This window comes from Elephas maximus, chromosome 4 (genome assembly GCF_024166365.1).
Source record: "Elephas maximus indicus isolate mEleMax1 chromosome 4, mEleMax1 primary haplotype, whole genome shotgun sequence".
NCBI classification, from domain to species: Eukaryota; Metazoa; Chordata; class Mammalia; order Proboscidea; family Elephantidae; genus Elephas; species Elephas maximus.
This window is the reverse complement of record NC_064822.1, coordinates 25,610,581-25,754,759: the sequence shown is the minus strand read 5'-3', so window position 1 is coordinate 25,754,759 and position 144,179 is coordinate 25,610,581.

Sequence of the window (144,179 nt, the reverse complement as noted above, 5' to 3'; positions counted from 1 at the left end):
TCTGGTTTTTCCTATTTTTTTTTCATGAAGCTGGAATTGCAGCCTATTTAATTTTATGAGCTGTGTTTTCACTTACTATAGCCCAAGATTTTCCTCACATTAGTGTTTTTCCCAAAATGTGGTACATAATGGTAGCAATAATAGTTATTCATTGACTATCCCATAATTCATTTCCTCTTTCCTCTTTTGTTGAATATTTGGGTTAACCAGTAACATTTTCGGGTCTGGAACTCTAGGCCAATTTTTGCAAAGGGCCCTTTCTCTTCTCATTGCTTATTTTTTCCCCAAACATCACCAAAACCCTCAGTCTATGTGTTTTACGGGTTCCGTCTTTCCACGGACTCCTTGACTGCTATGGGGACAGCTTGAATCAAGACTAAGAGTATGACATTGAACACATTTTCCAAATAAAAATTAGGATCTATTATCTGCAATTTGGTCCAATATTGGAAAAAAATATTTAAAGCTAGTGCTGTTTTGAAAAATCCAAAACATATGGTTACCAAGGCTGTAGGTACTTTGTCTGCTGATAGACCAGTAGTTGTACAAACAGGGTGATGAGTAGAAAGAGTGCATTTAAGGGCTTGACAGACCTGGGGTTAGACCCAGTTTACCCATTACTAGCTGTGTGAACACAGACAAGATACTTAGCTTCTCTATTTTATTATTCATAAAATGAAAGTAATAGTTGCCATACACAGTTGTGGTAAAAATTGGCAGCCATATTGGAAGCACATATCACAAACTAAGCTTTTCATAAAAATGGGTTACTACTATATTTCTCCATTTTTATTTCTCTAGTATGTTCTAGAGCCTGGTAACGCAGTGGTTAAGAGCTCGGCTGCTAACCAAAAGGTCAGCAGGTCAAATCCACCAGCTGCTCCTTCGAAACCCTATGGGACAGTTCTACTCTGTCCTATACGGTCTCTATGACTCAGAATCGACTTGACGGCAACGGGTTAGTAGGTTTTAAGGAGCCGTGGCAGCACAGTGGTTAAGCACGAGTCACTAACCAAAAGGTCAGCAGTTCGAACCCATCAGCTGCTCCATGGGAGAAAGATGTGGCAGTCTCTTCCTTAAAGATTACAGCCTAGGAAACCCTATGAGGTAGTTCTACTCTTTCCTACAGGGTCGCTATGAATTCGAATCCACTCGATGGCACGCAAAAACAACGAAGTATGTTTTAACAGGTGATTTCTAACAGGTACCGTTGACACAGCAATAGAGTGAGCTACATTTTGTGCGAAATAATGACATTTTTCTAAAGGTAAGAGGATGATCCCCAGCTGAAAGAAACCCTGAGTGAAACTGGAGCTAAGTTTGTTTTCATAGGTCCCTGCTGCTGCGATTTCCAAGCTAAAGACTAAAAAGTTAAAAAGTCTTTAGATTTCCCCGTCTGCTCACTACCACACCCCCGCTGGCAACATAATTCTTCTGAGGAAGAAAAAATAAATCTATAGTTGCCTTGAAAAGCATTCATGCAAAAGAAAGCCCAAATTCATAAGTAATCTGACTTCTGCATCACTTTTCAAAACAGTATCCTGTTACCAGCTAAAACAAACAGAGTGGTTTCAACCACAGGAACTGACAGGCAGTGCAGAAGGGCAGATTGGAAAAGATTAAATATTTGTGCAAAAAAAAAACCCCACGGTCCCCTTCACAAAGGACTGCCTTAGTCTGAAATAAAAGGGAAGGGAAAGCAGAGGAAGGGAACACGGAACTGAGAAGAGACTTCAAGACCGCCTTATCTTTCCAGCGTAAAGATTGATTTTGGAAGGAGGAGGCGAAGAAGGGGAGAGAAAAGGGGGGAAAGGAAAAAAATACAGCTTGTGCCTGGGCTCTGGTCACCACCGGCCAGCTCCTGTCATCGGGTGCTAAGGCCTGCACTTTTGACCCAGGCCATGGAGTCGGGCCACTTGGGCTCCAGGGAAGACAGAAACAGGATGACGAAAGCTTTGAAGTTGCCAGGCTAGGATGGCAGAGAGGCAAGAGAGAGGCACGCTCAGAGAAGTCCACTGTCTCTCATCAGCAGCACCCCATTAATTTGTTGGGGGGAGGGAGAGCTGGGGTGGAGGCCAGGGGAGTGGGGTTGTGTGCAAATCAGCAGTCCAAAGGCCTGTCAGTGGGAGGAGGGAAAGGCAGACTTCAGAAAAGGAGATTTTAGAAAATTGTTAAAAATCACAGCGTTCAACTTTCCTGACAGGCCATCAAAGCTGGCTTCTGCCTCTGAGATAGTTTAGTGACTGCCAGAAACTTAGAATTAAAAGAAAAAAAAAGAGAACGCATACAATAGAGCATTCTGTGCAGGCAATAGGGAGGTTGTTGATAAGGTAAGAATCTTTCAGGAATTGGGATTTTTCTGTGGATTTTGGAGCACCTAAGGTAAGGTCGCTATGATGAAGACTAACACAGAGTGATCCATGGAAAAAACACCCCTAGGAAGTCCTTTGAGCACAGCTAAAGTTAACCGTATTCAAGGAGGGGGAGAGCCGTTGGCAGAGACAGAGATGACAGCCTTGCAGTTCCGTGGGCTGGTTGAAAGACCAGTATTCTCAGCCCTGGCCATGCGTTAGAATCATGGGGATGGGGGGTGGGTGGTGGTAGCTTTGTTAGAAACACTGATGCCCAGGCCTGGCTCCAGATAGGGCAAATTAGCATCTCGGAACATGAGGCCCTGGAGTGGATATTTTGTTTTATTCCCCAGTTATTCTAATGTTCAGCCAGGACTGTGAACCCTATGCAAGGCTTAAAGGAGCCCTTTGGTGGATGGACTTTCATTGGGCTGTTGCACCCCAATCTCCTCACTGGGTGAAGATGCCCTATTAGATCAAGAGAGTCAAGTAAACTCACCTTTTGGCTATGCTCTGGGTGCTTAGAAAGTCATTCCTTTTCAATGGCTCAAAGCCAAACCCAGGGATCTGAGGTGTTGAGCATAATCAAAGCAGACAGGGAAAATGGCATAGGAAACATACCACACTCAGCAGATACTACAGTAACGATTGTGTGCCAGGCACCATGTTATGCAAATGGTTAGTATAACCAAGCAGGAGGCCCATTCTGGTGCTCTGGGCTTTCTGTGCAGCAATGGGCAGCAGAACCTTCCACAGTCTGAGGTCTCTAAGTGCAGAAGAGGGTTAAAGTACAGTTTTCATAAGGGTCTTCATGACTCTTCATGCAAATATAAAATGAACATGTCAAAGATTTTACTCAAGTCATTAATTAGTGAGGGAACCAATAAGATGTTAAGATCAGTTCAAAGAGATTTGAGGAGCTAGGTATTTATACGCAATTTACAAAAGGAACGTTAGAGTAAGGTTAGTGGGTTAGATACAAAACTAATTAATGTCCTGCAAGAATATAAACTATTAACTCTGGGTTTTTTGTTTTGTTTTGTTTTTCCCCCTGCCAGGCAGAAATTATTTCCATATCTATCAAACAAAAATCCACAACTTAGAATGTAACTTCAAGACTCAAAGAACAAGAAACAGCTAAAGAAAGTACATTACTCTGTTGTTGTCAGTCAGTTCCAACTCACAGCGACCCTACGTACAACGGAAAGAAACTGCAGATCCTGTGCCATCTTTACAATCATTGTTATGTTTGAGCCCATTTTTGCAGCCACTGTGTCAATCCATCTCGTTGAGGGCCTTCCTTTTTTTCACTGACTCTTTACCTTACCAAGCATGATGTCCTTCTCTAGTGACTTGTCCCTCCTGATAATATGTCTAAAGTATGTGAGATGAGGTCTCACTATGCTGGATTCTAGGAATTTGCTCTTCTTTTGGCATTCCATGGTATATTCAATATTCTTCACCAACACCATAATTCAAAGACATCAATTCTTCTTCAGTCTTCCTTATTCATTGTCCAGCTTTCAAATCCATGTGAAGTGACTGAAAACACCATGGCTTGGGTGAGGCACACCTTAGTCCTTAAAGTGACATCTTTGCTTTTTAATACTTTAAAGAGAGCTTTTGCAGCAGATTTGCCCAATGTAATGTGTCATTTGGTATCTTGGCTGCTGCTTCCATGAGCATTGATTGTGGATCCAAGTGAAATCCTTGACAACTTCAACCTTGTCTCCTTTTATTATGATGTTGTTTATTGGTCCACTTGTGAGGATTTTTGTTTGCAATGTGTCGAGGTGTAATCCACACTGAAGGAAGTGGTCTTTGATCTTCATCAATAAGTACTTCAAGTTCTCTTCACTTTCAGCAAGTAAGGTTGTGTCATCTACATAACACAAGTTGTTAATGAGCCTTCCTCCAATCCTGATGCTGTGCTTTTCTTCATATAGTGCAGCTTCTTGGATTATTTGCTCAGCATACAGATTGAACAAATATGGTGAAAGAATACAACCCTGATGCATACCTTTCTTGACTTTAAACCATGAAGTATTCCCTTGTTCTGTGTGAACAACTGCCTTTTGATCTAAGTACACATTCCTCTTGAGCACAAGTGTTTTGGAATTCCCATTCTTTGCAATGTTATCCATCATTTGTTATGATCCACACAGTCGAATCCCTTTGCATAGTCAATAAAACACAGTTCTATTACCATTTATTCCTCAGGAAGGTATCCTGGCCCTTTATTTTGATCCCTTACTTGAGGCATTTTATCCTGCTTCTTTATGTGATTTGATGTTGTCTGTTGTCTCCAACACAACGCAACAGAACAGACAATATCAAAGCACATTATTGTCTGTTCTGTTGCGTTGTGTTGGAGACAACAGACAACATCAAATCACATAAAGAAGCAGGACAAAATGCCTCAAGTAAGGGACCAAAATAAAGGGCCAGGATACCTTCCTGAGGAATAAATGGTAATAGAACTACCTGATAAGAAATTCAAAAGCTTATGTATAGAAGGACGGGGCCAAGATGGCGGACTAGGTGGACGCTACTGCGGATCCCTCTTGCAACAAAGACTCGAAAAAACAAGGGAATCGATCACATACATAACAATCTACGAACTCTGAACAACAAGCACAGACTTAGAGATGGAAAACAAACAAATACGGGCAGACAGCGACCGTTTTCAGAACCAGGAGCCAGCGTACCAGGCAGGTGACCTTCGGAGCCTGATCTGGGGCAGAGCCCAGGGGGGCAGACGGCACAGAAGGGGGGCCCACCCCTTCCCCCCCAAACCCACCCCGGGAGGAAGTCTAGCTGTTGGCGCGGGCGGCGTAGAGGCGCAGCCGGAGGGAGAAGCACCCAGGAGGCAGTGACTGATCTGGGGAGAACAGCGTCCCAGCTGGGGAGCCATCCCGCCGGGAGTCAGGCGAGAAGCAGATGGGGCACGAGCGGGGGGGGGGAGGTCAGCTATATTTCCCTAAAGTGACCCCGGGGCGGGGCCCACACGTTCGTGCGGGAGGACGTACACCCAGTCTGCGCGTGTGGCGCGGTACACAGGAGGGAGAAATCCCCGGAAGTGACTGGTCTCGGAGTGGGGAAAGCAGCATCCCAGACGGGGAGCCATTCCGCTGGGATTTGGGTGCGCGCGCGGGCGGGGCGTGAGCGCGGGGTCCATTTTTATTACCCTGAATTGACCCAGGGGGCGGGCCCACCTGGCTGTGCGGGTGACGCCCACGCATTTCGTGCGAGAGGTGTGGCACACCGGAAGGAGAAGTCCCCGGGAGGAAGTGACTGGTCCCGGAACGGGGAAAGCAGTGTCCCAGCCCGGAAGTCGTCCCGCTGGGATTTGGGCACGCTCACGGACGGGGTGTGACCGCGGGGCCCAATTATATTCGCCTGAATAGACCCTGGGGGCGGGCCCACCCATTCGTGCGGGAAACGCCCACCCAGTGCGCGCGAGCAGTGCTGCGCACCGGAAGGAGAAGTCCCCGGGAGGAAGTGACTGGTCTCCGAGCAAGGAAAGCAGCGTCCTAGCCGGGGACCCGTCCCGCCCGGATTTTGGCGAACGGGGGCAGAGCGTGAACGCAGTGTTCAGCTCTATATTCTGTGGTGCTACACTCCTAGCTCTCTCATCCCTCCCCCACCCTCCCCAGGCAGCCCCATTAACATCCAAATACCCGGAGCCAGAGGGAGAATTCAGATAGGGATCTGACTGCATTTTTTTTTAGCTGACTACCTGGAAAATCTAGTTTCCCAGTGATGGCTCGGAGACAGCAGTCCATATCAAACCACATAAAGAAACAGACCATGACAGCTTCTCCAACTCCCCAAACAAAAGAATCAAAATCTTTCCCAAATGAAGATACAATCCTGGAATTATCAGATACAGAATATAAAAAACTAATTTACAGAATGCTTAAAGATATCACAAATGAAATTAGGATAAATGCAGAAAAAGCCAAGGAACACACTGATAAAACTGTTGAAGAACTCAAAAAGATTATTCAAGAACATAGTGGAAAAATTAACAAGTTGCAAGAATCCATAGAGAGACAGCATGTAGAAATCCAAAAGATTAACAATAAAATTACGGAATTTGACAACGCAATAGAAAGAGGAGCAGACTCGAGCAATTAGAATGTAGACTGGGACTTCTGGAGGACCAGGGAAACAACACCAACATAGCTGAAAAAAAATCAGATAAAAGAATTAAAAAAAATGAAGAAACCCTAAGAATCATGTGGGACTCTATCAAGAAGGATAACTTGTGAGTGATTGGAGTCCCAGAACAGGGAGGGGGGACAGAAAACACAGAGAAAATAGTTGAAGAAATCCTGACACAAAACTTCCCTGACATCATGAAAGACGAAAGGATATCTATCCAAGATGCTCATTGAACCCCATTTAAGATTGATCCAAAAAGAAAAACACCAAGACATATTATCATCAAACTTGCCAAAACCAAAGACAAACAGAAAATTTTAAAAGCAGCCAGGGAGAAAAGAAAGGTTTCCTTCAAGGGAGAATCAATAAGAATAAGTTCAGACTACTCAGCAGAAACCACGCAGGCAAGAAGGCAATGGGACGACGTATACAGAGCACTGAACGAAAAAAACTGCCAACCAAGGATCATATATCCAGCAAAACTCTCTCTGAAATATGAAGGAGAAATTAAGATATTTACAGATAAACACAAGTTTAGAGAATTTGCAAAAACTAAACCAAGACTGCAAGAAATGCTAAAGGAGATTGTTTGGCCGGATGACCAATAATATCAGGTACCAGCACAATACAAGGTCACAAAACAGAACGTCCTGATATCAACGCAACTCAAATAGGGAAAGCACAAAAACAAACAAATTAAGGCTAATTCTAAAAAATAAATAAATAAACAAAATAATACACACAACAGGAAATCATGGAAATCAATAGATAAACGATCACAATAATCAAAGAGGGACTAAATATAGGCGGCATTGAACTGCCAGATGGAGAGTGATACAAGGCGATATAGAAGGATACAAGTTAGGTTTTTACTTAGAAAAATAGGGGTAAATAAAAAGGTAACCACAAAAAGGAATATCAATTCCATAACTCAAGAAAAAAGCCAAGAAAAACGTAACGACTCAATAAACACAAAGTTAAACATTATGAAAATGAGGATCTCACAAGCTACTAAGAAAAACGTCTCAGCACAAAAAAGCATGTGGAAAAATGAAATGGCCAACAACACACATGAAAAGGCATCAAAAAGACAGCACTAAAAACTTACTTATCTATAATTACGCTGAATGTAAATGGACTAAATGCACCAATAAAGAGACAGAGAGTCACGGACTGGATAAAAAAACACGATCCATCTATATGCTGCCTACAAGAGACACACCTTAGACTTAGAGACACAAACAAACTAAAACTCAAAGGATGGAAAAAAATATATCAAGCAAACAATAAGCAAAAAAGAAGAGGAGTAGCAATATTAACTTCTGACAAAATAGACTTTAGACTTAAATCCGCCACAAAGGATAAAGAAGGACACTATATAATGATAAAAGGGACAATTGATCAGGAAGACATAACCATATTAAATAATTTACGCACCCAATGACAGGGCTGCAAGATACATAAATCAAATTTTAACAGAATTGAAAAGTGAGATAGACACCTCCACATATATAGTAGGAGACTTCAACACACCACTTTCGGAGAAGGACGGGACATCCAGTAAGAAGCTCAAGAGAGACACGGAAGACCTAATTACAACAATCAACCAACTTGACCTCATTGACTTATACAGAACTCTCCACCCAACTGCTGCAAAATATACTTTTTTTTCTAGTGCACATGGAACATTCTCTAGCATAGACCACATATTAGGTCATAAAAAAAATCTTACCAGAATCCAAAACATCGAAATATTACAAAGCATCTTCTCAGACCACAAGGCAATGAAGCTAGAAATCAATAAGAGAAAAACTAGGGAAAAGAAATCAAATACTTGGAAAATGAACAATACCCTCCTGAAAAAAGACTGGGTTATAGAAGACATCAAGGAGGGAATAAGGAAATTCATAGAATGCAACGAGAATGAAAATACTTCCTATCAAAACCTCTGGGACACAGCAAAAGCAGTGCTCAGAGGCCAATTTATATCGATAAATGCACACATACAAAAAGAAGAAAGAGCCAAAATCATAGAACTGTCCCGACAACTTGAACAAATAGAAAGTGAGCAACAAAAGAACCCATCAGCCACCAGAAGAAAACAAATAATAAAAATTAGAGCTGAACTAAATGAATTAGAGAACAGAAAAACAATTAAAAGAATTAACAAAGCCAAAAGCTGGTTCTTTGAAAAAATTAACAAAATTGATAAACCATTGGCTAGACTGACTAAAGAAATACAGGAAAGGAAACAAATAACCCGAATAAGAAACGAGAAGGACCACATCACAACAGAACCAAATGAAATCAAAAGAATCATATCAGATTACTACATAAAATTGTACTCTAACAAATTTGAAAACCTAGAAGAAATGGATAAATTCTTGGAACAATACTACCTACCTAAACTAACACGTTCAGAAGTAGAACAACTAAATAGACCCATAACAAAAAAAGAGATTGAAACGGTAATCAAAAAACTTCCAACAAAAAAAGTCCTGGCCCAGATGGCTTCACTGCAGAGTTCTACCAAACCTTCAGAGAAGACTTAACACCATTACTATTGAAGGTATTTCAAAGTATAGAAAAAGACGGAATACTACCCAACTCATTCTATGAAGCTACCATCTCCCTGATACCAAAACCAGGTAAAGACATTACAAAAAAAGAAAATTTTAGACCTATATCCCTCGTGAACATAGATGCAAAAATCCTCAACAAAATTCTAGCCAATAGAATCCAACAACACATCAAAAAAATAATTCACCCTGATCAAGTGGGATTTATACCAGGGATGCAAGGCTGGTTTAATATCAGAAAAACCATTAATGTAATCCATCACATAAATAAAACAAAAGACAAAAACCACACGATCTTATCAGTAGATGCAGAAAAGGCATTTGACAAAGTTCAACACCCATTTATGATAGAAACTCTTACCAAAATAGGAATTGAAGGAAAATTCCTCAACATAATAAAGGGCATCTATGCAAAGCCAACAGCCAATATCACTCTAAATGGAGAGAACCTGAAAGCATTTCCCTTGAGAACGGGAACCACACAAGGATGCCCTTTATCCACGCTCTTATTCAACATCGTACTTGAAGTCCTAGCCAGGGCAATTAGGCTAGACAAAGAAATAAAGGGTATCCGGATTGGTAAGGAGGAAGTAAAGCTATCACTATTTGCAGATGACATGATCGTATACATGGAAAACCCTAAGGAATCCTCCAGAAAACTACTGAAACTAATAGAAGAGTTTGGAAGAGTCTCAGGATATAAAATAAACATATAAAAATCACTTGGATTCCTCTACATCAACAAAAAAGAACACCGAAGAGGAAATAACCAAATCAATACCATTCACAGTAGCCCCCAAGAAGATAAAATACTTAGGAATAAATCTTACCAAGGATGTAAAAGACCTATACAAAGAAAACTATAAAACTCTGCTACAAGAAATTCAAAAGGACATACTTAAGTGGAAAAACATACCCTGCTCATGGATAGGAAGACTTAACATAGTAAAAATGTCTATTCTACCAAAAGCCATTTATACATATAACGCACTTCCAATCCAAATACCAATGTCATACTTTAAGGGGATAGAGAAACAAATCACTAATTTCATATGGAAAGGAAAGAACCCCCGGATAAGCAAAACATTACTGAAAAAGAAGAAGAAAGTGGGAGGCCTCACCCTACCTGATTTCAGAACCTGTTATATAGCTACAGTAGTCAAAACAGCCTGGTACTGGTACAACAACAGGCACATAGACCAATGGAACAGAATTGAGAACCCAGATATAAATCCATCCACGTATGAGCAGCTGATATTTGACAAAGGACCAGTGTCAGTCAATTGGGGAAATAATAGTCTTTTTCACAAATGGTGCTGGCATAACTGGATATCCATTTGCAAAAGAATGAAACAGGACCCATACCTCACACCATGCACAAAAACTAACTCCAAGTGGATCAAAGACCTAAACATAAAGACTAAAACGATAAAAATCATGGAAGAAAAAATAGGATCTACCCTAGGAGCCCTAATACAGGGCATAAACAGAATACAAAACATTACCAAAAATGATGAAGAGAAACCAGATAACTGGGAGCTCCTAAAAATCAAACACCTATGCTCATCTAAAGACTTCACCAAAAGAGTAAAAAGACCACCTACAGACTGGGAAAGAATATTCAGCTATGACATCTCAGACCAGCGCCTGATCTCTAAAATCTACATGATTCTGTCAAAACTCAACCACAAAAAGACAAACAATCCAATCAAGAAGTGGGCAAAGGATATGAACACACATTTCACTAAGGAAGATATTCAGGCAGCCAACAGATACATGAGAAAATGCTCTCGATCATTAGCCATTAGAGAAATGCAAATTAAAACTACGATGAGATTCCATCTCACACCAACTAGACTGGCATTAATCCGAAAAACACAAAATAATAAATGTTGGAGAGGCTGCGGAGAGATTGGAACTCTCATACACTGCTGGTGGGATTGCAAAATGGTACAACCACTTTGGAAATCCATCTGGCGTTATCTTAAACAGTTAGAAATAGAACTACCATACAACCCAGAAATCCCACTCCTTGGAATATACCCTAAAGATACAAGAGCCTTCACACAAACAGATATATGCACACCCATGTTTATTGCAGCTCTGTCTACAATAGCAAAAAGCTGGAAGCAAGCAAGATGTCCGTCAACGGACGAATGGGTAAATAAATTGTGGTATATTCACACAATGGAATACTAAGCATCGATAAAGAACAGTGACGAATCTCTGAAACATTTCATAACATGGAGGAATCTGGAAGGCATTATGCTGAGCGAAATGAGTCAGTTGCAAAAGGACAAATATTGTATAAGACCACTATTATAAGATCTTGAGAAATAGAAAAAATGGAGAAGAATACATACTTATGTGGTTACAAAGGGGGGAGGGAGGGAGAGGGCTTTTTATTGATCAATCTGTAGATAAGAACTGCTTTGGGTGAAGGGAAAGAACACTCAATACAAGGAAGGTCAGCCTAATTGGACTGGATTAAAAGCAAAGAGGTTTACGGGATAAAATGAAAGCTTCAAAGGTCAGCGGAGCAGGGGTTGGGGTCTGGGGAACTTGGTTTGAGGGGACTTCTAAGTCAATGGGCAAAATAATTCTATTATGAAAACACTCTGCATCCCACTTTGAATTGTGGGGCCTGGGGTCCTAAATGCCAACAAGCGGCCATCTAAGATACATCAATTAGTCTCAACCCACCTGGAGCAAAGGCAAAGGAAGAACACCAAGGTCACACGACAACTAAGAACCCAAGAGACAGAAAGGGCCACATGAACCAGAGACCTACATTATCCTGAGACCAGAAGAACCAGTTGGTGCCTGGCCACAATCGATGTCTGCCCTGTCAGGGAGCACAACAGACAACTCCTGAGGGAGCAGGAGACCAATGGGATACAGACCCCAAATTCTCATTAAAAGACCACACCTAATGGTATGATTGAGACTAGAGAAATCCCAGAGACAATGCTCCCCAGAACTTCTGATGGCACAGGACAGGAACCATCCCTGAAGACAAATCATCAGGCATGAAAAGGACTGGTCAGTGGGGGGGAGAGAGATGCCGATGAAGAGTGAGCTAATTAAATCAGGTGGACACTGTAGAGTGTGTTGGCAACTCTTGACTGGAGGGGGGATGGGAAGATAGAGAGAGAGGGAAGAGGGCAAAATTGGCATGAAACGAGAGACTGTAAGGGCTGACTCAATAGGAGGAGAGCAAGTGGGAGAAGGGAGTAAGATGTATGTAAACTTACATGTGACAGACTTATTGGAATGGTAAATGTTCACTTGAAGCTTAATAAAAATTAAAAAAAAAAAAAAAGCTTATGTATAGTGTCCTCCAAGAGATCAAGGAAAATGCAGGCAAAGTCAAGGAAAACACAGACAAAACTCTAGAAGAATTGAGGGAAACAATACAAAAACAAAATGATGAAATAAGTAGACAAATAAGAACCACACAAAAACAGCAACTAGAAATCCTGAAGATTAACAATCAAATTTCCGAAATCGATAATTCAGCTGAAGAACATAAAAGTAGAATCAAAACAACAGAAAACAGGCTCAATGGAAGAGAAGACAAATCCCTTGACACTAATCTGTTTCAGGAACAATAAAGAAAAAAGAATGAAGAAACCATAAGAGTTATATGGGACACTGTCAAGAGAAATAATTTACACATGATCAGAATTCCATAACAGGAGGAGGCCAAAAAAAAAAAAAAAAAGTGAGAGAATTTTTGAAGATTTGCTGGCAGAAACTTCCCTAATATCATGAAAGATGAGAAGATAGCCATCCAAGAATCTTAACAAACTATCTATATAACATAGATCCAACAAAAATGTCACCAAGACATAACACAATCAAACTTTCCAAAGACATAGACAAAGAAAGAATCTTGAAAGCAGCTTAGGAAAAACAAACTGTCACCTACAAAGGGGAAACAATAAGATTAAGCTCTGATTTCTCAGCAGAAACCATGCTGGCAAGAAGGTAATGGGAGGAGATATATAAAATCCTGAAAAAAAAAAAAATTGTCAATCAAGAATTACATAACCAGCAAAACTGTCTCTCAAAAACAATAGTGAAATTACGACATTTCTGATAAACAGAAATTAAGGGAATTTGTAAAAAACCAAACCAACCTTACAAGAAGTATTAAGTATTCTCTGTCTTTCAGACAGAGAACAAGCAACATCAAACAACAACCTGAGATTAAGACACATGACAACATCACCCAGAGGCCAACTCAGATTAAAAAAAAAATTCTCAAAAACAAAATAAAACTACAATATGAAAAACGGGGAACCAGAGATTTGTAAATGATGACAAACTCAAAATAAAAAGAGGGAATACACAGCATATTTACAGAACTTCCACATGGAAAGGAACCCAAGATGATATCAAGGTATGACAGACTGTTTTAGGAAGGTAAAGGTAAATTTCAGAGTGACCAAAAAGAAAACCTACTCACCAAAATAAAAACAAAGAGAACCATAAATATTCAGTAAACACAAAATCAACAACAATGAAGGAAATGAAAAGAAAATCCATAAACAAAAAGAACTCAGTGAAGAAAAGTGGAACAAAGAAAAAATCAACACCATAAAAAAAAAAAAAGAAGCACAACAAATCCATTCACCTAAGCTTCAACAAAGGCCCAAATTTCATTGAGGAAAAAACCATCTTTTTAACAAATTGTACTGGCAAAACTGGATGCCCATCTATAAAAAAATGAAACAGGACCCATTCTTCACACCATACACAAAAACTAATTCAAAATGGATCAAAGACCTAGGTATAAAACCAAAAACTATAAAGATCATAGAAGAAAAAATAGGGTAAACACTAGAGACCCTAATACAAGGCATAAATGGCATATAAACCATAACTAACATTAAACAAACATCAGAAGATAAACTAGATAACAGAGATCTTCTAAAATTAAACACTTATGCTCATCAAAAGACTTCACCAAAAGAGTAAAAGGAGAGCCTATAGCCTGGGGAAAAAAAAAAAATTGGCATGATAAACCCGCCAAGGGTCTAATTTCTAATGTCTGTAGGAAAACCTAACACCTTCACAACAATAAGACAAATAGCCCAATTTAAAAAATGGGCAAAGGATGGGAACAGACACTTCACATAAGAAGACATTCAGGCAGCTAACAGACGTGTAAGGAAATGCTTGAGATTATTTGCCATTACAGAAATGCAAATCAAAACTACAGTGAGATACCATCTCACCCCAATATTACTGACATGAATAAATAAAACAGAAAATAAAAAATGTTGGAGAGGTGGAGAGTTTGGAACTCGTATGCACTGCTGGTGGGAATGTAAAATGGTACAACTATTTTGGAAAACTATATGATGCATCCTTAAAAAGCTAGAAATAGAAATACCATATCATCCAGCAATCCACTTCTACAAATATATCCTAGAGAAATAAGAGCCATCACATGAATAGACATATGCACACCCATGTTCATTGTAGCATTGTTCACAATAGCAAAAAGATGGAAACAACCTAGGTGCCCATCAACAGATAAATGGATAAACACTATGATATATACTCACAATGGAATCCTATACAACAATAAAGAACAATGATGAATCTGTGAAACATCTCACTACACGGATGAATCTGGAGGGCATTATGTTGAGTAAAATAAGTCAATCACAAAAGGACAAATATTGTACAAGACCACTATTATAAGAACTTAAGAAAAGGTTTACAGACAGAAAAAAGCATTATTTCATGGTTATTAGGGTGGGAAGGGAGGGGGAGGAAAATCACTAACTAGATGGTAGACAAGGGTCAACTTCAGTGACAGGAAGGACAACACACAATACATGGGAAGTCAGCACAACTGGACCAAAGCAAAAGCAAAGAAGTTTCCCAGACACATCCAAACACTTTGAGGAACAGGGTAGCTAGGGCTGGGGCCTGGAGACCATAGCTTCAGGGGACATCTAGGTCAACTGCCATAACACAATTTATAAAGAAAATGTTCTACGTTCTACTTTGATGAGTAGCATCTGGGTTCTTAAAAGCTTGTGAGAGGCCATCTATGATACTGTACTGGTTCTACCCCTTCTGGAGCCAGGGAGAATGAAGAAAACCAAAAACACAAAGGAAAGATTAGCCCAAAGGACTAATGGACCACAACTACCACAGCCAGCACAACTAGATGGTGCCCAGCTATCACCATCGACTGCTCTAACAGGGATCACAGTAAAGGGCCCCAAACAGAGCTGGAGAAAAATATAGAACAAAATTCTAATTCACAAACATACTAGTCTCACAGAGACTGGAGAAACGCTTAGAGTATGGCCCCTGGGCACCCTTTTAACTCAATACTGAAGTCACTCCTGAGGCTCACCCTTCAGCCAGAGATTAAAAAAAAAAAAGAGAGAGAGAGATTAGACAGGCCCATAAAACAAAACAAGACTAAATTGGCACACCAGCTCAAGGGAAAGGACAAGAAGGCAGGAGGGGACAGGAAAACTGGTAATGGGAAATCCAAGGTCAAGAAGGGAAGAGTGTTGACATACCATGGGGTTAGCAACCAATGTCAAAAAACAATATATGTATTAATTGTTTAATGAGAAACTAATTTGCTCTGTAAACCTTCATCTAAAGTACAATAAAGAAATTTTTTAAAAAGCACAGCAAAATGAAAGCAGTAAATTCGTATCTATCAATAATCATACTGAATGTAAATGGCTTAAATTCACTAGTCCAGAGACAGAAAGTAACAGAATCAATTAAAAAAGACCCATCAATATGTTGCCTACAGGCAACACACCTGAGACACAAAGATAAAAATAAGCTAAAAATCAAAAGGTGGAAAAAAATACATACATACATACATAAAAAAAAAATATATATATATATACATAAACAAAACCCAGTGCCGTCGAGTTGATTCCAACTCATAGTGACCCTATAGGACAGAGTAGAACTGCCCCATGGAGTTTCCAAGGAGTGCCTGGCAGATTCGAACTGCTGACCTTTTGGTTAGCAGCCATAGCACTTAACCACTACACCACCAGGGTTTCCACATATATATATATATGGAATACTATCCGTATATATTAATATTATATATTAATATTACAATTAATACTAATCTCTGGTAAAATAGACTTTAAGGCAAAATCCAGCATAAGAGACAAGGAAGGGCACTATATAATGATTAAAGGGCCAGTTAGCCAAGAGGACATAACCATAATAAATATTTACACACTCAACAACAGAGCTCCAAAATACATAAAACAAACTTCAACAGTATTGAAAACAGAAATAGAGAATTCCACAATAATGGTAGGAAACTTTACCACGCCACTTTAGATGAAAAAAAAAAAAAAATTTTTTTTTTTTTAGATGAAGGACAGAGCTAATAGAAAGAAATTCAACAAAGATACAGATCTAAACAACACAATCAAGCAACTTGACCTCGTAGACATATACAGCACACTACACTCAACAGCAGCACAGTATACATTCTTCTCCAACGCACATGGATCATTCTCAAGAACAGACCATATTTTAGGTCACAAAGCAAGCCTTAATAGATTCAAAATTATCAGAATAATACAAAGCATCTTCTCTGATCACAATGTTATAAAATTAGAAATCGGTAACAGGAAGAACAAGGGGAAAAAAAATCAAATACATGGAAATTGAATAACACCATGCTTAAAAACCACTGGGTAATAGAAGAAATTAAAAATGAAATTTAAAAAATTTCGAGAGTCAGATTAGAATGAAAACATAAACACTAAAAGGAAAGGAGAAGATGTAAATAACCCAAATAAGAAATGAGATGGATGACATTACAACAAATCCAAATGAAATAATAAGGATCATAACAGAATAATGTGAAAAATTATACTCCAATAAATATGAAAACCTAGAAGAAATGGACAAATTTCTAGAAGCATACCACCTACCAAAACTAACACAAACTGAGGCAGGAATCCTGAACAGGCCTATAACAAAAGAAGAAATTGAAGGGGTCATAAAAAAAACTCCCAACAAAAAAGTCCTTGCCCAGATGGCTTCACTGAAGAATTGTACCAAACATTCAGAGGAGTTAACTGTAACACTTCTCAGACTATTTCAGAACATAGAAAAGGAAGGAATACTCCCAAATTCATTCTATGAAGCCAGTATAACACTGATACCAAAGCCAGGCAACAACACCACTAAAGAAGAAATTTATAGACCAATATCCTTCATGAATGCATGTGCAAAAATTCTCAACAAAATTAAAGCCTATAGAATATAACAGCATATCAAAAAAAACAATACTTCATTTACCAAGTGGGATTCATACCAGGTTGCAAGGGCAGTTCAACATTAGCAAATCAATCAACGTAATCCACCACATAAATAAAACAAAGGACAGAAGGACATGATCATCTCAATTGATGAAGAAAAGGCATTTCATAAAGTCCAACACTCACTCTTGATAAAAACTCTCAACAAAATAGGAATAGAAGGAAGATTCCTCAACATAATTGAGGGCATATATACAAAACCAACAGTCAACATTATTGTCAAAAGAGAGACTGAAAGCATCCCTCTTGAGAATGGGAACCAGACAAGGATGCCCTTTATCACCACTCTTATTCAGTATTGTACTGGAAGCCCTAACTAGAGCAATAAGGTAAGAAAGGGAAGTAAAAGACATACAAATTGGTAAGGAAGAAGTGTAAAAAAATTATCCATCCCACAAGAAAGCAACTAGAACTAATAAAAGGGTTCGGCAAAGTGGCAGGGTACAAAATCAACATAAAATAAGCAGTTGGATTCCTCTACATTAACAAAGAGAACTCTGAAAAGGAAGTCCGGAAAACAATACCATTTACCATAGCCCCCCAAAAGATAAAATACTTAGTAATAAATACAACTAGGAACTTTTGTAAAAGACTTAAACAAAGAAAACTAAAAAATGCTACTGTAGGAAACCAAGAGAGACATACATAAATGAAAAAATATACCATGCTCAAGGATGGGAAGACTCAGCATTGTGAAAAAGTCACTACTAGCCAAAGTGATCTACAAATATAATGCAATCCCAATCCAAATTCCAGCAACATTCTTTAATGAGATGGAAAAACTAATCATCAACTTCATATGGAAAGGAAAGAGGCCCTGAATAAGCAAAGCATTATTAAAGAAAAAGAACAAAGTAGGAGGCCTCACACTAACGGATCTCAGAACCTACTATGTCACCACTGTAGCCAGAGCAGGCTGGTACTGATAGAATGACAGACACATAGACCAATGGAACAGAATTGAGAACCCAAAAGTAAATCCATCTACCTATGGACAGCTGATCTTTGACAAAGGCTCAAAGTCCACTAAATGGGGAAGAGAAAATCTCTTTAACAAATGGTACTGGCAAAACTGGATATTCATGTGCACAAAAATGAAGCAAGATCCATACTCACACCGTACACAAAAACTAACTCAAAATGGATCAAAGACCTAAATACAAAACCTAGAACTATAAAGATCATGGAAGAAAAAATATGAGCAATGCTAGGGGCTCTAATATATGGCATAAATGGAATACCAAACATAAGTAAAAATGCACAAACAGCAGAAGATAAACTAGATAAATAGGACCTCCTAAAAAATTAAACACTTATGCTCATCAAAAGACTTTGCCAAAAGAGCAAAGAGAGAACCTACAGGCTGGGGAAAAAAAAAAAAAAGTTTGGCTACAACATATTCAACAAGGTTCTAATCTCTAAAATCTATAGAATCTTCAACACCTCGACAACAAAAAGATGAACGATCCCATTAAAAAATGGGAAAAGTGTATGAACAGGCACTTCACCAAAGAAGACATTCAGGCTACTAACAAACACATGAAGAGATGCTTGTGAAGTCAAAACTACAATAGGATACCATCTCACTCTGGAATTAATGGCAGTGATCAAAAAACCAGAAAACAACAAATGTTGGCAAGGTTGTGGGGAGAATGGAACTGTTACACACTGGTGGGAATGTAAAATGGTACAACCACTATGGAAAACAGTATGGCACTTCCTTAAAAACTGGAAACAGAAATACCTTAAAATTCAGTGATCCCACTTCTAGGTGTATATCCTAGAGAAATAAGAGCCATGACACGAATAAACATGTGCACATGCGTGTTCATTGCAGCATTATTCACAATAGCAAAAAGATGGAAACAAAGTAAATGTCTGTCAATGGATGAATGGATAAACTGTGATGCATGTGCACAATTGATTGCTATGCAATGATGAAGAATACTGATGAATTCTCGAAACATCTCACAACATGGATGAATCTGGAGGACATTATGCTGAGTGAAATAAATCAATCATAAAGGACAAATACTGTATAAGACCACTATCATAAAATGTCAAGAAATGGTTTACACACAAAAAGAAACATTCTTTGATGGTTACCAGGGATGGGAGGGGAGAGGGAAGGAAAATCACTAACTAGATAGTAGACATGTGTTAACTTTTGTGAAGGGAAAGACAATATCCAATAAGGGGGGAGTCTGTACAACATGATCAGGGCAAGGAAAGACACTGAGAGGTTCACAAAAACGAAAGGCAACTACTGTAAATACGATAACATATACAGTCCTGCAAGATGTGGGAGGATGTACGTCCACATGCATACATAGGCTTGGTTGTGGATATGTTTACATATGTATTTATATATGCTGCAGGTACATTCACACATATATAATATAGCACACAAGGGGCACAGTCATGGAAACTTCCTAGATATAACCAAACACCTCATGGGACAGAGTTACTGGGCTTGAAGTCTCAGAACCATAGTCTCAGGGGATCTCTAGGTCAATTGGCATAACATAGTTCATAAAGACAATGTTCTATGTCCTACTTTATGAGTAGCATCCGGGGTCTTAAAAGCTTGCTAGCAACCATCTAAGATACAACTATTGATCCCTTTCTGTCTGGAGCAAAAAAGAGTGAAGAAAACCAAAGACTCAAGGAAGTAATTAGTCCAAGGACTAATGGACCGCAGGAACCATGGCCTTCACTAGCCTGAGACCAGAAGAACTAGATGGTGCCTGGCTACCATTACCTATAATTCTGACCAGGATCACAATTGAAGGTCCTGATTAGAGTAGGAAAAAATGTAGAACAAAACTCAAAGGCATAAAAAGACCAGACTTATTGGTCCGATAGAGGCTGGAAGAACCCCTGAGACTATGGCCCTTAGATACTTTTCTAATTTGAAAATGAAGCCACTCCCAGAGATCACCTTCGCCCAAATTGGGCTTCAAATAATAGACGGGTCTATAAAATAAACAGTAACGCCCATGAGGAAAGTACTCCTTAGAACAGTCATCTATATGAGACCAAAAGGGCAACATCTATCTGAAAGCAAAGATGAGAAGGCAGGAAGGGGCAAGAAAATCGGAAGAATGAAAACGGAGAACTCAGGGTGGTAACCACATTGAGTGGTTGCAACCAAAGTTACGGAATAATTTGTATGTAAACTATTGAAGGAGAAGCTAATTTGCTCTGTAAATCTTCACCTAAAACACAATAAAACATTAAAAAACAAAAAACACTGATTCCCTCGGCCCTATCCACAGACTATTAAATCAGAACTTCTAAGTTTATGGCCCAGGCATCAGTATTTGTGACAGCCCCGCAGGTTATTCTCATTTGCTGCAAAGGTTGTGCCGCCCTGGCTTCTTCTAGCTCTGAAATCTGGACTCTGTCTGCTATTGCACTTGGAATAATAAATAAAAATAAATAAATAAATAAGGTAGCTTTTATAAATGGCTCAGTACCCTTTGAAAATTACAGAATCCTTTGAGAACCTAAAGAAGACAATGAATTGCCTCCTAGGAAAAATGCCCTTTTGAATATACACACAATTCAATTTCAGTCATCCCACACAGTCCCCTCCTCACCCTAGGGAAGTTATCCATGAGTTCTAAGTTAAAAATTCCTGGTCTTTTGCAAGTAGTATCCAAAAAAATTTAAGATTACCTGTAGGCCCTGCTCTAAGTGTTGTATAAAGCAATTTCTAAGGAGCCCCTTCTCTCTGGAAGGCCAGCTAAGACACAAACTGGGCCGAGACAGCATGTTGTTCCTCACTTCCTCCTCCTGAGTTCCCGTTTGGTAGCTCTCAGAACTCACACCCCAGGCTAAATTGAGATTGATGCCTTAAGTCAATGACTCCCAACCTTGACTGCCATGGTAAAAGCTCTTAAAAAATACTCATCATGAAATTGGAACCCTCATCCGTTGCTTGTGGGAATGTAAAATGGCGCAGCCACTGTGGAAAACAGTGTGGTGGTTTCTCAAGAAGTTAAACATAAAATTTCACATGACCCAGCAATTCTGCTCCTAGGTATCTACCCAAAAGACTTGAAAACAGGGACTCAAACAGATACTTGTACACCAGTATTCATTTCTGCATTATTCACAATGGCCAAGTGTGCACCAGCAGAAGAATGGATACACAAAATGTGGTATGTCCATTCAAGAAAATATTATTCAGCCATAAAGAGAAATGAAGTGTGATACATGCTGCCACATGGGCTAACCTTGACAACATGATGCTGATTGAAGTAAGTCAGACACCAAAGGACAAATATTGCGTGATCCCACTTGTATGAAACATCTGCAATAGGCAAAAGAATAGAGACAAAAGTTTATTAGTAGTTATCAGAGGCTGGGGAGGAGAGCGTGAGGAACGAGTGCGTAAGGAGTACGGAGTTTCTGTTTGGGATGATGCAAAACTTTTGGAAAGGGGATAGTGGTGATGATTACGTAATTAATTCCACTGAATTGTACGCTTGTTGTCAGTTGCTGTCGAGTTGCTGTCAAGACATCTCCGACCCATGCCACCATTATGCGTAACAGCTTCTGTACCATCTTCATGAACATTGGTATGTTTGAGTCCATTGTTGTAGCTATCGTATCAATCCATACACGTAAAAATGGTTAAAACGGCAAAATCTTTAGTTGTATATTTCACCACAATAAAATTAAAAAGCAAGAAATACTCATGCTCGGGCCCCACCTTAATCTGGCATGGGGCATTAGCATTCTTCAAAGCTAGCCTGTGCTTCTGACGGGCAGCCAGGGCTGAGCTCCACTGTTGAGTAATGCTGCTGGCAGAGACAGAGCTGCTCCTTGGGGCGCTGCGGGTCCTGCTGTTAGGTGTGCTGATTTAGAGCCTTTACTGGCTTAATCACTCCCAGCTGCAGGCTAAGCTAAATTGAGCGGTTTTATAAGCTCCTTAAAGTTTAATAATCCAAAATATAGAGTGCCTTAGCACAGTGTAACGTGAAGAGTACTGGCCGGGGAATCAGAGATCTGGGGTTTGGTCCTGGCCATGCTAACGATTACGTAACCTTGGCTAAGTCTCTCAGTCCCTGAGTCTGCCCACCACCCCCCGCCCCAACACCAGTGGTAGAGAGCACAGCTCACAGAGCCAGGCAGACTTCTGTCAGCTGACAGACCCATCTCTGTCATCTTCAAGCGATGTGGTGAGTTACTTAACTCTCTTAGCCTCTACTTGATCTTCAAAGAGTATACTACTATTACCTCATAAGGTTATCATGAGAATCGAAATGCTTAGCATAAAATCTAGCACACAGCAAGTGCTCAATAAGTTTATGCTATTATTATTGTGTTAAGCCCAGCCAACCTCACAGAGCCATTGTGAGGACAAGTGCAATAATGTATGCATAGCCTTCCATGGGCTGCAAAGTATTCTAAGGTGTTGTTATTGTTATTGACTTTATGGCTTTAATTAGGCTGGAGGCAGGAAATGAGTTGGATTGATTCCAGAGTTCCCTGGGAACAGAACTGAAAGTCTTACTCCCACCCCACAATATTTTCAGAAGGCTCTTTTGAGACCAAAAATCTGAAAGTGTCCTAGAACAGCCCTATCCTAGTCAGAGAGGCCAAGCAGTCTCGTAATGGTTTATAGATACTTTCTCACATGAAGCTGAGGAAAAACCCAGCCCTTGAAGCCTGGGTGAAGTCTGAAAACAAGGACAACAAAGTGATTGGACTGAATGAGTCAAATTAGGAAGAAAAAAAAAAGCAAGCGAGTACTACCTTATTCTGGGCACTTAAAATATCCCTGCAGGAGGTCCTAAAAGAGGCTGGAGAGGTCTGAAATACTTAGGAGCATAGCGCAAAAAAAAAAAAAAAAAGAACGGCAGAAATCTTCAAAGCTTTCTCTTTTGTGTCCTCCCTGTGAGCTCTGCGGAACACATTCTGAGAGCTGTGAGTTCCCAGAGGTCCTGGCCATCTGAGCATGGGGAGCTTAGATCATGTAGCTTTCTGATCACTTATAAATGAAGCTATCCTTTTGGACTGAAACTGTTTCCATCCACTTAATGAAATGTTTGTTACCTTTAAAGGCATAGCAGGTGAGGATCATACCCACAAGCTCATACATCCAAGTAGTAATAGCCTGCCACCTATCTGAACACAGAAAAGGACAGAGGAAGGGAGAAAAACATAAACCACAGTCTCGAAGGTATCCTACCACACTAAATAGAAAGTGTTTGAGGTTATGGGATAATGATTTGACACCTGAATAATCAGTGTTCTATCTATAATAGATCACAGGGTACTGCAGAGCGTAACACTAATACCTAAGAAATGTTTCTATGTGTTGGGAACGCAGTATTACCTAACTGAATTATCTTAGTTGTCCTATGAAATTACTATTTTTATTATTCCCATTTTACACATGAGAAAATTAAAGCTGAGAGTTTAATAAACTTTCCCAAGGTCACACAAGGTTAGTTAATTAGCCAAAGTTCAAGTCCAGGTCTTTCTGATGCCAAATCCCTACGCTTACCCGTTGCATTATACTACCTAAATGCGTAACTCCCAGATTTAGTTTACCCACAATGTCAGCCTCCCTTTCCCAAGAAAAGTGGGCGGATTCAAAAGTAGGGAGAATATGGGATCCTATTTTTCTCTCAACTTCTATCTAGGACTCTTCCTTCCTTACAGGAGAGAGTAAGTAACACATAGCCACCAGGAAAGGAGCCAAATATGAAACAAAATAAAAAAGGAACCAAATAAAAAGGGATAAGAAAAAAACCAAAAAACAAAGAAGGAACCAAATACAAAACCTGGATGGATTAAGAGACAATTGCACAAAACATTTTCCCTCAAGTTCACAGACTTTTTGGAAAGTTTAAGAACTTAAAGCTTCTGTTTGATTACAAAACAATAAATATGTTAGCAAAATTTTCACACAGAATGAAACATTTTTCAGCTGTATCCCTGGCTCCCCAACCTTCTGACTTGGTAACTTCAAAAGGCTCGGTGTAGCTGTGGGATATAGACGTCATCCACCCCGCAGGCTCCTTATTAACATTTGCCTTACTAATCAGCCATGAAATATTTTAAACCACTAGAAAAGCCTAAAATGAGATTGGAAGAACAAAAGGGAGCAAGGAGGAGAGAAAAGACAGTAGGTCCAACCCAGCTATATGTAAGACCACCAATAAGGGTGATACCACAGATGAGGGCCAGGAAATAAGCCTGTCCAAAGAGGGACTGTTGTTAGTGGCTGTCAAGTCGGCACCAACTCATGACGACTCCATGTACAAGAGAAGAAAATGTAGCATAGTCCTGCACAGTCTTCACAATCCCTGGTGTGCTCAAGTCCATTGAGTACCTTCCAACCCAAGGGGCTCGCTTGCCGGCATTATATCAGACAATATTCTGTTGTGATCCACAGGGTTTTCATTGACTGTTTTTCTGAAGTTCATCACCAGGCCTTTCTTCCTAGTCTACCTTAGTCTGGAAGCTCCACTGCCACCTGTCCACCATAGATGACCCTGCTTGTGTTTAAAATACTGGTAAGCATAGCTTTCGGCATCATAGCAACATGCAAGCCACAACAGTCTGACAAACTGACGGACGGGTGGTGAAGACTGTGACTGAAACTCCTAGAATTTCCATAAAGAGGGAAACAATAGCATTTTTGTGCTTTAAAGAAAAAGTCCAAACTAACCAAGAGCAGAGCTATTCCCTACCTTGGACTCAAGGAACCTGCAGTGCCAAAAGCAGTTTAGAATGTAAGTTAAAGCCTGCGTTTGACCATCAGATCTACATTTTCCCCTGAGTTAATCATTTGACCTCTGTGCCAGGTCTTGCTGTGTGTATTGAAACTGTCTTTTAACTCCCCAGTGGACTGCTGGGTTTGGTATTTAATCTCCAACAGGAATTTAAGAAGGTCAAAGTCCTCATCTGTGAAGAATGTCATGCAAGTAATGAAACAAGGCAGGCAAGTTCACCCCTCAAGGAGATTGAAATCTATGAGTGTGGTTGACAAAAGGCCTTTAGACTACAGACATTTGGGGCTTGGGATGAACTGGGAAGAATGTTAGCTCAAGGAGAGAGACTGAAATTAGTGTGAAAAAGAAAAACATATGATATGGGGAGTTGCAAGCTACTGGGCCATTTGGTTTCTATTAACTGTACAAGCAATTGTTTTGGTTTTTGTTCCTCTGTGTGTGTGTGTGTGTGTGCACCTGTGTTGTGTTTAATGGGCACCTTGAGCAAAAGCAGTAATAACAATGTAGTGGAGCAAGTATGTAAAAGAATTACAGCTAGAACTTATCAGTGTGTGGAAAAAATAAACCCAAATATTTGCAGGTCCCAGGCTCTCTGAAGCCTGTGGTTTCCCACGCTTACAGGAGCCCCACCCTCTCCCCCACCCAGGCAGTGTTAGCTTTCTCATCTCAAAGCCAAAAGCATCCTAAACCAAACATGAACCTCGCAGTGAAATGGCCTCCCTCTGATTTACACATCAATATTTCTCTGATTGTTGATATAGCTCAGTCATCCCTGATAGCACTTTCCAGAGAAAGCCTTCTTCATGCTGTCCCCTGGGATGCTGTCAGGGCTGTCCATGGAAGATTAGGCTGAGAAAACACATTCTACACTAAACCGGAGAGGGTATAAGAAGCTTCCTTTTTCTTTCTCTAATTTCAGTTTTGTAACCTCAATCCCAATGGTCATATAAATAGTTTTCTTCTTTGGGTTAGTAATGGATTATGCCACTTTATTGGCCATGAATATAGTCAGGCCTCTTTTTATAGAAAGGCAACTGGGGAAACCCATTGGGTATTTATCCATTGGCACATCCCACGTAAGCAGTTCTGTAGTTGGGTATTGGAACACCTGAGCTACATGAACTTCCGAGAGTCTTTAGTCAGTAAAAGATTGCTTTAAACCAAAACCAAACCAAACCTTGCTGTCAGTCAATTCCGACTCATAGTGACCCTAAAGGACAGAGTAGAACTGCTCCACAGGGTTTCCAAGGACAGTTAGCAGTCAAGTGCTTAACCACTGCACCTTCAGGGCTCCTTAAGAGACTGCTCTAGACATCACCAAGTCACAGTTTAGAATATTTATAAAACAAATAACAATAACTATCTTAATTAAGACTTTATTATGTGTCAGGCCTACCATCTGTCAGTTTACGTAACTGTGGTGACGTGTGTGCTGTTGTGATGCTGGAAGCTATGCCACTCGTATTTCAAATATCAACAGGTTTACCCATGGTGGATAGGTTTCAGAGGAGCCCTGGAAGACAGACAGACTAGGAAGAAAGGCCTGGAGATCTACTTCTAGAAATTAGTCAATGAAAACCTTATGGATCACAACAGAACATTATCTGACTTGCTTGCTTTGGACATGTTGTCAGAAGGGATCAATTACTAGAGTAGGACATCATGTTTCGTGAAGTAGAGGGCCAATGAGAGCATGGGAGACCCTTGGTGAGATAGCTGCAACAAGGGATGCAAACATGCTGGCAATTGTGCGAATGGTTCGGGACCAGGCAACCTTTCATTCTGTTGCGCGTGAGGTCACTGTGAGTCAGAGTCAACTCAACAGCAACTAACAACAACAAACATGTCAGGCATTTTTCATCCATTATCTCTAATTCTCAGACAACTCACCCTATATATGAGGAAGCCGAGGCTGTGGAAGTCGGGAAGGCGGGGTGATGGAGAAGGTCTTACAGACAGCAAGGGGAAGACCCAGAACCCCAGCATTCATTTGACCTTGTGAGCCTACGTCTGTCCCTGAACGTCATGCTGTCCCTTCAGCCAAGGCTGCTCAACACCTAGATCTCAGGCATGGAAGGAGATGCCCATCTTCTCATCTTCGCTCCCTCTCACAATCTTCCATTTCTTCTCTACATCTCAAAGATCTGACGTGATGTCCAGAGGGACCATCCCTGAAATACGTTGAACAGTTGTTTGGTGGAGGGAAACTAAACTCCTGACTCATCTTTGATGAGGTGGCCTGTTTGATTTGTAACATTAGTATCGAAGGAGGGTTTGGAGGACAGATTAACATATCTCCCAGGGAAGGAGTCAGGACCTAAAACCTGGGGAACTAGCATTCTACAAGGATGCTTTCCAAATCTGAAGAGTGTTGCCAGACCCAGAGGAAACGCCTGGGAATGGCTTCCAACATTCCTGAGCTGGATGCCAAGTGTCTGATCTGCTGCGAACCCCAGGGTTGTCTCTGCAGAAGCTCACTCGCACCTTCTACCTGCCCCGGCAAACACGACACACATTTTGGCATTCCCAGCTCTTTAGATTTTGCAAAGCCCCTTAGCTCTCCCATCTTACCAAGCTGTGTAACGACTACTTGGCAGAAATTTAATTTTATATTCAATGAAGTCACATTTACTTGAAATAGATTGTAATGGCACTCCTGCTTTATAAATTCTCCCCAAGTCAAACAGAATGCTCTAGAAGCCCCCTGATAACAGCGTATTTACATAATTCCTGCCCTGAAAGACACTGTGTCTCTCTGTCCTACGTGGTATCTTAGATCAATGGTTGATAAGCACAAATGTGGTCCCCAAGAATAGGAATTGGATAAATGAAGAAATTTTTGAGTCCCTGTGCCCCTCACAGTGTGTGGCCTTTAGTAAGCACTTAACATGGTTTGTTGATTTGTGAGCTGTTGTGTGTGTGTGTGTATGTGTGTGTACATGCATGCACGAGAGAGAGAGAGAGAGAGAAAGGAGGTGAGGGAGAGAAAACAGAGGGTTTAGAAGTGATGGCAGCCAGCAGGAAGAGGAGCACAAAGAATTAGGAATTTGGTAACTTCTATAATCTATGTTGTTTCAATTCATTACCAAGGGAAAACACAGTTGCAATGTAAAACCCTTTATGATTATGGAGCAGAATGGTACTACACTCTCCAGATTTCCATTTTTTGCCAATATAAGATTCAAACACAACTCACACTTGCTTTTTTGTCCCTAGAAGTGATAACCATCAGTTAGTTGTTGAAAGATTTTCTTGACAACCTTTCTAGAGTCAATGCCTTTCAAAGACTCGACTCCATTCAATCCTTCCATTGGCTGACTGAGGTCAAAGGAATACAAAAAGACTGTTTGTGGGGGGGAGCAGGGGGTGTATCTCTGCCTCTTGATATTTTTCCCTCTTATTTCTGTTTCTTTTTTCCTTCCTGACTCTTTCTTACTACTATACCATTCAGATTTTGTCAGCTAACAGTCACTCAAGTACTATATACCTGCACCTTCATAAAAAATAACCTAATTAAACAAGAAGAAAGCCTTCCACCTTCCTCCTTATTAATTGCATGTATTGTTGGTGGTGGTGATGGTGCTATCAAGTCAATTCTGACTCATAGTGACCCTATGTGACATAGAACTGCCCTCATAGGATTTTCTAGGCTATAATATTTATAGGAGCAGATTGACAGGTCTTTTTTCCTGCAGAGCTGCTGGGTGGGTTTGAACCACCAACCTTTTGGTTAGCAGCCAAGTGCTTAAGCATTTGTGCCACCAGGGCTCTTCAACTGCATGAATTAACAGGAAATAATATTGGACTTTAGAATCAGAGGCTTGAGGTCAAGTCTTGGATTCATTCCCTTCCTAATTGTGTGATTTCTGGATATTTATTTAATCTTACACTTGACTCATCTGTAAGTTTAGATAATAATACCTGCCCCACAGTGTTATTTTTAGGATTAAATGAACACGTGTATGTAAAGGATCTGGCACATAATACCTGATACTCAATAGATACTCAACAAATTGTTCCTTTCTGGCTTCCCTTTTGGCAGAAAAGGTAATACAACAAAACCTCAGCCTGCCCTCCAGTGTCTTCTTCTTGCCTAGAATTCAGATAAAGAAATGCAACACTTGTATGGAATACCGGTTCCAAATTTTCTTTCAGTTATTGTACTTTCTGGCTATATCCTAATGTGTGGTCCTAATTTTGAAGACAAAATTTGTCTAAGAAAACAGGACATTCCCAGGACATTCAAGGCTGATCTCTTACTAGATGTTGGCATCGTTTCCTCCACCAACATTATTTTTGTTTGTTTTTTATGCTTTTTAAAAGAAAACAACCATAAATATTACAGCTGAGTTATGGAGGTTTTGTTTGGTGTTCAGTCCTTCTCGCCACTGTGGATTCATCAGGAAGGAGAATGAAAAGGAAACCTCCCCTCCCCTCCCCGCTCCCATCAAATACAGCGAAGCCTTTGTGCTTATGATTCTGAGCTCAACTGCTCTGCAGGAGGGGATGGTCCACTGCCAGACCAGACTGAGAGTTGGTTTTAACATATCTCGGAAACATACTGTTACTCTGATGGGGAGACTACATGGATGCCTAAAGACCAAGCAGGTGGTGAAGAGGCAGAGGTCAAGAGCATGGTAAAGTGGAAGCTGCCAGCCTTGGTAAGAACATCTCAGAAGCTACCATTAGACTGAAGGCTAGATGGCCTGACCTGATTTACCTGAAGCATGTAAGCCACTGGGGTTCCCATCTGCTTTCAAATGAGGGAAGAAGACTCAAGAAAAATGATGGGAATCAGAAAGCTTACCAGTCATTGGCTGGAATGCGCAAGATTTAAGACCATAAAGAAATGTGGCATATCTTGTACCATCAGGTGGAAAGTCATTCATACCCACACTATTTTTATTTCAGTTTAAATAGAGCTCTCTCCTTTTGCTGTTAACAGTGCACCCTTCTTGCCCTCCTAACAAAAACGAGACTTTGGAGGGTGAGTCTTCTGCGTAGTTGCCCCAGGCAAACCTACCGGTGGGCTGGCCTGACCACCGCAGACAGCTACGGGAGTGGTCAGTGATGAAGTTCAGACCCACAGGATTTGGTGGTCAGTGACACTAGTTCACAATACGAGCAAAAGTTGGCCAAAGCTCACACCCCCTCCTCTTATTTATTTATTTTTAAGTAAGCATTTAAACCAAGACAAATAGGAGCAGAGCTGTACCAATTAAGGGAGGTGGGACAGAGCTCTACCTACCACCACCCACCCCCCCGTCAGAGAGTTTGCAGATTACCCAACCAGGGGGTCCCTGACACTCTTTTTGCTCTAGAATCCTAAATACTGAGTGCTTACAAGGCACTAACCTAGGCACGATCACAGAAGGAAAAGGGTTTCTAGTTCTAGAACGATGTGATTGACGCTGTGTTTGCCTATCTTCACACTAAGCAGAATCAACACCACCCTGTGACGGCCAGAACATTGAGGGGACTTCAAGGGCCTGTTACTGTTAATTGTCACTAACATAATTGATAATGTAATTGCTAACAATGGGTCTGGGAATAGGGTCGGGCAAGAGGGCTCCCAGGGCATAACCTACACAACCCTGAGAACATCTCCTTAAATTTTCAGCGCTAGGCATCTCTGTCACCCTAGGCCTGGCCCTGGTTAATTTGTGAGAAAGAGCTTTCATTTTATTCACTTTCTTTTTTTTAAGTTTCACAAAAGAAACCATGTTAGATAGACAGGGCAGATGTTATGGTTTTGCATATGATAAACAGAGAAACTGTGTCTCAGAAAGTGTATGTAATTAGAACACGTTCACAGCTGACCCGAGCTAAAAACCTTCCTCAACCCACCCCCTCAGCTAGAGTCTGGGCTCCTCTCCTTCTTAAACAGACGAGTTAGTTTCAGCACCTAGCAGTTGAATGATTTGCTTTCATTGGGAAAGTCCAATCAACTTGTTTTATGAGGGTAAGAACTAGAAAAATATTGACAGTACCTACACAGTAGAGATGCAATTTTACTTAGTAAGCAATGTCCAGTCTCCTAGGGCTGCCTTAACAAAATACCAACAACTGGGTGGCTTTAAAGAACAGGAATTTACTGTCTCATGGTTTTGGAGGCTAGAAGTTCAAATTAGGGTATCAGCCACGTCAGTTCCTCCTGAGGGCTGTGAGAGAGGAAATCTCCATGCCTGTCTCGTGGCTGCTGGCCATCCTTGGCGTTCTTCTGCTGCTGGTAGATGTATCTTCACACAGCCCCTCCCCTGTGCCACACTGTTTCTGTGTCTGTTCTCCTCTTTGTAAGACACCAGTCACATAGGATTAGGGCCTAGCCTACTCCAGTGTGACCATGTTAACTACACTGATACCATCTTCAAAGAAAGACCCTATTTTCCCAAATGAATAATGCTAATGTTTGAACAATATGATAAATATAACTAATGTCATTGAACTATGCACGTGAAGAATGTTGAAAAGGCAAACAATTTGTTACATTTATATTTACCACAGAGAGCCCTGGTGGTGCAGTGGCTAAAGCTCTTGGCTGCTAACCAAAAGGTAGGTGGTTTGAATCCACCAGCAACTCCATCGGAGAAAGATGTGACAGACTCTTTCCATAAAGATTTACAGCACTGGAAACTCTAGGGGGTAGTTCTGCTCTGTCCTATACGGGCACTAGGAGTCAGAGTTGACTCAAAGGCAGTGAGTATATTTACCACAATAAAAAAACAAAAAAATCTCTATTTCTGGAAACAGGGACACATTCACAGGTCTAGGGGTAAGGACTTCAACTATCTTCTTTTTTTCCCATTAGGTGGAACAGAGGGAATACAATTCAGCCCATAACAGGAAGTTCCCATTTCTTGAGGTCACACCACCAGATAAAACACTGCAAATCTGATCCACCTAAGCTGATAATGAATTTACAATCAAGTGGGTTAGTACCACATGGTACCCATTACAGAGCCCCTTAGACAGCAGCCACGCAAATAAATTCCAGGTATGCCAAGATGCTGCCCACTCACCTCTGATGGCACAGCCTCCTCAGATACCTCAGTGGACCCTGGAAATGTTATTGTAATCTATATATGCCAGGAAAGAGTTGGGAAGCATCTATGCAGTTCTGAGTGAAGTGTTCTCTTTTGAACATCAACATCTAATATAAAAAAACAAAAAAAAAAAAATTTTTTTTTTTTTTTATATTATACAGGGTATCGTAAAGGTCACTGGAGTTCACAATTGTGTTGTCAATTTTATACTCTCATTTTTTTAAAAAAAATCCATAATCTTTTAATATCTGTACCTTTTCAAATCAGTAAGAAGAGAGTATAGTACACTTAAGACAATGTCGGGTCTAGCAAGAATGAACCTAAAGTTGCCCGCTAAGAACCACCGATCACTTCTGCAGGGAGAGAAGGCCTAGAGCCAAAACAGATCTGAACCAAGCAAGTTCTGCCTATAGGTCATTGGGTGAGAAGAAAGAGGATGGGATAGAAGAAAAAGCATTCCCTTTAGCAAACTTCTCAAGGAGCTAATAAAAAGGGGGGAGGGGTCCAGATTACTTCAAAACTAAGGTCTAACCTCAGAATTGTAACATCTATTCTTGCATTTTCAAAATATCCACCGACTCTTAGACCCCCAGATGAAACTGTACCGGTTTCCTGTGGAGTCAACTCCAACTCATGGCGACCCCATGTGTGTCAGAGTAAAACTGGGCTCCAGAGGGTTTTCAGTGACTGAGTTTTCAGAAGTAGATCACTGGGCCTTTCTCTCAAGGTGCCTCTGGATGAACTCAAACCACCAACCTTTTGGTTAGCAGCCAAGTGCACTAACCATTTGCAACACCTAGGAACTCCCCAGATGGGACTACTGTGTGGCAACCCACACAGATGTTTCCCCAACCTGAGCTTCATCCACCAGGACCTCAGTTGAGATATGTACCAATTCAGCATTTCTCAACCTTTATTCCATGAGGAAATGCAGATGGACTCATGAGCTACCTCACTCTCGTGGGCACACATATGCCAGGGTGGAAGTTGTGTGGTATTCCCAGCCAGCTCACCTGTAAGCCCACTCAATTCTACCCAATGTCATAAACCATATCAATGCACGGAATGAGCATGACATTTCTATAAGAAAAACACTGAATCCATTCTACTTTTTTAGCTAAGTCATTTTTAAGCGTAAGTGCTTTATTGCTTGTAGCTCTTAAGTTGCCTCCCAGCTCACAACTGACAGGACTGGCCTGGTGCTATGGCTGTAAGCCTCTAGTCTAGACAATAGCTGGAGTTTCTGGGTGGTGCAAACGGTTAACTCACTTGGCTGCTAATCGGAAGGCTGGAGATTCCAGTCCACCCAGAGATGCCTTGGGAGAAAGGCCTGGTGATCTACTTCCAAAAAACCAGCCATTAAAAAACCCTATGGAGCACATGGGGTCTCCACGAGTCAGAGTCAACTCGAGAGCAACTGGTTTAGACAAAGGCTGTGCTCAGTTCCCGAGGTCAGGGTGCCCAGCTGTTCCAAGGAAAGGCTATCAACTCTCCATTTGGCTGAGAAAACTATGGCCTCGTGAGTCGGAATCGACTTGAAGAAACGGGCATGTTTTCCTGGGGTGAACTCGGGGAAGGGCCAGTAGAGGCAGCTGCAACAAACACAGCACACCCAGGCTGGGAAACCAGCCCTGACTGTTCCATTGTTCAGGAGCCAGGCAAAAACTCAACCTACTCCACCGAATGCTTTGACTAAAATCCAGTGGTCTGAAGTCATCTGCAGGAGCAGAGCGATCAGGAAACCTAGGCAATGGAGAAAAACCAGTTGCCATCAATTCAACTCTGACTCACGGCAACCTCATGTGTGTCCGAATAGAACTGTGCTCCATAGAGTTTTCAGTGGCTGATTTTTCAGAAGTAGATTACCAGGCCTTTCTTCTGAGGCACCTCTGGGTAAACTTGAGCCTCCAACCTTTTGGGTAGCAGCAAAGCATGTTAACTCTTTGTATGACCTAGGGATTCCTGGGCAATGAAGAAGATCATGCTAAAATCTCAGCCTTTCAGCTCCAGGACAAGGATTTCAGTACTGCCCAGACAAATAGGATCAACACCATTCTAAATGGACAACTGATATGGTCCAGAAGTTAATTGTGTTTTGAGAGGGGAAAAAAGAAAGACAAGTATCTTTGGGTCTTACATTTAAGTACATTGTACAGCAAAGAATGGCAGCCGAGACCTTCATGGACATAACGTTGGTGCTCCAAAGCTTAGTATACAGAGCATTAGCAACATTGTAACACAAAGCTCTTGTGGCCTTCACATACCAAAGGCAGGAATTGAATGACAGTGTCACTGGTACACAACAGTAATCAATCAACAAATGTTTATTGACTGCCTACGGTGGAAGAAGAGTGAGATCCACCAAAGCTTTGGAAGCCTATAATGACAGGCAGTGTCATCCAGCAGTGGTCCCTCCCAGCTCACAAGCCCCCTTCCTTCATCACCAGCTATTGAAATCCTACCCACCCTTCAAGTCATGCCATATGTAGCCTTCTTTGTGAAACCTCTTTTGATTTCATCTTCAGCCCCATCTTCCCAAATGTGACCCTTTCTATCCTTGAACCTGTCATAGCATTTAGTTTCTACCTCCGTGATGACATGACTCCCAATCTGCTTTGGAGAAGTTATTTTCAAAAGAGTCAAATCCCCAGCCAGGCTGTAAACTCCTTGAAAGCAAAACATGGTTATTATTATGCAATGCTCTACCCAGGGCCCTGCATACAGCAGGTGTTACTAAATACATTTACTGGTAACTGCAAATGTATTAAAAGATGAAGGTTGAAAGTGATGAAGGAAAACATTCAGGAATAGTTCTTGCCCTCCTAGGGTGTTTCCTAAAGAAGGAACACACACACCCCTGAAGAAGGGAGACAGACAGGAATGCAGAGGAGTTGCTGAGATACAGTATGAATATCAGAAGCACAATAACAATTAGGCCTCTAAAGCTGAAATTCAAGTTTTACCCTTCTCAGAATATTTTCCTTATTTATATTGCAGGTTAAGTTATCAAGCAATTATCTCTTCCAAGAAGAAGTAAAAGCACTGGACTAAGAGTTTAGATGCCTGAGCTCTAGTCCTAGTTTGCCACTAACTAACCATGAAAATCTGGACAAGTCACTTAATTCTGTGACCTAATTTCCTGTAAAATTAGGGAATTGGGCCAAATCATCTCGAAAGGTTTACTATTTTGTGATTTTGTGAAAACATTTAATTTTCACCACATCTTCTAAATTAAGATGACTCCCAAGTCTTTATAAGACTACCAAAAAGCAAAGCCAGTTTTCAGATTAAAATTGGAAAAAAAAAGAAGATAATGTTCTTTTATTCTCCTTCTTTGTCATCTGAGATTTTTCTCATCAGTTTTTCATATTTCTAATCAGGAAATCAAGACACCAAACCCAGACTCTATATCAAAGAGAAATAACTGCCTGAAAGATCTTTTTTAATTCCTTAAAAAAATACCGTTAGGAGGTGGGGCCAAGATGGCTAACTAGTTAGAAGCTTCCACTGAACCCTCTTGCAAGAAAGACCTGAAAAAACAAGTGAATCAATTAAGTATATGGCAATCTACGGACCCTGAGCATCAAACACAGAACTAAGGAATCAATCTGAGTGACAGGGGAGCAAGAGACAGTGCAGAAGCAGCAACGAATTGCCAAGCCCGCACTGTGCCTCAGCTCTGATTCCTTGGTGCCATCCTTTAGTGCGACCACTGCAGGGCTGATGGTAGTTTCCTGAGACACGGCAGATTCAGCAAAAGAAGGCAAGCAAAGTAGCGCACCCCTAACCCTGTGGCTTGTCTACAGCATGGCTGCCCACGGAGTTTAGGAAGTGGCTGCTTCAGTGAAAAAAGGCAAATGAACTGCCAGCACCTTGACACCCTGGTGTGATGGCCACGAGTCTGGCTGTGGGGTTTAGGACAAAGCTGCTTCAACTAAAGAAGGCAAGTGCAGGACGCAGCCTTAACCCTCTGGGGCAATCTTAGTGGAGACCCAGCCAGCTCACACAGACCTCTGGAATCTGAGATGAAACAGCGCTCTTGACACAAGATAAGTGATTTTGTCTAACTTACCGTGAGCATCTAATTGCTCCTTCTTCTGAAAGTACTCTCTCCTATCTATCTGATCCTTCCCCCCTCTACCCACCCCAGCTGGTCTCATTAGTAGTTGAATTCCCTGGGCCTGAGATAGAACATGCTGCACCCTCTCTGACCCATTCTCCTGGACTGCGAGAAGGAGGAAATTAACAAACTGGGGAAAAATACTTTCCCAACTCCTCTAAACTGGAAGCTCAGAGCAGAAGAGGCTCCAGTTCAGCCATAGGCAATCCACAGGCTTTAACTTTCACCCCTACATGGAACCAGGTGGCTATTATAATGCAAGGGCAAATCTGTTAGAGGTCTGACTGTAATTGTTTCAGCAGTGCAGTGGAGAGGCAGGTTTTGGAGGTCTGATACCTCTGTGCCTATTAAACAGGACCCTCACCTACCCACAGCAGGGACCTGAGGGCTGAGGCTCCATGCACGCCATCCAGCCACCCTCAAAAGGGGTCTGAGGATAGTAGTGCCTACCAGTATTTACAGATATAAGCATTGGGTGCCTAAGGTTCAGCTACAAAGCCCACCCACCAGATCGCTCTAGAGAACAGTGGTTCTCCTTCCTCACTGACACTTGGGGGAAGGCTGTCAGCACCCTGTCCTCCTCAGACTGTGACCCCCTGCCGCTACCAGAAACCAGTGCATACAACCATCACCACTACTCCTCTAAGGTAGTAGGTGAGAGCCTACACCACACAATAGGTAACCAACTCTCAGGACACCTGAGCTGAATCTATACAAGAATAGTGAATGGACTCATAGGCTCATATGCCTGGTAACAGCTCTAACCATCTAGTAACAGGACATTAGTGCTTCAAATGCTCCAGTAATCAAGTTAGCACACTCTAGTAACCTATTTGGGTATGTTGAAACAAAACAAAGCAGGAAGATTGGACATGGTGAGCAAACAAAAAATAGATTATTACAATATCTTATAGATGGCTCGGAGAGAGCAGTCAATATCAAATCCCATAAAGAAGCAGACCTTGATTCTTCAACAAACTCCCAAAACAGAGAATCAAGGACTCTTCTGGAGGAAGATGTATTCCTGGAATTGCCAGATGCAGAATACAAAAGATTGATATACAGAGCGATTCAAGACATCAGGAGCAACATCAGAAATGACCTCAGGAACAAGATCAGGCAATATACAGAAACAGCCAAGGAACACACAGATAAAGCAGTTGAAGAAGTTGAAAAAATTATTCAAGAACATAACCAAAAATTTAATAAGCTTCAAGAATCCATAGAGAGAAAGCATTCAGAAATTCAAAAGATTGTCAATAAAATTACAGAATTAGACAACTCAATAGGAAGTCATAGGAGCAGAATAGAGGAACTGGAATGCAGAATTGGGGAGACGGAGCATAAGGCACTTGGCATCAATATATTTGAAGAAACATCAGATAAAAGAATTTAAGAAAATGAAGAAACCCTAAGAATCATGTGGGACTCTATCAGGAAGAATAACTTGTGATTGATTGCAATACCAGACCAGAGAGGGATAACAGAAAATACATGGAGAATAGTTGAAGATTTGGTGGCAGAAAACTTCCCAGACATCATGAAAGATGAAAGGATATCTATCCAAGATGATCACCAAACCCCATACAAGGTAGATCCCAAAAGAAAGTCACCAAGACATATTATCATCGAACTTGCCAAAACCAAAGATAAAGAGAAAAGTTTAAGAGCAGCCAGGGATAAGAAAAAGTCACCTACAAAACAGAATTAATAAGAATAAGTTCGGACTACTCGGCAGAAACCATGCAGGCAAGAAGGCAATGCAATGACATATATAGAGCATTGAAAGAGAAAAATTGCGAGCCAAGAATCATATATCCAGCAAAACTGCCTCTCAAATATGAATGCAAAATTAAGTCATTTACAGATAAACACAAGCTTAGGAAATTTGCAAAAACCAAACCAAAACTACAAGAAATACTAAAGGTAATTCTCTGGTTAGAAAATCAATAATATCAGATATCAACACAACACTAGGACACAGGACAGAGAAACCAGATATCAATTCAGACAGGGAAATTACAAAAATAAAATAAGATTTAAAAAAATGCTCAAAACGGGATCAGTGATGTCATCGTGTAAGAGATGACAATAATCAATAGAGAGGGACTAAATAAAGTAGGCATAGATCTTCCTTATGGAGACAAAATCAGGGAGATATAGGGAGACAGAAGTTAGGTTTATACTCAGAAAAATAGGGGTAAATATTAAGGGAACCACAAAGAAGACTAACAATCCCACACTACAAAATAAAAACCAAGATAAACATAAAGGCTCAGCAAAACAAATACAACTACAATGAAAAACACACAATTTACAAAGAAAAACTCAGCACAAAAAAGTAAGTGCAAAATGAAACTGTCAACAACACACAAAAAGGACATCAAAATGACAGCACTAAACTCATACCTATCCATAATTACACCAAATGTAAATGGATTAAATACACCAATAAAGAGAGAGAGAATTGCAGATTGGATAAAAAAAACATGATACAACTATATGCTGACAAGAGACACATCTTAGACTTAGAGACACAAACAAATTAAAAGTCAAATGATGGAAAAATATATATCTCTATCAAGCAAATAACAATCAAAAAAGAGCAGGAAAGGCAATATTAATTTGTGACAAAATAGACTTGAAAGTTAAATCCACCACAAAGGATAAGGAAGGACACTATATAATGACTAAAGGGACAATTTACCAGGAGAATATAACCATATTAAATATTTATGCACCCATTGACAGGGCTGCAAGATACATAAAACAAACTCTAACAGCATTGAAAAGTGAGATAGACAGTTCCAAAATTATAGTAGGAGACTTCAACACACCACTTTTGGTGAAGGACAGCACACGGAGTAAGAAGCTCAGTAAAGACAGCGAAGATCTAAATGCCACAATCAACCACCTTGAACTCGTAGACATATACAGAACACTCCACCCAACAGGATCCAAGTATACTTTCTTTTCTAGTGCACATGGAACATTCTCTAGAATAGACCACATGTTAGGTCATAAAGCAAGCCTTAGCAGAATCCAAAATATTGAAATATTACAAAGCATCTTCTCTGACCATAGGTCCATAAAAATAGAAATAAATAAAAGAAAAAGCAGGGAAAAGAAATCAAATACTTGGAAACTGAACAATACCCTGCTCAAAAAAGACTGGATTATAGAAGACATTAAGAATGGAATAAAGAAATTCATAGAATCCAATGAGAATGAAAACACTTCCTATCAGAACCTTTGGGACACAGCGAAAGCAGTGGTCAGAGGTCAATTTATATCAATAAATGCACACATACAAAAAGAAGAAAGGGCCAAAATCAAAGAATTATTCCTACAACTTGAACAAATAGAAGGGGAGCAACAAAAGAAACCCTCAGGCACCAGAAGAAAGCAAATAATAAAAATTAGAGCACAATTAAGTGAAATAGAGAACAGGAAAACAATTGAAAGGATTAGCAAGACCAAAAGCTGGTTCTCTGAAAAAATTAACAACATTGATAAACCATTGGCCAGGATGACAAAAGAAAAACAGGATAGGAAGCAGATAACCCAAATAAGAAATGAGATGGCCGATATCACAACAGACCGAACTAAAATTAAAAGAATCATATCAGATTACTACGAAAAATTGTACTCTAACAAATTTGAAAACCTAGAAGAAATGGATGAATTCCTAGAAACACACTACCTACCTAAACTAACACAAACAGATATAGAACAGCTCAATAGACCCATAACAAGAGAAGAGATTGAAAAGGTAATCAAAAAACTTCAACAAAAAAAAGCCCTGGCCTGGACGGCTTCACTGCAGAGTTCTACCAAACTTTCAGAGAAGAGTTAACACCACTACTACTAAAGGTATTTCAGAGCATAGAAAAGGACAGAATACTCCCAAACTCATTCTATGAAGCCAGCATATCCCTGATACCAAAACCAAGTACAGACACCACAAAAAATGAAAATTACAGACCTATATCCCTCATGAACTTAGACGTAAAAATCCTCAACAAAATTCTAGCCAATAGAATTCAACTACGCATCAAAAAAATAATTCACCGTGACCACGCGGGATTCATACCAGGTATGCAGGGATGGTTCAGCATTAGAAAAACAATGAATGTAATCCACCATATAAAGAAAACAAAAGACAAGAATCACATGATTTTATCAATTGATGCAGAAAAGGCATTTGACAGAGTTCAACACCCATTCATGATAAAAACTCTCAGCAAAATAGGAATAGAAGCAAAATTCCTGAACATAATCAAGGGCATTTATACAAAGCCAACAGCCAACATCATCCTAAATGGAGAGAGCCTGAAAGCATTCCCCCTGAGAACAGGAACCAGACAAGGATGCCCTTTATTACCACTCTTATTCAACATTGTGCTGGAGGCCCCATCCAGAGCAATTAGGCTAGATAAAGAAATAAAGCACATCCAGATTGGTAAGGAAGAAGTAAAAGTATCTCTATTTGCAGATGGCATGATTTTATACACCGAAAACCCTAAAAAATCCTCAAGAAAGCTACTGAAACTAACAGAAGAGTTCAGCAGTGTATCAGGATACAAGATAAACATACAAAAATCAGCTGGATTCCTCTACACCAATAAAAAGAACATTGAAGGGGAAATCACCAAATCAATACCGTTTACAGTAGCCCCCAAGAAGATAAAATACTTAGGAATAAATCTAACCAGAGATGTAAAAACCTATACAAAGGAAACTACAAGACATTACTGCAAAAAACCAAAAGAGATGTACATAAGTGGAAAAAACATGCCTTGCTCATGGATAGGAAGACTCAACAATGTAAAAATGCCTATTCTACCAAAAGGCATCTATAGATACAATGCAATTCCGATCCAAATTCCAATGACATTTTTTAATGAGATGGAGAAACAAATCACCAACTTCATATGGAAGGGCAAGAGACCCCGGATAAAGAAAGCATTACTGAGAAAGAAGAACAAAGTGGGAGGCCTCACTCAACCTGATTTTAAAAACTATTATACTGCCACAGTAGTCAAAACAGCCTGGTACTGGTACAACAACACATACATAGACCAATGGAACAGAATTGAGAATCCAGACATAAATCCATCCACATATGAGCAGTTGATATTTGACAAAGGCCCAAAGTCTGTTAATTGGGGAAAAGACAGTCTTTTTAACAAATGGTGCTGGCATAACTGGATATCTATCCGCAAAAAAATGAAACAGGGCCCATACCTCACTCCATGCACAAGAACAAGCTCAAAACGGATCAAAGACTTAAATACAAAATCTAAAACGATAAAGATTATGGAAAAAAAAAATAGGGACAATGCTAAGAGCTCTAATACATGACATAAACAGTATACAAACATTACTAAAAATGCAGAAGAGAAACTAGATAACTGAGAGCTTCTAAAAATCAAACACCTATGCTCATCCAAAGACTTCACCAAGAGAGTAAAAAGACTATCTATAGACTGGGGAAAAGTTTTTAGCTATGACATTTCCGATCAGCGCCTGATCTCTAAAACCTACATGATACTGCAAAAACTCAACTACAAAAAGACAAATAACCCAATTAAAAAATGCGCAAAAGATATGAACAGGCATTTCACTAAAGAAGAAATTCAGGTGGCAAACAGATACATGAGGAATTGCTCATGATCATTAGCCATTAGAGAAATGCAAATCAAAAGCACAATGAGATTCTATCTAACTCCAACAAGCCTGGCATTAATCCATAAAACACAAAATAATAAATGTTGGAGAGGTTGTGGAGAGACTGGAACACTTATACACTGCTGGTGGGAATGTAAAATAGTACAACCACTTTGGAAATTGATTTGGCCCTTCCTTAAAAGACTAGAAATAGAACTACTGTATGATCCAGCAATCCCACTCCTTGCTATATATCCTAGAGAAATAAGAGCCTTTACACGAACAGATATATGCACACCCATGTTCATTGCAGCACTATTTACAATAGCAAAAAGTTGGAAGCAACCAGGGTGCCCATCAACAGATGAGTGGATAAATAAATTATGCTTTATTCCCAAAATGAAATACTATGCATCAAGAAAGAACAATGATGAATCCGTGAAACATTACATAACATGGAAAAATCTGGAAGACATGCTTATTGAAATTAATCAACTGCAAAAGGACAAATATTGTATAAGAACACTATTATAAGAACTGGAGAAACAGTTTAAACAGAGAAGAAAATATTCTTTGGTGGTTACAAGAGGGGGGAGGGAGGGACAGGGTTTTTCAGTAATTAGATAGTAGATAAGTTTTATTTTAGGTGAAGGGAAAGACAACACACAATATAGGAGATGTCAACACAACTGGACTAAACCAAAAGCAAAGCAGTTTCCTGAATTAACTGAATGCTTCAAAGGCCGGCAAAGCAGGGGTGGGGGTTTGGGGACCATGGTTTCAGGGGACATCTAAGTCAATTGGCATAATAAAATCTATTAAGAAAACATTCTGCATCCCACTTTTAGAGTGGCGTCTGGGGTCTTAAATGCTAGCAAGCAGCCATCTAAGATGCATCAATTAGTCTCAACCCACCTGGAGCAAGGAAGAATGAAGAACACCAAAGACGTAAGGTAACTATGAGCCTAAGAGACAGACAGAAAAAAAAAAAAAAAAAAAAAGAGACAGACAGAAAGGACCACATAAATCAGAGACTACATCAGCCTGAGACCAGAAGAACTAGATGGTGCCAGGCCACAACTGATGACTGCCCTGACAGGCAACACAAGAGAGAACCCCTGAGTGAGCAGGAGAGCAGTGGGATGCAGGCCCCAAATTCTCATAGAAAGACCAGCCTTAATGGTCAGACTGGGACTAGAAGGACCCTGGAGGTCAGGGTCCTTTGACCTTCTGTTGGCCCAAGACAGGAACCATTCCCAGGGCCAACTCTTCAGACAGGGATTGGACTGGAATATGGGATGGAAAATGTTACTGGTGAAGAACGGGCTTCTTGGATCAAGTAGACACATGAGACTGTGTTGGCATCTCCTGTCTGGAGGGGAGATGAGAGGGCGGAGGGAGCCAGAAGGTGCCCAAATGGACATGAGGAGAGAGAGTGGAGGGAGGGAGTGTGCTGTCTAATTAGGGGGAGAGCAATTAGGAGTGTATAGCAAGGTGTGTATAAATTTTTGCATGAGAGACTGACTTGATTTGTAAACTTTCACTTAAAGCACAATAAAAATTAATTAAAAACAAATACAGTTAGAAAATGCCTTACCAGAAAAAAATTAAAAACAAATAAAATTCCTTTAATACTCCAATAGCTTAGTCTTTGGAGAAATAAAAATTCAGGTCTACCAACATTGGGGCAACATTTTTCCCATCCTTACCACGGTAAGAATAAATATAGTAATAATATATTAAGCAGAATAATATGGCACCAATATAGTAGTTTTATGCTTATTAGAATTGTTCAAGCCATAATGTCATGTTTTTATTTCATCACCCAAAATTCGTATTTGCTTTAAGTTCTGTGCTAATTAAATGGTAAGACTAATTGCATCATTTTCACCTCCAAACAAGTTTATGGGAAGTAAATGCTTTGTTAGAGAGTAATGAGAAAACAAACAATTTTTTACTTCAGAGTTAATCATTTCTGTTTGGTAAATGTCATGAATTGAATTGTGTCTCCCCCCGCAAATATCTGTCAACTTAGCTGAGCCATGAGTCCCAGTCATGTGTGGTTGTCCACCATTTTATATGATTTCCCTATGTGTTGTAAATCCTATCACTATGATGAAATGAGATGGGTTAGTGAAAGTTATATTGATGGGATCTACAAGATTAGATAGTGTGTTTAGCTAATCTCTTTTGAGATATAAAAGAGAGAATCGAGCAGAGAGATGGAGGACCTCATACCACGAAGAAAGTAGCACCAGGAGCAGAGCACGGCTTTGGACCCTGGGCTCCTGCATGGGGAAGCTCCTAGTCCAGAGGAAGATTGATGAGAAGTACCTTCCTCCAGAGCCGATAGAGAGAGAAAGCCTTACCCTGGAGCTGATGCCCTGAATTTGGACTTCTAGTCTACTAGACTGTGAGAGTATAAATTTCTCTTTGTTAACGCCATCTACTTGTTCTATTTCTGTTGTAGCAGCACTAGATGACTAAGATAGTAAGTATCCGGGAGGAAGGAAACAAAAGGGGATTTGCAAAGTTAGGGGGCAGTGTCCACAAGACTATCCTCATTTCTGACACCAGTTGCAAGTTTGGGGGCCTCCAACACCACCCTTAGCTTTAATAATTCTTTAGAAGGACTCACAGATCTCACTGAAAGCTGTTATCCTCACAGTTATGGTTTATTACAGGGAAAGGATTCAGAGTAAAAAGGAGCATAGGGCAGGTCCAGAAAAGTATCAAGTGCAGAGCTTACGGTTTCCTCCCCCCACAGAATCAGGACACATATTTTCAGATTTGATGTGTGACAGTATGCAGAGTATTGCCAGACAGAGAAGCTTACCAGAGTCTTGGAGTCCCAAGCCTTTACCAGGGCTGTGGTTGATCTCAGTCTCCAGCCCTTCTGGAAGTCAACTTATGTCACACGACCCGAGGCCTCCACCCTAAATCACATTATTGGTATGATCCAAAGTCGCTACTCTGGGTCACATTGTTACCATTCGGTTTGACCTATAGGGTCACTATAAGTCAGAATCAACTTGATGGCAACGGATTTTTTTTTTTTTTTTTTTATGGTAAGCCCTGGTGGTGCAGTGGTTAAGGACTTAGCTGCAAACAGAAAGGTCAGTGGTTCAAATCCACCAGTCGCTCCTTGGGGGAAAGATGTGGCAGTCTGCTTCTGTAAAGATTTACAGCCTTGGAAACCCTATAGGGCAGTTCTGCTCTGTCCTACAGGGTTGCTGTAGTATCACTACATGTCAGAATCAACTCTATGGCAGTGAGTTTTGGGGAAGGCCCCACCCTAAATCTCATTGTTGGTGTGACTCAAAGCCCCTATTCTAAAACATATTGTTACTATCTGGCTAGCCCAAGGCCTTGAGGTAAACAAAGATGCTCTTATCAGGCAAGACACTCCAAGGTTCAGAGATTACCTCCCAGGGGCCAAGGGCAAGGGCTAGACCTCTCTTTGGGTAAGGTTAAATCCTTTACCCCATACTGTTATTTAAAGGCAGAGCCTAAAGTCTGACATACCCTAGAAATACATCATAAGCACAGCTCTTAAGAAAAGATATGCTTTGTGAGTACACAATTATGTTCAAGAATAGGAAAAAGAAGAAAGTCTATGTTTCATTCAACCCACTGCCGTCGAGTCGACAAAACTAGTCTATTTATACAAAAACACTGGAGGGGAAAGTTCTTCATGTTATTGCTTAAGATTTTTCCCCCTGGTTTGCCAGTTTTGTGTGTGTTGGGGGCTGAAAGGGAGATTTTGTGCATAGCACATTTTATTTAAGACATCAGTTTTTGTTGAAAAATATGATTCAACATAAATATTGTGCATTGCCCTTATGTACATGAAAATCTACTCAAAATCCTATACGTATATGGGACCATTTGGAGCCCTGGTGACGCAGTGGTTAAGAGCTATGGTTGCTAACCAAAATGTCGGCCCTTCGAATCTACCAGTTACTCCTTGGAAACCTTTTGGGGCAGTTCTACTCTGCTTTATAGGGCCACCATAAGTCAGAATTGACTTGACGGCAAACGGTGTATGAAGATAAGCCTTGCCATTGTAAAGCCAAATTTAAATCACTGTGAACTTGGATGGCAAGGGCCTCAGAGGCCACTAAAGTGGCCTTGTTAAAAGTGGATCTTTAACACTTCTTCCTAGACTGTCCTACTATTTCTGGCCCTCCAAGTGGTGTCCTGATTGCCCTTTTGCACACGTATACACCCTCTCCCTCCACCCTTAGAGGTCCCCAATCTATGCCTTCATCACCCCTATGCTTTTCTTCAAAGGAATCACAGTTTGTAACTGTGTATTTACTTGTGAGATTATTTGATTAATATGACTACAGATTCCATCATCTCAACTTCATTAGACTGTAAGCTCCTTGAAGGTAGTGACTGGGTTTATTTCACTTCCCAGAGCCTAGTGTGATGCCTAACATATTTTAAACACTCAACAAGTTTTAATGAACAAGTGAAAGGACGCATAAGATGATCACACTGTCTTCTAACATACGACTTTGATGGGTCTGCATTCTAAAGATAAAGCAAGCCCTTAGACATACAACAGAATTTTGTACACACCTGGGTTGAGGAAGCCCCCAGTTTTGCACCACTGCTCTTGGATCCAGTGTTGGCATTCTGAGACATGGGGAAATTTCCAAAGGGGGATGTGTTATTCTTCATGGAAACTCTATGACTCTATATTGGAATTGGGGGAATAGGAGGAGAAGGAAGAATGAATCTAATTTATCTGTAGTTTCAGACTCTAAGTCTTGATAACCAAAACATAGAGAGCAAAGAGAAGGGGGCAGAAATATGATTTAAACAGAATAGTCTGAAGCAAGTATCACTTCTTTGGCCATTGTTTTACCCCTCATGTGCACCAATAGATAAGTGTTCTTCTCACAGACCCACTGAGAATAGCAATAGTTGGTAGGACCAGAAATGCAATAGTACCAGGTTCCATCAGCTGTGCCTTGGGACTCAGCTCACCTGATTCTCAGATACCAACGATTGTAAAGATTATTGGCTTCTCTTATGGTACCTGCCCTGAATGCTCCAAATTTCTGAATACGCAAGAATTGTAGCTTGATGACGGTTCGGGGCAGTGATCTAATTCCTCCTTCTGTTTTCAGATATCATGGTGTTTATTTCAGTATTTCAGCTTCTAATATCACCTTCAGAATGTCACTGACCATTCTCTGGAGCTTCCTTTCAAGTCAATTCTGATCCCAAATAAGATTACAGGGAAGCATGCAAATAGTGGGATAGGATGATTTTGTTATTATATTGATGAGGATGCTATGACTATAAAGTTGTCAATGGTCTTGGGCCCATCTGCCATCTTTGCATTTGTAAGTGTTTTTATTTTCCCCAATTCTGCTCCACTCCACAACCTTTGGCCCGTTCTCTGGGACTCTCTACAATCTCAGTAGAAAACAGTCAAGGTGTAGTGCCAAGACTAATTTGTTTCTTCTCCCCAAGTGTTCAATTTCCCACTCAGCAAAAGCTGGTTCATAGCTGACTTGCAGAAGTAGATGTCTCAAAGAAATTAGTTTTTAAGTCCAAAGTTAGCCAAGGCACATTTCCTGGGAGGTCGCTCCTTTACTTTCCCTGGTCTACACTTGCTTGAAAAGTCTTTCTGATCATGTCCTTGCAATTATGCCGAAACACAACTTGAAAGAGCTCTGTTTTCTTCAGTCCCACTTCCTATTGCCTGAAAAAAACCTGACCATTCCTGACAGCTTGAATTTTATCTTTCCACTTTGGGAGCCACACAGCAGAATTTTATTCCTTAGTCAAACAAATGAACTACAGAGGGTTCATTCTGCTGCTGCTACAAAACAGGAAGCTCGGGTTAGGATGCGGAATGGCTGGTTTTCCATAATGAGGGAGGCTTGGGCTGCAAGCACTAGTTGGCCTCTTGCCGTGGGAGTTCCAGGCTGGACCTGGAAGGCAGAGCCTTATCAGGGGCTGCTCACCTTCCAGCCATGGAATCTTTGTTCAGTTTGTACAACTACACCCCCAAGGCCCTGGTGACCAGGCTGATTTCCCCCACATCTGGCACAGGTTCTACTTGCAGAGGAATTCTGCTCTTCTTCCTGTGCTCTGAGAATTGGCATAACTAGGGAGAAAGTTTCCAAATACACTCCCCACTTGCCACTCTCCAGTGTACCTCTGGAGTGAGTTTGCCTCCGGGCGCCACGTAGGTGGGCCTGACCGCAAAGGGGAAGCTAAGTGTCCTTTTATGAGTACCACAAAAGGAAGAAGAGAGCATCTCCAAGGGCTCCAGATGTGCGTACTCAAATGACAGAGAAGAGAGAGAAAATGCCACTTGCCGTTACCCTTTACTTCCATAGTCAATGATCCTCTTGCTGGATGTGGCTAATACTTCCCTTTGTAGCTTTGGCTGCAGTTGCTACAAAGAGCTTTCCAAAAGGCCACAGGGAGGTCTACATTTGAAAAACCAATCATTTCCCCTATTGCTATGAAAGGAGCCTGAGCCACCTAACCTCAGTTTCACCTTAGGTACTTGGACTTGGCTTACAACGTTTGAAAGAGTAAACTCTTGATAGGCCTCCAGGGAGCCCTGTGCTGGCTCATTCATGAAGCTTCAAAACAATCGAAAGTCTTCTACAAAAGGCCTTCAGGGGCCACCCACATCCCCCGGACATGAATCATTTGCATGTGTATCTTGCTCATCCCACCAACAATGCCACCCACAGGGTTCTCAAGTTCCCAGGGGCTTTCAAAGAGGGGAGGAAAACAGCCATGGAAAGAAGCCCTATTAGCACAGAGTGTGTGATCCTTTAGGTCAAGGAGTCAGACTTAGACTTCCTTTGAAATCCTTCCCAGTGGCCAACACTAAACCAGTTACCATCGAGTAGACTCTGACTCATGGCAACTCCATGTGTGTCAGAGTAGAACTGTGTTCATCAGGGTTTTCAATGACTGATTGTCTGGAAATAGATTGCCAGGCCTTTTTTCAGAGGCACTTCTGGGCAGACTCAGATCATCAACTTTCAGTCAGCAGCTGATCTCTGGTGACCAGTTAATAAGAAAGTAGGCCCATGGGTTCCTAGTCTCCTACCCCAGGTTTCCTAACCAAAGACCAAGCCCCCTCAAGGGCAACAGAATGATTACGAGGAGTCCTGAAATCCAAGTCAACACAAGAATTTTTTCCATCAAAGACTAGAGCACAGTTCACTGGGCTGAGGGTTGTGGGGACCATGGCCTCCAGGAACATCTAGCTCAAATGGCATAACACAGATTATAAAGAAAATGTTCTACATTCTACATTGGTGAGTAGCATCTGCGATCTTAAAAGCCTGTGAGTGGCCATCTAAGATACTCCACTGGTCTCACCACCTCAGGAGCAAAGAGAATGAGGAGAACTCAAGACACAAGGGAATGATTAGTCAAAGGACTAATGGACCACAATTACCATGGCCTCCACCAGACTGAGTCCAGTACAACCAGATGGTACCTGGCTACCACCACTGACTGCTCTGACAGGGATCACAATAGAGGGTCCTAGACAGAGCTGGAGAAAAATGTAGAACAAAATTCTAACTCACAAAATAAGACCAGACTTGCTGGCCTGACAGAGATTGGAGAAACCCTGACAGTATGGCCCCCGGACACCCTTTCAGCTCTATAACGAAGTCACTCCTGAGGTTCACCCTTCAGCCAAAGATTAGACAGGCCCGTAAAACAAAATGAGACTAAAGGGGCACACCAGCCCAGGGGCAATGACTAGAAGGAAGGAGGGAACAGGAGAGCTGGTAATAGGGAGCCTAAGGTCGAGAAGTGAGAGTGGTGACATGTCGTGGGTTTGTTAACCAGTGTCATAAAACAATATGTGTACTGTTTAACAAGAAACTAGTTTGTTCTGTAAACCTTCATCTAAAGTACAATTTAAAAAAAAAGAGTACAGCTTTACAACATGAGATGTGTGCAAATTTTTATTTTTGCTTTTAAAAGAGGACTGCATGCTAAAAAAAAAGGTTGGAACCTCTGGTCAAAAGCCACAAGGAGAAATTAGAAATCTAGTCTTTCCTAAGCAACTTGAAAAGGTGAACAGTACTGGGGTGTCAACCACCCCACAAAGTCTAGGGTGCCCAAAGCCTATGCTCACACAGAAATGTACTGCTTAATTTGTAAAAAAAAAACAGGTGGGAGGATACTTTGAAAATTCCAGAAATGCAAGTTATGGGTACAACTGATTTATTTCATGTTCCTTCCTACCTAGAGAATGTTGAGATAAGCTTAACTTGATTTTAAAAAGACTTACATACCCAACAAGCACAGGGTAAGAATAATTCCGGAAAGAGACTGGCTTTCAATAATGATGAATAAGCTTTATTCTGTCAGGTTAAAAGAAAAAAAAAAGGGCTTGTGAAATGAAAATGCAAATAGCACATTGCTTTGTGAGTGTGGCTGTAAAAGAATTAAATTCCGTTCTGTTGTATGAAGCTGTGTATTAACGTCAGTTTTCAGAAGGTCCCAGGATCCAAGGATTTGAACCCCTTCTGGGAAAAATAAATGCTAAGCCCCAAACTACTACCGTGTGAGCAAGCTCATTGTCCCCATTGCCTAGCAACCAGTCCCAGCAGGGGGAGATCCTACTTAGGGTAAAATGAAGTGGCCAGAAAGTTTAACAACACTGAGACCTGTTTATGTGTAAACCATATGAATATTTTAAATACTTAGCATCTGATCACAAACAGAGTCTACAAGATTAGCTCTAAGCCTGGAGCAGGGGGTACAGGAGCCATTACACTTCATGATCATTTTTGGAGAGAACAGATTAAGGCAAAATTCAGTTGGGGTGAACATTTTAATGACTAAAATGTGGCTTCATTTCACCAGTTTAAGAACTCCATTCTGCCTGGGTGGGCAGATCATAAATCCTGTGTGTTATCCTGGTCTCACACAGTGCCATATTATGTCTTCGAGGCAGAACTTGAGAGAATAGAGAACCACAAACTGAGAATGTGACAGCAAAAATTGTGCAGTGGGCCACAGAGCTAAAAGGGAAGGGTTGAAAGGTGATCCATTATGGGTGCTACAGAAAATAGCTGCATACAAAGATGGCAGAGTCTTCATCCCGGGCCTCTGGGGAGAGAGTCCCTTAAACCTAGAAATAATTTGGTTCTTTAAAAAAAAAAAAAAGGGGGGGGACTCACAAGGAAATGAATCTTAGAAGAAATCTCGCCCAGGCCCTTGGCCGCACCCCACCTAACCAGCTGCCATGGAGTCAACTTCAACTCATGGTGACCTCACGTGTGTCAGAGTAAAACTGTACTCCGTAGGGTTTTCAATGGCTGATGTCTTAGTTATGTAGTGCTGCTGTAACAGAAATACCACAAGTGCACGGCTTTCACAAAGAGAAATTTATTTTCACACAGTAAGGTAGGCTAAAAGTCCAAATTCAGGGCGTCAGCTCCAGGGGAAGGCTTTCTCTCTCTTTTTCGCTCTGTTGGCTCTGGAGGAAAGGTCCTTGTCCTCAGTCTTCCGCTGGTCAAGGAGTTTCTCAGGTACAGGGACCCCAGGTCCAAAGACGTGCTCTGCTTCTGGTGCTGCTTTCTTGGTGGTATGAGGTCTCCCTGTCTCTCTGCTCACTTCTCTCTTTTATATCTCAAAAGAGATTGCCTCAAGACAAGACCCAGTCTTGTAAATTGAGTCCTGCCTCACTAACACAACTGCCGCCTATTCCCCCTCATTAACATCATAGAGGCAGGATTTACAACTTAGAGGAAAATCACATCAGATGACAAAATGGTGGACAATCACACAATACCAGGAATCATGGCCTAACCAAGTTGACACATATTTTAGGGGGACACAATGACCAATACTGAGTCCCTGACATGGCACCATCCCTCGAGATGATCAGCCAGCAACCTGGTGGCAAGGTGATTACACTGGACCACTTCTATCCAACGTAATCGACCAAACCCATGGGAAGGACACTGCTTTGTCCTTATTGGAATAGACACTTACTCTGGATATGGATTTGCCTTCCCTGCACGTAATGTTTCTACCAAAACTACTATCTGTGGACTTACAGAATGCCTCATCCACTGTCATGGGACCGTGGATGAGGCAAATATAAATGTAAACAGGGCTAGTGCATTTTCAGTTATACTTGTGTTAGTTGTATCATGTTAGGCACAAGTATGACATTGTAATTGCCTTTATTCAGAGATTATGTATGGTTTGGGGAATTGTGTACACATGCCAAGTTGACAAGGGGTGGATTGTGATGGTTAAGATTGTGTGTCAACTTGGCTGGGCCATGATTCTCAATGTTTTGTTAGTTGTATAACATTGTGATCACCTCCCTGTAGAAATAATGACATTTGATCATCCCCATAATGGAATCTGCTGAGTGGTAGCAGCGACGGCAGGGCCTGTTGCGGCTCACCACCTCTTGGCCTTCATCTCTTTGCCCTCTGCCACCTACTGCCTTCCTGCTAACCTTGCCAAGGTTTTTGGCTGATTCCAGATCCTGCAGCTGTTTCTTGTTTGTCTGACCTCTGATTCTTGGGACTTGAGCTAGCAGCTTACCTGCCGATCTTGGAATTTGTACATCTTCACAGGCTGTGAGCAAGAGTCCTGCTCTCTGTCCTGTTGATCTTGAGTTCACCAGACTCTGCAGCTACATGAATCAGGAGAAACCTCTATCCTGATCCATGGACGTGGAACGCTCTAGCCTCTACAATCTGTGAACTGTTTTCTTGATATAAATCTCTCTCTCTCTCTCTATATATATATATATTTATACACTTTACTGGCTTTGCTTCTCTAGAGAACCCAGCCTTAGACAGCTGACTTCTCAGAAGTAGATCACCAGGCCTTTCTTCTGAGGCACCTCTGGGTGGACTCAAACCTCCAACATTTAAGTTAGGAACCAAGAACATTAACTGTTTGCACCATCCAGGACCTCTCGCCCTGCCTACACACTTGAATTTCCAGAAAGCAAATGCCTACCTCATTGGTGGGATTTCCCAAAGGCTTCTGCTAGGAGGACATGAATTTGCCTACATGGTGTTTCACACTTTAACCGTGGGATTGATTTTGAACTTAATGGGTATGCACATACTTCTGAAAGGGCTGTCATAAACTAACTCATTTGCTCCTCAGAGAGCCTCATGAGCTAAGGAAGCTCTAAAATCTGGTTTCTTTATTACAGAAGGAAATGACCATGCCATTGCCAACTTATCAGTAAATTGTACCCTTCCCCTTCCCAACAGTAGAATAAAACAGAAACAAATATGTAAATAAAACTGAGGGATGTGGAGAGACGAGGAGTGATGCAAGGAAAAACCAACTTTGTTTTCAAAATTCAGTGAAGGTAAGAGTGAGGATCCCTCCTCAGGGGTCTCCCGGTGCAGACCTCTGTCCTCCCTTCACCACATAGACACCGTATGTTTACATACCATCCCCCCACCCCACCCCCAGTCTAGGCTCCTAGAGGACGGAGGCCATGTCTCAAGCATTTTTTTGTTCCCAATGCCTGTCTTACTCATACCTGGGACACAGTCAGAGATGGTAAGTGTTCCTGAATTCATAGATACTAAAAAAAAAAAAGTTGATGGATTTAACTTAGACAGGTGTTAAAAGAAAGATGTTGATCACTTGTATGTCCACAGAAAATGATGGCAAGACTTTGTCTCACGTACTTTAGGCATGTTATCAGGAAGGATCAACCCCTGGAGAAGGACGTCGTGCTTGGTAAAGTAGAGGGTCAGCAAAAAAAGAGGAAGGCCCTCAATAAGATGAGTCGACATAGTGGTTGCAACAAAAGTTTCAAGTGTAACAACACTTATGAGGATGGTACAGGTGGGGGCAGTGTTTTGTTCTGTTGTACATGGGGTTGCTATGAGTACCTAACAAAAACAACCCACTACCTGTCACATTCCTTTGGGATTGCTTGTGAAGAGTATACATAGAAATGAAACCTGTGAATGCCAAGACTTGTCTCTTGAAGGTTTGTATATGCCAGGATTGACAACATCACCACAAGTTGACTCTACCTTTAGACCTGCAAAGCCCTTATCTTAAATCTTATTACCATATAGCAAAGCAGTGACTGGACACTCCCACTTAGCGAGCAGTTAGATTTATTTTAGTAGCTAACAAAAGCTTTCCTTTGCAGAGCTTTTACATCATGGTGGTTGGATGTACGCCTCATTAGAATCACCTCTGCCTCTTCTAGTAGGTTCTTGGTAGAACCTGTAGTTATTCTGGTAGAGGCAGAAAAGAAAAGCAATTGTCTGTCTAAGACCATGTGAAATAAACAACATGGCCAGGGTTCAAGAGGAAGGAAGTGAAGTTTGCTGGTAGCTTTCTCAGTATTGAGCAACTGGGCCCTGGCCGACTCTTCTTTTGCTATGGTTTCCATCCTGAAACATCCCATGGTGAGTTTCCTACCCTTTGTTTTATTTGTATGAATTCTTCAAATATAAATAGTTGCTTGGTTGGAAAAAAGCCAGTTAGGGGGACCTTCAGAGTCCCTGGGTGATACAAATAGTTAATGCACTGGGCTGTTAACCCAAACATTGAAGGTTTAAGCCCACCTAGAGGCACCTTGAAAGAAAAGCCTGGTGACCTACTTCCAAAAAATCGGCTACTGAAAACCCCATGGAGCATACTTCTACTCTGACATACAAGGGGTCACCACAGTCAGAATCGATTCCATGACAACTTTTTTTTTTTTTTTTTGGGTGAGGGGAGCACTGGAAGACACATCAATATGGAGCTACTCTAAGGCTCCAGCAATACACTACTCATTAAAAAAAACTCATTAGAACGTGTTAAATTCTTCACCTCATAGGGAACCACTTGCAGTCCTGGGAGCATACGGTTGACATTTGACTTCCTATTCCAAACAAGGCCCTGTTCTTTTCAATACTCCTCACTGGCACCACAATTCAAATGCATCATTTCTTCTTCTGTCTTCTTTTCTCATTGTCCAGTTTTACCATTCATTCAAACATAGTTTTTCTGTAAAGAAAAAAAAATGCCCCCTATCTTCAAAGAGGAAAACAAGCTGTAGCACTTACACCACTGGACAATTTTTTTTTTAAAGCTATGATAATTAAGGAGCCCTGGTGGTGCAGTGGTTAAAGACCTTGGCTGCTAACCAAAAGGTTGGCAGTTCAAATCTACCAGGTGCTCCTTAGAAACCCTATGGGGCAGTTCTAATCTGTCCTATAGGGTCACTGTGACTTATAATCGACTCAAAGGTAATGTTGTTTTTTTTTTTAAAATAATAATTAAGACAGTGTGGTATTAGAACAAGAATAGACAAATTGACCAACTGACAGATCCAGAGTTCAGAGACACACCAGCTCATAATAATTACCTGATATGTGACAAGGTGATACAGCAATTTAATCAGGAAAAGATCATCTTTTATATAAAGGGTGCTGGACCAATTGGATATCCTTGTTGGAAAAAAAATGTATCTTGACTTCATACCATTTAGAGAATGAATTCCAGATGGAGTACATATTTTAGAGGTGAAAGGTAAAATAATAAAACTTTTGGAGAAAAACAGGAGAATATCTTTCTGACCTTGGAGTTGACAAAGATATCTTTTAAAAGACATAAAAAAACACTGCCCATAAAAGAAAAACATAATAAATTGGATTATATTAAAACTAAGAAATTCAGTTCATCAAAAGACACTTTTAAGAGCATGAAAAGGGAAACTCACAGGTGAGAGAAGATATTAACAATACATATATTCAGTAACTTTTTAAAAGTCAGCAAAAACTTGAAAAGTGAGAAAAACTTGAAAACACCCTTCGTAAATGAGAATATCCAATTGGTTAGTAAACATATGAAAAGATACTCAACTTTACTAGCCATCAGGGAAATACAAATTGAAACCACAATGAAATGCCACTATATACCACCAAAATAACTAAAATTTAAATAAAATGGAAATTGCCAAACGTTGGAGCAACTGGGACACTCTTAACTGCTAATGAGAGTGTTAATTAGGACAATGATTTAGGAAACCTGTTTGATATTTTCAACTAAAGCTGAACATATGCATACTTTTAACCCAGTTTATATCCAACAGGAAAGTATGCGTAAACGTGTTCAACAAAAGACATGTGCTATAATTTTCACGGTAGTGCTCTTCATTAGAGCTAAAAACTGAAAACTATTCAAATGTCCAGCAACAATAGAATGAATGAATAAATTGTGGTATATTCACACAACGGAACACTATACAACAATGAGAAAGAGGAATTTATAACTACTCACAACAATCTGGATGAATCTCACAGTCATAATATTAAACTAAAGAAAGAAGACATAAAAGAGAATGTATATACTGGGTGTTTCCATTTGAGGCACACAAACAGGCAGGATACTGATTACCCTTTTGGGAGTAGTGGCTGGAAAAGAATACAAAGGACTGCTGGTAATAATCTATTTCTTGTTTTGGATTCTGGTTTTGTGAATGTGTTTAATTTGTAAAAAATTCATTAAGCTTATTATAATGTACTCTTTTTTGTAAGTACATCAAAAAAATAAAAACCAAACCTGTTGCCACTGAGTCGATTTCAACTAATAGCAATCCTATAAGACAGTAGAATGGCCCATATTGTTTCCAAGGAGCGCCTGGTAGATTCAAACTGCCGACCTTTTGGTTAGCAGCTGTAGCTCTCAACACTATGCCACCGGGTTTCCATTGGTACATTATACTTCAGTAAAAAAAAGTAACACACAAACAGACTATACACCAAGTTACTTACATTCTCGTAGACACTTCCCACAGTAAATCACATCTATCAAGTCTTCAGAGTCGGGGGTTTCAACTCAAGACATAAAGTGCACCGAAAACCTGCAATAAATATATTTTGCATAATAATGTAAGAATTGAAGAAATATACCACATACCAGCTCTGAAGGGTTTGGGTATGTGTGTATGCATAGGAAAGTGGCATGTGGTTTTAACTAGTAATGAACTAATAAAGCATAATAAGAAAAATATGATGCCCAAAAGAAAGGCTGCTGTGGAACTGGACAAAAATTGAGGAAACCCAAGAGATGACACTTAGGAATGAAATTTCACAGCAGAAAGCATGTGCTGAAGTTTTATTCTTGAACTGAAGAATCTGCTAAGGTTTTTAGTTGAGTCTATTGCACAATTGCATGGTTAATTTTTTAAAAACATGTGTAGCTCTGGCTTCTCCTAGACGATCCACTCATTAAGAGCAAGGGTCTCTTTTTGTCCTTCCTCAATACTTATTAGTTGTTAGTTGTCATGGAGTTGGCTCCAACTCATGGCAACTCCATGTATAGCAGAACAAAATCTGGCCCAGTTCTGAGCCTTCATGGTTGTTGGTATGCTCTAGTCCATTGTTGCAACCATTGTGTCAATCCATCTCATTGAGGGTTTCCCTCACCTTTGCTGGTCTTCCACTCTACCGGACATGATGTCCTTCTCCAGCAGTTGGTCCCTCCTGATGTTGTATCCAAAGTAAGCAAGTCGAAGTCTCACAAGATGTTCTATGCTCCATAGGGTTTTTTTTTTTTTTATTAACTTTTATTGAGCTTCAAGTGAAAGTTTACAAATCAAGTCAGTCTGTCACATATAAGTTTATATACATCTTACTCCGTACTCCCACTTGCTCTCCCCCTAATGAGTCAGCCCTTCCAGTCTCTCCTTTCGTGACAATTTTGCCAGCTTCCAACTCTCTCTATCCTCCCATCCCCCCTCCAGACAGGAGATGCCAACACAGTCTCAAGTGACCACCTGATATAATTAGCTCACTCTTCATCAGCATCTCTCTCCCACCCACTGTCCAGTCCCTTTCATGTCTGATGAGTTGTCTTCGGGGATGGTTCCTGTCCTGTGCCAACAGACGGTTTGGGGACCATGACCGCCGGGATTCCTCTAGTCTCAGTCAGACCATTAAGTATGGTCTTTTTATGAGAATTTGGGGTCTGCATCCCACTGATCTCCTGCTCCCTCAGGGGTTCTCTGTTGTGTTCCCTGTCAGGGCAGTCATCGATTGTGGCCGGGCACCAACTAGTTCTTCTGGTCTCAGGATGATGTAGGTCTCCGGTTCATGTGGCCCTTTCTGTCTCTTGACCTCTTAGTTATCGTGTGACCTTGGTGTTCTTCATTCTCCTTTGCTCCAGATGGGTTGAGACCAATTGATGCATCTTAGTTGGCCGCTTGTTAGCATTTAAGACCCCAGACGCCACATTTCAAAGTGGGATGCAGAATGTTTTCATAAGAGAATTATTTTGCCAATTGACTTAGAAGTCCCCTTAAACCATGGTCCCCAAACCCCGCCCTTGCTCCGCTGACCTTTGAAGCATTCAGTTTATCCCCGAAACTTCTTTGCTTTTGGTCCAGTCCAATTGAGCTGACCTTCCATGTATTGAGTGTTGTCCTTCCCTTCACCTGAAGGAGTTCTTATCTACTAATTAATCAATAAAAAACCCTCTCCCTCCCTCCCTCTATGTTCATGAGGGATATAGGTCTGTAATTTTCTTTTTTCTAATATCTTTACCTGGTTTTGGTATCAGGGAGATGGTGGCTTTATAGAATGAGGTGGGGAGTATTCTGTCATTTTCTATGCTTTGAAATACCTTTAGTAGTAGTGGTGTTAACTCTTCTCTGAAAGTTTGGTAGAGCTCTGCAGTAAAGCCATCCGGGCCAGGGCTTTTTTTTGTTGGGAGTTTTTTGATTACAGTTTCAATCTCTTTTTTTGTTATGGGTCTATTTAGTTGTTCTACTTCTGAATGTGTTAGTTTAGGTAGGTAGTGTTTTTCCAGGAATTCATCCATTTCTTCTAGGTTTGCAAATTTGTTAGAGTACAATTTTTCATAATAATCTGATATGATTCTTTTAATTTCAGTTGGGTCTGTTGTGATGTGGCCCTTCTCGTTTCTTGTTCGTGTTATTTGTTTCCTTTCCTGTATTTCTTTAGTCAGTCTAGCCAATGGTTTATCAATTTGGTTAATTTTTTCAAAGAACCAGCTTTTGGCTTTGTTAATTCTTTCAATTGTTTTTCTGTTCTCTAATTCATTTGGTTCAGCTCTAATTTTTATTATTTGTTTTCTTCTGGTGCCTGATGGATTCTTTTGTTGCTCACTTTCTATTTGTTCAAGTTGTAGGGACAGTTCTCTGATTTTGGCTCTTTCTTCTTTTTGTATGTGTGCATTTATCGATATAAATTGGCCTCTGAGCACTGCTTTTGCTGTGTCCCAGACGTTTTGATAGGAAGTATTTTCATTCTCGTTGCATTCTATGAATTTCCTTATTCCCTCCTTGATGTCTTCTATAACCCAGTCTTTTTTCAGGAGGGTATTGTTTAGTTTCCAAGTATTTGATTTCTTTTCCCTAGTTTTTCTGTTATTGATTTCTACCTTTATTGCCTTGTGGTCTGAGAAGATGCTTTGTAATATTTCGATGTTTTGGATTCTGCAAAGGTTTGTTTTATGACCTAATATGTGGTCTATTCTAGAGAATGTTCCATGTGCGCTAGAAAAAAAAGTATACTTTGCAGCAGTTGAGTGGAGAGTTCTGTATAAGTCAGTGAGGTCAAGTTGGTTGACTGTTGTAATTAGGTCTTCCGTGTCTCCATTGAGCTTCTTACTGGATGTCCCATCCTTCTCCGAAAGTGGTGTGTTGAAGTCTCCTACTATAATTGTGGAGGTGTCTACCTCACTTTTCAGTTCTGTTAAAATTTGATTTATGTGTCTTGCAGCCCTGTCATTGGGTGCATAAATATTTAATATGGTTATGTCTTCCTGATCAATTGTCCCTTTTATCATTATGTAGTGTCCTTCTTTATCCTTTGTGGTGGATTTAAGTCTAAAGTCTATTTTTTCAGAAATTAATATTGCTATTCCTCTTCTTTTTTGCTTATTGTTTGCTTGATATATTTTTTTCCATCCTTTGAGTTTTAGTTTGTTTGTGTCTCTAAGTCTAAGGTGTGTCTCTCGTAGGCAGCATATAGACAGATCGTGTTTCTTTATCCAGTCCGAGACTCTCTGTCTCTTTACTGGTGCGTTTAGTCCATTTACATTCAACGTAATTATAGATAAGTAAGTGTTTAGTGTTGTCATTTTGATGCCTTTTTATGTGTGTTGTTGACAATTTCATTTTTCCACATACTTTTTTGTGCTGAGATGTTTTTCTTAGTAAATTGTGAGATCCTCATTTTCGTAGTGTTTGACTTTATGTTTGTTGAGTCATTACATTTTTCTTGGCTTTTATCTTGAGTTATGGAGTTGTTATACCTCTTTGTGGTTACCTTAATATTTACCCCTATTTTTCTAAGTAAAAACCTAACTTGTATTGTTCTATATCGCCTTGTATCACTCTCCGTATGGCAGTTCTATGCCACCTGTATTTAGTCCCTCTTTTTGATTATTGTGATCTTTTCCATATTGACTTCAATGATTCCCTGTTATGAGCATTTTTTTTTTAATTAATCTTAATTTGTTTTTGTGATTTCCCTATTTGAGTTGATATCAGGATGTTCTGTTTTGTGACCTTGTGTTGTGCTGGTATCTGATATTATTGGGTTTCGGACCAAACAATTTCCTTTAGTATTTCTTGTAGCTTTGGTTTGGTTTTTGCAAATTCTCTAAACTTGTTTTTATCTGTAAATATCTTAATTTCTCCTTCATATTTCAGACAGACTTTTGCTGGATATATGATCCTTGGCGAGCAGTTTTTCTCCTTCAGTGCTCTGTATATGTCGTCCCATTCCCTTCTTGCCTGCATGGTTTCTGCTGAGTAGTCTGAACTTATTCTTATTGATTCTCCCTTGAAGGAGACCTTTCTTTTATCCCTGGCTGCTTTTAAAATTTTCTCTTTATCTTTGGTTTTGACAAGTTTGATGATAATATGTCTTGGTGTTTTTCTTTTTGGATCAATCTTAAATGGGGTTCGATGAGCATCTTGGATAGATATCCTTTCGTCTTTCATGATGTCAGGGAAGTTTTCTGTCAGCAGATCTTCAACTATTTTCTCTGTGTTTTCTGTCCTCCCTCCCTGTTCTGGGACTCCAATCACACGCAGGTTATCCTTCTTGATAGAGTCCCACATGATTCTTAGGGTTTCTTCATTTTTTTAAATTCTTTTATCTGATTTTTTTTCCAGCTATGTTGGTGTTAATTCCCTGGTCCTCCAGATTTGCCAGTCTGCATTCTAATTGCTCTAGTCTGCTCCTCTGACTTCCTATTGCATTGTCCTTTCTGTAATTTTATTGTTAAACTTTTGGATTTCTACATGCTGTCTCTCTATGGATTCTTGCAACTTATTAATTTTTCCACTATGTTCTTAAATAATCTTTTTGAGTTCTTCAACTGTTTTATCAGTGTGTCCCTTGGCTTTTTCTGCAGTTTGCCTTATTTTGTTTCTGATGTCTTGAAGCATTCCGTAAATTAGTTTTTTATATTCTGTATCTGATAATTCCAGAATTGTATCTTCATTTGGGAAAAACTTTGATTCTTTTGTTTGAGAGGTTGTAGAAATTGTCATGGTCTGCTTCTTTATGTGGTTTGATATCGACTGCTGTCTCTGAGCCATCACTAAGATATAAAAGTAGTGGTTTATTCTATAATTGCTCACTGAGTCTTATCTTGTTTTGTTTTCTTTCAATATACGTGGATGAGCTACTAGATTGTGCTGTCTTGTTTGTTGTAGCCCTTGACTTACTTATGACCTATTACCAGCTGGTTTGGGCTGTTGCCAGATATATATGCCTGAGTCTATTCACTATTCTTGAGTAGAATCTGATTTTGGGTCATCAAGTGTGTGCTGCACCCTAACACCTATTCACCTCGAGAAGTAGTGGTGATAGTTGTGTGCACCAGATTCTATTAGCAGCTGGGGTTCACCCTCCAGGGGGGGCAGGATGCTGACAGGCTTCCCCCAAGTGTCAGTGAGGTGGGTGTGTCTCTATTCCTATAGCACCTTGGTGGGAGGGCACTGCAGCTGTACCTTAGGCCCCCAATGCAAGTACCTCTACTGATTGGTAGGTGTCACCCTCCTTAGACCCCTAAGGCAAGAGGCTAGGTGGTCTGGGGGGAGCTTCAGCCCTCAGTTCCCTGTTGTGGGTCAGTTAGGGCTCTGTTGAATAAGCAGAGATATCAGACCTGGGAAACTTGTTTTTCCAGAAAATCCGCTAAAAAAATGCAGTCAGATCCCTATCAGAACTGCCTTTGGATTATAACCGCCACCTTGTTCCCTGTAAGGATGAAAGTCCGAGATTTGGATCATGTATGCTTGGCTGTAGCTGGTTCTGTGTTTTTAGTCCAATTAGGGATGGATTTTTGGTCCCTGGGTTTTTGTGGTTCCTTCTCTCAGGCCGGAAGAATGGGTTAGGAAAAGACAAAAAAAAAAAAGAGGGGGGGAAGCAAAGCCGCCGCAGAGCCGGAGCCGTTCTCCCTCTGGCTCAGGAAATTCCAATGTTAACGAAGCCACCTGGGAAGGGTGGGGGAGGGTTCAGAGAGATAGGAGAGTAGCACCTCGGAATATAGCCAAAGTTGCTTGTCTTGCTTGGAATGACTGTTTTATCTGAGATTCCCGAGGGGCGTGTCACCTACATGTGCTGGCTGTGTGGAGATTGCCCCCGGGGGTCTGGCCCAGTGAAGCTGCGGTCAGATCCTCCGCTGCCAGTCCAAAGCCCAGCGTCAAGGTTCCTCTGCTGGGATGCTGCACTCCCGGCTCCAAAATCAGTCGCTGCCTCCCGGGGACTTCTTATCCCACCAGCCACGTCGCCGCGCCGCCCCCGCGGACCTGCTGGGCCCCCTCCCGGGGTTAGTTCAGGGGAGTAGAGCTGCACCCCGTGCTTTTGCCATGACAGCGCCCAGTCAAAAGCCCGGCGCCAAGGTTCCCCAGCTGGGACGCTGCACTCCCGGCTCCAAAACCAGACACTGCCTCCCGGGGACTTCTCCCACCAGCCGTGTCACCGCACCGCCCGCGCGGACCGGCTGGGCCCCCTCCCGGGTTCAGTTCAGGGGGGCAGGGCTGAGCCCCTTGTTTGCGCCGTCACAAGATTTTTGAGTTCAGCTCCCCTGGGCCCAGAAGCCCAGCGCCAAGGTTATCTGACTGGGACGCTGGCTCCAGGCTCCGAAAACAGTCGCTGCTTCCCCGTGTTTGTTCGTTTTCCATCTCTAAATCTGTGTTTGTTGTTCAGAGTTCGTAGATTGTTATGTATGTGATCGATTCTCTTGTTTTTCTGAGTCTTTGTTGCAAGAGGGATCCGAGGTAGCATCTACCTAGTCCGCCATCTTGGCCCCACCTCCTCTATAGGGTTTTGATTGGCTAATTTTCAGAAGTATATCACCTGGCCTTTCTTCCCAGTCTCTCATAGTCGGTCTGGAAGCTCTGCTGAAACCTGTCCACCAAGGGTGACTCTGCTGGTATTTGAAACACTGTGGCATAGCTTCCACCGTCATAGCAACACACAAGCCACCCAGCGCAACAATCTGGTAGACGAGTCGTGGTCCTGAATGCTAGGCACACAGTATGTTATTTTTGTTTCTTAATAGTTAAACAAGTTTACAGAGGCACCTTCAACTTTAAAATTGGAGGCAATGCTTTTGAGACTGAGGCAGAGGTTGTTGGTTTGATGGTGGGTTGGGCAGTGTGTGAGTGGGCAAGCTGATAAGTTGATTCCTTAGCTGGCAGAGCTTCTTTTGCCCTTCCAGGAGGAATGGCTGGTTGGAGAAGGGGGAAAGTAGAGGCCATAAGCTTTGACTCATGTTCACAGGTATGAGTTATTGGGGAAATGGAGAACTAAAGTAGCCCTGGTGGCGCAGTAGTTAAGAGCTTAGCTGCTAACCAAAAGGTTGGCACTTGAATCCACCAGCTGCTCCTTGGAAACCCTATAGGGAAGTTCTCTCTGTCCCATAGGGTCGCTGTGAATTGGAATTGACTCCACGGCAACAGGTTTGGTTTTGGTTGGGGAATGAAAGCAACATGCCCAAGCCAACCTCATAAACCCATTGCGAAATTGTTCACAAAGTATGATTCAAGTAACTGAAACCTTTTGTTTTATCTGGAACCTCAGGTTTTCAGCACTTAGGCCAAGTATCGGGATTTCCATTGCCCATTACAAATCGTGGACTTACTCTTCTTCCCACGATGGACACTAGTATGTTGTTATTTTTAGCTGCCGTGTAGTCTGCCCAAATCATGTCATTTCCATATACAACTGGATCAAACTGTCATGATCAACAGGTTTTCACTGGCTGATTTTCACAAGCAGATCGTAAAGCCTTTCTCCCTAGTGTCTTTATCTGGAAGCTCTGCTGAAACTGTTCAGCATCATAGCAACATGCAAGCCTCCACTGACATGATGTGCTTGGCTGGAAGTTGAACCCGGGTCTCCTGCATGGAAGGTGGAAATTCTACCACTGAACTACCATTGTCCTGATACTGGAATTCTAGGGGACCTTTTGTAATGACATCAGTGACATAAGTGTCTGGATAATAAAGTTTCAGAAAGCATTCTTTTAACTTTGAAAACCAGAACGTTGAACTGGTTGATTCAGGGTCAAACACCTGCAGATAATTTGAATTTCCACCCTAGAAGTTCTGAGTCAGGATCTACAGTTTAACAAGACTCCCCAGGTGATTCTTACGTATAATACATTTTGAAAACCACGGCTCTACTAGGGGTTCTCAGAATTGGTCTTTAAACAACAGCATTAGCATCACCTGGGAACTTGTTAGAAATGCAAATTCTGAGCAGGTGTTCAAACCCACACTAACTGGTTCAAAGCCCTGTTGAAAACAAAACAAATGTTTTTCCAGTTCTTTCCCCCAAAGAACCTTCAAAGTGAATGGGACTTTGGGGGTCACCTAAGGTCCAGTCCCCTCATTTTAAAGATGAAGACATTGAGAATCAGAGATGTGAAATGACTCGCCCAAAGTCAGCTAGCTTGTTGGAGACAGACAGGAGAGCCTGGCTTCAAACTCCCAAGTTAGAGGTCTTTCCACTAGATTATACTTCATCCTTTGGAAAATTTATCCAGGTAGACAGATGAAATGCACACTCTTCTTTTGGGAATGTGGCTATGAGCAAAGTGGCAGTAATCCCACCAAGGCCCTGAAGAAACTATTACTCACATTTTAAAGATTAAAAAACAAAAGTAGTAAAATACTTAAATATTCCCAGCCCAACACAGTCCAAAGAAGAAGAGAAGAAGCCAAAATCTCATTACATTTCTGAATTTTTGCTTAATCCTACAGGCTATTTGGCATTCTTACTCCAACATTTTTTGGGATTCCAATATGAAACTGAACACATGGGGTACGTTTAATTTCAGACCTTTAACAAATCAGACGTGCCAAACCACACAACTCTACCTCAAGATAATTTTCCCCAGTGGGAGAAAATACAAACCAGCAGCAGCCAACATATGTACATTAACTGAAAACACCCACATTCCCAACCCAAGTCGTATGCTACTATGATTGCTCTCTCTCTCCCTCTCACTGGACCCTTTCCAGGTCTTTGATTCCACCAAAAAAATGAAAGAAAGGAAGGAAGAAAGAGAGAAAAAAGCCTCTCTGCCAAAACCTAGATGATGGAGCAATTGACCTTGAATCGAGCCCAGTTAGTTCATGGCTACGAGTGAGTAAACTTGAATGCTGATGATAGCTTCTGGAAAAATGCTTTTCTTCCAAAGTGTAGAAAAGCAAAAATGATAGTAAGATTCATCTTTTCAGCCAATACAACCTTGATACAACTCATAGTCTAGAAATTGCATTTTGGATAACACATTTCAATATTTTAGCACTTTGATGGATAGCGAAAGCACATGGTTCATTATTTGGCAGAAAAATAGTTAATATTAATCACTCTAGAGACCAATAAGATGCTCAGGAAAAAAAAAATACTATCCTAATTACAAAGGAAGGGAAGTTTTTAAAAAATGTGACAGATTGGAAAAGAACAGGGAAGCTTTTAAAAAGCTGTTAATACATTCAATAATCTATACAGATCCACGTAATTTTTTAAAAAAAAATTATGATTCATAATAAATTCCATCCTAAATAATTATTCAATGAATTGCCTTAGAATAATAGCTTATGTCAATATTTTATTTAAAATTTCACTTTATTATTTTGCCAGTCTTTTTCTTTTCCTCTGAAATGAAATAGTGGTAGATCAGTATACGTTATCACATTTTATGAAATATACCAGGCAAAGTGTGTATATCTGTCCAGGTCAACTCATCCAGCATATATATTTGCTTTACTGAGACTAGAGTAAGGGGTAGAATCCTGACTGACTTAACATTTGTTCCTAGGTCATGGGCCAAGCCAGCACTTGCCCTTTGGCTGAATCAGAAGCACAACTGGGATAACAGATACAAAATGCATATTCATTTAATAAATAGTCATTGAGGGGTTAGTTGTTGCTGTTAGCTGCCATTGAGTTGATTCTGACTCACAGAGACCCCATGTGTGTCAAAGTAGAACTGCACTCCATAGGGTTTTCAAATCTGTGACCTCTCAGAAGCAGATTTCCAGGCCTGTCTTCCGAGGCACCTCTGGGTAGGCACCTTTGGGCTAATAGTCCAGCACTTAACTGTTTGCTCCATACAGGGACTCCTTCATTGAGGGTATATGTATGTACATTACAGTTCAATAGAAAACACATTTTTAAATGAAGTTTCGGGAAAGAAAGCTTCCCGTGCCCACTAAGCTGTAAGCTCAGTCTGTTCCAATTGTTTGAAAGTACACCTTTCACAAAGGTGCAGAGGAATAAAGGCTAAAGAGAGGCCACCAATGGCTGTGGTATGGTAGCTCTTTAGGGCAAGAATCTTGGAACTGGGGTTTTGGCAGCTCTGGGGGTGTGCGGGGACAGTTTAAAGGATCCATTTCCAGATTCTAAACGTTCCTCTGTAATCTTCCCTAAAATTGCCTGAGAGAGTGCCTGCACTTCTCTGGTTCTCCATCTCCCCTTTCACAATCATTCTTCTCCCATTTTACAGAAGTAATGCTTGCCTTTCCCTATTCCAAACCTTACTAGATCGGAATCGCCCTACACAGTGACAACTCTAGTGCACCAAAGAATCATTTGAAATAGTCATGGCACCTTACCTGCTCCCTTCCCATCCATCTCCTTAAGGGATATGTTTCCAATAAAGCTTTACTTTATGTTTAACAATTATTTATAAAAATTTATAATATACTTATGTTATTTTCATAGACTGAATACTAATAATAACTGTATTGATATTTGCGGTGGTTGATTTTATAGGTTAGCTGGGAGAAACTATGGTGCCCAGTTGTTTGGTCAAACACTAGTGTAGATGTTGCCATGAAGGTATTTTGTAGGTGTGATGAACACTGAAAATCAGTTACTCTAAGTAAAGGAGATTACTCTCAATAATGTGAGTCCACCTCATCCAATCAGCTGGAGGCCTTAAGAGCAAAAACTGAAGTTTCCCAAGGCAGAACGATTATGCCTGCAGACAGTAACATACACATCTTGCTGGAGTCTAACCTGGCCTACCGATTCAGACACAAGACTGTCAGTTTCCAGTCTGTCACATGACTTAGAGATTTCGAGCTGCTGCCAGGCCTCACAATTGTATGAACCAGTTTCTTGTAATTAATTAATCTCTCTCTCTTCCTCTCTCTCCATGTGGGTGTCTATCTTATTGGCTCTGTTTTTCTGGAGAACCCTGACTGATATAGAATTTGGCACCAGGAAGTGGGATGCTGCTGTAACAAATACCTAACAATGTGGAAGTGGCTTTGGAATTGGGTAATGGGTAGAGATGGAAAGAGTTTTGAGGCACTTGACAGCAAAAGCCTAAATTGCCTTGAAGAGACTGTTGACAGAATTGTGGACAATAAAGGGAGTGCTGGTGAGGCTCAGAAAGAAGTGAGAAGAACCATAGAGAAAGCTTTTATCGTCATGAACAGAATGTTGTGAGAAATGTGGACATTAAATGTACTTCCATTGAGGCCTTAAACTGTATAGACGAGGGGGGGCCAAGATGGCTGACTAGGTAGACGCTACCTCGGATCCCTCTTGCAACAAAGATTCAGAAAAACAAGAGAATCAATCACATGCATGACAATCTACGAACCCTGAACAACAAACAAAAGAAACCCCCCAAACAAAAGAATCAAAAATCTTTCCCAAATGAAGATACAATCCTGGAATTATCAGATACAGAATATAAAAAACTAATTTACAGAATGCTTCAAGACATCAGGGATGACCTCAGAAATGAAATAAGGCAAACTGCAGAAAAAGCCAAGGAACACACTAATAAAACAGTTGAAGAACTCAAAAAGATTATTCAAGAACATAGTGGAAAAATTAATAAGTTGCAAGAATCCATAGAGAGACAGCATGCAGAAATCCAAAAGATTAACAATAAAATTACAATAGGAAGTCAGAGGAGCAGACTAGAGCAATTAGAATGCAGAGTGGGAAATCTGGAGGACCAGGGAATTAACACCAACATAGCTGGAAAAAAATCAGATAAAAGAATTTAAAAAAATGAAGAAACCCTAAGAATCATGTGGGACTCTATCAAGAAGGATAACCTGCGGGTGATTGGAGTCCCAGAACAGGGAGGGAAGACAGAAAACACAGAGAAAATAGTTGAAGATCTGCTGACAGAAAACTTCCCTGACATCATGAAAGATGAAAAGATATCTATCCAAGATGCTCATCGAACCCCATTTAAGATTGATCCAAAAAGAAAAACACCAAGACATATTATCATCAAACTTGCCAAAACCAAAGATAAAGAGAAAAATTTAAAAGCAGCCAGGGATAAAAGAAAGGTCTCCTTCAAGGAAGAATCAATAAGAATAAGTTCAGACTACTCAGCAGAAACCATGCAGGCAAGAAGGCAATGGGATGACATATACAGAGCACTGAAGGAGAAAAACTGCTCGCCAAAGATCATATATCCAGCAAAACTCTCTCTGAAATATGAAGGCAAAATTAAGATATTTACAGATAAAAACAAGTTTAGAGAATTTGCAAAAACCAAACCAAAGCTACAAGAAATACTAAAGGAAATTGTTTGGTCCGAAACCCAATAATATCAGATACCAGCACAACACAAGGTCACAGAACAGAACATCCTGATATCAACTCAAATAGGGAAATCACAAAAACAAATTAAGATTAATTAAAAAAAAATGCTCATAACAGGGAATCATTGAAGTCAATATGGAAAAGATCACAATAATCAAAAAGAGGGACTAAATACAGGTGGCATAGAACTGCCATATGGAGAGTGATACAAGGCGATATAGAACAATACAAGTTAGGTTTTTACTTAGAAAAACAGGGGTAAATATTAAGGTAACCACAAAGAGGTATAACAACTCCATAACTTAAAATAAAAGCCAAAAAAACGTAATGACTCAACAAACATAAAGTCAAATACTATGAAAATGAGGATCTCACAATTTACAAAGAAAAACATCTCAGCACAAAACAGTAAGTGGAAAAATAAAATTGTCAACTACACACATAAAAAGGCATCAAAGTGACAACACTAAACACTTACTTATCTATAATTACGCTGAATGTAAATGGACTAAATGCACCAATAAAGAGACAGAGAGTCTCGGACTAGATAAAGACACACGATCCGTCTATATGTTGCCTTCAAGAGACACACCTTAGACTTAGAGACACAAACAAACTAAAACTCAAAGGATGGAAAAAAATATATCAAGCAAACAATAAGCAAAAAAGAAGAGGAATAGCAATATTAATTTCTGAAAAAATAGACTTTAGACTTAAATCCACCACAAAGGATAAAGAAGGACACTACATAATGATAAAAGGGACAATTGATCAGGAAGATATAACCATATTAAATATTTATGCACCCAATGACAGGGCTGCAAGATACATAAATCAAATTTTAACAGAACTGAAAAGTGAGATAGACACCTCCACAATTATAGTAGGAGACTTCAACACACCACTTTCAGAGAAGGACGGGACATCCAGTAAGAAGCTCAATGGAGACACGGAAGACCTGATTACAACAGTCAACCAACTTGACCTCATTGACTTATACAGAACTCTCCACTCAACTGCTGCAAAGTATACTTTTTTTTCTAGCGCACATGGAACATTCTCTAGAATAGACCACATATTAGGTCATAAAACAAACCTTTGCAGAATCCAAAACATCGAAATATTACAAAGCATCTTCTCAGACCACAAGGCAATAAAGGTAGAAATCAATAACAGAAAAACTAGGGAAAAGAAATCAAATACTTGGAAACTAAACAATACCCTCCTGAAAAAAGACTGGGTTATAGAAGACATCAAGGAGGGAATAAGAAAATTCATAGAATGCAACGAGAATGAAAATACTTCCTATCAAAACCTCTGGGACACAGCAAAAGCAGTGCTCAGAGGCCAATTTATATCAATAAGTGCACACATACATAAAGAAGAAAGAGCCCAAATCAGAGAACTGTCCCTACAACTTGAACCAATAGAAAGTGAGCAACAAAAGAATCCATCAGGCACCAGAAGAAAACAAATAATAAAAATTAGAGCTGAACTAAATGAATTAGAGAACAGAAAAACAATTGAAAGAATTAACAAAGCCAAAAGCTGGTTCTTTGAAAAAATTAACAAAATTGATAAACAATTGGCTAGACTGACTAAAGAGATACAGGAAAGGAAACAAATAACCCGAATAAGAAACAAGAAGGGCCACATCACAACAGACCCAACTGAAATTAAAAGAATCATATCAGATTATTATGAAAAATTATACTCTAACAAATTTGCAAACCTAGAAGAAATGGATGAATTCCTGGAAAAACACTACCTACCTAGACTAACACAATCAGAAGTAGAACAACTAAATAGACCCATAACAAAAAAAGAGATTGAAACGGTAATCAAAAAACTCCCAACAAAAAAAAAGCCCTGGCCCGGATGGCTATGCTGCAGAGTTCTACCAAACTTTCAGAGAAGAATTAACACCACTACTACTAAAGGTATTTCAAAGCATAGAAAATGACGAAATACTACCCAACTCATTCTATGAAGCCACCATATCCCTGATACCAAAACCAGGTAAAAAAATTAAAAAAAAAAATTTTTTTTAAAAGACATCACAAAAAAAGAAAATTACAGACCTATATCCCTCAGGAACATAGATGCAAAAATCCTCATCAAAATTCTAGCCAATAGAATTCAACAACATATCAAAAAAATAATTCACCATGACCAAGTGGGATTTATACCAGGTATGCAAGGCTGGTTTAATATTAGAAAAAACCATTAATGTAATCCACCATATAAATAAAACAAAAGACAAAAACCACATGATCTTATCAATTGATGCAGAAAAGGCATTTGACAAAGTCCAACACCCATTCATGATAAAAACTCTCAGCAAAATAGGAATTGAAGGAAAATTCCTCAACATAATAAAAGGCATCTATGCAAAGCCAACAGCCAACATCACTCTAAATGGAGAGAGCCTGAAAGCATTTCTCTTGAGAACGGGAACCAGACAAGGGTGCCCTTTACCACCGCTCTTATTCAACATTGTGCTAGAAGTCCTAGCCAGAGCAATTAGGCTAGACAAAGAAATAAAGGGCATCTGGATTGGCAAAGAGGAAGTAAAATTATCTCTATTTGCAGATGACATGATCTTATACACAGAAAACCCCAAGGAATCCTCCAGAAAACTACTGAAACTAATAGAAGAGTTTGGCAGAGTCTCAGGTTATAAAATAAACATACAAAAATCACTTGGATTCCTCTACATCAACAAAAAGAACATCAAAGAGGAAATAACCAAATCAATACCATTCACAGTAGCCCCCAAGAAGATAAAATACTTAGGAATAAATCTTACCAAGGAGGTAAAAGACCTATACAAAGAAAACTACAAAGCTCTACTACAAGAAACTAAAAAGGATCTACTTAAGTAGAAAAACATACCTTGCTCATGGATAGGAAGACTTAACATAGTAAAAATGTCTATTCTACCAAAAGCCACCTATACATACAATGCACTTCCGATCCAAATTCCAGTGTCATTTTTTAAGGTGATAGAGAAACAAATCACCAACTTCATATGGAAGGGAAAGAAGCCTCGGATAAGCAAAGCATTACTGAAAAAGAAGAAGAAAGTGGGAGGCCTCACTCTACCTGATTTCAGAAGCTATTATACAGCCACAGTAGTCAAAACAGCCTGGTACTGGTACAACAACAGACACATAGACCAATGGAACAGAATTGAGAACCCAGATATAAATCCATCCACATATGAGCAGCTGATATTTGACAAAGGCCCAGTGTCAGTTAATTGGGGAAAAGATAGTCTTTTTCACAAATGGTGCTGGCATAACTGGATATCCATTTGCAAAAAAATGAAACAGGACCCATACCTCACACCATGCACAAAAACTAACTCCAAGTGGATCAAAGACCTAAACATAAAGACTAAAACGATAAAGATCATGGAAGAAAAATTAGGGACAACCTTAGGAGCCCTAATACAAGGCATAAACAGAATACAAAACATTACCAAAAGTGACGAAGAGAAACCAGATAACTGGGAGCTCCTAAAAATCAAACACCTATGCTCATGTAAAGACTTCACCAAAAGAGTAAAAAGACCACCTACAGACTGAGAAAGAATTTTCAGCTATGACATCTCCGACCAGCGCCTGATCTCTAAAATCTATATAATTCTGTCAAAACTCAACCACAAAAAGACAAACAACCCAATCAAGAAGTGGGCAAAGGATATGAACACACACTTCACTAAAGAAGATATTCAGGCAGCTAACAGATACATGAGAAAATGCTCTCGATCATTAGCCATTAGAGAAATGCAAATTAAAACTACGATGAGATTCCATCTCACTCCAACAAAAAAAAAGGCTGGCATTAATCCAAAAAACACAAAATAATAAATGTTGGAGAGGCTGCGGAGAGATTGGAGCTCTTATACACTGTTGGAGGGAATGTAAAATGGTACAACCACTTTAGAAATCTATCTGGCATTATCTTAAACAGTTAGAAATAGAACTACCATACAACCCAGAAATCCCACTCCTCGGAATATACCCTAGAGAAATAAGAGCCTTCACACAAACAGATATATGCACACCCATGTTTATCACAGCTCTGTTTACAATTTTTTTTTTTACAATAGCAAAAAGCTGGAAGCAACCAAGGTGTCCATCAACGGATGAATGGGTAAATAAATTGTGGTATATTCACACAATGGAATACTACACATCAATAAAGGACAGTGATGAATCTGTGAAACATTTCATAACATGGAGGAACCTGGAAGGCATTATGCTGAGCAAAATCAGTCAGAGGCAAAAGGACAAATATTGTATAAGACCACTATTATAAGATCTCGAGAAATAGTATAAACTGAGAAGAACACATACTTTTGTGGTTAGAGGGGGGGAGGGAGCGAGGCTGGGAGAGGGTTTTTTACTGATTAATTAGTAGATAAGAACTGCTTTAGGTGAAGGGAAGGACAATACTCAATACATGGAAGGTCAGCTCAACTGGACTGGACCAAAAGCAAAGAAGTTTCGGGGATAAAATGAATGCTTCAAAGGTCAGCAGAGCAAGGGCGGGGGTTTGGGGACCATGGTTTAAGGGGACTTCTAAGTCAATTGGCAAAATAATTCTCTTATGAAAACATTCTGCATCCCACTTTGGAATGTGGCATCTGGGGCCTTAAGTGCTAACAAGCGACCATCTAAGATGCATCAGTTGGTCTCAACCCACCTGAATCAAAGGAGAATGAAGAACACCAAGGTCACACGATAACTAAGAGGTCAAGAGACAGAAAGGGCCACATGAACCAGAGACCTACATCATCCTGAGACCAGAAGAACTAGTTGGTGCCTGACCACAATCGATGACTGCCCTGACAGGGAGCACAACAGAGAACCCCTGAGGGAGCAGGAGATCAGTGGGATGAAGACCCCGAATTCTCATAAAGAGACCATACTTAATGGTCTGACTGAGACTAGAGGAATCCCGGCAGTCATGGTCCCCAAACCTTCTGTTGGCACAGGACAGGAACCATTCCCGAAGACAACTCATCAGACATGAAAGGGACTGGACAGTGGGTAGGAGAGAAATGCTGATGAAGAGTGAGCTAATTATATCAGGTGGACACTTGAGACTGTGCTGGCATCTCCTGTCTGGGATAGAGAGAGTTGGAAGCTGGCAAAATTGTCACGAAAGGTGAGACTGGAAGGGCTGACTCATTAGGGGGAGAGCAAGTGGGAGTACGGAGTAAGGTGCATATAAACTTATATGTGACAGTCTGACTTGATTTGTAAACGTTCACTTGAAGCTCAATAAAAGTTAAAAAAAAAATGTATAGACGAACATGTTATTGGACACTGGAGGAAAGGTGATCATTGTTATAAAGTGGTAAGGAACTTTTCTGAATTGAGTTTGAATGTTTTGTGGAAAGTAGAACTTATAAATGATGAACTTGGACATTTAGCTGAGGAGGTTTTTGAGCAAAATGTGTAAGGTGCAGCTTGGTTTCTCCTTGTCGCAGTAAAATGCTAGTGGAAAGAGACAAACTGAGGAATGAACTATGCGAAATGGAACCAGAATTGGAGATTTGGCAAATTCTCAGCCTATCCATGTTGCAAAAATTGAGAGAGTGTGCTCTAAAGTGGACTCCTAGGATGTGGCTGGACAACCATTTGCTAAAGCCATTTGGTGTATGACATCTCAGTAGAAACAATGTCAGCTTAGATCCAAAGGGACAGAGATGGGGCAAAATAAAGGAAAGCTGTCAAACTGGGATTCTACAGGCAGGAAATGAGCTGATGGAGCTGCTCAATGCTCAGCATCCAAGCCTCCCAGCAGCAGTGGGAGAGTATGCTACAGTCCTGGGGGCATCTGGGTGGTACACCCCAACATCCATTACACATGCTTGTATGGAGTGGGTATGGGCTCACCACTGATACAGGTGCCACACAGGGAGGTGCCTACAAAGACACCCCTAGATCCCGAGAACAGAGGCTATAGCAGCAAATCTAATTTACCCTCCAAGTTGCATTTCTCTTACATTATCCTCAAATCTTTCATAAAATTGTGTCAAAAATTGCACCCTGTCTCTCAGTGTTATATGGAATTAAGAGGGCTCTGTCCCTTTTGGTATAAAGGAGATAGCAGTCCGTTCCCTCCAGAGGATTGCAATGATGGAGGCAAACAGGTGTCGGCTGTGTTGGGTGGCCCAGTCATCTCCTGAGGGCCAGCGGCTGCAGAGGCCTACTGTGCCAATTGAACAGGAGGCCAAAAAAAAATTTTTTTTTTTTTTTTTTTAGAGGAGTTACTTATTCCTGAGCATACACGAACAGCATCCTGGGTGACCTTCAAAAATAATGGGAGATACCTTAAGGGTGTTATATTCCAGACAGGGGCTCAAAGTCTATTGTAATTTGTATGTTTAAAAGATACGTCCATTGCCATCGAGTCAATTTCAACTCATAGTGACCCTATAGGACAGAGTAGAACTGCCCCATAGAGTTTCCAAGGAGAGCCTGGCGGATTTGAACTGCCGACCTTTAGGTTAGCAGCCATAGCACTTAACCACTATGCCACCAGGGTTTCCTTAAAAGATATATGACCCTAATTTTTATTAACAAGCTACTGTGCCCTGAATACACATGTATGGGGTCATTAGTTCCATGAGCAGTCCTTGGGTGGTACAAACAGTTCAGCTGTTAACCAAAGGGTTAGAGGTTGGAGTCCACATAGAGGCTCCTTGAAAGAAAGGCCTAGTGATTCACTTCTGAAAAATCAGCCATTGAACACCCTATGGAGCGCAGTTCTACTCTGATACACACGCAGTCACCAGGAGTTGGAATCAACAGCAGCTGGTTTTTATTCCACGGGGAAGCCACGCCAGGGTTTCTTCACTGCATTGGCAGCACTGGTATGCACTTAGTTCTAGTCCCAGGTCAGCCAGATAGCAAATAAGAGATCTGGGACTTAGCAGAAAAAAATGGTCAAGCTGGTCTGGTTATGTTGATGGTGGTGGTGTGCTGTCAAGTCAATTCCTACTCACAACGACCCTATAGGACAGAGTAGAACTGCACCATGGGGTTTCCTAGGCTGTAATCTTTATAGGAGCAGATCACCTGGTCTTTTCTCCTGCAAAGCTGCTGGTGATTTCAAACCTCTGACCTGACCTTTTGGTTAACAGCTGAGTGCTTAACCACTGCACCACCAAGGCTCCTCTGGTAGCATCAGAATAATTAAAATCCTCCATTTATAACAGGGTCAGTCGTCCCACCATTTTATTTTTATGCAAGACCCTTTCAGTCCTTTTTTACTGTCTGGCAAAGTAAACCTTCACAATTAACAGAGATACACGCTGTTCACTGCTTTTCTTTCCCAGTTTCCGCCAAAAGCAATCTCTCGGAAATTAGGAAAAATATTCCAAGGAAATCTTCAAACAATGATTCTATAGGGGAAATATGGGGATTCTAAAAATAAAATAATACAAATTTAATTTAAAGAATTCTGTGTTGAAATTAAAAAAAAAAAACTTCCAGAAAGTCTAAGTGATGCACATATAATACCAAAAGCCAAGCACATTAACCAAATTGAACATCAGCCTGATAAACCTGAGACGCTTGGTTGATGGTGGTTGAAAATGCTTACGGCGATTTTGCAGAAAATGAACCCTCCATCATCTTTTTTTCCTTTCAACAGGGTCAAAAGTTTACAGGCAGAAAAGTTTACAGGCATAGAGCAGAGAAAATGGAAACTTGTACTTCACTGAGTAAATAATGAAATCCAGTAAAGGAGCTTGGCGCATTCTCTGGCGAGCGTGGCTGGAGTTTTCACCAGACAGGACTGCGTAGGAATGGGCTGAGCATGCTGAAGCCAGAAGCTACAGAAGCCGGAAGCCCCGGGATCACCTCAGCAAAATCAGAGAACTCCATATCTCCCTTCCCAAGCTCCCTTGGTTCAACCCCTCCATATTCTCAGTTTAAAGACTTTGCCTTTGGTATCTAGCACTCCATCATTTAGTATTTCTTTTCAACCTTTCTGCCCCTCCCTCCAAAAAAATGAATAAAAGGAGAAGAAAAAGGAGAAAAAAAATAAGAAGATAAGTAAGTGTAGACTGAGTACAGCACAACTAGATCGCACCCAGGTACCACCACCAACTGCTTTGACAAGGATCACGACAGAGGGTTCCAGGCGGACAGAGCTGGAGAAAAATGCAGAACAAAATTCAAATTCACAAAAAAAAGACCAGACTTACTGATATGAAAGAGACTGAAGAAACCCCAAGAGTATGGCCCTGGACACCCTTTTAACTCAGTAATGAAGTCACTCCTGAGGTTCACCCTTCAGCCAAGGATTAGGCAGGCCCATAAAACAAAACAAGGTTAAACGGGTGCACCAGCCCAGGAGAAAGGAGGAGAAGGCAGGAGGGGACAGGAAAGTTAATAATGGGGAACCCAATGTCAAAAAGGAGAGTGTTGGCACATTGTGGGGTTGGCAACCAATGTCACAAAACAGTATGTGAGAAACTGATTTGCACTGTAAGCCTTCATCTAAAGTACAGTAAAAAAAAAAAAAAAAAAAAAGTTCTTATGGAGAAAAAAAAAAAAGAAATGTAAGTTTAAGAGCCTTTTCTTCCAAGCCACATCCTTGTTCCTATTTCGTATTCTATTCTCCTGGTCTGCTTTCTTTTGTCATTTTATTTTTTTTATGTATATTCTTCCTCCAAATGGCAAGAAAGGAAAAAATAAAATTTGATCTCGTCGATTTTTTTTTAATTTTATTTTGTTTTAGGTGAAAGCTTACAGCATAAGTTAGTTTTTCATTCAAAAATTTTATAAACAAATTGTTTTGTGACATTAGGTGTAATCCCCACAATGTGTCAACACTTTCTCCCCTTTTCCTTTCCACCCTGAGTTCTCAGTGTTCGTTCATCCAGTTTTCCCGTCCCTTCCTGCCTCCTCGTCTTTGATTTTGGGCAGGTGTTGCACATTCAGTCTCCTATACTTGACTGAACTAAGAAGCACGTTCCTCATGCATGTTACTGTCTGTTTCATAGGCCTGTCTAACCTTTGGCTGAATGGGGACTTCAGGAGTGGTTTCAGTTCTGAGTTAGCATGGTTCAGGGGTCATACTCTCAGGGCTTCCTCCAGTCTCTGTCGGACCAGTAAGTCTGGTCTTTTTTTGTGAATTTAAATTTTGTTCTACATTTTTCTCCCACTCTGCCTTGTCAGAGTGGTCAGTGGTGGTGGCCAAGCACCATCTGGTTCTTCTGGGCTCAGGCTGGTGGAGGTTGTGGTTCATGTGGCCCATTAGTCCTTTGAACTAATATTTTCCTTGTGTCTTTGGTTTTCTTCATTCTCCTTTTCTTTGAACATGCTGGGACCAATAGATGTATATTTGGTGGCCACTCGTAAGCTTTTAAGATCCCAGACGTTACTCACTAAAGTAGGATGTAAAACATTTTCTGTATGAACTATGTCATGCCAGTTGACCTAGATGTCCTTCAGGACCATGGTCCCCAGTCCTCACCCCAATAACTCGATCCCTCAAGGTGTTTGGGTGTGTCTAGGAAGCTTCTATGACTTTGCCTTGGTCAACTTATGCCGATTTCCTCTATATTGTGTGATGTCTTTCCCTTTACACGGTTAACACCTGTTTTTACTAGCTAGTGATCCTATAGATTTTTAATACTTACTAGCAGCTGTAATTAAAAGGAAGAAAGAAACACCAGAGGTGAACTTACCCCCAGGGAGTTTTTAAATTTCAATGCCCATTTTTTATTTCCCTTATTGTTTGTCTCTACTGCTATCCATTTCTATTAAGCAGTTAATATTATTTTAACTCGGCTTCAATGTGTCAAGATAGTGAGACACTCTGGCCTTAATGATCTTACAATAATCATTAGGGAGAGACACCTGTCTCTTAACATGAGCAATATGGAAAAATACATTACCAATTCAAGGGCGTAAAAAACAGTTCACTATAACAAAGCAGAGGGCAACAGGGCAGTGTATCTGATAGAGCTGACTGACATTTGACAGATTATCTGGCAAAACCTCTTCCACTGACAGATGAGGAAAATGAGGAAGACGCTGTGAGTAGCTGCTACCCTTGACCTTGAAAAAAGAGCCAAACCTGTTGCTGTCGAGTTAGTTCTGACTCATAGCGATCCTATAGGGCAGAGTAAAATTGCCCCACAGGGTTTCCAAAGAGCAGTTGGTGAATTTAAACTCCCAACCTTTTGGTTAGCAGCCAAGCTCTTAAACACTCTGCCATCAGGGCTCCACCCTTGACCTTCAGAAAGATATTTAATATATCCAAGCTTGAGCTTTGTAATCTGCAAAATGACAATCATACTAATACCTGCCTCATAGGGCAGCTGTGTAAATGAGTGTGGTAATCCCTGTAAGGTAGGTAAATAGTAAATATACCAATACTATTGACTATATTAAAAATTCTTATTAGCTGCCTCAAGTTGGCTCCGAATCACAGCGACCGTACGTATATCGGAATGAAATGTTGCCTGCTCCTACACCATCTTCATAATCGTCGGTATGTTTGTGTCCATTATTGCAGCCACTGTGTATTGGGAGTGACTTCCAACCTAGAAGAATCATCTTCGAGCACTATACCAGACTACATTCTGTTGTGATTCATACATTTTCCATTGGCTTATTTTGGAAGTAGTTCTCCAGGCTTTTCTTCCTCATCTGTCTTAGTTTGGAAGATCTGCTGAAACCTGCCCACCGTGGGCGACCCTGCTGATATTTGAAATACCACTGGCATGGCTTCCAGCTTCACAGCCACACACAAGCCATCACAGTACGCAAACTGACAGATGGGTGCTGGTAATAACAAATATCATTGTTATCATCACTGCTCACATCCCTGAGCGTGTTGATGGAAAGCTAGGTGTCCTGATTCCTGGTCCTGTGTTTTTTGAACCCTGTTGCATTTCCTGTCATGAATGACCTGGCAAATGAGGGGAGCACACAATCAGTTTTGTGTGAAATTTTAGCTAGAGATTCAAACACACATTTTGGAGCCAGACAGACTGGGTTCCCAGAACAACTCAGCCTCTTTTCAGCAGTGTGAACTTGGGCAAGGTGTGTGAACTCCACAAGCCTCAGCTCACTTCTCTTTAATGAAGGACATGATGACATATCTTACTGGATGTTGGTGAGACTTAAATACAAGCAAGAATGCTAAGTGCCTTCAGAGAAGGAACCCTCAGTTGGTGGTAGCTCTTACTGCAGACAGGCTAGGAAGGTTTGAGGGACCCACTGAAACAGTTCTTTACAAAAGTGAGATACAGATATTTGACAGAAAGCCTGTCCTGGAGGAGGCCTTTGAGAAGTGGGAGAGGTCCAGGCAGATGGAGAGGATAGAAAGGTGACGAGGAAGGTGGATGCCACCATCTTTCCACGTGCCTGCCAATTTTGGATTCTTCCATTCTCTGAAAAAATCCCTGATAACCATCATTTTATTTTTCAGGAATCGTGTTTTACACTGTGACAAATAGCGATGCCACCACCCTCTCTGAAACGAACTGGCTCGGTTATCAAGAGGGAGCTACCAGAAAACTTATCTAAGGTGACCTTTCCCAGTAAAACCAGATCAGATCAAGGATTTACACTTCTTCTGAAAGAGCGAAAACATTTGCTCTCCACGTCGTTCAAATGTTTGCAGCTTTGATGCCAAACCTAACACGCTGCACCCGGGCAGGCGAGTCAGGCTCCAGGCCAGTTCTGTGGGTTGTGCAGCCCAAGTGTAGAGCCCTCTGTCCACATCAATCACAACAGCTACACACTTGCTGGAGGAAATTAGCTCAGGGAAATGCCAAGTGTGATAAAAAATGAAATAGATTGGCATTCCAATAAAATAAGCTCTTCTACCCTCTGTGCACCCCCTGGGTCCCTGGAGATGTATATATTCCAGAAATAGCATTACACTCACATTATATTCTTGGTTCAAGAATAACAGACCAGGACCCTGCCTCTCCTATCATTGCCAGAAGGCAACTCTGACCGATGGCCGGGGTTCCTCCACGCCATGTTACTATTACCAATGATGATGGATCGTTAAGGGGGGAATGTTTTCACAGAACACATAGCCTTAAGAACACAGAGGGGAGCAAACACATTAAACACATTAAAGGGATGTCAAAGCATTAGGCCAGCAGAATATGGCATGGTCCCTATTGGGCTCAGGGAGCAGGGGAAGCAGGGGTACAGAGGAGATTTGTACCAGCCACTAGGAGATCTGGGTTCCAGCCCTTTTTAATGCCCACTCATCAATGGCCTGGAGCCCTGGTGGCACAGTGGTGAAGAGCTCAGCTGCTCTTTGGTCAGCAGTTCGAATCCACCAACCACACTAGTTCTACCTTGTCCATAGGGTCACTTGGAGTCAGAATCGACTCAACGGCAATTGTTTTTTTCTTTTTTTACTCACTGTCCTGGGGTTAATTGCTAGGTGGCTGCACCCAAGCCATCCGCAGGCTGTAAGGATGAAGGACCTAAGGTTTTGAGATTTGGAGATAAAAGGTACAGAGGCAAGAAGACACTCTCTGGGTTTCTGAAAAATAATTGCTTAATGTTTGGGAAATTGCAAAAAGTCTCTTGAAGGACGGTGGGTGTAATATGCCCCCTGCCTTGCCTGTAGCTTTCACGGTAAAGGCCATTCTGTTCTTTTCTTCCTGTCCATCAATTAAAGGAGGGGGGGTGGGGAATTGAGGAAACCAAATATTCAGAGCAACTTGACACTCTCCTGCTTTGTAGAGAAGTATCTGAGGTGAGGGTCAAAATCCAGTAAGATTTTCTCAGGATATAAGATTATACTTACCTAAAGTACCAGTCCAGAAATTGGGAGTTTGGGAAAGCCCCTTTAACTATTGTTGGGGAAGGAAAGACGGCGGAGTGGGAATTGGGGGAACACTTCTGATTTGTATGTCAAAGAGCACCCTTGCTGCTGTAAGATAAGGAACTTTCTTAAGAACACGCACAAATTACGTGGTGGATCTTCCATGTATAGTTTACGCTTTCCCTCTAGAGTCCTCTCTCTGTTCCTTTCTATCTAGTTGAAAGCCATCCCTCCCTTTCACAAGTTGCTGTTTTAAATTATTTTCACATTATTTTCTAAAAGTAAGACATAGTCATTTTAAAAGATATAAAGAATATGATACAGAGAAGAAAACATAAGGTGTCCTGTCACACACCTCAATCTCACCCTCCCTTCCACCAGAGGGCGCTAACAGCCTGCCCATTCCATTAGAAATGTTGGTATGTTCCTGTGCTTGCCCATACCGGCAATTAAAAAAACAAAATTTACTGGGATTATACTATATACATATTGTTCTAAGAATCATCTCTTTTGTGAGGTGAATTGAGTCCCCCCAAAAGATACGTACAAATCCTAATCCCCAGGACCTGTGAATGTAACCTTATTTAGAAATAGGGTCTTTCCAGGGGTAATCAAGATAAAGTCCTACTGGATTAGGGTGGGCCCTGATCCAATGAAGTGACCTTATAACACACAGAGAGACACACAGAGGGAAGACCATGTGAAGACACAGAACTCACACAGGGAGCACACCAGGTGACAGTGGACACAGAAATTGGGGCGATGCATCAAGGAATCCCAAGTTTGCCAGAAACCACAAGAAGCTAGGAGGGAGTGAGGATCCTCTCCTAGAGCCTTCAGAGAGAGTGTGGCCCTGCTGACACCTTGATTTTAGACTTCTAGCTTCCGAAACTGTTAGAGAACCCATTTCTGTTTTTTGAAGCCACCCGGTTTGTGCTGTTTTGCTACAGTGGCACTAGGGCACTAATACAAGGGCGTATAATAGACATCGGTACATGTTGCCACGTATTTTTATTTCTTTGGAGTCCTGATCAAACCCTACACCTTCCATGGAGGGTTTTCTACCAACTCCAACCCTCCTTTCCTCAACACAAGATATACATTGTATTGAGGGTCTCATGTGCATCTGGACTTGAGCTAAGTACTCCATATTTATTGTCATTAATCTTCACAGTCACTTTTCGATGCTGGCATTCTGATCCTCATTTTGAGGAGGAAATTGAGGCTAAATGAAATTAATTCCCTGGGCCAAGATCTCACAGCTCATAATTCCATGGGAGAGCCAGGATCCTCATCAAAGGATATCTGGCTCCAAAGCCCATGTCCTTTCCATCACCCCACACTCGACAATCATTTTTTCATTTTTTGGGCAATGTGTAACTGTGCTTTATTCTGAGTGCTAGAGATTCAGATTATAGGCAAAAACAAATTTTCATGTTGCTTGCTTATTTCTTATTTTTACAATGTGGTCAACCTAATTGATAAAATGCAATTTGCCATACACATTTTGATATAAAATGTTTCTATTATACCAACTCAAGACACTGTAGAAATCCAAGACTTCTTGCCCTACCATGAGAACATAGATATAAAATCACACTATTTTTTTAAAAGCCAAAATGTCATCTCTAGCTCCTATCTTTAAATTCACTGAAAAAGGGTAATTAAATGCCCTCTTCTTAATCATATTCCTCTCTTACCTAATTCTTATGATACAGAATTTTTACTATTGAATAACCAACCCCCACTCTTGAGCCTTAAGCTCATTTCCCTCTGTGTTTCTCTCTTCATCATTCACACCTGGCCTCTAAAAGTATTACAAAAAAACCAGAAAACAGGTTGTGATGGTTATGGTTATATGTCAACTTGGTGGGTCCATGATTCTCAGTGGTTTGGCAGTCGTTCGAGGTTGTGATCACTTCCATGATGAGATCTGATATAATGTGATCACCTCCATGATAGGATCTGCTCTGAGTCACCCATCAGTTAAAAGGGAGTTTCCTTGGGCATGTGGCCTGCGTGGAATATAAGTGGACATTCTGGCAAGGCTCGTGGGCTTTTGCACATGCTGGATCCTGCAACTGGCTCCTGTTAGCCTGGCCTCCAGTTCTTGGAATGTGAGCAGCTTACCTTCTGTCTTGCCCAATCTTGGGATTCAACGATCTTCACAGCTTGTGAGCAAGAGCCCTGCTCTCTGACCTGCCGATCTTGGGTTTGCCAGCCTCTGCGGCTACGTGAAGCAGGAGAAGCCTCTATCCTGACCCACTGACTTGGGACTTTCCAACCTCTACAACCACATGAACCACTTCCTTGATATAAATCTCTCTCTATATATATATTTATACACTTTACTGGTTTTGCTTCCCTAGAGAACCCAAGACACAGGTCTTCACCTAGTGATGTGCAAGATATAACAACTCTTTTACACCCAGATGCTCTTTCCAATTTAAGCACTCTGCAGGACAACTGTTCCAGAGATGTAGCTAAGGGAACCAGAGGTGTGCAGTGTTCATTTAGGTATGTCACTCTTTTTGGAGGCTGTGGACCCTGCAGCTGTCAGAAAGTGAAATGGACATAAGGCCAAAGGACTCCATTTAGAAAATGTAGATTAATCAGAACAGACAAACCGAAATAGCCCATAAATATTATTTCATAGAAACTACATCTCGGGATAGGGATGGGGACGTGGCCTGGAGGTGACTGCTTAGGAAAAAATACAAAAGACATAGTAGAGGCCTCTTTAGTAATGGAGAGAAAGGGAAAGACCTTTACATAATGCTAAGCTAGCCAGTGTGTGAATGAAGCACTGACCTTTTGAAGCACGTGCTTTTTTAAGTTTTTCAGTTCAAAAAGTTAAAAGTTGCACCCAGAGTTTGTTTCACTGCCACGCATGTTGACAAAACGTTTGGGGAGGCTCTTCATTTGAGGCAAACTTTGCAAATGACTCTGTTATAAAAGGAAAATTCCCAGCGATACTCTTTCTTTTTAGGTTTTCCCTCCATACAAGGTTTTGAAAAAGCAGACAATCGCTGAACTATAAACCAGTTGCTGTCAAGTCGGTTTCGACTCGTGGAGACCCCGTGTGTGTCAGGATAGAACTGTGCTCTGGAAGGCACTCAACGGCTGATTTTTCAGAAGCAGATCACCAGGCCTTTCTTATGAAGTACCTCTCGGTGGACTCGAACTTGAACCTTTCTGGTAGCGGCCGAGCACATTAAGCTTTTGCATCACCCAGGGACTCCCATTGAACTATATCCTGTCTGAAATCACCTTGATTTATACCTATAATATAAAAGCAAATCTAAGCATGACAGAAAAGAATCATCCCGAGGTTGCTAGGGAGGCATTACCCAGTTTGTAGCCACATGCTCTTAGGAGTGAATTTGCTTCAAATCCAAACTCTACAGTATAAATGACATGGATGGTAAATCAGGCCACCTAGTCACACGGAATCGACTCAATGGCAACCAGCACCAAACAACATCCACATACCAAATGATCCTATAAGAAGACTGGGTTCATAAACAGACCAAAACTAAGTTCACCGATGGAGACAGAAGCTAACCAGCTGTGTGGCACTATGCCCACATTCAACTTAAAACAAAAAAAAAAGTGGGTAAGGACAGCCCCAGGTACTGAAAAGCACTTTCCCCCAGCCCATCACCAACCTGAGTCCCTGGTTCAGATGAAGGCATTTTGCCTCCAGGAAGTTCTTAAGGTAGGGAAAATGCGTTATAGGGATGGTGAATGTATTAAACCTTCATCACCCAACGTTACCTTCTTATAGATTTGCTGTTGTTAGTTGCCACCAACTCGATTCTGACTCATGGCAACCACATGTGTTCCATAGGGTTATTCATTCAAAAAGCAGTTTCTGAAATTTTACTCTTGGAAAAGCCCCATAACCAGGCACTGAAGAGGGTGGATTAGAATCGGACCAAGCACATGAGGCTCCATTATCATGGAAATAAATGACAGAACACCAGTCAAGGTACTTTTGACCTCCCTGCCAGTGTCTTCCTGATGTTGTTTGCCTGTTAGTGGTCAAGAGCACGTACTCTGGAGTCATTCTCCACCTCTACTAGTGGGGTGTCCATGGGAAAGTAAAACAAGAATAACAAGAGTATCTCTTCATGGCATAGTTGCAAGAATTAAATGAGAAAATATATGAGAAGCTCTAGAACAGTGTCTCTGCATAGCACGTGCTCTGATTTCTGTTATTATTATCACTGTTGGTATAGCTAATGTTTACTAATAGAATGTCTCTTGCACAGTTTAGGAGCCCTAATAAATTGATAGTTCGGGTTCCTTAACAGATGGACTAAAATGACAATGACTAAATAAAACAAATAGAAAAGAAGTCCCAAAGGCCTACAGCAGAGTGGTGAAGACTTAGTGTTGGAGCTGTATGAACTGGAGCAAGTTACTAAACTGTAAAAATATGGAGAATAATCCCTACCTTTTGTGGAGAAAAAATGAGGCAATATATGTAAAATGTTTGGTAGTGCAAATCTTCAACTGAGTTGTCATTTTTAATTAAAAGATGAAGGCACACTGGCTGACCCAGAATATCGACTAGGTGGCGCTAGAAAACAATGCATAACAATGAAGCATTAATCGTCAAAGACTTCGGTATATGGATCAATGTATCAGAAAGTATCCGCTACGAATCTGTCAGTGTGTTGTACTGAAATGGCTTGCATGTTGCTCTGATGCTGGAAGCTATGCCACCAATATTTCAAATACCAGCAGGGTCACTCATGGTGAACAGGTTTCAGCAGAGCTTCTAAACCAAGACAGACTAGGAAGAAAGGCCTGGTGATTGATTTACTTCTGAAAATGAGCCAATGGAAACCCTATGGATCACAACAGAATACTGTCAAATATAGTGCTGGAAGATGAGCCCCTAGGATGAAAAGCACTCAAAATACACAGTGGCCCCGACAATGGGCTAGAGCATACCAACAACCATGAAGACAGAGCAGACTGGAAAGCTTTTCAGTCTGTGTGCATGGCGTTGCCGTGAGTCAGAGCTGACTCAGCAGCAACTAACAATGACAATATCAGGAAGGACAGTTTCTGATTAAACACTCTAACCTAAATATGTGTGAGAACATCTGTCACAGGGGTCCCTTTGGGACCTTTACCTACTCCTGTAATTTTCAAACATTTCTACCCACCCTGCCTTCCAAGTAAGATTCTCACTCAGCCAATAAACAACTGGGTGCCTACTATATGCTGCGTGCTGGAGATACAAAGATCAATGAGACACAGGTCCTGTCCTGATGGTGAATCCCATGTTGGACATGTTGATTTTGAGCTTCTTATAGTATTTCTGGAGCCCTAATGGCACAGTGGCTAACAGCTCAGCTGCTAACCAAAAGGCTGGCAGTTCATATCCACCAGCCACTCCTTGGAAGCCCTATGGAGCAGTTCTACTCTGACCTACAAGGTTGTTATGAGTCGGAATTGACTCAACAGCAACGAGTTTTTGTTTTTTGGGGTAGTACTTCCAGGTGGAGATGTCCCACAAGCTGTTGGATATTCAGCTTTGAAGCTTAGGAGTGACATCCAGAATATAGGCTGTAGCTGGGGAGACTTCATACCTCGTTCATAGTTGATCATGCGAGTGGGAAACATGGTCCAGGACAGAGCCTCAAGTGAGAAGAACTGTGAGCAGCAATAGAATCCTATGAGATGTGGGCATGCCAGGAAGAAGAGAAGCTCCCAGAGGACAGGAAAAAAAGATGAGGTAACCTTGGACAGAAGCAGGACAAGGGGGCAGTAAAGAAGCCAAGATCATAAAGAGACAGAGCAGGAGTGCCACCAAGAAGAGAGCAAAATGCCCCCCAGATTTGACACATTTTCCCTGGGATTGTTGAGGAAAAGCCCATTTATAGTTGTTTAAGAGCAGATGTGAAAGTGGAGAAGGCCCAACGTAAGGTGCTTTGTAAAAAGTGTTGGATGAGAAGAAGAAGAGAATTTGGGTGGTAACTTGAGGAGCCCTGAGGGTAAAGGGAGGTCTGTCTAATAGTTTTTTAGTTTTTTTTAATGTTGGGGAAAGAGATTGGATGGTATTTATAGACAGAGGGGAGAGAGCCAGGAGGGAGGGACAGGTCGATCTTAAGTATAAATGAGAACCACTGACACCTCTTTCCTTTTTCCCTTTGTCTCAAACAATCTGTGTGCCCTTTGACACTTTCCTGATCCCTCTTGTCCTCAGACTCCTCACGTATAAAAGTTTACAGAGTAAAAGGCCTCTCCTAGCTCTAAAAAATTCCAGTCCCCAGTGTCAGCTTTTCAGTTCTCCAAACAGTAAAAGGAAGAACTGTGCAGGTGAAGTGTCTTTATATAACTCTTTGAAATAGAAAGCCAAAATCAAACCAAACGAATCGCTGCCTAATCGATCCGGACTCATAGTGACCCTATAAGACAGAGTAGAACTGCCCCATAGGGTTTCCAAGGAGGAGGTCGTGTATTCAAACCACCAACCTTTTTGTTAGCAGCCAAACGATTAACCACTGCACCACCAAGGCCCCTTTGAAAAGGAATCCAACCTTATATCATGTATCACCAAATGAATTAATTTCGTAAAATGCAAAGTAGCCCATTGATAATAGTCGTTAGCTAGTGTCGACACAGCTGATTGTGTGAATGGGGCATCTTTTTGCACATGAATTAACGGTACCATGGATTCACCATCTACCAGTTATGCTACAGTCAAGTCTTCAAATGGAAGCTGCAGGTGTTTTCATTCTTAAACATGTGGTAATCGGGGTCTGGCACAGTCCTGTTCCAAACACATGGTTAACACTTGGACTTATAAGTCATTTATTAAAGCCTGGCCAATTATAATAGAGAATTTGTATGCCTGAGAAGATATTCAGGCATGCAGAAAATTAAATAACCAGTATATACGTACGTTGAAATACAACTTGCAAATTACAGGAAGCATGTTCAGATTACGTCCATTAAGCCTCAGGCAGTGTTTAATAGCCCATTCTAATAAGGAATGTTTTTATTATGATCCTCACAAGATACTGTAACACTCAACAGAAAGACACTGTTTTCTTATTCATAAAAGTCATGAAACTCGTGACCATGAAGCCATTGACAGGCTTGTTCTGTGCCCCAGCAATGGAAGGAAAGTGACTATTGCTGTTAGTAGGTGCCATCAAGTTAGTTCAGACTCACAGCAACCCTATGTACAACAGAACAAAACACTGCCCAGTCCTGTGTCATCCTCACAGTCGTTGCTATGTTTGAGCCCATTGTTGCAGCTACTGTGTCAATCCATCTTGTTGAGGGTCTTCCTCTTTTTTGATGATCTGCCTCACCAAGCATGATATCCTTCTCCAGCAACTCATTCTTCCTGATAACATGTCTAAAGTATGTGAAGTGGTGATCTCATTCATTTCCTTGAGGCAAAGATATCCTGAATATCCTCTGTACTCTTCCAGTAGCACCCAGGTACCTTATCTACAAGGCTAATTATCATAAACCCCACAGGCAATTAATAGCTACCTTTGAACTGCGTGTCCTGGACTAGCAGAGAACAAACTCCCTTTCCTTCCCTTGAACTAACAAAGTAGCCTTTTGAGGTTATATTAACTTTACCCAAAGAATTTGTTCTTGGTTCCTCTAAAACTTTGGAATTTCTCCAGTAATCATCTGTGCCTTTGATGAAGGCTTCAGACCACACTTAACCTAAAGGTTATTCTAATGAGGTAACTCTTGAGTGAGAGCTGGCCAGGCCAGAAAGACCCACTTCATGGTATCCATGCATGATCACCTCATGATATCTACCAACCTCAGCCGAGAGCGGCTAGAGTTTCCATTATGTAATGAGGCTCCTCAAGAAAAGCTTGGAACACAGGAGCTCCAGGAGATTTCTGGTTGGCAAAAGACATCTACCTGCTCTCAGGAGGGTGATGCACGCTCTTTGCGGCATGGAAGCTGTAGGGTAGGAACCCTTTCAGACCTCACTTTATGCATCTCATCTTTGTGTTGATCTTGACTTGTGTCCCTTATAATAAATGTACAATCAAAAGTGCTTTTCGTGAGTTCTCTGAGTCATTCCAGGCAATTATCAGAACTCAGAGGAGTAATAAACAGCCCTGGTGGCACAGTGGTAAACTGTTCTGCTGCTAACTGAAAGGTCAGCAGTTCGAACAGACCAGCCACTCCACAGGAGAAAGATGTATCAGTCTGCTTCTGGAAACCCTATGGGACAGTTTTACTCTGTTCTATAGGGTCACTATAAGTCAGAATCAACTCCAACAGAAATGGGTTTGGTTCTAGTTTTTTGGAAAGGAGTAATGGGAGTCAGCAGGTCAGAAGTGAGGGGTGGTTGGAGAACCCTGAGCTTGCCGCTGGTATCCTAAAGGAGTAATGGGAAACCCGGAATTTGTAGGCAACAAGCCTGAAATGAGGGGAGCCCTGGGGACTAGCAAGCTTGCCGCTGGCATTTGAGGCCTTGGGCTAACTTGGCAATCTGGAGGACTGTGTCCTTTAACTTGTGAGATCTGACCTAGCTCCAGGAGACTGGGTCAGACGAACAGGTGCCACATATATAGCTGGTGACAGAAGTGGCAAAGAAGTGAAAAATGGAAATTTTAATTTGTTAATTATTATTCTCAAAAACCACAAGGGGTGGTTCTCCCTGGTTCATCTCAGAGTGGTAGTATGCAGGGAATCAGTCCAGTATTGAGGGCTATATAATGGATTGGAGTCCCTGCGTGGGAGAGTTAATGCACTTGGCTGCTAACCAAAAGGTTGGTGGTTTGAGTCCACTCAGAGGCACTGGGAAGAAAGGCCTGGCAATCTACTTCCCAAAATTCAACCAATGAAAACCCTATGGAGCACAGTTCTACCCTGACACCCGTGAACTCACCATGAGTCAGAGTTAACTCAATGGCAACTGGTTTATATAATAGATTTACCAATTAATGGGTTGAATAGTTTCCTCCAAAAATCCATGTCCACCTGGAATCTCAGAATGTTACCTTATTTGAAACCAGGGTCATTGGGGATATAATTAGTTCAGGATCTTGAGATGAAATCACCCTGGACTTAAGGGAGGGCCCTAAATCCAGCAACTGATGTCCTTATAAGAAGAGGAAAGGATAGAGACACACAAAGAAGGTGATGTGAAGATGGTGGCAGAGGTTGGAGTGGTGCCTCTAGAAGCCAAGGAACACCAAGAATTATGGGCAACCACCAGAAGCTTGGAAGAGGTATAGGATGGTTTCTCTGACAGAGCCTCCAGAAGGAATCAACCCTGCCAGCACCTTGATTTCAGACTTCCGGCTTCCAGAGCTACAAGAGAATAAATTTCTGTTTTAAGCCGCCCAGTTTGTGGTAATTTGTTATGGGAGCCCCAGAAAACAATTACAAGGGCCATTCCTCCAAAAGAGACCAAACAAAAAACTATTGTCAAGTAGACTCCAGCCCATCATGACTCCATGTGTCAGAGTAGAACTGCGCTCCACAGGGCTTTCAGTGGCTGATTTGAAGAAGTAGATCGAGCAAGGCCAAGATGACGGAGTAGTCAGACACTTCCAGTGAACCCTCTTACAGCAAAGACCTGAAAAACAAATGAAAAGATTACATTTATGATGAGCTAGAAGCCCTGAACATCAAAGGCAAAGTAAGAAAACTGACTGAGCGGCAGGGTGATGCAGAGACGGTTCAGAAGCAGAAAGGAGTTCCCGGACCTGAGTCACCGGGAATCCTCAGGCACCATCCCCAGGAGCAGCTGTGGTGGGCTGGTGGTAGCATTCGGCAGCAGTTTCCTCAGAGAAAAACATCCGGCTGCACAGCCCACACACACCTCCCAAACCAGAGAAACATTTTTTACCACGCCCCCCCACCCCAAAGCTGGCTTCAGTGGCTGTTGATTCCCTGGGCCTGAGATAGGTCCAGTTGCATGACCTGAGCCATTCTCCCAGCCTTGGAGAAGGAATAAATTCACAACAGGAGAAAAGATAATCTGCCAGCTCCACTAAACTGGGGAACTCAGGACAGAAGCGGTTCCTGTCGAGGCATAAATGGTCTGTGGATTTTGAATACCTTTCCCCCCCTGCATGGACCCATGCAGGCCTATTTCAGGAGAATAGGCCCTTGTTGGCAGACTACAACTGTTTCAGCTGTGCGGTGGAGAGGGGGGTGTTTGACCTTTGACACCTCCTTACCTATTAAACAGGGTCCTCACCTACCCATATCAGGGGCCTAAGGACTGGTGGCTCCACTCAGGTCACCCAGCCACCTGCGACTGGTGTCCAAGGATAACTGGTACCTCACGGTCCTTACAACAAAAAGCATTCGGTGCCCAAGGTCCATCTGCAGAGCCCATTCACCTGACACTCAGGGGACAGTTGTGAGCCCCCTGCCTTGTTCAGAGCGTGACCCCCTGCTGCAACCAGATACCAGTACCTACACCAATCACCTCTATTCCCCTAAGACTGTAGGACAGAGCCTGTGCCACACACTTGATGACCAACTACCTGGACACCTGAACTGAATCCATACAAGAAAAGTGAATGGACTTCTAGGCTCATATACCTGGTAACAGCTCTAGCCATTTGGAGACAGGATGTTAGAGCTTCAAAGGTGAAAATAACCAAGCTAGCTCACTCAAGCAACCTATTTGGGCATATCAAAACTAAACAAAGCAAGAAGCTAGGATACAGTAAGCAAACATAAAATAAACTAAGGTGATAACTTATAGATGGCTCAGAGACAACAGTCAATATCAAAACACATAAAGAACCAGACCATGATCACTTCAGCAAGCTCTCAAAACAGGGAATCAAGGGATCTTCTAGATGAAGGTGCTTCCTGGAATTACCGGATGTAGAATACAAAATATGAATATACAGAACTCTTCAAGACATCAGAAAGGAGATCAGGCAATATGCAGAACAAGCCAAGGATCACACGGATAAAGCAGTTGAAGAAATTAAAACGGTTATTCAAGAACATAATGAAAAATTTAATAAGCTGCAAGAATCCATAGAGAGACAGCAATCAGAAATTCAGAAGATTAACAATAAAATTACAGAATAAGACAACTCAACGGAAAGACCTAGAACCTAACCTAGTGCCATCGAGTCGATTCTGACTCATAGCGACCAGGGTTTCCAACAGAAAGACAGAGGAGCAGAATTAAGGTAGTGGAAGGCAGAATTTGTGAGACTGAAAATAAAGCACTTGCAACCAATATACTTGAAGAAAAATCAGATAAAAGAATTTAAAAAAATGAAGAAACCCTAAGAATCATGTGGCACTCTATCAAGAGAAATAACCTATAAGTGATTGGAGTGCCAGAACAGGGAGGGATCACAGAAAATACAGAGAGAATTGTTGAAGATGTGTTCACAGAAAACTTCCCTGATATCATGAAAGATAAGAAAATATCTATCCAAGATGCTTATCAAACTCCACTTAAGGTAGATCTTAAAAGAAAGTCACCAAGACATATTATAATCAAACTGGCAAAAACCAAAAACAAAGAGAGAATTTTAAGAACAGCTGGGGATAAACAAAAAGTCAACTTCAAAGGAGAGTCAATAAGAATAAACTCAGACTAAAAAAAAATTTTTTTTAATTTACTCAGCAGAAGCCATGCAGGCAAGAAGGCAGGTGGATGACTTATCTAAAAAGCATTGAAGGAAAAATATTGTCAGTCAAGAATCATATATCCAGCAAAACTGTCTCTCAAATATGAAGGTGAAATTAGGACATTTCAAGATAAACAGAAGTTTAGGGAATTTCATAAAAGCTAAACCAAAACTACAAGAAATACTAAAGAGAGTTCTCTGGTTAGAAAATCAATAATATCAGATACCAACCCAAGACTAGAACACTGGACAGAGCAATCGGATGTCAACCCAGATAGGGAAATCACAAAAATAAATCAAGATTAAAAAACGCTCAAAACAGGGAAATGGTGACGTTATAGTGTAAAAGAAGACAGCATTAAAACAATAAAGACGGACTAAGAAATGTAGTCATAGATCTTTCAGATGGAGAGGAAGACAAGGCGATATAAAGAAATAAAGTTAGGTTTAAACATAGAAAAATAGGGGTAAATAATAAGGTAACCACAAAGGAGACTAACTACCCTGCTCATCAAAATAAAATACGAGAAAAAAATAGAGATTCAGCAGAAACAAAATCAACAACAACGAATAAGAGGAAAAGACAATATATAAACATAAGCTACTCAGTACAAAAAATTAAGTGGGAAAAAGAAACTGTAAACAACACACAAAAAAAGACTTCAAAATGACAGCACTAAACTCATACCTATCCATAATTATGCTGAATGTAAATGGACTAAATGCACCAATAAAGAGACAGGGAGTGGCAGAATGGATAAAAAAACATGATCCGTCTATATGCTGCCTACAAGAGACACACTTAGAGACACAAACAAACCAAAACTCAAACGATGGAAAAAATATATCAAGCAAAGAACAATTTAAAAAGAACAGGAGTGGCAATACCAATTTCTGACAAAATAAACTTAGTTAAATCCACCACAAAGAATAAGGAAGGACACTATACAATGATTAAAGGGACAATATGCCAGACGGATATAACCATATTAAATATTTATACACCCAATGACAGGGCTGCAAGATACATAAAACAAACACTAACAGCATTGAAAAGTGAGATAGACAATGCCACAATTATTGTAGAAGACTTCAACACACCACTTTCAGTGAAGGACAGAACATCCAGAGAGAAGCTCAATAAAGACACGGAAGATCTAAATGCCACAATCAACCAACTTGACCTCATAGACATATACAGAACATTCCACCCAACAGGAGCCAAGTATACTTTCTTTTCTAGTGCGCAGGGAACATTCTCTAGAATAGACCAAATATTAGGTCACAAAGCAAGCCTTAGCAGAATCCAAAACACTGAAATATTACAAAGCATCTTCTCTGACCATAAGGCCATAAAAGTAGAAATCAATAACAGAAAAAAAGGGAAAAGGAATCAAACACTTAGAAACTGAACAATACCCTGCTCAAAAAAGACTAGGTTACAGAAGACATCAAGAATGGAATAAAGAAATTCATAGAATCCAATGAGAATGAAAACACTTTCCTATCAGAACCTTTGGGACACAGCAAAAGCAGTGCTCAGAGGTCAGTTCATATCCATAAATGCACACATACAAAAAGAAGGGCCAAAATCAAAGAATTATCCCTACAACTTGAACAAATAGAAAGACAGCAACAAAATAAACCCTCAGGCACCAGAAAAAAGCAAATAATAAAAATTAGAGCATAATTAAATGAAATAGAGAACAGAAAAACAATTAAAAGAGTTAACAAAACCAAAAGCAGGTTCTTTGAAAAGATTAACAAAATTCATAAACCATTGGCCAAACTGACAAAAGAAAAACAGGACAGGAAGCAAATAACCCTAATAAGAAACGGGATGGGCCATATCACAACAGACCCAACTGAAATTAAAAGAATCATATCAGATTACTACGAAAAATTGTACCGTAACAAATTTGAAAACCTAGAAGAAATGGATGAATTTCTACAAACAGACTACCTATCTAAACTAACACAAACAGAGGTAGAACAACAAAATAAACCCATAAAAAAGAAGAGATTAAAAATGTACCTAAAAAACTCCCAACAAAAAAAAAAAGCCCTGGCCCAGACGGCTCCACTGCACAGTTCTACCGAACTTTCAGAGAAGAGTTAACACCACTACTAAAGGTATTTCAGAGCATAGAAAAGGACAGAATACCGTGTCTGCATGCCCTTCATCACCACTGTTATTCACCATTGTACTGGAGGTCCTAGCCAGAGCAATTAGGCTAGATAAAGAAATAAAGGGCATCCGGATTGGTAAGGAAGAAGTAGAAGTATTTCTATTTCCTCATGACATGATCTCATACACAGAATACCCTAAGGAATCCCCAGGAAAACTACTGAAACTAATATAAGAGTTCAGCAGAATGTCAGGATACAAGATAAACATACAAAAATCAGTTGGATTCCTCTACATCAACAAAAAGAACATCAAAGAGGAAATCACCAAATCAATACCATTTATAATAGCCACCAAGAAGATAAAATACGTAGGAATAAATCTTACCAGAGATGTAAAAGATCTGTACAAAGAAAACAAGACAGTACTGCAAGACACCAAAAAGAGACCTACATAAGTGAAAAACATACCTTGCTCATGGATAGGAAGCTCAACATTGTAAAAATGTCTATTCTACCAAAAGCCATCTATACATACAATGCAATTCTGATGCAAATTCCAGTGACATTTTTTAATGAGATAGAGAAACAAATCACCAACTTCATACGGAAGGGAAAGAGGCCCCGGAAGTAAAGCATTACTGAAAAAGAACAAAGTGGGAAGCCTCGCTCTACCTGATTTTAGAACCTATTATACTTCCACAGTAGTCAAAACAGCCTGGAACTCGTACAACAAGATACATATACCAATGGAACAGAATTGAGAATCCAGACATAAATCCATGCACATATGAGCAGCTGCTATTTGACAAAGGTCCAAAGTTAGTTAAATGGGGAAAAGAAAGTCTCTTTAACAAATGGTTCTGGCATAACTGGATATCCATCTGCAAAAATATGAAACAAGACCCATATCCCATACCATGCACAAAAACTAACTCAAAATGGATCAAAGACCTAAATATAAAATCTAAAATGATAAAGTTCATGGAAGCAAAACTAGGGGCAACGCTAGGAGCTCTAATACATGGCATAAACAGTACACAAAACATTACTAACAATGCACAAGAGAAACTAGATAACCTCGAGCTCCTAAAAATCAAACACCTGTGTGCACCCAAAGACTTCACCAAAGGTGTAATACGATTATCTACAGACTGGGAAAAAGTTTTTAGTTATGACATTTCTGATCAGATTCCAAATCTACATGATACTGCAAAATCTCAACTACAAAAAGACAGATAACCCAATTAAAAAATGGGCAAAAGATGTGAACAGGCACTTCACCAAATAAGAGATTCAGGTAGCTAACAGATACAAGAGGAAATGCTCACGATCATTAGCCATTAGAGAAATGCAAATCAAAAGTACAATGAGATTCCATCTCACTCCAACAAACAAAAAACAACAAACAAGGCTGGCATTAATCCAAAAAAACACAAAATAATAAATGGTGGAGGGGCTGTTGAGTGGCTGGAACACTTACACACTGCTAGTGGCAATGTAAAATGGTACAACCACTTTGGAAATCGATTTGGCACTTCCTTAAAAAGCTAGAAATAGAACTACCATATGATCCAGCAGTCCCACTCCTTGGAATATACCCTAGAGAAATAAGAGCCTTTACACAAACAGATATATACACACCCATATTCATTGCAGCATTGTTTACAATAGCAAAAAGGTGGAAGCAACCCAGATGCCCACCAACGGATGAATGGATAAATAAATTATGATATATTCATACAATGGAATACTATGCATCGATAAAGAACAATGATGAATCCATGAAACATTTCATAACATGGAGCAATCTGGAAGGCATTATGCTTTGTGAAATTAGTTGCAAAAGGACAAGTATTGTATGAGACCACTATTATAAGAACTGGAAAAATAGTTTAAACAGAAAACAAAATATTCTTTGATGGTTATGAGAGCAGGGAGGGAGGGAGGGAGAGGGGTTTTCACTAATTAGATAGTAGATAGTTTTGTTTTTTTTTTTAAGAACTATTTTAGGTGAAGGGTAAGACAACACACAATACAAGAGAGGTCAGCACAACTGGACTAAAACAAAAGCAAAGAAGTTTCCTGAATAAAATGAATGCTTCAAAGATCAGAGTAGCAGGTTTGGGGACCATGGTTTCAGGGGACATCTAAGTCGATTGGCATAATAAAATCTATTTAGAAAACATTCCGCATTCCACTTTGCAGAGTGTTATCTGGGGTCTTAAGCGCTAGCGAGAGGCCATCTTAGATGCATTAATTGGTCTCAACCCACCTGGAGCAAAGGAGAATGAAGAACACCAAAGACATAAGGTAATTATGAGCCCAAGAGACATAAACCGGAGTCTACATCAGCCTGAGACCAGAAGAACTAGATGGTTCTCATCTACAACGGATGACTGCCCTGACAGGGAACACAACAGAGAACCTCTGAGGAAGCAGGACAGCAGTGGGATGCAGACCTCAAATTCTTGTAAAAAGACCAAACTTAATGGTCCGACTGAGACCCCAGAGTTCATGGTCCCCAGACCTTCTGTTAGCCCAAGACAGGAACCATTCCCAAAGCCAACTCTTCGGACAGGGATTGGACTGGACTATAAGATAGAAAATGATATTGGTGAAGAGTGAGTTCCTTGGATCAAGTAGACACACGAGACTATGCAGGCAGCTCCTGTCTGGAGAAGAGATGAGAGAGCAGATGAGGGTAGAAGCTGGCCGAATGGACACGAAAATAGAGTGTGAAGGGAAAAAGTGTGCTGTCTCATTACAGGGAGAGTAACTAGGAGTATATAGTAAGGTGCATGTAAGTTTTTGTATGAGGCTAACTTGGTTTGTAAACTTTCACTTAAAACAAACAAAAAAAACTTTCACTTAAAACATAATAAAGATTAAACAAGAAAAAAAAAGTAGATGGCCAGGCCTTTCTTCCAGGCGCCTAACCTTTCTGTTAGCCACTGAGCACTTAACCACACAGGGATTCCCCTGCAAAAGAGAAGAGTCTCAAAACAGATGAAATGCCATAATCCTGTTTATCTAAAGCCCATGAACAATCCATTCTTGGGACAGTATTAGAGTCTCGATTCGTAATGGCAACTGTTCAGTTCAGGGATTATGCATTCTTTTTTCCCCTCTTCTTGGACTGCCTTTTGGAACAGAAAGAAAAAGAGCTGAAATGGAACCGGTCATTTTGTTTCTACTGGTTAGTCCTTCAAGTTAAGAGGTTTGCTAGTAGGAGCATTCGGAACGCTTGGCTCGGAGAAAAGCCTGAGCTGCCTCTGGCTTTCCATCTCCCCGGTGCCCCCTGGCCCCACCGCTGATGAAGATGGAGAGCTGGCTGCAGCTGCCATGAGAAGAATTTCCTGTATCTGCGCTCCTGTGCGCTGCTTTCTGCCTGCCTTTCTGACTCCGCACGCTGCCAACGATGTGCTGCTTACATTCAATTTGTTCCAACACTCAGCGATTTTAATTAACCGACTGCTGTTCCAAGAACCAACATCAAATACGCTTGTGATCTTTCATGGTGAAGCAGACACCGCTGGGGAGAGGGGACAGGAAATAGCCCTGCCCCCAGCTCCTGCTGATTACACTGAGCTGGGGCCAGAAACACCCCATAAACCCTTGGCCAGTCATTTATTAGAAATCATGTCACTGAAATGGAAGTTGCCATGGTACAGTGGCCTCCAGCTGAGCCCTGACGACTGGTGAGAAGGGCGGGAACTTGCATTCCAGCTCACACTGATTAAACTTACCTTGACTCCCCTTCCAGGCAGATAAAGCCCAACAAAGAGAAGTGACTTTTTCATTAAGAGGGTGATCCTGGTCAAGTTTGTTTGTTTTAACTCAATTGAATGAATGTTTTTAAAATGTTTGGGGCAGATAAGTAAAATCAGAAACTGCAATAAAATGGCTTAATTGCTTTGCCATACGCACACATATTTAAAAATGCAAACAGGAAAGATTGCATCATTGCAATTTAAAAACCTTGGTTACTGAAAGCAAACACAGCAACAAACCTGGATAGAAGTTTGTGTCCAAGTTAAAATAAATGAGATATTGGCTTTCGTTACAAAGGGATAGAGGTATGGACTCATTGGAGTGGACAGCATTTGAATTCTTTGTGCCTGACGTGACTGGGCATTCTGATTTCCAGTAAATGGACTCAGATCAAACCAAGTGTGTGGTTTTAAGTTTAAACTGTTCTTGAGGTCCTGTTACCTAATGACCTGGCCTCTGGTTTCTGCAGATGAACCTTCTTCTCTTCATGATTGAATTAACAAGCGTACGCTTTTCCTCTTCTACCATGACCTCGTCATCTTGGACATACATAAAATTTGGAACTGCCCTTCAACCTGAAGTGATTTGTGAGGCCAAATGAACTCTGGCACTTTTGCAATGAGACAGATGTGAGTGTGAAACCCTGCCTGCCTTGTCCTAGAGTGTGACTTGCAGCAAGGGAGTTTCTGTGCTCTTCAATTTCATCATCTCTAAAACTGCTGACTAACAAATTACTCAAAACCTAGCCATTTAAAACAATAAACGTTTATGATATCATCACACATTTTCTGAGGGTCAGCAACCTGGGAGCAGCTTAGCGGGGTGGTTCTATACGGGGCCTCTCGTGAGGTTGTAGTCAAGGTTTCGGTCAGGTCCCCAGTCATCTGAAGGTTTTGACTGGGGTAGGAGGATATCAGCTTCCAAGATGACACGCTCACATGGCTGTGGGCAGGAGGCCTTGGTTTCTCAACACATGGGCTCTTCACAGCCCACTTGAGTGTCCTCAAAACATGGCAACTGCTTTCTCCCATAGTGAGTAATTCAAGAGTGAGCAAGGAAGAAGACACAATATCTTATATGACCTAGCCTTAGAAATTACATGTCATTGCTTCTGCATTATTCTATTGGTCACAGTCCCACCCTGGCACGGTATGAGAGGGCACTATACAAGGGCATGTATCCCAGGAGGCAGCGATCACTGGGGACCACCTTGGAGGCTGCCTACCATATCTTTCTTGAAGGGGGTTGAATACCAATGTGAAACGAGTGGCACCTAGTAGGGCTCAATAAATAGAAGCCATCAGTAGAATGAAATAATTCCAGTTTAAAGCATGAGACAGAGAGAGTCGGCGAAAAAAAAAAAAAAAAAAAGGAAAATATATATAATACATAAAGCACCAAATTAGGACAACATTCATTTGTTCAACAAATATTTATTGAGTGACTACCACGTATCGGGCATGGTTCCAGTACTTGGATTATGTTAATAAACATGCAGCTAACATACCAGAGGATGGACATAGACAATTAAAATAGACATAATAAATAAGTTGAATATATCCCCACACCTGGACCAATAAGCAACATCATGATAAATGGAGAAAAGATTGAAGTTGTCAAGGATTTCATTTTACTTGGATCCACAATCAATGCCCACAGAAGCAGCAGTCAAGAAGTCAAACAACATATTGCATTGGACAAATCTGTTGCAAAAGATTTCTTTAAAGTGTTAAAAACCAAAGATGTCACTTTAAGGACTAAGATTCTTCTGACCCAAGCCATGGTGTTTTCAATCGCTTAATATGCATGTGAAAGCTAGACAATGAATAAGGAAGACCTACGGAGAATTGATGCCTTTGAATTATGGTGTTTGCAAAGAATATTGAATATACCATGGACTACCAGAAGAATGAACAAATCTATCTCAGAAGAAGTACAGCCAGACTGCTCCTTGGAAGTGAGGATGGTAAGACTTCGTCTCACATGCTTCAGACATGTTATTAGGGGGGGACCAGTCCCTGGAGAAGAACATCATGCTTAGCAGAGTAGAGGGTCAGTGAAAAAGAGGAAGGCCCTCAGTGACATGGATTGACACAGTGGCTGCAACAATGGGCTCAAACATAGCAATGATTATGAGGATGGTGCAGGTCCAGGCAGTGTTTCGTTCTGTTGTACGTAGGGCCACTATGAGTTGGAACTGACTGGACGGCACCTAACAACAACAACATAGCACACTAGAAGGCAACAAGTGCTAGAAGGAAAAAAAGGAAAGGAAGAGTAGGTTGAGTGGCATTAGGATTGTAGGTGCAGGAGATGCAGGTCAAAATATAAACTATAGGGTCAGGGCAAGCCTCACTGAGAAGGTAGAATTGAAGGAGGGGTAGGTATATCAGCAAGCCAGATCATACCTATGAAAAAAACCAAACCCATTGCTGTTGAGTCAATTCTGACTCATAGTGACCCTATAGGACAGAGTAGAACTGCCCCAAAGGGTTTCCAAGGAGGAGCTGGTGGATTCAAATTGCTGGCCTTTTGGTTTCCACCTGTAGCTCTTAACCACTATACCACCAGGGCTCCATCCAGATCATACAGGGCCTTGTAAACCATTTGTGGGAGCCTCACAAACCCTCAACTACAAGGAGCATAGTTGATCAAGGCCAAAATCTTGCCATAGGAAATCCATGCACATTTCTCAGGGCTGCTCCAGCCCATAATGGACCTCAGAGGGGATATGAAGGCAGGCATTTTCCTGGGAAACACCAACTTTTCTGAAGGGATTCCCAAACCATCTCATAGAACCTCTTTAGATTGCTGAGCAGTCTAGGACCTTTTCACCTGAGTTTGATTCCCTCGCCCCTTCACTTGGGCTCTGACTTGCATCCCAGTCTGAAGGCTCTCTCAAACTCCCTACTCCCTCCCAATTTTTCCTCACAGGCAGTTCCTCTAACAAAAACCTTGCTCGTTTAATACCACCTTGGCATCTGCTCCTTGGAGGATCCAGAATCATGTACCATTGTGAGGACTTTGGATCTTACACTGAGTGAAATGGGAACAATTGAAGGGTTTTTTTAGCATGGAAATAAAAACAACTGAGTCAAGTTTAGCTTAACTAGAAAAGAATGTCTGCCTTGAGCATTGTGCTCTTTTAAGATCTTTCTCTATGGGATCAAATTGACAACAGCAACTAGAAAGATTAGATGGGAAACTTAGGGGCAGTGACTTTATGTTAATGGGGCAGGAACAACTCAGAAAAAGGGGATGAGAATGGTTTCATGACTTGAAGAATGTAACAAATGTCACTAAATTGTACATGTAGAAATTGTAAAATTGGTATAGGTTCTGGTGTATATATTCTCAACAACAAAAATAAATTATATTTAAAAAGGTACATGGTAAAAAAATCTACAATGAGATACCACCTCACTCCATTAGAATGACAACGATGAAAATAAATGGGAAAAAACTGGTGTTGGTGAGGATGTGGAGAAACTGGAGCCCTGAGCCTTTCTTCCAGGCATTTCTGGATGGGCTCTACCAACCTTTTGGCTAGAAGTCTGGTGCTAAACCAGGTGTGCCACCCAGGTATTTGGGAGTTATTAGAGCTAACTATGGTATTTAGAGGCAAGGGACTGGATGAGATCTCAGGAGAGTGAGTGTAGATAAGGAAAAGGCCAAGGACAGAGTCCTAGGACGCTCTGACATTATGGGGTTGAAGAGCACCATAATACTCAGCAGAGAGCCTGAGAAGAGGGACCAGTGAAGACAACCAAGGGAGTGTGGTGTCTGGAAGCCAAGTAAAGATAGCACATCAGGGAGGGGGAGCAACCAACACTGTCGAACACCGCTGAGAAGTCAGGCAAGCGGAGGACTGAGAAGTGGCCATTGAGCTGGCAATGTGTAGGTCAGTAGTGATAGTCTTTGCCTTCTGTCTCCGAGATCCTTCCAAGCGAGGTTGTTCCCACCATCATTCTCAGGAACCGAGCCCCTGGATGGTCCTGGTTCTTTATTTTTTTCTTTCTGTTTTAATTTGTTTGATTTTATTGGGCCTTAGGTGAAAGTTTATAGCTCTAGTTTCTCATTCAAAAATTTATACACATACTTTTTTAGCAACATTGGTTGCAATCCCCACAATGTGACAGCATGCTCCCCCTTTCCACCCCAGGTTCCCTGTGTCCATTCATCCAGTTCCTATCTCTTCTTGCCCAAGAAGCACGTTCCTCATGTGTGTTATTTTTTTCTTTTACAGGTCTGTCTAATCTTTGTGCGAAAAGTGGGATTCAGGTGTGGTTTCTGTTCTCAGTCAGCACAGTATCCAGGGGCCATGGTCTCAGGGATTCCTCCAGTCTCTGTTATATCAGTAAGCCTAGTCTTTTTCATGAATTTGAATTTTGTTCTACATGTTTCTCCCTCTCTGTCTGGGAATCTCTGTTGTGACCCCTGTCAGAAAAGTCAGTGGAGGTAGCTGAGCACCATCTAGTTGTTCTGGGCTCAGGCTGGTGGAGCCTATGGTTCATGTGGTCCATTAGCCTTTTGGATTAATTTTTCCTTGTGTCTTTGGTTTACTTCATTCTCTTTTGCCTGGTAAGTGATGGTACCAATAGATGTATCTTAGACGGCTACTCACAAGCTTTTAAGACCCTAGACAATACTCGCCAAAGTGGGGTGTGGAACATTTTCTTTATGAACTATGTTATGCCAACTGACCTAGATGTCTCCTGAGACTATGGTCCCCAGCCCTCAGCCCCTGCAACTCAGTCCCTCAAGGCATTTGGGTGTGTCTAGGAAACTTCTATGACTTTTCCTTGGTCAAGTTGTGCTGACTTCCCCTATGTTGTGTACTGTCTTTCCCTTCACCAAATTTGATACTTGTCTACTATCTAGTTAGAGTGATTTCGACTCTTCATTCCTCCCCACCCTCATAACTATCAAAGAATTTTTTTCTGTCTATAATCCTTTCCTTGAGTTCTTATAATAGTGGTCTCATACAATGTTTGTCCTTTTGTGATTGGCTTATTTCACTCAACATAATGCCCTCCAGATTCATCTATGTTGTGAGATGTTTCCCGGATTCATCATTGTTCTTTATTGTTGCATAGTATCCTATTGTGTGTATACCATAGTTTATCATTTATCTGTTGATGGGCAGCTAGGTTGTTTCCATCTTTTTGCTTTGCGAACAGTATTTCTATTCATGTGACGGCTATTATTTCTCTAGGATATATTCCTAGGAGTGGGATTGCTAGATCTTATGGTATTTCTAGTTTTTTAAGGAGGTGCCAATCATTTTCCAAAATGGCTGTACCATTTTGCATTCCCACCAGCAGCACGTAAGAGTTCCAATCTCCCCACAACCTCTTCAACATTTTTCTGTTTTTTTTATTTGTGCCAGTAATGTCAGGGTGAGATGGTATCCCATTGTGGTTTTGATCTGCATTTCTCTAAGGGCTAATCATCTCAAGTGTTTCCTCACGTGTCTGTTAGCTGCCTGAGTGCCTTCCTTGATGAAGTGTCTGTTTACAGCCTTTGCTCATAGTCCTGGTTCTTGATGGTCACCTGACCTGCCTTCTAAAACAGCTACACCTGCTCTAAACTCGCAGAGCCCTGTTGTCTTTGGTCCTTGAGAGAATGGATTTTTTTTTTTTCATCTTCCTCTGTGGAAGAGCCCTGGGGGGAGGCCAGACCTGAAGCTTCCAGTAGCTGAAATACTACATCATGTGTTCCCAACAGGGATGGATTATGCAATTACCAGATCATCTGTCGTGAGCAAATTCACATTTTTCACCACATCAAAGATTCTCCTGCTGGGTATGGCTGGCATCTGTCTCTCTTCCAACCCCACAGCACCTTCCTACAGAATCAAAGCATCTTTTCAAATTTACAATCCCTGACAGAGGTGAATGACCCAGTAAGCAAGTGCTTACTTACTAATCTGTAGTGAACAATTTCTCATGAGTTTCACCATATCATGTTCACAATAGATTATCTGGTAAGCAAGGTAAGCACTGTGCTTACCTGGCCTACCAGATAATCTGTGCCTGGTTCCTAGGGCAAGGTGGCTTCTCGTCTCCAGCATCTGAATGGCAGATGGACCTCTCAGTCAGTTTCATGAATTAAATAAGATTCCTGAGCAGAAGCGGATTAACCAGTAAACGCTGTTATGCACCGTCTTGCGTTGAGCAAGTTATGCAAGGGCTTAATTGTATTTACTTGCTAATCTGTGGTGAGTAATTTCACATGAGTTTCAGCATGTCTTTGCCGTGGTGGGGGCAGATGAAATTGTGCACTGCAGATTGGTGGGAAGGCACAACTGGGCCTGTGCCTACCTTGCCTATTGGGTAATCCAACCCTGTTCCTGAGCCAAGGCTTCAGACAGAAGTACTCCTGCATAAAAGTAAAGGAAGCCAAAGAATAGTGCAGAAGGACGTCTAGGCTTCTCAACCCCAGAACCCAACTATCTGTGAAGATACAGACCTGATGAGCATTACTTGGAGAGTAAAGCAGGGGAAGATTGACTTGATGACTTCTCTCCTGGCCACTCCTTTTACTCCTCCCTCTCTGCTCAGAAAGGGAGCCCTGGTGGTGCAGTGGTTAAGTAACTTGGCCGCTAGCTGAAAGGTTGGTGGTTCAAACCCACCAGCCGCTGCACAGGAGAAAGATGTGGCAGTCCACGTCTGTAAAGATTTACAGCCTTACTCCAAGAATATGGCCCCTGGACACCCTTTTAACTCAGTGAAGTCACTCCTGGGATTCACCCTGCAGCCAAAGATTAGACAGCCCATAAACAAATCGAGACTAGATGCGCACTGCAGCTCAGGGGCAGGGAGGAGAAGGCAGAAGAGGACAGGAAAGTCCGTAATGGGAAACCTAAGGTCGAGGGCGGGGCAGTGGGGGGGTGATGCTCACAAGTCATGGGGTTGGCAATCAATGTCACAAAACAATATATGTATTAATTGTTTAATGAGAAACTAGTTTGCTCTGTAAACCTGCATCTAAAGTACAAAAAAAAAAAAAAGATTTACTGCCTTGGAAACTATGTGGCAGTTCTACTGTGTCCTACAGGGTCCAAATGAGTCGGAATCATCTTGAGGTCCCCGAGTATTGTGCTTAGAACGCCTAATATGTCTGTAATTACCTCTGTCAGCCTCTAGATGGCAGTCAAAGAAAGAAAAGCTAAAATTCTCTTAGTAGAGATCAGCAGAAACTAACAAACTCTTGGATTAAAACTACAAAAACAAATACCGTTTTTTAAAAATACAGCCTCGTAAGCGTAGCCTACCCTACCCGTTGCCGACGAGTCGATTTCGACCTTGCAAGTAAAACGGCTCCTTTTCTTTCCATTCAGACCAGGCACCACCGCTTCTTTTTGTTCACCATTAGCACATTTTTGTTCACGTCCTCATTTTTGAGGCAAATCTGGATTCAAATTCAGGCTCCTGCACATACTGCCAAGGCAGTGTAGGTGCCATGGTAGAATTCTCACCTTGCATCCCGAAGACCCAGGGTCCGTTCGCCGCCAATGCACCTCGTGGCCGTCAGTAGAGGCTTGCGTGTTGCTATGATGCTGAATGGGTTTCAGTGGAGCTTCCAGACTAAAACAAACTAGAAAAAAGGTCTGGTGATCTACTTCTGAAAAATCAGCCAGTGAAAGCCCTGATCCTGCTGTGCATGGAGTCACCATGAGTCGGGCCACTGGACAGCAGCTAACAACAATGTCTATTTACTGCAGCTGCCTAACCTCTCAAAGCCTCAGTTTCTCCATTTGTAAAGTGCGTATTACACCGCGCGCCCAGCAGAGGTGCTGCAAGGTGCAAATAAAAAGGTATGTAAAGAGTGACCCAATAAAAGGAGCCCTGGTGGAGAAGTGGTTAGGCGCCTGGCTGCTAACAGGAAGGTCAGTGGTTTGAAGTCACCAGTCCCTCCTCAGGGGAAAGATGTGGCAGTCTGCTTCCACAAAGATTTACAGCCTTGGAAACCCTATGGAGCAGTTCAGTATCTGGTCCCCTGTCTTCCCTCCTCATTCTTCCCCACCCTCTCTGTTCCCCACATAGTGCACTCTTATCCTTTGCCACCTTCTTGCTAGAAGCTCAAAAGAGCAGTTCTGCAGTGGGCCCTCAGGTTCCACAACCCCCTCCGCCTCTCTGTCTCACAAGGAAGTGAGTGAGCAACCCCTGCCTCCATCCTCCATTCCTCTAGAGCCAGGCTCTACACGGGGGCAGTGACACCCCAGGGGTATTTTGGGAATCTGGGGGAAAATGGTTGGATTATCATGAATAATTGGGGGAACACTACTAGAATTGAGTGGTCAGGAATACTAGAAATTCCACTCTGCTCAATTCAGCCATACTGTCTTAGTCATCTAGTGCTGCTATAACAGAAATACCACAAGTTGATGGCTTTAACAAGGAGATATTTATTCTCTCGCTTTCTAGTAGGCTACAAGTCCAAATTCAGGGTATCAGCTCCAGCAGAAGCCTTTCTCTCTCTCTGTCGGCTCTTGTCATCAGTCCTCCCTCGGTCTGGGATCATCTCAGTGCAGGAACCTCAGGTCCAAAGGATGTGCTGTGCTCCTGGCGCTGCTTTTTGGTGGTGTAAGGTACCCTCCTCTCTGCTTGCTTCCTTTTCCCTTTTATCTCTTGAGAGAGAAAAGGTAGTGCAGGCCATATCCCAGGGAAACTCCCTTTACATTGCATCAGGGATGTGACTCAGTAAGGGTGTTACAATCCCACCCTAATCCTCCTTAACATAAAATTACCATCACAAAATGGAGGGCAACCACAGAATACTGGGAATCATGGCCTAACCAAGTTAATACACACATTTTTTTGAGGACATAATTCAATCCATGACACCTACCAAATGAAAAATTGTCCCACGTCCTATATGATTTCCAGCTGGACATTCATGCAGGTGAAAACCCTGTTACAATGACCTCAGCCTAGAACATAACCTTTTGTCACATGTGAATGCAAAGCATTTTGTCACATGGTTATGCAATCTACTGAATCATCTTGTACCTTCCATTGGGAATCAGGGGAAAATCTGTTTTTGGTGGTGCTTGTAACTTTGCTAAGAGTTGTTCACCATTTTGTAACATTACATTATGGATGTTAATGTCACCAGCAGCATATGAATCAGCCACAAAACATACCTACTTAGTCCATATTCTAGCTGTTGAAATCCTGGTGACTCCAGGGAGAGGCTGTGGAGTGAGTCCATTATCTCACAGCTGCAGTATCATGTAGCCTTGTTTGAGGTAAGTTATATTATCTACTCATTTAAGGATAGTAAAAGAAGTTAAAATAAACACGCTATTTATTATCAGAGTCCCTAGGTGGTACAAAGTGTTAACATGCTTGGCTGTTCACTGAAAGTTTGGAGGTTCAAGCCCCCCCAGAAGCATCGTGAAAGAAAGGCTGGAGATCTAGCTCCAAAGAGTCATCCACTGAAAACCTTATGAGGCACAGTTCTACCCTGTCACACATATGGTATCGCCATGAGGAGTCAACTCTGCAAGAGTTGGTTAGTGATGGTATGTTTATTATCAAACAGGGGCATTGGGTCTGCTAGGGTTGAAAATCCATGCTGCTGCAAAAAACAGGGCTGAGAAACTGCAAAAGCTGGGTCTTCCCAGCCTAGCAGCACTCAGAGGATCTCACTGGCCTCTTCCCGCATCCATTCGTTTGCAGGATCAGCCTTCACTGGGGGAGTCCCAGGGACTGGCCTTCAGGCCCTCTCCATGCACCACTGGCAGCAGGCCTTGATTCTTAGAAGCAAACAGTTTTGAGTAGCTTTGTTTCCTTATGACTGTGTTCTGCTATGTGTTGGAATCAGCTCGATGGCAACGGGTTTTTGGTTTGGTATTCTGCATGGACCCCCAGGGGAGTTCCCTAGAATTCCCCGCTCCCCTGAACTTACTTTCCCTCCAGCTGCAGGCCCCAAGGGAAGACAATCTTCTTCCTCCTTTCGGCAGTCACCAAGACAGGCCGATCACTGGGGAAGCCAAGGGCAAAGTTCAGTGCCACAGTGCAGCCCTCACTGGTACTCTCACTTCCCCATTCGCTCCTTTCCCTTCTCCACCGCACAAAGGTTGTAGGATTTAGCAAATTGATCTGCAATACTTGAGACTACTTATACTAATCCATGCAATACTTGGGACATGCTTATACAAAACAAGTATTTGTCGTTTATCTGAAATTCAGGTTTAACTGGCATCCTGTAATTTATCTGGCAGCCCCACTTCCCTAGCCTTGCCTGGAAGTGAGGGGTGATGGGAGAGTCTGGGAGGTCCAGTGGGAAAGAAGCTTGGCAGGAGATCTTCTTTAGGACCTCACCCTGCTGGGATTAGCAGCTAAAACAGGGCAAGGACTGCCCCTGGTGGGGTGCTTTCTCTTTTTATTCCAGGACCAAGAAAGCCCTGGATAAGCTTTCCCAAGCCCCACCTCCCTTTGAAAGTTAGGAACATCACATTTAGGGGCAGGGAAACACAGATATGCCTTTTTATACTGAAAATCTCCAGGATCTTCTCATTTTAAAGTGAAAGAAACAGAGGAAGACACAATTCTTGTGGTCCCCAGATGACGGCCACATTAGGCCTTATGGACTCACCCAAAAACCCAGTGCTGTCTAGTCGATTCTGACTCATGGACTCACAGATGATGCTAATCACAGAGCATTGAAACAGGAGCACAGAGATCAGCTGTGGGGCCATCTCAACTTAAGGTAAGCAAAGCGAGGCCAGAAGAGCAAAGTGACTTGCTCTGACTCCCAGATGAACCTTTTTTCTAGGCTGCTACATAAATAGCAGGGGTTCTAGGTTATAGTTACAGTGGGCCAGGTAGTCAGCCTTGAATTTCCTAAGCCACTCTGAGTTTCCCTGGAAAGTTATGAGAATGGGCATCACAAAGAAAACTGTGTCTATCTATTGGACAATAATAAGCTCTCAGCTAATCTTGATACTTTGAAGGTGGAACACAGAGGTTGTAGAAATAGATAAGAATCTTTTAATTCCAGGTTTTGTTGAAGTCAAGGGCTTTGTATGCTAAATTTGCAAGAATTGTAAAAAATGTTTGTGACATGGTGTATATACTCTGCTTTTAACAGGTAAACCAAAAAACCAAACTATTTGCCGTTCAGTTGATTCCAACTCATAGTGATGCTACAGGACAGAGTAGAACTGCCCCATAGTGTTTCCAAGGAGCAGCTGGTGGATTCAAACTGCTCCCCTTTGGTTAGCAGCCATAATGCTTAACCACTACACCACTAGGGCTCCTTTTAATAGGTATGGTCCCCTCAACCTTGAATTTGTCCTTAGAGGTGCTGAGCACGCTTTAGTGGCTGACTCGTGACATTGCATTCCCTAGAATCTAAGCAGGGTGTTTCAGCCTTGGCACCGTTGACATTTTGGACTGGATAATCCTTCGTTGTAGGAACTGTCCTGTGCATTGTAGGATGTTTAACAACACCCGTGGCCTCCATTAGATGCCAGTTGCACCCACAGCTATGACCACCAAAATGTCTCCCTGGGGGGCAAAATGGCCCTTCCCTCAGTGGGAATCACTGATCTAAAGCACCAGACCCAATTGTAGCCATGCAGTTCTTTTCATTGCCAAATCATATACACTTGGTTAAGCCCCACCAGTGAGTACTGTAGTGATGTCCTTCAGCCAAAATTCGAACTCCAATACTCCAGCTGTCAGGACTAATGTCCAAGATGCAAAAGAAGAAACATCTCAACAGATGCCTCTGCACACACTGCCCACCCCAACCACTGCCATTGAGTCCCTTTGACTCACAGTGACCCTATAGAACAGAGTAGAAGTGCCCCACAGGGTAGGGTTTCCAAGGTTGTAATCTTTACAGAAGCAGACCGTCACGTCTTTCTCCCATGGAGCAGCTAGTGGGTTTGAACCACTAACCTTTTGGTTAGTAGCTGCACACTTAACCACTGTGATGGTTAAGCTTGTGTGTCAAGTTGGTTGGGCCATGATCCTCAGTGGTTTGGCAGTTATAATGTAGTTCGGCAGTTATGTAATGATGTAATCACCTCCATAATGAGGTCTGATATAATGTGATCGCCTCCATGATGGGATCTGCTGTGAGTAACCAATCAGTTGAGTTTCCTTAGGGGTGTGGCCTGCATGCAATATAGGTGGATGTTCTGGTAAGGCTCGGGCTTTTGCTTGCTCTGGATCCTGCAGCTGGCTCCTATTCATCTGACCTCCGGTTCTTGGGACTTGAGCTAGCAGCTTACCTGCTGTCTTACCTGCCGATCTTCATCAGCCTCCACAGCCTGTGAGCCAGATGCCTGCTATCTGACCTTCTGATCTTGGATTCATCAGTACCTGCAGCTACATGAATCAGGAGAAACCTACAGCCTGACCCACAGACTTAGAACTTTCCGGGCTCTACAACCGTGTGAGCCATTTCCATGATATAATCTTTCTCTACATACATTTATATGCTACACTGGTTTTGCTTCTCTAGAAAACCCAGACTAAGACAACCACTGTGCCACCAGGGCACATACAGCCCAGCCCACGCCCCAAAAACTTTAAATCTAGCAAACCAATCCACACACACCACTGTGCCATAACAGTGAGCTACAGGTGCCATTCTAAACAATTATCTCTGATCTCCTATATATTTTCCATTTCCCTGGACACCTCACTCCACACCTCACCTGCATAACTGCTCTTTAGCCCTTTATTTTTGTAACTTCCTGGACAGTCCTTTAAGATTTTTGGACTGAGGTTTCCTGAAAGATGCTGAACACTAAGTGCTCCCTCTGGCTTGTGTGACTCCCTTTGGCTCAGGTGAGAGACCTTCTGCTCCAGCTCAAGCCAGCTACCCACCCAACCAAAAAGCCAAACCAGTTGCCATTGAGTCAGTTCCAATTCATGTGTGTCAGAGTAGAATTGTGCTCCATATGGTTTTCAATTGTTGATTTTTCAGAAATAGATAGCCAGACCTTTCTTCCAAGGTGCCTATGGATGGGCTCAAACCTCCAACCTTTCAGTTAGTAGCTGAGTGCTTAACCATTTGCACCACCCAGGGATTCATGCCTCAGCCATACCGCTCCCCCACTCCCCAGCAAAGCAGGGGTGTGCTGTGATTCAGAGTTTCAGAAACTGGCAGGAATGCCGTGGTCCACACTGGAGTTTCCATTCTTGGTCACCAGTTGAGCCTTACAGGCTTCTCACTCAGCTTCAGAAGGGCCACAAGAGCCAAGGGGATAGGAACAGCTCCAAGGGGAAAAATGGAGGGGAAATGAAAGTAATCCTTGTTTTGTTTCACAAAGACCCATTACAATGAGCACTAATCCTTACTAATATCATGGAAGCTATACTGTCCAGTGGACAGAGAGTCTAATAAGAAAACAAGCAAAAGGTTTTGTGGAAAGTCCATCGGTGAGAATAGACCAAATGGATATGGTATAAACAGTCTCCCAGACTCTGTTTCTTTTATCTTACATTTCAGTGGGAAACCACACATTTGTAGAATCAAGAGGTGTCCAGAGGAATTCAAAAAGCATCCTTTAATTAAAATTAGCAACCAGAGAAGCAAACGGTGCAGAACAGGGTGGGTAGTGGCCTGTCTGTGAGTGGTGGAGCAATGCAAATGTTGGAGCTGGTGGAGACATGAAATCTCTGTGTTTCATAAAATGTGGAGATGTTTGGTTTCTTCACATGCTGGGTATTTAACTCTGGTTTTGTTTCAGTTCTAGTGTTAGGTGACTACATGTGCTCTTCTTCCTATTGTGTTTAGTATTCAAACAAGTAATGGTTTAACAAGTGGTGGTTTAAGCTAATAATCAATCCTCGAAACATCTCACGACATGGTTGAATCTGGAGCGCATTATGCTGAGTGAAATCACTCGGTCAAAAACGACAAATATTGTGTGAGACCACTGTTATAAGAATTCAAGAAAAGGCTTAAACACAAAATAAAACACTCTTTAATGGTTACAAGGGTGGGGAAGGAGAAGGAGGGGAATTCACTAACGAGATAGTAGATAAGGATCATCTTTGATGAAGGGAAGGACAACACACAATATGGGGAAGTCAGCACAACTGGACCAAAGCAAAAGCTAAGAAGTTTTCCGAATGTTTCTAAACACTTTGAGGGATAAAGTAGCTGGGGCTGGGGTCTGGGGACAATAGTTTCAGGGGACATCTAGGCCAATTGGCATAACGAAGTTTATTAAGAAAATGTTCTGCATCCCACTTTGGTGAGTAGAACCTGGGGTCTTAAAAGCTTGTGGCCGGCCATCTAAGATGCATCGATTGGTCCCAACCTACTTGGAGCAAAGGAGAATGAAGAACACCAAAGACACAAGGAAAATATTAGCCCAAGAGACTAAAGGTCCATATAAACCAGAGACTCTGTGAGCCTGAGACCAGAATTAGTTGGTGCCCAGCTATCACCAATGACCGCTCTGACAGGGAACACAACAGAGAGTCCTAGATGGAACAGAAGAAAAGTGTGGAGCAGAACTCAAATTCACGTAAAAAGACCAGACTTAACAGTCTGACAGAGGCTGGAGGAACCCCTGAAACTATGACACCCAGACACTTTGTTAACCCCAAACTAAAACCATTCCCGAAGCCTACTCTTTGAACAAAGATTAGACAGGACTATAAAACAAAAAATAATACACATGAGGAGTGTGCTTCTTAGTTTAATCAGATACACGAGACCAAATGGGTGGCTCCTGTCATCAGAAGGCAGAATGAGAAGGCAGGAAGGGACAGGAACTGGTTGAATGGACACAGAGAACCCAGGGTGAAAAGGGTAGTGTGTTGTTGCATTGCGGAGATTGCAACTAATGTCACAAAATAATATGTCTATAAATTTTTGTGTGAGAAATTAACTTGAGCTGTAACTTTTCACCTGAAGCAAAATAAAAATAAATAAAAGTCAGAGGTATTTTTCATGTTTTTATGTTGTAGTCTTCATAAATATTTTAACTGCTACGTAATGTTATGTTTAATGGATTTGCCAGTTTATGTAAACATTCTCCACTTGTTGAGTATTTAGGTTGATTACCATTTTAAAAACATATATCAGTAACAATGTGGAGAAAAAAAAAATCCAGCACATGATATCTGAGACCATACTTTTCAAACTAGGAAACATGAAATATAAACAAAGTCAAAGAAATCTTTAAGAGTGAGGAAGTTATATAACTTTATAGATTAGTAAAAGTTAGTGTTTGAAAATAACTATGTTGCTTAAGGCAGCTGTTTTTCTTTTGTTAAACAAGAACTCACCTATCTCCTTTCTACTAGAACAAAAGTAGAAAAAGCAGAGAGACAGTCAGCTGAGAATGCAGAAGCCACTGGACTGGGACTTGGGTGCCCTGGGGTAAAAAGATCTACTCTCAGGGATGGAACCAACATGGCGCTGTAGACAGATGCACCATGCCAACCCTCTGCAGCATAGACCCAAAAAACTAAGTAAAACAGATATAAATGCCAATCCTAGAATTCTAAGCATCAAATGAACAGATAAAGAGCTAGATCAAACACCGAATGGAAAAAGAAACTAATGGAGATGAGAAGAGATACAGAGCGGAGGTCCCTGCCAACTAACATGGCACAGTGTTGCCATCTTGGAACACATCCAGCAACAACCCCAGACATGGAGTATGGGAAGGCGACTTTATGGAGCTCCTAACAGGATACAGGGCACCTACCCTGTACACCACCTACCACTTTCCCGCCAACCCCAGGTCCACTTTGCCACATTTTCCAGATACACTTTTTGCCTTTTCTTTCTTTCTCTTTTCTGTTCTTCCTCCCCAACACCTAGACTCATATGCCACCCCTAATTCCTGACAACCCCTGGTATGCCACCAGAGCTAGAGTGTCCCTGGTGCTCAGGCCAGTCCCTGCATGGGGCCCTCATTGCCCCTCCCATTGTACCACTCGACTAGCTGCTGAACAGTGAGAAGCAAGCCTGTACCACTCCCCATCTGACACCCAGCCTATCTGGGAGGAGCTGTGAACATTCCCACACTGCTGGACCAACATCACGAGACAGACAGCACCCACCCGGTCTAACCTCAGATACCTCACCAAACTTGTGTAGAGTGAAGCAGACTGACCCTGACTGCTGCTGCCCTGTCCATTTGGACAAGGTGGTGAAAGCCATCATGCTCACAGATGAGCAAGTAGGCTGATCCTACCTGCTGCTGCCCTGCCTACCTGGACAAGGTAGTGAGACCTGTCATGCCCACAGATGACCAAGTAGCAAAGCTTGTCTGGCCCATCTGCCATCACATATCAAAACAAAACAAAAAAAGCAGGATGAAACAAATGAGACATACAATCAATATCTAAAGAAATTAACATCTAAATGTCTCAGAGACAGCAAATAGCATCAAAATATATAAAAAAGCAGGATGAGATGGCTCCAGCAAGTGACAAAAAAAAAGAATCAGATGACCTTCTGGTGGGAGAAAAGGCAGTGGAACTACCTGATGTAGAATTCAAAAGACTAATATTCAAGGCTCTCCAAGAGATTAGGAAAGAGATCGATGAAAACATAGGCAAAACCAAGAAAAAATAGATATAATCATGGAAAACACAGACAAAACCAATGAAAACATAGCTAAAATCAAGGAAAACGCAGACAATGCAGTGGATCAATTTAGGAAATAATACAAGAACAAAACATCAAAATTAATAATCAGAAATCATACAAAAACAGCAACTAGAAATTCAAAAGATAAACAGTTTCAGAAATAGACAATGCAATAGGAAGTCTCAGGAACAAATTTGAAACAATGGAAGACAAAATCAGTGAGATTGAAGAAGAATCCATGGACACCACTTTGAGGAAAAATCAAAGAATGAAGAAAACCAAGAATTATGTGGAACATGATCAAAAGCAAAAATTTGCACACAATCAGAGTTTCAGAACGGGGGAGAAAAGGAAAGACACAGAGAAAACTTTTGAAGATTTGCTGGCAGAAAACTTCCCAAATATCATGAACAACAAAAAGCTGATCATCCAAGAAGTTGAATGAAGCCCATATAGGAAAGACCCCAAAAGAAAGTCACATCATAATCACACTTGCCAAAGACAAAGAAAAAATCCTGAAAGCAGCTCAAGAAACACAAAAAGTCACATACAAAGGGGAAACTATACAACTAAACTCTGATTACTCGGCAGAAACCATGCACACAGGAAAGCAATAGGATAACATGTATAAAACCTTGCAAGAAAAAAAAACTGCCAACCAAGAATGATGTATCCTGCAAAACTCTCTCTCTCTCTTTCAAATATGATGGCAAAATTAGGACATTTCCAGATAAACAGAAATTAAGGAAATTCATAAAAGCCAAACCAAACTTAAAAGAAATATTAAAGGGAGTTCTTCGGTTACAGAACCAACAGCATCAGACAATAACCAAAGTCTAGGACAAAGGATGGCATCAAACAGATACCAACCTAGGTAAGGAACTCTCAATAATAAAACAAAGCTAAAAGACTTAAAATAGGAAAATGGAAATGTCAATCTGTAAATGATGACAATGTCAAAACAATAAAAGGGGGAATAAACAATGTAGGTATAGAACTTTCAAATGGAGAGAAAGTCAAAGCAATATGAAGTATTAAAACACTGGTTCGAACTTAGATAAGGGAAATGTCAATGTAACCACAACTTAAAAAATCTAATCATCAAAATAAAAGAAGAAAAAGCTTAAAGACTCAGTAAATACAAAATCTATAATAATGAAAGAAAAGAAAATCCACAAACAAAAAGAACTCAGCACAGGAAAGTAACAGGAACAAAGAAAAGGTCAGCACCACACACACACACACAAAGTCACAACAATAGGACAGCAATAAACTCATACCTACCAATAATTGGATCCCAGGTAGCACAGTGGTTAAGAGCTTGGCTGCTAACCAAAAGGTCAGCAATTTGAATCCACCAGCTGCTCCTTGGAATCCCTATGGGGCAGTTCCACTCTGTCCTATAGGGTAGCAATAAGTTGGAATTGACTCGATGGAAATGGATTTTTTTTTTAATCATACTGAATGTAAATGGCTGAAATGCATCTGTAAAGAGAAAGATAGTGGCAGAATGGGTTAAAAAACACAACCCATGAATATGCTGTCTACAAGAGACACACCTTAGACACAAAGACATAAATACATTAAAAATCAAAGAATGGGAAAGATATATCAAGCAAATAGTAACCAAAAAAAGAGCAGGAGTGGCAATACTAATCTTAGATAAAATAGACTTTAAGGCAAAATCGACCCATAAAAGACAAGGAAAAACATTATATAATGATTAAAGAGACAGTACACCAAGAAGGCATAACCTTAATAAATACCTATGCACCTAATGACAGGCTCCAAAATACATCAAACAAACCCTAACAGCACTGAAAAAGAGAAATTGACAATTCAACAATAATAGTAGGAGACTTCAACACACTACTCTCGGTAAAGGACAGAACATCTAGAAAGAAACGACAAAGATACAGAAGATCCAAGGGCCACAATTAACTAATCTGACCTCATAGACATATATAGAGCACTTCATCCAACAGCAGAAAACTATACATTCATTTCCAATGCATATGGAACATTCTCCAGAATAGATCATATTTTAGGCTTCAAAGAAACCCTCAATAAAATCCAAATTATTGAAATAATACAAAGCATTCTCTCTGATCACAAAGCATACAAGTAGAAATCAATGACAGGAAGATAAAAAAAAAAAAAATCAAATACATGGAAACTGAACAACACCTTGCTTAAAAACAACTGGGTAACAGAAGAAATCAAAGTGGGAATCAAAAAATTCCTAGAAATAAATAAGAATGAAAACATACAAAAACCTTTGGGACACAGCAAAAGAAGTGCTTAGAGGTCAATTTATAGCAGTAATCACACACATCAAAACAGAAGAATGGACCAAAATTAAAAATTGAATAAATACAAAGAGGGCAGTAAAAGAATCTCACAGGCAACAGAAGAAAAGAAATAATAAAGATTAGAGCAGAAATAAATGAAATGAGAACAGAAAAACAATAGAAAGAATCAACAAGACCAAAAGCTGGTTCTTTGGCAAGATCGACAAAATTAACAAACCATTGATCAAACTGACAAAAGAAAAACCAGAGAGGAAACAAATAACCAAATAAGGAATGAAATGGGAGACATTAAAACAGACCCAAACTGAAATTAAAAAGGATCATAATAGAATACTATGAAAAATTGTACTCCAACAAATTTGAGAACCTAGAGGAAATGGACAAATTTCTAGAAACACACTACCTACCTAAACTAACACAAACTGAGATAGAAAATCTTAGCAGACCCACAAAAAGAAGAGATCAAAGAGATAATTAAAAAAAAAAAAATCCAACAACAACAACAAAAAAGCCCTAGCCCAGACAGGTTCACTGAAGAATTCTACCAAACATGCAGAGAAGAGCTTACACCAGTACTATTCAAAATATTTCAGAGCATAGAAAAGGAAAGAATACTCCTGAATTCATTCTAGGGAACCAGTATAACCCTGATACCAAAGTCAGACGAAGAGACCACAAAAAAAAAAAAAAAATTACAGACCAATAAAAACCAAAAACCAAGCCCAGTGCCGTCAAGTCAATTCCAACTCATAGCGACCCTATAGGACAGATTAGAACTGCCCCATAGAGTTTCCAAGGAGTGCCTGGTGGAATCAAACTTCCAACCTTTTGGTTAGCAGCCATAGCTCTTAACCACTACACCACCAGGGTTTCCGTAGACAATATTTCTCATGAGTATAGATGCAAAAATTTACAACAAAATCCTAGCTAATAGAATTCAGCATCATATCAAAAAAATAATACAGCACAGCCAAGTGGGAGTCATACTAGGTATGCAAGGATGGTTCAACATTAGAAAATCAATCAACGTAATCCACCACATAAATACAACAGAAGAAAATAATCACATGATCATCTCAATGCATATAGAAAAGGCATTGGATAAAGTCCAACACCCATTCCTGATTAAAAAAACTCTCAATAAAATTGGATAGAAGGGAAATTCCTCAGTGTAATAGAAGGCATCTATACTTATACAAAACCAACAAACAATATCATTCTCAACAGAGGCTGAAAGCATTTCCCCTGAAAATGAAAGCAAAATAAAGATGCACTTTATCACCACACCTATTTAACATTGGTCTGTTAAAAGTTCTAGCTAGAGCAATAAGGCAAGAAAAAGAAATAAAGGGCATCCAAATTGGAAAGGAAGAAGTAAATCTGTCCTTATTCGCAGATGATATGATCCCATACATAGAGAACTCCAAAGATTCCGCAAGAAAACTACTGGAACTAATAGAAAGATTTATCAGAGTGGTAGGATAAAAGATAAAGATACAAAAATCAGTTGAATTCTTACACACCAACAAAGAGAATTTTGAAAAGGAAATCAGGGAAACAATACCATTTATAATAGCCCCTAAAAAGATAAAATACTTAGGAGTAAATCTAACCAGGGATGTAAAAGACCTATACAAAGAAAACTACAAAACACTATTGCAAGAAACGAAAAGACACTTACATAAATGGAAAAACATACCATCCTCATGGATAGGAAGACTCAACAGTGTGAAAATGTCAATTCTACCCAAAGTGATCTACACATATAATGCAATCTCGATTTAAATACCAACAGCATTCTTTAATGAGATGGAAAAACTAATCACCAATTTAATATGGAAAGGAAAGAGACCCTGGTAAGTAAAGCAGCACTGAAGAATAATAAAGTAGATCTCACACTACCTGATCTCAGAACCTACTATATAGCCTTGGTAGTCAAAACAGCCTGGTACTCGAACAATGACAGACACATAGACCAGTAGAAAAGAAATCTAGAATCTAGACATAAATCTACTCACCTATGGTCAGCTGATCTTTGACAAGGAACAAATCCATTAAATGAGGAAAAGACAGTGTTTTTAACAAATGGTGCTGGCAAAATTGGATGTCCGTCTGCAAAAAAATGAAACAGGACCCATACGTCAGTCACACCGAACACAAAAATTAACTAAAAATGGATCAGAAACCTAAAACTATAAAGCCCAAGAAAGAAAAAATAGGCACAATTCTAGGGGCCCTAATACATGCGATAGATAGAATGCAAACCATAACTAACAAAGCACAAACACCAGAAGATAAACTAGGTAACTGGGAGCTCCTAAAAATTAAACACTTACACTCTTCAAAAGACTTTGCCAAAACAATAAAAAGAGAACCTACAGACTACGAAAAAAATTTTTGGCTACAACATGTCCGACAAGGGTCTAATCTCTAAAATCTATAGAATACTTTAACGCCTCAATAACAGAAAGACAAATAATTCAATTTAAAAATTGGCTAAGGTATTAACAGACTCTTCACCAAAGAAGACATTCAGGTAGCTAACAGACACATGAGAAAATGCTTGCAATCATTAGCCATTAGAGAAATGAAAATCAAAACTACAGTGAGATACCATCTTACCCAGCATTTCTGGCACTAATCAAAAAAAAAAAAAAAAAACAGAAAATAACAAATGTTGGAGAGATTGCGGGAAGACTGAAACTCTTACCCAGTGCTGATGGGAATGTAAAATGGTACAACTACTATGGAAAAAGATACGGCACATCCTTAAAAAGCCAGAAATAGAAATACCATACGATCCAGCAATCCCACTCCTAGGAATATATCCTAGAGAAATAAGAGTGGTCACACAAATAGGCATATGCGTTATAGCATATATAGCATTATTCATAATAGCAAAAAGATGGAAACAACCTAAGTGCCCATCAATAGATGAATGGATAAATAAATTATGATACATACACACAATGGAATACTTCTCAACCGTGAAGAACAATGATGAATCTGTGAAACATCTCACAACATGAATGAACCTGGAGGGCATTATGTTGAGTGAAATAAGTCAATCACAAAAGGACAAATATTGTATGAGACCACTACTATGAGAACGCAAAGGTTTCCGCACAGAAAAAAAGTCTTTGATGGTTATGAAGGAGAGGAGGAGTGAGGAAGGGAAATCACTAACTAGATAGTAGACATGTGTCAACTTTGGTGAAGGGAAAAACAACACACAATGTAGGGAAGTCAACACAACTTGACAAAGGCAAAGCCATAGAATCTTCCTAGACACATCCAAACGCCTTGAGGGACCAAGAAACTGGGGTTGAGGGCTGGGGACCATGGTCTCGGGGGACATCTAGGTCAATTAGCATAGCATACTTCATAAAGAAAATGTTCTACATACTACTCTGGTATCATCTAGGGTCTTAAAAGCTTGGGAGCAGCCATCTAAAATACATCTATTTGTCCATCACGTTCGGAGCAAAGGAGAATGAAAAAAACCAAAGACACAAGGAAAATTTAGTCCAAAGGACTAATGGACCACATGAACTACAGCCTCCACCAGCCTTAGCCCAGAAGAACTAGATGGTGACTGGCTACCACCACCAACTGTTCTGACAGGGATCACAATAGAGGGTTTCAGAAAGAGTAGGAGAAATATGTAGAACAAAATTCAAATTCACAAAAAAGACCACTTACTCTTCTGACAGAGACTGGAGGAACCCCTGAGACTATGGCCCCTGGACACTCTGCTAACTCAGAACTGAAGCAACTCCCTAAGTCCACCTTTTAGCCAAAGATTAGGTAGGCCTATAAAACAAATAACAACACACGTGAGGAACACACTTCCTAGTTCAATCAAGTATACAAGACCAAATGAGCAACATCTGCCCAAGGCAAAGAAGAGAAGGCAGGAGCGGACAGGAAAACTGGCCAAGTGGACACGGAGTACCCAGGCTAGAAAGAGAAAGGGGGAGAGTGCTGACACATTGTGGGGATTGCAACCACTGTCACAAAACAATTTGTGTATAAATTTTTGAAGATCTGCTCTGAAGTGCCTTGCTGTGTCACCTTGGACATTTTCTTTAAAATCTAAGGGCCTCAGTTTCCCCATTTGTAAAATTTGGGGATTGAATTTCTAAGGTCCTCTTACATCTACAAGTTTTTATTCCAAATTTTTCTTTATTACTAACACTTAGACCAAACTCCACCCTACGGCTTCTTGGGCTCCTACTCTTCTGAGAAGGATGGAGTCCAGTCCAGCCTGTAGAATTCTCAGACATTACTGTCTTTGACCACTACTCATCTGTCAGTTTGTCATATACTGTGGTAGCTTGCATGTTGCTATGATGCTGGACTCTTTGGTATTGCTATGATGCCACCAGCATTTCAAATACCGGCAGGGTCACTCATGGTGGACAGGTTTCACCAGAGCTTCCAGACTAAGACAGACTAGGAAGAAAGGCCTGGTGATCTACTTCCAAAAATCAGCCAATGGAGCACAACAGAGTATTTGTTCGATATAGCCCTGGAAGATGAGCCCCCTAGGTTGGAAGGCACTCAAAATGCAAAATGGCTGCAACAATGGACGTGAGCATGTCATTGTTGTGTGCTGCCTAGTATGGGATCCTTACTCACGGTGACCCTGTGTACAACAGAAGGAAACACTACCCAGTTCTGCATCATTCTCACAATCATTGCTGTGTTTGACCTCATTGTTGCAGCCACTGTGTCAATCCATCTCATTGAGGGTCTTCCTCTATTTCGCTGACCCTCTACTTTACTAAGCATGATGTCCTTCTCCAGGGACTGGTCCCTCCTGATAACATGTCCAAAGTACATGAGATGAATTCTCACCATCCTGGCTTCTAAGGAGTCTTCTGGCTGCATTTTTTCCAAGACAGACTTGTTTGTTCTTCTGGCAGTCCATGGTATATTCAATATTCTTCATGAACACAATTCAAAGGCATCAATTCTTCTTTGATCTACCTTAGTCATACACACAGAGCATACCAATGATCAATCATGAAAATGACGCCAAAACCCAAACCAAACCCGTGACCTTTGAGTTAATTCCAACTCAAGTAGAACTGCCCCATAGGGTTTCCAAGGCTCTTTCTCCTGTAGAGTGACTGGTGGGCTCAAACCACTGACCTTTCGTTTAGCAGCCAAGCACTTAACCACTGTGCTACTGAAGGTGATGCAGGACTAGGCAATGTTTTGCCCCATTGTACGTGGCATCACCATGAAGTGGAGTCAGTTCAACAGCAACTAACAGCAACAACTGGCTTTGAGATGCATATTGCACTCATGAGTCTCATAGCCTAAATGGTGCAATGTTCCAGCTCCAACAAGCAGAAGTTTTCACAACAGTTTATATAGCTCTAGTCCTTCTTCATATTGCAATATTACTCACAACTTCTCCCCAGTTTTTTTTCATTCCCAAACAACACACATCCCATGATAAACAGAGAGATGTGAGCAGTGAACTTCTGATGCTTGTCCTGAGGTGGGGGGGCCTCCCCGTTTACCTCCTGTGGAGGGCCCCAGGCAGGCTGTGATTTGCAAATTCGTCTATCAGCACCTGTAGGATCCCTCTACCTCCCCCAGCTGAGCCATGGTGTTCCCAGTGTCTCAGCACGGACTTTTCTGGAGCCTCCTGGGGGTTGGCATTGATGCACTGGGAGAAGGTACATACCAAGCTTACAAGAAGCTGCCTAGGAAAATAAGGACAGGTAAGAATTTGACCCCTAAGTATACTCTAACCACAAAAACAGGCTGTCATATGTTCTGAGATAGAAAGAAAAGTTCAAACTCATGAGGGGTTTGAGACATCCAGTGGAGACCTTCACTCAGAGGCTAAATGAAGCCCATCTAAGAAGTTCCTTTCTATGATCATTTTCACCCTACCCAAATTCCACATTTCAACCCTAGAAGCACATTGAAACCTAAAGAATCATTTTTCTGCACCAATGTTTCAACACTTTTCTGTGTGTGTGTTTTGAGCGAAAGTTTACAAATCAAGTCAGGCTCTCATACAAAAATTTATATACACCTTGCTATATACTCCTAGTTGCTCTCATCCTAATCTGACAGCACACTCCTTCTCTCCACCCTGTATTCCCCATGTCCATTCATTCAGCTTCTGTTCCCCTCTGCCTTCTCATCTCCCCTCCAGAAAGAAGCTGCCCATATAGTCTCATGTGTCTACTTGAGCCAAGAAGCTCCTCACCAGTATCATTTTCTGTCTTATAGTCCAATCCAATCTATGTCTGAAGAGTTGGCTTTGGGAATGGTGCCAGTCTTGAGCTAACAGAGGATCTGGGGACCATGACGTCTGGGGTCCTTCTAGTCTCAGTCAGACCATTAAGTCTGGTCTTTTTACGAGAATTTGAGGTCTGCATCCCATTGCTCACCTGCTCCCTTAGGGATTCTTTGTTGTGTTCCCTGTCAGGGCAGTCATCCGTTGTAGCTGGGCACCATCTAGTTCTTCTGGTCTCAGACTGATGTAGTTTCTGATTTATGTGGCTGTTTCTGTCTCCTGGACTCATAATTACCTTGTGTTTTTGGTATTCTTCATTCTCCTTTGCTCCAGGTGGGTTGAGACGAACTGGTGCATCTTAGATGGCTGCTTGCTAGCATTTAAGGCCCCAGAGGCCACTCACCAAAGTGGGATGCAGAATATTTTCTTAATAGCTTTTATACTGCCAATTGACCTATATGTCCCCAGAAACCATGGTCTCCAAACCCCTGTCCCTGCTACTCTGGCCTTCAAAGTGTTTGGTTGTATTCAGGAAACTTCTTTGCTTTGGGTTTAGTCCAGTTTTGCTGACCTCTCCTATATTGTGTGTTGTCTTTCCCTTCACCTAAAATAGTTCTTGTCTACTTTCCCTTCCCACCCTCATTACCAACAAAGAATATTTTCTTCTGTGTTTAAACTATTTCTTGAGTTCTTATAATAGTGGGCTCATACAATATTTGTCCTTTTGCAACTGACTAATTTCACTCAGCATGATGCCTTCCAGATTCCTCCATGTTATGAGATATTTCACAGATTCATCATTGTCCTTTATTGATGCATAGTATTCCATTGTGTGAATATACCATAATTTATTTATCCATTCATCCATTGATGGGCACCTTGGTTGTTTCCATCTTTTTGCTGTTGTAAAAAGTGCTGCAGTGAACATGGGTGTGCATATATCTGTTTGTGTAAAGGCTTTTATTTCTTTAGGATATATTCCAAGGAGTGGGATTGCTGGATCGTATAGTGGTTCTATTTCTAGCTTTTTAAGGAAGCGCCAAAACGATTTCCAAAGTGGTTGTACCACTTTACATTCTCACCGGTAGTGTATAAGTGTTCTAGTCTCTCCACAACCTCTCCAACATTTATTATTTTGTGTTTTTGGATTAATGCCAGCCTTGTTGGGGTGAGATGGAATCTCATTGTACTTTTGATTTGCATTTCTCTAATGGCTAATGATCATGAGCATTTCCTCATGTATCTATTAGATGCCCGAATGTCTTTGGTGAAGTGTCTGTTCATATCCTTTGCCCATTTTTTAATTGGGTTATTTGTCTTTTTGTTGTTGAGTTTTTACAGCATCATATAGATTTTAGAGATCAGATGCTGATCAGAAATGTCATAGCTAAAAACTTTTTCCCAGTCTATAGGTAATCTTTTTACTCTTTTGGTGAAGTCTTTGGATGAGCATAGGTGTTTGATTTTTAGGAGCTCCCAGTTATCTAGTTTCTCTTCTGCATTGTTAGTAATGTTTTGTATACTGTTTATGCCATGTATTAGGGCTCCCAGCATTGTCCCTATTTCTTTCTTCCATGATCTTTATCGTTTTAGATTTTATATTTAGGTCTTTGATCCATTTTGAGTTAGTTTTTGTGCATGGTATGGTGTATTGGTCTTCTTTCATTTTTTTGCAGATGGTTACCCAGTTATGCCAGCACTATTTATTAAGAAGACTGTCTTTTCCCCAATTAACTGACTTTGGGCCTTTGTCAAATATCAGCTGCTCATATGTGGATGGATTTATGTCTGGATTCTCAAGTCTGTTCCATTGTCTGTGTATCTGTTGCTGTACCAGCACCAGGCTCTTTTTACTACTGTGGCGGTATAAAAGGTTCTAAAATCAGGTAGTGTAAAGCCTCCCACTTTGTTCTTCTCTTTCAGTAATGCTTTACTTTTCCAGGACCTCTCTCCCTTCCGTATGAAGTTGGTGATTTGTTTCTCTACCTCACTAAAAAACATCATTGAAATTTGGATCAGAATTGCATTGTATCTATAAATGGCTTTTGGTAGAATAGACATTTTTACAATGTTGAATCTTCCAATTGTAGAGCAAGGTATGTTTTTCCACTTACGTAAGTCTTTTTTGGTTTCTTGTAGTAGTGTCTTGTAGTTTTCTTTGTATAGGTCTTTAACATCTCTGGTTAGATTTATTCCTAAGTATTTTAACTTCTTGTGGGGGTATTGATTTGGTGATTTCCTCTTCGACATTCTCTTTGTTGACGTAGAGGATTCCAACTGATTTTTGTACGTTTTATCTTGTACTCTGCTGAACTCTCCTATTAGTTTCAGTAGTATTCTTGAGTATTCTTTAGGGTTTTCTGTGTATAAGATCATGTCATCTTCAAATAGAGATATTTTTACTTCTTCCTTACCAATTTGGATGCCCTTTCTTTATCTAGCCTAATTGCTCTGGCTAGGACCTCCAGTACAATGTTGAATAAGAGTGGTGATAAAGAGCATCTTTGTCTGGTTCCCATTCTCATGGGGAATGATTTCAACATTTTGACGCAAATGCCAGTGTATTTCAATTATGTTTTCCAGAACCATTCATCCTCAAAAATCCTTCAGAGGTAATTTCATGAAAGGATACAGTTTCCTCCTACAGTAATTATATATAATCCAAAATTCCACATGCCTTTACAAACCAGATATTATTTTATTTGTTTTGTTTCCACTCTCTTTTTTTTTTTTTTTTTTTAGAAGAAATGATAGTGGATTGGATACATACAAAGTGCCAGGGCGTTTTTTTTTTTTTTTTTTTTAAATAAATTCTGTCAATAACTTTGTATGCGTATATATGTATTATGCAGCCCTTGGTTGGTACAAAGTGAAACATATTCAGCTGCTCACTGAAATGTTAGACATTTGAGTTTACCCAGAGGTATCTCAGAAGAAAGGCCTGGTGATCTGCTTCCAAAAGTCAGCCATTGAAAACACTTCTGTGTCTGCAATACCAGGTAATAGGTTGGTCTGTCGAAGCAGTTCTTCTCAAATTGTGATGTACATACAAATCACCTGGAACTCTTGAAAATGCAAGACCTGATTCAATAGTTCTGGGGTAGGACCTGAGTGTCGGACCAAGGTTTGAGGTCACCGACAAAAGACACCGTCATGCTCTACTTGCGCATGGGCTAACGCTTGCTCACGTGGAGAACAGGCAGAGCGAGATCAGTTTTGTTAGGGAGAACCAGTCTCCCATGGCCAGTGGGCCTCCCCATGTGGCCTGTGTGGGGCTGACGTTCTATATGCACAGAGGCTTTACTGAGGTTGGAGGAACTCTATTCCCTCCCCCGCTGGGAACATACATAGAAGTGGGGGGCAGCCAGGTGCCGTATGGTGCTTGCACATGTGCAGGAGACAGAGAAAGGTACTCTGTGCCCAGAACAGGGGGAAGGCTTCCAGATAAGGAGAGGGGACTGGAGAGAGAGACCCAATTCCCAGCCTCCTTATCAGAGAATGGTCTGGGCCTGAGGTCTTTACTTAGCCAGCCCCAATGGAGGCGTAGAGGTAGATCTTCCTCCAACACTGACATTTTGTGTTTCTAACAAGATCCCAGGTGATCCTGTGTTGCTGGTCAGTGGACCACACTTTCAGTTTGCTACTCAAAGAAGTCTTAGTGTAATCTGATGTGAGGTTAGCCCTTGCCCAGCTGCTGTCAGGGATGCTCACCTGGGCCAGGGACTTCTAAATAAGCAAACTCCTCAAAGTATATGATAAATAAAACTTTTCCATTTTCCTCTTAACACATCAACAAGTTGAGAATCAAGAAGAAAAAGCAGCCTCTTGCATCCAGAAGACAAAAAAGGCTTTTTTCCTGCTGCTTTATTCTGCCCCCACTGAAGATGCTCATTAGGAGAACAAGTGGGCACTTACCATGTGCCTGTATATTTATTTTGTCTCCCTTCACCAAGGCAAGCCTCCTTTCCTAATCCTGCCTGGCTGCTAAAGAATTAGACCCAGATCTTTGCATTTAACCTATTGTCTCCCTTCCAGATCATGTGGATTTGTTTTTTCCTTTTATGGATTTCCAAAAGCAAAATAATAATTCCAAATACCTGTCACTTCAGCATGAGGAGATTTCTTTCTTTTAGCCAAAAGGATGCTTGTTTTATATATATTTATATAGAGAGAGAGGGAGGGAGTAAGAGAGAGAGACCCTGGGTTAGTGTAAACAGTTAACGCATTGGTCTGCTACCCGAAAATTTGGAAGTCCAAGTCCAGCCAGAGGTACTTTCGAAGCAAATGCTGGTGATCCACTTTCCCCAAAAATCAACCATTGAAAACCCTATGGAGCACAGTTCTACTCTGACATACATGGGGTTGCTATGAGTGAGAACTGACTCAGCGGCAACTGGTGTGTGTGTGTGCAGATGGATGGATGACGGAGGGATGGATGGACAGATGGACGGATGGATGGACGAACAGACAGACAGATAAACAGATAGATGATAGATAGAGGTGGAGATGGATATAGATATAGGTACATCTACATATCTAAGGCCCCGGCTGGGAAGACGTCAGTGTGCCATCTGTGACTCCCCTCCTTCACATCGTTGTCCACAGTCCACCGTCCGTGCCCTGGAAGCCAGCCACAGGTCTGGTGGCCTGGTAACACCTGGACTTTGGTGACTGTAACACTTCTTTGGGTCATTTTTATACTTCTTGCAAAATTGGAAGATTGTCATTCAAAACAGTTTTCACTAATCACTTACTCATTAGTCAATCCAAACCAATGAGTTAATTGTTCTTACACTTGCTAACAAGTAGGGGCAGTGAAGTCATGACTAAATGGACATTAGGCAGCAGGACACTGTGATTGGACACTGCTCAGTGTCCAAAAGTATAAAGGATATAGAAGCTAGGGATGTTAAGAAATAAGGAATTAAAGGTTTAAAAAAAAAACAAAAAACTACACCCCTATTCTTTTGCTCATCTATCTCTCCAGTGACAAATTTCTTTTCACTAGGAAAAAAGGCTGAGTACGTGTGCCATCCAGACACTCCGAATGGCAGAGGCAAGGCATTTGTGCATGTGAGCTGTCTACGTGCTATTTCAAATAACCTTGCAGACAGCTACAGTGCCTAGCAGAGTGCTGGGCATGTAGTTGTTTCTCAATAACTATTTGAGGAATTGATTTAAATAGCTAGGTGCTGTGATCACTCCCAAATTAACAGGGGTTGCTCGTATAAGTAAGAACAGATATGATGTGGTTACGACTACAGTTGTCTCCTGGTATCCACTTCCCCCTTCCTTCTTGGTAATAGGCCTCCCATGGTTAGCCAGGTGCAGGGCCACTCATATGAGTCTGGGGAAAGGGTATGTCAGAGGTCCTTGTTCTTGCCACTTCTTGCTTATCAGTTTGATTAATGACATGTCAAAAATCTAGTGTGATATTGTTTTTTATTTCATGTTATAGCCAGCGTGGAAATAAAATTCAGGATCTTCTACTTGGCCTCCTCTACTCTAACTGTTGATACTCATCATATCAGGAAACCAAAATGAGGGTTCTGCTAACTGTTAAATATCCATTCCAATTATAGATTCAGGAACTGGGAAAATGGCCCCTAGGTGTGCATGGACCTGGGCCATGGCTTCATTTATTAAATGGTCCACCTCTGCCCCTAATCAAATAGGGAGGCTTTGTATCACTTTAGGTGTGAACCTTGACAGTATATCTATTCATCTTCCTCCAGTGTACAATGACCTGAGTAAATGGCTTTAAGTTTCTTTGGGGAAGGACTGCAGAAATTACCTCTTTATACACTTGCTGTGATGGTACAGATCTTTCCCCACAGGGGTCTGGCCTGGCTTTTCCTTCATCGATGAGTTCTGGGTCTGAGAACCGCCTTAGGTCTGGAAACTGGCAAAGGATCGTGACTTTCCATTTTGGATAGCTGACTTCACCTCATGCTCGTCCTTTCTTGATCTCTCTTGTACTGTTGTACCTGTTGTGCAAAGGGTCGCTATGAGTCAGAACTGACTTGACAGCACCTAACAACAACAAAAACATTACATATATATATATATATATATATAGTGATGGTTAAGGTTGTGTGTCAACTTGTCTGGGCCATGATTCTCAGTGGTTTGGCAGTTATGGTATAGTTTGGCAGTTATGTAATGATGTTATCATGTCCATGATGAGATCCAATATAATCACCTGAATGATGAGATCTGCTATGAGCAGCCACTCAGTTGAAAGGGAGCTTCTTTGGGGGTGTGGCCTGCACCCAATATATATGGACTTTCTGGAAAATCTTGCTGGCTTTTGCTCTGCTCTGGATTCTGCATTCGGCTTGTCATCATCTGACCCCCAGTTCTTGGGACTTGAGCCAGCAGCATGCCATCTGACTTGATAATCTTGGATTTGCCAGCCCCTGCAGCAACTTGAGTCAGGAGAAGCCTCCAGCCTGACACCTTACCCCTGAGCCACAGACTTGGGACTTTGCAGACTCTACAACCGTGTGAGCCATTTCCTTGATATAAATCTCTCTCTCTCTGTATATATATACTCACACACACACACATACATATACATACATAAAACCTGTTGCTACTGAGTGGATTCTGACACATAGTGACTCTACAGGACAGAGTAGAACTGCCCTATAGAGTTTCCAAGGAGTGCCTTGTGGATTTGAACTGCCAACCTTTTGATTAGCAGCCGTAGCTCTTAACCACTACACCACCAGGGTTTCCATATATTTATGTATACACACACACACACACACATTCTTCATTGGTTTTGCTTCTCTAGAGAAGGCAGCCTAACACACATATTTATACACATTTATATATATAAGGCTTCCCATCTCTCTTGCCCCTGGGAACACTATGTTCTATTAGCTATCTTCATAGATCTTTGCGGTTCAGAATCCCTTGCCTACTCTTTCTGCCTGTTGCCACTGGCTTCTGGTATTCAAGAATCCTATCATCCCGATTGCTGCTGGAGATTCCAGTTCTGTAACTACAGCTCCTACCAACATCCCTGGCCTGCAGAGGACAGCCCCCACTGAGGTTCTCGCCATGCTGGTACTCCCCTATAATTACATTCCTTGTTACCTCAATAAACCAAGTCTCCTCCAGGTCCTACCCAGGATAACAGTCAATTGGTAGGTTTTTTGGCCACCCTAGTCAAAACATTCAAGCAATGATAAAATAAGTTTGTCCTAGCATGCTCAGTTCTCTGGGCCTTCATGTACATTCTACGTTGGCAGTTCTGGTATCTGTGTTTCATATAATAAGGACCATCACTTTCTCCCAGTTTCCAATAGTCGTATTAGAACTGGCCCCAAGGAATATAGGAAAGATCTTTAAAAGGTTTCAAAGAGAAAAAACAGGCTGTACATAGAACAGCATTAGACTTTTCAACAGCAAAATTAGAAGTTGGAAGATAACAGAGCAATGCATTCAAAATTCTGAAGAAAAAATATGGTTTCAACCTAGAATTCTATACTTGACAAAATTATCAATTAAGTGTGAAGACACTTTCTGGCTTGTAAAGTGTTAAAAATTTGCCTCCTTAAGAAACTATCTGAGTATGTACACCACCATATTGAGGGACTATACCTAGAAAAGGGAAGACGTGGAATTTAGATAACAAGGAATGTAACCAGGAATACGCAAGGGATTTCCAAAAGTGCTTTGCAGAAGGCTAAGAGAGCAACCGTCTTGCCTGGAGGAGAAGGAGGACTCCAGGAGGGAAGTGTACAGGAGATCTGATCAACCGGTAGAAACTGTCTTTGAGAAGCATTTTATGAAGCTGCTTAAGGAGGCAGTTAAGACTTAATCAAAGAAACTCACGCAAATGAAAAAAATGAGTTAGTTATTAATTCCAAGAAAAAACAAAAGCTAAAGGCTAGACTGAACCATATGAAATTGACATTCTCAGAGGTCAAACAGACATTTCAAATGGTTTAACCTAACATAATCAGAGTAAATTATTTGGCTTCCCAGTGATCGACATTGACTTATTCAAATTTTTGAAAGCACAGCATATCAATTTGAGTAAAAATTGTGATATGTAGGGGATAGAAGGGAGTGGAAAGGACTAAAATCCTCAGCTTTCATAATAGGGAGTTAAACTCATGTATAATGTCTAAAATTTACAAATAAGATCTCCAAATAAGCAGCTAAGTAGTCAAAAGTAGTCACCTTTAGAGCTAGTATAGAGGAAGCAGAGGAATCAGAGTTTTGTTATTCGCCTTTTAATACGATTTGAATTGCAAATTATGTGTATGTATTGCTTTGATAGGCTGCAAGTGGTGGTTCGATAGTAAAATACTCGCCTCCACGCTGGAGACCAGAGTTCAACTCATGGTCATGGTCAAGGCACCTTATGCGCAGCTACCACCTCTCTGTCAACAGAGGCTTGAGTGCTGCTATGATGCTGAATAGGTTTCAGTGGAGCTTCCAGACCAGGACCAACTAGGAAAAAAGGCCTGCTGATCTACTTCTGAAAATCTGTCAGTGAAAACCCTGTGGATCACAACAATCTGATTTGCAATCGATCATGGGAATGGTGGAGGACCAGGCAGCATTTCACTCCATTGTGTGTGGGGTCTTCATGAGCTGGGGACAATTCAACAGCAGCTAATAACAACAACAGTGTCTTAATAGAAATTAAGATAGGCACATGAACACCTCTAATCACAGGGTAGAGTAGGTTATGCCCCATAAATCATAGACCTGTGCTGGGGCAGTCCATACAAGGGAGAAGGCTCTGCACCACCCTTCTGGGGCCTCTGTAGTTTAAAGAGAAATGTTCTGCGCTCAGTCCCACAATCAAATTTAAAATCTCAGTAGCTCTTCTCCTTGTCACAGCTTGATCATAATCTGATGAAGCGGTATTCCTTATCAGATTGGGATTAGGAGGGTTCCTCTGGAAGATGGGAAGTTTACTCATAAAACCAATGTCCCATGGGAGAGATGGAGCAATACCTAACCTTAGTTCCATCTGTAACTACAAGATAAATCCAACCTTTGTGGGAGATTGTTTTCTACAGTTCCAAAGATTGGGGAAGTATATAAATAATTGATACTCTTTCTCTAAACAACTCGTGCTGCATCTTCCAGAGGAGAATCCCTTTAAAGACTCTTTGCCTGTGCAGGAAACTTTCTAATTCACCTGATGTAGGGTATGAGAAGGGTATGTAGGATTCCTCTGAGGCTATTAGAAGATGAGATTGAAAGGTATTGACCCAGATCACTGCAAACCATTCGCTCCAGACAACATAGTCTTCTCACTGTTCCTGAGCACACTACAGGCAATCTCATCATTTATGTTCTGTCCCTGCTGCTTGCCCTACCTGGGATGTCTTTCTCCCTTCTGCCATTTTATCTCAATTCTCCACCTTCCTCAAGAGGCTTCCTAACAGTGGTTTAAGGCTTTATATTTGATTAGGTCTGGGGTTGGAAACATAAGGGAAGATCCCTTAATTCCTCTAAGCCTCAATTCTCTCCTCCATAAAATGGGAATAACACTTACAGCTACATTGTAGAGTTAAGGTGATGAATAATAAATGTACTGTGTTCATGAAGTGCTCAATAAATGGTAGCTACTTTTATTTAAGTCATACGTTATAGAGACATAGTTAAGTTGGGAAAAAATTGTAAGAAGACCATCTTTTCTTTTATAGATTAAAAATTTCAGACTTCTGGTATCTGGTCCAACATGTAAAGCACTTAGAAGTTGTCACTTCCATCCCCACAACAACAAAAAAAAGCTGAAAATCAAAGCCCTTCTTAGGTCCTTTAGAGAATTGAGGTCACACAGCAAATTGATGCCCTGAAAACTGGAAAGATAGACAGGCAGATATTGAGAATCGCAACTTACCAGGAACAGACATCCACAGCCAGTACAGTTCTATTTACCAGGTAAATCATAATCAACTTTCAACAAAAAATTACAAGGCATGCTGAAAGGCAAAAAGTGCAGTCTAAAAAGTCAGAGCAAGTGTCATAACTGGACTTAGATATGTCAAAGATTTTGAATTATTATACGAATCTAAATAATGATGATTAACACGGAAACCATGGTAGCGTAGTGGTTAAGTGTTCGGCTGCTAACCAAAAGGTCAGTAGTTCAAATCCACCAGGTGCTCCTTGGAAACCCTATGGAGCAGTTCTACTCTGTCCTATAGGGTCACTATGAGTCAGAATCGACTCAACAGCAACAGGTTTCATTTTTTTTTTTTTTGTATGATTAACATATAGAGTCCCTGGGTGGTGCAAGTGGTTAACATGCTCAGCTATTAACTAAAAGGGTGGAGGTATTTTTTTTTTACAAGTCTACCCAGAGGTACCTTGAAAGTAAAGCTTGGTGGTCTACTTCTGAAAACTCAGCCAATGAAAACCTATGGGGCACAGTTTTACTCTGATACACATGTGGTCGCCATGAGTTTAAATCAACTCAGTGGCAACTAGGTTTTTTTTTTTATGATTAATATATGGGGTCAGTGGTGATTCAGTGGTAGAATTCTTGCTACCATGTGGGAGAACCAGGTTCAATTTCCAGACAATGCATCTTATGCACAGCTACCACCTGTCAGTGGAGGCTTGGGTGTTGCTATGATGCTGAGGAGGTCGTAGTGGAACTTCCAGGCTAAGATGGACTAGAAAGAAAGACTTGGTCATCTGCTCCCGAAAATCTGCCAATGAAAACTCTAGAGATCACCACAGTCAGATGCACAACTCATCATGGGGATGATGTAGGATTAGACAGCATTTTGTTCTATCATGCCTGGGGTCACCATGAGTCGAGGGATGACTCAACAGTAGTTAACAACAACAACATGATTAATACGCTAAGGGCTATAACGGTGAAATCAACAACATGCAAGAACAGATTGGTAATGTCAGCAGAGAGAGGAAATCTCTAAGAAAGAATCAAAAAGAAATGCTAGAAATTACAAACACTACAACAGAAATGAAGATTGCTTTTGATACGCATGTCTAAAGAAAGAATCAGTGAGCTTTAAGGTGTGTCAACAGAAACTTCCCAAACTGAAAAGCAAAGAGAAAAAAATAATGAGAAACTAGAACAGAATATCCAAGAACTGTGGGACAATTACAAAAGGTGTTACATATGTGTAATGCGAATGCCAGAAGGAGAAGAGAGAAAAGAGCAGAAGAAATATTTGAAGTAATAACAGAAGAGAATTTCCAAAATTAATGACAGGCAACAAATGACAGATCCAGGAAGCTTAGAGAACACCACACCAGATAAATACCAAAAAAATATATGCATAAATAGGCATAGCATATTCAAACTACAGAAAATCAAAAACAAAGAGAAAATCTTGAAAGAAGTGGGGGGGAGGGTGGGTGGTAGGAATCTTACCTATGGAGGAATAAGGGTAAGAATTACATCAGACTTCTCTTCAGAAACCATGTGATCAAGAAGAGTGTGGAGTGAAATATTTAAAGAGTGAAATACTGAAAGAAAAAAAAATCACCAACCTAGAATTCTGTATCCAGCAAAATTATCCTTCAAAAGTAAATGAGAAATAAAGACTTTCGAAGACAAATGAAGTGTTGAAGAGCAAAGATGTCACCTGGAAGACTAAGGTGCACCCAACCCAAGCCATGGTATTTTCAACCGCATCATATGCATGTGAAAGCTGGACAATGAATAAAGAAGACCGAAGAAGAATTGATGCCTTTGAATTGTGGTGTTGGCAAAGAATATTGAATATACCATGGACTACCAAAAGAACGAACAAATCTGTCTTAGAAGAAGTACAACCAGAATGCTCCTTAGAAGCAAGGATGGCAAGACTGTGTCTTACATACTTTGGACATGTTGTCAGGAGGGATCGGTCCCTGGAGAAGGACATCATGCTTGGCAGAGTACAGGGTCAGCGGAAAAGAGGAAGACTATCAATGAGGTGGATTGACACAGTGTCTGCAACAATGAACTCAAGTATAACAACGATTGTAAGGATGGCTCAGGACCAGGCAGTGGTTCGTTTTGTTGTGCACAGGGTTGCTATGAGTCAGAGCTGGCTCGACGGCCGCTAACAACAACAAGACAAACAAAAAGTGAAGGAATTTGTTGCCAGTAGACCTTCGTTGCAAGAAATGTTAAAAGAAGTTTTTCAGAGAGAAGGAAATTATATAGGTCAGAAACTTGGATTTACATAAAGAAATGAAGAGTGGTTGGGAAGAAATAAACGTGTGGGTCTATTTCTGAGGCCTCTATTATGTTCCATCAGTCTACTTGTCTGTTCTTTCACCAATACCACCCTGTCTTAATCACTGTAGCATTATAGTAAGTCTTGAAGTCAGGTAGTGTCAGCCCTCTGACTGTTCTTCTTCAGTATTGTATTGGCTATTTTACCTTGCCATATAAAAAAATGCCATATAAACTTTGGAATAAATTTGCCAATATCCACAAAGAGTAATTTGCATGGATTGTGACTGCAATTGCATTCAAGCTATACGTAAGTTGGAAAGAACTGACATTTTAACAATACTAAATCTTTCTATCTATAACATGGAAACCCTGGGGGCATAGTGGTTAAGAGCTGCAGCTGTTAACCAAAAGGTCAGCAGTTGGAATTCACCAGGCACTCTGGAAATTCTATGGGGCAGTTCTACTTTGTCCTATAGGGTTTCTATGAGTCGGAAGTGACTCGATGGCAACGGGTTTGGTTTTGTATCCATAACATAGAATGTCTCTCCTTTATTTAGATCTTCTTTAATTATTTCAATCAGACTTTTGTAGTTTTCTCATACATTGTTGTTAGTTGCCATCGAGTAGATTCCAACTCATGGCAACCCCATGTGTGCCGAGTAGAACTGCACCATAGGGTACTTAAGGCTGCGATCTTTTGAAAGCAGATCACCAGGACTGTCTTCCAAGGAATCTCTGGATGGATCTGAACTGCCAACTTTTCAGCTAGTAATTGGGTGCTTGTGCTTAATCATTTGTGCCATGCAGGACCTTTTCTTCACAGAGATCTTCTATTTTTTTAGACTTACAGACTTATACTTATTTCTTTTTTTCTTTCACTGGGGCAGACCTAAAATAAATGACGTTGTGTTTCCTTTTAAACTCTAATTGTTCATTGGGGTATATAGGAAAGCAAATGGCTTTTGTATATGAACCTTGTATCTTGCAAATTTGCTATAATCACTTATTACACAGTCAACTCATCTTTGACAAAGGAGCAAAGGCAATCCAATGGAGAAAGGATAGTCTTTTCAACAAATGATGCTGGAACAACTGGACACCCTCATGCAATAAAATGAATCTAGACACTGACCTTACCTCTTTCACAAAAATTAACTCAAAGTATATCATAGACTTGAATGTAAAACATAAAACTATAAAACTTCTAGAAGTAAATATAGGAGAAATCTAGATAATCTTAGGCTTGGCAGAGAGTTTTTAGATACAATGCCAAAAGCACAACCCATGAAAGAAAAATTTGGTATGTTGGACTTCATTAAAATTAAAAACTTATCCTTTGAAAAAGGCACTGTTAAAAGATTGAAAAGATAAGCCCAGACTGGGAGAAAATACTTGCGAAACACATATCTGATAAAGGACTTGTACCTAAAATATATAAAGAATTCTTAAGAACTGTAAAAAAAAATAAGAACTGTAAACAACATATAAATCCCACAGTCAGAGGAAAGCTAAGGAAAGTATGAGGTATTTTTTTTTGTGGAACAATATATAACCATTAAAATAATAAATATGAAGACTGAATTTATAATGGTCAGGGTACAAGATCAATATGCAAAATTCAATGATATTTCTGTACACTTGAAGTGGATAACCAAAATGGAAATTAAGAAAATAATTCAGAGGTGGGGCCAAGATGGTGGACTAGACAGACGCTTCCTGCGAGCCCTCTTACAGCAAAGACCTGAAAAAACAAGTGAAACAAGTATATTTATGACAACCTAGGAGCCCTCAACATCAAAGGCAAGGTTAGAAAAATGAACTGAGGGGCAGGTAGAGGAAGAGACAGTTCAGAGAGAGGAGTTACCAGACCTAAATTGCTGGGAGTCTTCAGGCACCATTCCCGGGAGTGGCTGCGGCAGGCTGACACTAGCGTTTGGCCACAGTTTCCTCAGGGAGAAGCAGCCAGCCCCACAGCCTACTCACACCTCCAGAACTAGAGAAGAACAGTGCTCTCAGCAAAAGCTAAGTAATTGCGTATATTGCACCCCCAAGCTAGCTTCAGTGGCTATTGATTTCTCTGGGCCTGAGATAGGCCCTGTTGAGTGCCTAGAGCCATCCTCCAGGCCCTGGAGAAGGAATAAATTTGCAATTGGGGTAAAAGATAATTTGCCAGTTCCACTAACCAGGGAGCTCAGGACAGAAGGGGCTCCTGTCCAGGCATAAACGGTCCGTGGACTTTGAGTACCTTTCCCCTCTGCATGGACCTGTGTGGGCCTACCTCAGGAGAGTAGGCCCCTGTTGGCAGACTCCAACCATTTCAGCTGCATGGTGGAGAGGCTGGTGTTTGACACTGCTTTGCCTATTAAACAGGGTCCTCACCTACCCATATCAAGGGCCTGAGGGCTGGTGGTTCCACTCAAGTCAGCAGCCACCTGTGATGGGGGTCCAAGGATAACTTGTACCTCCCGGTCCTTACAACCAAAAACATTGGATGCCCATAGTCCATCTGCAGAACCCATCCACCTGTATGCTCTAGGGAACAGGGACATGCTTTCCTCAGAGACACTTGGGGGATGATTCTCAGCCCCCTGCCTTGTTCAGAGTGTGACCCCTGCTGTAACCAGATACTGGTACCTACAACAATCACCTCTGCCCCTCTAAGACTGTAGTACAGAGCCTGTACCATACGCTTGATGATCAGCTACTTGCACACCTGAGCTGAATTCAGACAACAAAAGTGAATGGACTCCTAGACTGCTATACCTGATAAAAGCTCTAGCAATCTAGGGACAGGACGTCAGAGCTCCAAAAGTGAAAATAATCAAGCTAGCTCACTCAAGCAACCCATTTGGGCATATCAAACAAAACAAAGCAAGAAGCTACAATACAGTAAACAAACATAAAATAAACTAATACAATAACATATAGATGGCTTGGAGACAATAGTCAATATCAAGTCACACAAAGAAACAGACCATGATCGCCTCAAAACGCTCTCAAAACAAAGAATCAAGGGATCTTCTAGATGAAAGTGCCTTCCTGAAGTTACCAGATGCGCAATACAAAAGATTAATGTACAGAACCTTTCAAGACATCAGGAAGGAAATCAGGCAATATGCAGATAGGAAGACTTAATATTGTAAAAATGTCTATCCTACCAAAAGCAATCTATAGATTTAATGCAATTCCAATCCAAATTCCAATGACATTTTTTAATGAGATGGAGAAACAAATCACCAACTTCATATGGAAAGGAAAGATGCCCCGGATAAGTAAAGCATTACTGAAAAAGAAGAACAAAGTGGGAGGCCTCGCTCTACCTGATTTTAGAAACTATTATACTGCCACAGCAGCCAAAGCAGTCTGGTACTGGTACAACAACAGACACATAGACCAGGGGAACAGAATTGAGAATCCAGACATAAATCCATCCACATATGAGCAGCTGCTATTTGACAAAGGCTCAAAGTCAGTTAAATGGGGAAAAGACAATCTCTCTAACAAATGGTGCTGGCATAACTGGATATCCATCTGCAAAAAAATGAAACAAGACCCATACCTCACACCACGCACAAAAACTAACTCAAAATGGATCAAAGACCTAAATATAAAATCTAAAATGATAAAGATCATGGAAGAAAAAATAGGGACAACGCCCTAATACATGGCATAAACAGTACGCAAAACATTACTAACAATGCAGAAGGGAAACTAGATAACTGGGAGCTCCTAAAAATCAAACACCTATGCTCATCCAAAGACTTCACCAAAAGAATAAAAAGGTTACCTACAGACTGGGAAAACGTTTTTAGCTATGACATTTCCGATCAGCATCTGATCTCTAAAATCTATATGATACTGCAAAAACTCAACTACAAAAAGACAACCCAATTAAAAAATGGGCAAAGGATATGAACAGGTACTTCACCAAAGACATTCAGGCATCTAAGAGATACATGAGGAAATACTTACAATCATTAACCATTAGAGAAATGCAAATCAAAAGTACAATGAGATTCCATCTCACTCCAACAAGGATAATGCATTAATCCAAAAAACACAAAATAATAAATGTTGGAGAGGTTGTGGAGAGACTGGAACACTTACACACTGCTGATGGGAATATAAAATGGTACAACTACTTTGGAAATCAATTTAGTGCTTCCTTAAAAAGTTAGAAATAGAACTACCATACTATCCAGCAATCCCACTCCTTGGAATATATCCTAGAGAAATAAGAGCCTTTACACGAATGGATATATGCACACCTATGTTCATTGCAGCACTGTTTACAGTAGCAAAAAGATGGAAGCAACCAAGGTGCCCAACAATGGATGAATGGATAAATAAATTATGGTATATTCATACAATGGAATACTGCGCATCGATAAAAAACAGTGACGAATCTGTGAAACATTTCATAACGTGGAGGAATCTGGAAGGTATTATGCTGAGTGAAATTAGTCTGTTGCAAAAGGACAAATACTATATAAGACCACTATTATAAGAACTCGGGAAATAGTTTAAACAGAGAAGAAAATGATGGTTATGAGATGGGGGAGGGAGGGATGGTGGGAAAAGGGTATTCACTAATTAGATAGTAGATAAGAACTACTTTAGGTGAAGGGAAAGACAACACACAACACAGGTGAGGTCAGCACAACTGGACTAAACCAAAAGCAAAGAAGTTTCCTGAATAAACTGAATGCTTCGAAGGCCAGTGTACCAGGGGCAGGGGTCTGGGGACCGTGGTTTCAGGTGCCATCTAAGTCAATTGGCATAACAAAATCTATTAAGAAAACATTCTGCATCCCACTTTGGAGAGTGGCATCTGGGGTCTTAAATGCTAGCAAGTGGCCATCTAAGATGCCTCAATTGGTCTCAACCCACCTGGACCGAAGGAGAATGAGAACACCAAGGACACAAGGTAATTATGAGTCCAAGAGACAGAAAGGGCCACATAAAGCAGAGACTACATCAGCCTGAGACCAGAAGAACTAGATGGTGCCTGGCTATCACCGATGAATGCCCTGACAGGGAACGCAACAAAGAACCTGCGAGGGAGCAGGAGAACAGTGGGATCCAGACCCCAAATTCTCATAAAAAAACAGACTTAATGGTCTGACTGAGACTTGAAGGACCCCAGTGGTCATGGCCCCCAGACCTTCTGTTAGCCCAGGACAGGAACCATTCCCAAAGCCAACTCTTCAGACAGGGACTGAACTGGACAATGGGATAGAAAAAGATGCTGGTGAAGAATGAGCTTCTTGGATCAAGTAGATACTTGAGACTATGTTGGCATCTCCTATCTGGAGGGGAGATGAGAGGGCAGAGGGGGTTAGAAGCTGGGGGAATGGACACGAAAGGAGAGAGTGGAGGGAAGGAATGGGCTGTCTCATTAGGGGGAGAGCAATTAGGAGTATATAGCAAGGTGTATACAAATTTTTGTATGAGAGACTGACTTGATTTGTAAACTTTCATTTAAAGCACAATAAAAATTTTAAAAAATAATAATTTAATTTAAAATAGTACCAAGAAAATAAAATGCTTTGGAATAAATTTAACAAAATAAGTGTAAAACTTTTTTTTCTGAAACTATAAAACATTGTTGAAAGAAATTAAAGAAAACCTAAATAAATGAAAGACGTCATGTGATCATGGTTCAGAAGAACTAGTGTTAAAATGACAAAACTCACCAAATTTATCTACAGATGGAATCCCTATCAAAATCCCTGCTGCCTATTCTGCAGAAATTTCAAGCTGATCTTAAAATTCGTATAGAAATGCAACGGGCCCAGAATAGCCAAGATAATCTAGAAAAAAAAGAACAAAGTTAGAAAATTCACACTTCCCAATTTCAAAGCTTACCACAAAGTTACGGTAACCAAGTCATCGTGGTACTGCATAAAAATAAACATAGACCAATAGTGTAGAGTTGAGAGTCCAGAAATAAACCATTAAATTTATGATTAATTGATTCTCAACATGAGTTTTCAAGATAATTCGATGAAAAAAGAATAATCCTTTTCAAAAACTGGTGCTGGGACAGCTGGATATTCACAAGCAAAAGAATGAAGGTAAACTTCTTATACCATACACAAAAATTAACTCAAAATGAATCATAGAACTAGACGCAGGAGCTAAAACTGTAAAACTCTTAGAAGGAAACAGTAAATATTTATGACCTTGGTTATGCAATGGTTTCTTAAATATGATACCTAATGCACAAACAACAAAAGAAAACAGATAAATTGGACTTCATCAAAATAAAAAACCTTTGTGCTTCAAAGGACATCATCAATAAATTGAAAGGACAACCTACAGAAAAAAAGATTTTTGCAAATCATGTATCTGATAAGAGACTATCTAGGCTACATAAAGAACTATTTACTTGGTAATGCCCCATTTAAAAATGGGCAAAGGATCTAAATAGATCTTTCTCTAAAGAAGATATACAAATGGCCAATAAACACATGAAGATGCTCAATATCATTAGCAGCTGGGAAATGCAATTCAAAACCACAATGAGATACCACTTCACACCCACCGTTGCTGTTCTTAGGGGCCATTGAGTCAGTCCAGACACATAGCGACCCTATGTACAACAGAACAAAACACTGCCTCTTCCTGTGCCATCCTCACAATTGTTGCTGTGTTTTAGCCCATTGTTGCCACCTCTGTGTCAGTCCATCTCACTGAAGGTCTTCCTCTTTTTCACTTACCCTCTACTAAGCGTGACTTCCTTCTCCAGGGACTGGTCCCTCCTGATAACACATACCAAGTGTGTGAGACAAAGTCTCTCCATCCTCACTTCCAAGGAGCATTCAGCTGTACTTCTCCGGAGACAGATTTGTTCATTCTTCATGGAATATTCAATATTCTTCACCAACATCATAATTCTAAGCCACCAATTCTTCTTAGGCCTTCCTTATTCATTGTCCAGCTTTCACATGCATATGAGGCGATTGAAAATATCATGGCTTGGGTCAGGCACACTTTAGTTCTCAAAGTGACCTCTTTGCTTTTTAACATAGGTTTGCCCAATGCAATACAGTTTTATTCATAATATCCAAAAGAGTGTATAACACCCAGAAGAGTGCAACTGATGAACACATAAACAAAAAAGTGGTATACTCGTACAAGGAAATGTTATTTGGCAATAAACAGGATGAGTACCAATACATGCTACAGCATAGATGAACCTGAAAACATTAGGCTAAGTGGAAGAAGCCAGTCACAAAAGACTACGTATTTTATAATTCCATTTATATGAAATGTCTAGAATAGGTAAATCTACATAGAAATAGATTAGTGATTGCTGAGGGCTGGAGGAGAAGGGCGGGAAACAGGGAGTGACTGCTAATGGTTA